This window comes from Carcharhinus amblyrhynchos, chromosome 8, assembly GCF_965287045.1.
Source record: "Carcharhinus amblyrhynchos chromosome 8, sCarAmb.v2.hapA, whole genome shotgun sequence".
Lineage (NCBI taxonomy): Eukaryota > Metazoa > Chordata > Chondrichthyes > Carcharhiniformes > Carcharhinidae > Carcharhinus > Carcharhinus amblyrhynchos.
In genome coordinates, this window is record NC_137331.1 from 35535969 (window position 1) to 35680147 (window position 144179).

The following is a 144179-nucleotide window of genomic DNA, read 5'->3' on the forward strand; positions in this document are numbered from 1 at the left end:
CACTCATCTCAAGCAAAGGGTTTAGCCACAGATGATATTTAGCATCTCTGCCAGTTAACTGCAACCACGTAGCTCCAATCCAGCCATGTAGGCAGCACCCCAGTGCTTTATAGCTGGCTGAGTGGCTTTGGAGGAGGTCGGAGTTAAGCCACTCACTCCAGAATACATAGTCTCTGAAATGCTTTGGTTGGTCTGTGTAAGCGGCCTCCTCTCCCACCAACGTGACCACATTGACTTAAGCTTCGCTGGCCTGCGATTCTGCCAGCACAGGCTGGGGCACCCTGGGGCACCCCCTTGTCCCTTTGAATTAGCCCATGTGCTTTTCCTTGTGGCATTGCAGTGGCAGTCACACTGCAGCAACGCAGACAACCTCCCCCAAGTTAATGTCAAGCATCCACTCAGTGGTAGGAGTCCCGCCGCAAGAACTGGAAACAATGCAGAACCCATGGGAAGAGGTCAGTATCGGGGGAGTTTCGGAGAAATCCTGGCCTGCTGAAACTCTGCCCTAAAGAGGATTCTCCCAGTCAGTGAATCTCTAAGAAGGCACTGTCCAGCACAATGCTATTGAAAGAGGTAGTGCAGAATGCAAGACATTAATTGAAGCGATATTAAGGAGGAAAACCATTCTAAAATCACTCAAGATGCTTGGTTGCATGCACACATGAAAATAAGTTGAACCCAAGGAAAAGCAATAGAATCATAGAATGCCCACAGTGCAAAAGGAGGCCATTCAGCCTGCATCAACAACAATCCCACCCAGGCCCTATCCCCCATAATCCCATGTATTCACCCAGCTAATTCCCCTGACACTAAGGGGCAATTTAGCATGGCCAATCCACCTAACCCACAAAGGTTTGGAGTGTGGGAGCGTACTGGAGCCCCTGAAGGAAACCCACGCAGATATGGGGAGAATGTGCAAACTCCACACAGACAGTGACCCGAGACTGGAATCAAACCTGGGTTCCTGGCACTGTGGGGCAGCAGTGCTAACCACTGTGCCATCGTGCTGCCCACAGTAGGCTGTTGTTTGAAAGTTACTTCACTCAGTACTCATTTAGGATTACCATAGATTGTGATATCCAGGTTGGCCAGGTCCCAGAAATTATATTTTTTGTACAAATTCAGCAGGGAAATGACCTTCCCTTTTCAGCCATGAGGTTATACTCACATTGTCAGCCTCAAACTTTCACCCACAAGTGGATTTGTTTTACTTACTGGTTGGTATCATGCAGGTGACACGAGATGTGTTGGGAAGAGGCATAGGAATTTAAGGCACATCCATGCAGACACCACATGTTCAATGACAAAGGTGGGGAGGCAGTGGACTAGTGGTATTATCACTAAATTATTAATCTAGGAACTCAGCTAATGGTCTGGGGATCTGGCTTCAAATCCTGCCACGGCAGACAGCTGAATTTGAATTCAATTAAAAAAATCTGGAATTAAGAATCTACGACCATGATACCATTGTTGATTGTCGAAAACACCCATCTGGTTCACTAATGTTCATCTCTTACCTTGAACTTGCGAACCTCTTGCAGTCAATCCTTCTACCCTGGGAAAAAAACTTCTGACTATCTACTGTATCCATGCCTCTTGTAATTTTGTAGACTTCTATCAGGTCACCCCTCAGCCTCTGAGTTTAATCCTTTAGGGAAGGAATCCTGCCATCCTTACCTGGTCCGGCCTGCATGTGACTCCAGAGCCACAGCAATGTAGTTGATTCTCAACTACCCTTGGCAACTAGGGATGGGCAATAAATGCTGGCCCAGCCAGCGATGCTCAAGTCCCATGAATGAATAAAAGAAAACACCCATTGTTCATCTTTGAACCTGGAGTAAAATGGCTTCTGTTCTTGAATGAACTTTTTGAGGTTTTGATTTATATTCCTGAATCTAAGGTAATTTCAATTAGGTTACACATAATCCACTAAAATAAAGTATATGTTGATGGTCCAATAAGCATAGGTGATGTGGCCAGTGGATGGATCTTTGCTATTCTCATACCGTAATAGACTTGTTCTGTTTTGATGTGTATGAATTCACATGTTTGACAAATCCACAAGGATGTTTTGAGGATTCAACTAGTGCATCAGATAAGAAAAAACAACACAGAACAGGAATAGGCCGTTCGGCCCACTAAGCCTGCACTGATATACGGTTTCTATTCCTCTGTTCACCTCCTATTCATGTGTCTATCAAGATACACCTTGAATGTTGCTAATTTGTCTGCTTCCACCACCTCCACTGGCAGCTCGTTCCAGGTACTACCATCCTCTGGAAAAACTTTCCTCGCACATCTCCTTTAAACTTACCACCTCTCACCTTGAACCTGTGACCTCTTGCAGTCAATCCTTTTACCTTGGTAAAAAGCCTCTGACAATCCATTCTATCCATGTCTCTCGTAATTTTGGAGACTCCTGTCAGGTTGTCCCTCAGCCTCTCTTTTTCCAGTGCAAACAATCCACGTTTATCCAATCTCTCTTCATAACTAAACCTCTCCAGACCAGGCAACATTCTAATGAACCTTCTTTGCACTCTCACCAAAATATCCATCTCCTTCTGGTGGTGTGGTGACCAGAACGGCACACAATATTCTAAATTCCAAATATAAATAAGGGGGAAACTAGTGGATGGATTTTCAAAACACATCTAATAAAGTGCCACACACAAGTTTATTACAGAACATTACAACTCAGGTTAATTCATTCCCATGCACTGCAGATTGGTTAATGGATGGAAAACAGAGAGTAAGAATAAATGGGACATTTTCTGGTGTGCAGACTATAATGAGCAGAACACCACAAAGCATATTGCTGGAGCCTCAACTACTTACAATCTGTGTTAATGATGTGGAGATGTCTGCATTGGATTGAGATAGTCACAATAAGATATCTCACAACACTAGGTTAAAGTCCAAGAGGTTTATTTGGCTCATGAGCTTTCAGAGCACTGCTTCTTCATCATCTGTGTTAATGCCTTAGATGAAGGAACTGAGTGCAATGCCATTTTGCTAATGATAAAAGTTGGATGTGAGACTAAGCAGTGAGGAGGACACAAAAAAGCTGCAGAGGGATATGGACAGGCTGGATCAATGGATAAAAACACATCAATCGGAATATAATGTGGGGAAGTGTGAGTTTATTCACTTTGAGTCACAAAGGTAAAAAACTGCCATAATGAGGAACTAGGAAATGTTTGCATTGAGAGGATGTCCCTCTACATTTTTAAAAAATCTGCTCCATTCTTAATGTTATAGGCCGGAATTCTCCAGCTGTTCATGTCGGCAGGATTCTCTGGTCGTGGCGGCAGCACACCCTGGGATGATGTCAATGGGATTGTGTGGTGACAGCAATGGGGATTCCCATTGATAGTGGCGGGACCAGAGAATCCCACAACTGGCAAACAACATGCCACCTCCCACCGGTGGGAAACACATAACTGGGAGGCTATAGGATCATACCACAAAATCAATGTGCAGAGTGGACGGGTAAAGCCTTTAATCCATCTCCTTGCTTACACCAAAAGCCAATTCAAGTTCAAATTGAATCCAATTCTTGGTCCCCACAAATAATAAAAAATAATTCAGAAACTTTTTTTAAAAAGGATGTTCCTGTATGTGAATCACATTAAGTTAACATGAACACACAGTGAGTAATTAGGAAGGCAAATGATATGTTAGCTTTTGTTACATATGGATTAAAGTGTATGAGTAAAAATGTCGTGGTATTGGTGAGGCCACACCTGGAGTACCATGAACGGTTTTGGTCTCCTTACGTAAGAAAGGATGTATTTGCCCTAGAGGGAATGCAATGAAGTTTTGCTTGACTGGTTGTTAGGATGATGAGATTATCCTGTGAAGAGAGACTGAGTAAACTCAGCCTATATTCCCTGTGGTTTAGAAGAATGGGAAGTAGGCTAATTAGAATCATAGAATCATAGAATCTCACAGTGCAGAAGGAGGCCATTCAGCCCATCGAGCCTGCACCAACAAGAATCCCACCCAGGCACTATCTCCGTAATCCCACGTATTTACCCTGTTAATCCTCCTTGTAATAAGTGGCAATTTATCATAGTCAATCAACCTAACCTGCACATTTTTGGACTGTGAGAGAAAAGAGGAGCACCCAGAGGAAACCCACACAGACATGGGAAGAATCCCACACAGACCCAAGGCTGGAATCAAAGCCGGGTCCCTGGTGCTGTGAGACAGCAGTGATAACCAGTGTGCCATGGTGGTTAGTGCTGCTGGACACTCTGCCAATGTGAAATGTACAAACTGTTAAGGGTGTGAAAACATGTCCCCTGACTGGGGAATCTAGTGTTATGATAGTTTACGTTTCTATTAGTGTCACTAGTTGGCTTACATTAACACTATAATGAAGTTACTGTGAAAATCCTCTAGTCACAACACAGTGGCGCCTGTTTGGATACGCTGAGGGAGAATTTAGCATGGCCACAGCACCTAAGCAGCATGTCTTTGATTGTGGGAAGAAACCGGAACATGTCTGCATGCCATTTAATGTATAGATAGATGCTTGGCAGAGCAAGGGATAACATGATATTGGACAACAGTACTGCTCATGGTATGATGATATGGAGACGCTGGCGTTGGACTGAGGGAAAACACAAAGAAACCCCACAACACCAGTTTAAAGTCCAAACAGGTTTATTTGTAGCAAATGCTGCAAGCTTTCGGGACAGCCTGTCCCTTCATCAGGTGGCTAGGAGTTCTGGTCGTAAAAATGACACAAAGACACAAACTCAATTTACATGCATAATGATTGGAATGTGAGTCTTTACAGCTAATCAATTCTTAAAAGTACAGACAATGTGAGTGGAAAGGGCTTTAAGCACAGGTTAAAGAGATGTGTATCTCTTTAACAGTAAACTGGTATTGTGGGATTTCTTCAAGGTATGAGGCACAGAGTCACATGGTAATGGGCTTAGAGAACATTCTGGAAGCAGCACTCTGTAAGCAACCTGCCTGCATGGAACAGCTCTATGTATGATCCTACTTTGGAGCTATAAATAGTTAAAGATCAACAATAAAGGACTAATGTTTAAATATACAATCACAAGATCTCATCTATGACACATCACCACCCACCATATTAAATGGTGCCGCCATGACAATCTAGAACACACAGGCAAAGCCTCAGAATAAGAAAGTTTAGGATTGAAATGAGGAGAAATGTTTTCAAAGGGTTGTGACCCTTGAGAGTGATAGATGTTCAGTTATTGAATATGTTCAAAAAACAGATAGATTTTTGATTATTAAGATATTTAAAGGATAGTGGAGGAAGATGGGGCTGAGAAAGAAGGTCAGCAATGATCTTGTTGAATGGCAGAGCACTCTTTTCCAGTTCTTTAAATTTCATTTTATCCACTTCAGGCATTTTGGGCAGCACTGAATCATTACTGCCCAGTTGTTAGGACGGCACGGCGGCACAGTAGTTAGCACTGCTACCTCACAATGCCAGGGACCCGGGTTCAATTCCCAGCTTGGGTGTCTGACTGTGTCGAATCACGAGCTTTCATTGCATTGAGTGATCACTCACCTGATGAAGGAACAGGGTTCCAAAAGCTTGTGATTCCAAATAAACCTGCTGGACTTTAAATGGTGTTGTGCGGCTTCTTACTGTGCCCACCCTAGTCCAACGCAGGCATCTCCACATCATGTGCAGAGTCTGCACATTCTCCCTCTGTCGATGTGGGTTTCCTCCAGGTGTTCTGGTTTCCTCCTACAGTCCGATAAATGTGCTGATTAGATGCATTGGCCATGCTAAATTTTCCATCAGTGTACCTGAACAGGCACCAGAATGTGGCAACTAGGGGATTTCCAAGTAACAATCATTGCAGTTTTAATGATAGCCTACTTGTGATACTAATAAGTAAAGTTTAAACTCATTAGGAAAAATGGCGATCCAAAGGACAACTAGATTATGGGCACACAATATAAAGATATAAAGATTAGAATCATAGAGGGCAGCACAGTTGCACAGTGGTTAGCACTGCTGCCTCACAGCACCAGGGATCTGGGTTCAATTCCAGGTTTGGATCACTGTCTGTATGGCATTTGTACATTCTCTCCATGTCTGCATGGGTTTCCTTCCACAATTTGAAAGATGTGCTGGTTAGATGCATTGACCTGAACAGGCGCCGGAGTGTAGCGAGTAGGGTAATTTCATTGCAGTGTTAATGTAAGACTTGTGCCTAATAAATAAACTTAATACAATAACATTGATTGAATCTTAGCTATGACACCTGTAGTGAATCCACGAAAGAAATCAAAACACTCTACTTTTTTAAACAACATTCTCTCTGTGTGGGTTCTACACACTTTAAACGGCGAAATAAAACATAAAATGTTGGAATTAGACCTCAGGTTAGTCCGTAACTGAAAGAGGGAGGTTAAAGTTTTTGATTTAACACTTCACAAGTATTTGTGGGTCTCTTTCTTAAATTTTACAGCAGGTTAGGCTGGAAGACTTCCAGTAAAAAGACACACATTTTGGTCCAATAGCATTTTATGAAAGAGATTAAACTATTCATTGTAGTAATTTCAACACTCCCGTCTTGGAAATATTTGAATTCCAGTTTTGCCATTCTGATAGGTTTTACCTGCAGCAAAAGGTAACATTTGAATTACAATCTGACTGCATTGTTTTGGATAAAATTAGACCTTACTGGCCAGGTTGGAGGGAAAATTTGCCGCCAAACCAAATCTTTGTTCACCGCTGTGGGATGGGAAAATCCTGCCAGCATGAATGGTGGTAACTTTCCGTAAGAAGTCTCACAACATTGGGTTAAAGTCCAACAAAACTGGCGTTATGAGACTTCTGATTGTTTACCCCATTCCAACGCTGGCAACGCTGGTAACTTTCCAGCCAGGGACTTTAAGGGCAGAATTTAATGTTGAGTCTCACTTGTAGGCTGCAGAACTGGTGGGCACTGCCTCCATTAGTGAAGGCCCATGCAAAATTAAATACCAAACAGGCACATAGGTGGCCAGTGAGAGGTCTTCCCCTGGATTTAGGACCTCAGGGATTAAATCCTGCCCTCTGGCACCTACTGACCAATCAGAGACCGGCAGGTCTCCATTGCCAAACATGGTCACCAGGAAGAACACCAGCTGCCATTAATCATTGAATCCCTATAGTGCAGAAAGACACCATTCGGCCCATCGAGCCTGAACTGGCATATCCAGCCGAGGCTTAGGATTGTTGTGGGACCCAGACCGAAGGTGAGTGACAGTGGGATTAGGGTCACTGGCTGACAGTGGGGTGGTGGGGGGAGGGGAAGTAGGGTAGTCAGAAGAAAGCGCAAGGAGGTAGCTAAAAATGGCGTGCCCTCCATTGATCAGGCACCGAGTGTATGACAATGAGGCCTTCGCCCAGAGAGCTCACAACAGGGTTTGTTTTTCAGGGTGACCCACACAGTGACTCCCCTCTCTGCTGCTGGCTAAAAACCAGTAGAGATAGCGACAGCAGGGTGAAGCCCTTACATAAGCATTAATCGCTCACTTAAGGGGCCTTGAATCTCATTGGGGTGGTAATGCTGCCTTCTTAATCAGGTGGGGTGGGAGGGGAGGTGAGAGGTTCAGGATCTACACCTCACCCTCCTGCCTGATTAAATACAGCCCCACCCCCATCCATCTCCTAACTTGCCTCTGGGTGGGCATGGGGGAGGGACGGGGCAGGTCAGGGAATTAAATTCTGCCCTAAGAGTGGGAGCTTTGCAAAAGTTGGACATGGCAGGACTGGATGGGGGCACTGCTGCCTCACAGTGCCAGGGACCTGAGTTCAATTCCCAGCTTGGGTCACTGTCTGTGCGGAGTCTGCATGTTCCCCCCCGTTTCTGTGTGGGTTTCCTCTGGGTGCTCCGGTTTCCTCCCACAGTCTGAAAGACGTGCTGGTTAGGTGCACTGGCTATGTTAAATTCTCCCTCAGTGTACCTGAACAGGCGCCACAGTGTGGCAACTAAGAGATTTTCACTTATTGCAATGTTAATCTAAGCCTACTTGTGACACTAATAAATAAAAAAATGGATGCCACACCCTTAATTTAGTCAATTAGGAGAAACAATTAACACCAAGAAATAAATGAAAAGGGGGCAGTGGCAGCCATTTAATGTGATACCTTGCCTCTTTTGGTGGTGCCCAGTTATTGATGTTACAGAGATTCAATTTACAGGTGGCCCCTGAAAAAGCAAAATAACGGCCGAGGCGGAGACCGTGACTGGTGGCGAAGCATGCTTAAGGTTCACTTCAAGTCACGTTCAAGTCAGATGAGCCGCCTCTGACCATTGTGCCTAAAACTGCCCTTTAAGTGCCAATTCTGAGCGAGTGAAAGATATAAACTATGACACGGTCTTATTATGCACTGTGAAAACCACACTGCTTGGAGACATGCCCTGTTCTTTTTCCCTCTTTTGCTGTCGTGCTGCAATTTTCTTTGTTGCGGACAAAAATAAGTCAGGAGCTCCGGGGTCCCTGGGTGTGAGCTGACAAGGAAGCAGGGAATCAGGGTGAATCACTTCGACGCGTTGTGACGGCTGCGTGTCACTGTCACCGGACCACTTGCTTTGTGCTCCGTGACATTATTTGTAACTTCCAGCATATTCACCAGATACTTAACTTCAACCTGATTATTTAACTGAGACATGCTAGCCACTGGCCCACACACACACACATACATATACACACACACATATATACACATACATACACACAGACATATACACACACATATATACACATACATACACACACACATACACATACATATACACACACACACATTTATACACATACACACACATGCACACATATATACACATACATATACACACACATACACACACACATATACACACACAGTCACACACACAAATATACACACACATACACACATATATACAAATACATACACACACACATACACACACACACATATACACACACAGTCACACACACAAATATACACACACACATATACACACACAGTCACACACACAAATATACACACACACATATACACACACATATACATACACACACATACATACACACACATATACACACGTACACACTCATATACACACATACACACACATATATACACACACACATAGAAACATACGCACACATATATGTACACACACACACATATATACACACACATACACACACACATATACACACACATACACACACACATATATACACACACATGCACACACGTTCGCGGACTTCAGTGGAGCTCCTTTGCCAGTCGGTGATGCAAGGTGACAGGGGACATGGAATAAACAGCTGTCACGTAGGAGGTCTGCAAGGTAGCATCCTGAGCGGGGGGCTGAATGGAAATGCCCTGAATTATGGCATTTGCATGGAGCCACAGCAAGCAGGCTGCCTTGAAGGAGTCTGCCCCCGATGAATGTCAATAGGTGGCGCTTTGGTACAAAGGCATGTCGAGCCTTGGAATGTGCACGGATCTCATCAGTGTGTCATGTTCGCTTCAATTCTACACACACGGCTGATTATGGGGAGCGTTTGATTGTAACTCTTTTTGGCTGTGAGTGCATTTTCTTAATTTCATTACACAAAGAAAGCATGGCAGAATTACTATATGCCCTCATTCCTCCCCGAACTCACATATCGCTAATTAAACGCTTTTGCTTTCTTTGAAAAATTTGGCACTGGAGTTGCCCGTGGATAAGCAAAATAAAAACTTACACTTACCAAATAATCTTTGGAATTCTCCCTCTGTGGCAGGATTCCAATCCCAGCGATTTAACTGTAGTTCAGACCCACAGCTCCTTCTGTTCTGGGAATGCTGGAAGCCTGGGCTAGGGCTCAAAATGATGCAAGTTGCAAAATGTTCTGGAGATGGACAGGGTCTGAGAATTAAACAGGGGCAGTGGTGCTAACGTGAAGGCCTCATTCATGCAGGTGCCCTGATGGGAAGGTCTTTGCAACATGTTGTGATATTCCGTTATGCCATATAGTGGAAGGGGCAAGCTATGAAGGAACGGGTGCCTTCCAAAGGAGTGTCCTTGGAGATAAACATCCTGTTTAAGAATAGGAACTCTGTTGAGGAATGGGTTTCTGTTAAGTAATAGAGCCCTTATTAAGTTTTTTTTCATTCCAATTCTCTTCCCGCACCTACTGATGCACTAAGGTTCGTCTGTTTCCATAGCTAGGAATTCCCGGAACATGTCGCTAGTGTGCGGCTTGAGGGTTGTCACTCCACACTCAGCATGGTGGCCCAGGAGTCTCTCCTGCTCTCATCACCAGCCATGGCGTGTTTGCAAGGACGTGCAGGTTGGTAGGCTCAACCTATTTGGCTGCGTTATGAACGCACCTTCCTTGGCCATCAAATCCTGTCGTGGGACACAAACCCAAGGTTTCTGGCTCAGAGGGGATGCCATTCACTGCACCACAAGACCTCCTTGTTAAGTGGGCCCTCTTGGGGCAGCACGGTGGCACAGTGGTTAGCACTGCTGCTTCAACGTGCCAGGGACCCGGGTTCAATTCTGAGGTCACTATCTGTGTGGAGTTTGCACATTCTCCTTGTGTCTGCATGGGTTTCCTCTGGATGCTCCAGTTTCCTCCCACAGTCCAAAGATGTGTGGGTGAGGTGGACTGGCCACAATAAATTGACTCTAGTGTCGGGGATTAACAGGGTAAATATGTGGGGTTATGAGGATAGGGCCTGGGTGGGATTGCAGTTGGTGCAGACTCGATGGACCAGATGCCTCCTACTGCACTGTAGGGATCCTATGATTCTTTAGTGCTATGAGCATCCTGTTAAATGGTGGCATCTTGTTAAGAAACAATTAAGTACCATTCATTCCTTACACGTTGTGGAGGGTGCAAACTTTTGTCTTGAAATTTTCCCAGCCCATTATGAGGCCTTCACTCCAATTACATCTATTGAATCTCAGAACAATATTTAACTGCCACGGATAAATGCCTGCAAATTTCCAGTTGAGCCTGATATTCCTCAAAAAGAAATCCTCGGAGGTAGATTAAGTGCCGGTCACTCCTGGAGAATAATTAAAGTATGACCCAGCAATCAGGTAAAAGCTGATGCGGTGAGAGACTTCTCTGGAACTTTACCAGAAAGGCGTTCATTTGAAGGGATGATGTAGTTCTTTCAGAACTATCATAGAATTAGAGACCCTCTGACAGAGTTTCTTACCTAGGCCGTATCCCTGTAACCCCCGCATTTGGCACGTCTAATCCATCTTACCTACAGAACTTGGAACTCTGGGGAGAATTTATCATGGCCAATCCACCTAACCAGCATGTCTTTCGGACTGTGAGAGGAAAGTGGAGCACCCGGAGGAAACCCACGCAGACATGGGGAGAACATCAAACTCTACACAGACAGTGACCCAAAGCCAGAATAGAGCTCGGGTCCCTGGTATTGTGAGACAGTGATGCTAACTACTGTGCCACCGTGCTAATTGTGTTATTTTAAATAAAAGCAAAACTAATGATGAAGAATTTCCTTTCATTTTAAGGTACTTTGAACTGATTTTTGTACTCACCTTTTCACTTTCTCATACAATCTCTTTTGACCAATTATCTCTGTGGTAGATTGTCTCTGTATACGTTACGACCAGATGAGAAAGGGGGTCAGGTGGCTGCCCTCAACTCAACCTTCTCCCTTGGTCACAACAGAAGTTTCACCTTTTTCAAATCAGAATCTATTTCACTGTTTAAAATGTGATCAATAAGGAGCCAATCAAACAAGGTTTGCTTAAGTCAAAGAAAAAGCAAATTTATTAATCAATGCCCCAAGGAAAATAATAAAAATGCAACATCAAGCATTAGGCAATCATGCAATCATTCAGGCTCACACATATGCACACAGGTGCACACATACACACACACACGCACATATGTGCACACACATCCACATACATGCACACACATACACATGCACACATACACACACACGTACACATACACACATGCACATATACACACACCAACACATGCACACAGATGCGCACACACACACATACACAAGCGCAAACATGCACATATATACACATGCACATACACACACACGCACACATAAACACGCACACACACATGCACACATGAACACATGCACACATACACACACACACACGCAAATGCCTCAGAAATAAGGGGAATTAGAATCCAGTGAAAGAAAGTAAAACCATTTATGATTGTATGTCCTTTGATTGTCCTTGAGGCATAGATTTTAAACACTGCGGTTGAATTATGTGCAGGTTAGATGGTTTCTTTGATGCGGTCAGACACAGAGGGTTTTGCAATTATTACAAGATCTCGGTTCTCTGGTACGTTCCTGGCACAGTGAGCTTCTCAAACCAGCTGACACACTTATTCCAAAAGAGAGAAAGGGAGAGAAAGCAGCCTTCAGCTTGTTTTGCCTGCTGAAGACTTTCTTGCCACCACCTGTGTCACTTGCAATCTCTCTCAAGTGGCTGGGTAACATTAGATTGAAATATTTCACCCATTGTGTAATTCCAAGAGGTTCTGAGTTGGCCTATCTGTGGCTGTCATTATTTCAACATACAATACTTTGCATTTTTCATGTATCTTCCTGAATTAGATGCGAGTCTCAATGAGTGCCTTGAATTATAGAAAATGTCTCTCTCTTCACACTCCACTGAGGGTTTTGTTTGTTTCTCACCCTCACTTTGGAATGTGGAGTCACATTTTTAAACAGTTTGCTCTGTCTTATTCAACATTTTGAGTCAGTTGAAAAATCATATTTTCACAAATAATAAGGCCAAGGCTCATAACAATAGAAGGACATGTTTACGATACGACACACTTAGGGCAAAGAGGAAGTGAATCCTCTGAGCATATAGAAGTCTTCCATAACCCTGCTGAAGACTTTCTTGACACCGGCTGTGTCACTTGCAACTTGTCTCAAACGGGGCATTGAAATATTTCACCCACTGTGCAGTCCCAAGAGATTTTGGGTTGGTCTGTCTGTTACTGTCCTTGTTTCAACATCTTTTAACACAATAAAAACCCACTAATGAACTGTACAAAGCTTCTACCACTTTAACACAATGATTATTATGTTGAGTATTTTAAAATGGCATTATTATTTATGAAGGCTTCCGGTGATTGTATTCTTTCACAGTACTTCAGCACAATTCATAAAATCATAGAATCCCTACAGTGCAGAAGGCGAATCCATCGAGCCTGTACAGACAACAACAATCCCACTAAGGCCCTATTTACTCTGCTAATCTCTCTGACACTAAGGGGCAATTTAGCATGGCCAATCAACCTAATCTGCTCATCTTTGGACTGTGGGAGGAAACCAGAGCAGCCAGAGGAAACCCATGCAGACATGAGGGGATCGTACAAACTGCACATAGACAGTGAACCAGGGTTGGCGCTGTGAGGGCTACCTGAATTGGCACGGCACGTTGGCATAGTGATCAGTGCTGCTGCCTCACAGCGCCAGCAACCCGGGTTCAATTCTGGCCTCAGGTCACTGTCTGTGTGGAGTTTACACATTCACTCCGTGTCTGCATGGGTGTCCTCAGGTGCTCCGGTTTCCTCCCACAGTCCAAAGATGTGTGCATTAGGTTGATTGATCATATTAAATTGACCATTAGTGTTAGGGGGATGAACAAGGTAAATATATGGGGTTATGGGGATAGGGCCTGGTGAGATTATGGTTGGTGCAGACTCGCTGCAAGGCCTCCTTCTGCATTGTAAGGATTCTATGAATTGGAAAATGCTGAAATGATTGAGTGCAATTTAGAGTTTTTTGCTACAGCTACTTTTTTTTTGACACTTCTTGATTTAGATTTTAGAGTTATAGAGGGAAAGAAGTTTCCAGCATGGAAATAGGCCCTTTAGCCCAATTTGTCCATGCCACCCTTTTTTTAAAACCCTAAGCTAGTCCTAACTGCCCACATTTGGCCCATATCCCTTTATACCTATACTACTCATGTAGCTGGTTAAATGCTTTTTAAAAGACAAAATTGTACCCAACTCTCCTACTACCTCTGGCAGCCAGACACTCACCTGTGAAAAAATTGCCCCTCTGGGCACTTTTGTATCTCTCCCCTCTCGCCTTAAACCTGCGCCCTCTAGTTTTAGGCTCCCAATTTTAGTTGATTAAGAAGTAAGGTGACAGGTTGAGGTAGAGGAAGAGACAAAAGGAGTACACAAAGTGACTGAGGAAGATTTTAGTTTAAATCCTCGTCCAGGGCTTGTGTGTTAAAGGTGCAAGAAATTCTTAACAGTTTGCTTTTTCTTAAATAAGGCCAATTCAATCCTATACAGTGCGAACACAGGAAAACAGTCAAGAGATGCCTTTAAAGAAGTTTGTCTAACCCCACCCCGCCCCCCCCCACCTCATTTGCAACTCCTTGGTGTGTAAATCAGGCAAGATTAGCAATCCTGAATTAATGGAGTTTGTGTTTATTAAAGCGCTGTCGGATTGTTTATGCCTGGCTGCATCTTATTTTTGTGGTAGATTAGCTTTCTCTCGTGAGTCCCCCTTTATAGGGTGGGACCATTTCTGCCCCTTGCTGTTATATCCTTGTTCATCAGCTAAGAGCAGGAGGGGGGTGGGTGGAAGGGAGGGGTTTCCCCCACACCTGCCTCTGAAGTCTCTCTCCCTCTCTCTCTGTGAGTTGTTGACAGGAGGTGAGCTTGCACGGGGCGTGTCTGCTCTTGCCAGCTTGTCCTTCCCCAGAGATGGAATGGAATGCAGCGCAACCTCTGCACAATTTCACACACACACTGCCACAGCAAAGTGGAGAAAGTCACACTTAGTGTCAAACACAATTTTTTTTTGCCTCTTGGTTTTCAAATAACTAATTCACTCCCCCACCCCCTCAACTCGCCCACCACTCCATCGCTGGTTACTTTTCCAACCTGTTCTGTTCACTTTTATAGTAATATGTATGCATAGGAGTGGGAAATCTTTGATGACTCGATGCTACACAACAGCAACAAAAGGTGGCCTTTTACAAGCCAGCCTCAGCATCTGCTCCCGAAAAGCAATCCAATACGAACACCTGCTGTGGTTCTGAAGTATCTGTGGCTCTCTCTCTCCCCCTATGCTCTGTCATTCCCCTCACCCCCCACCCACCCCCCCCCCACCACTGGAGCAGTGCTGAACGCCAGCGCCAAGCCAAGAAACACCATCTGATGCAAGTCTAACGTAATGGAAGTCCAGCATGGGGCTAAATGAGGAGCGACTTTCTACAATGCTGAGGGCATAATGACAAAATAGTCCCACTCGCTCGCTGCTGCTGTCAGCATTCGGACGGCATATGGCACTTGTCCATTTTCCTCCATTATTTGTAAAACCCTCCCTGCATCCATAATTACACTCTCTCCCTTTGCAAGCCTTTCGAAAGCGCAGCCTTTCGCGAACTGAGTAACTTGCCTTTCCCTACCCTCCCATCTGATTACATGTTATCTTATAGTTAACAAAGCCGAACGATTACAGTGTGCAAGCAGAGCAGATAAACTCTTGTTTCCTGCGTTCCCCCATGGAAGGTTAAATGTGCTTTTCGGCTGATACCGAGACATTGCAGTAACAGGTTTTATTGGACACATTGTTATTGCTGTGGTGCCTTGAATAGAGTGTTCGGGGTGGTTTGGTGCCTTCTGTGATGTTTTAGTTATCTTGCTTGGAATCTGAGTGCATTTTTATTAGAACGGCTGTTAGTTTTTTTTTCCCCAAGAAAAAGGGAAGGGAGTGGATGCTTAAAGCAAGAAAATAGTCAATTAAAGTGGCAAAGAAAACAGCAGAAAAAAAATGAATGAGTGGACAAGAATATCAAGGAGGAAGAGATTAAAGGCAGAGAATTTGGGTCAGAATTTTGGGACAATTAAGAACAAGAAAATGTAAAAGTGCAATGAAGTATAACAAGGCTTATTTTACAGAAGTCCTGTACTTTCATGCAAAGCACACAAAAGTATTCATTTGCTGCAGTGTTGGGAGTAAAATTGAATTTTTAATCAACATCTGGCTTATGAATGTCAACTTTATTTACAGAATATTTTTCACCACACAATTGGGAATGTGAGATCTCATCGCAGAACCCAAGTTGTGTGCAGTGTCTGTGTAAGTTGTTTCGACATCTATCTGCATGTTGAATGTGCTGCCAAGAACAGCACCAACCACTTATTTGTTTGGGTGGCACAGCGGCACAGTGATTGGCACTGCTGACTCACAGCTCCAGGTACCCAGGTTCACTTCCTGACTTGGGTGACTGTCTGTGTGGAGTTTGCACATTCTTCCCATGTCTGCGTGGGTTTCCTCTGGGTGCTCCGGTTTCCTCCTACAGCCCAAAGATGTGCAACTTAAGTGGTTTGGCCATGATAAATTACCCCATGGTGTCATGGGATGAGCAGGGTAAATATGTGGGGTTAGGGGAATAGGTGGGATTATGGTCAGGACAGACTCGATGGGCTGAATGACCTGCATTGTAGGGATTTGATGATTCTATGATTCTTTTATGCTATGAACATCCTGTTAAATGGTGGCATCTTGTTAAAGAATTACTACGTGATAGGCCCTCTTTTTGAGGAAAGATTCACTCCTTAGGCCTCACAGTGAACTAGCATGGCAACATGAGGGCCAATCTCACACACTCAAGTTAGGTAATGGAGGGGAACTCAAATCTGTAGCAGAAAGCTTTACTAGCTTCACAAGAGAAGCACAGGCTAAGTAAATACTTCTCCCTATTGAATGGATAGAAACTATTTCAAAGATGTTTTCCATTTTAATTTTCACAAGAAACCATTAATTACAGTTTTTTTTCTACAATGCCACCATGCAAGGTGGCACAGTGGTCAGCATTGCTGTCTCACAACACCAGGGACCCGGGTTCGGTTCAAGGCTTGGGTCTCTGTATGAAGTTTGCATGTTCTCCCCATGTCTGCATGGGTTTCCTTGGGGTGCTCTGGTTTCTTCCCACAGTCTAAAGATGTGTGGGTTAGGTTGATTGGCTGTGCCAAATTTCTCCTTATTTTGAGGAGACTAGCACGGTAAATATGTGTACAGAGTTAGGGACTGAGTGGGATTGGGATTGAGTCAGACTCAATGGGCCGAATGGCCTCCTTCTACAATGTAGGGATTCTGTGATTCATAAGGAGACCATTTGGCCCATCTAGTCTGCACTGACCACAAGTCCACCAGGCCCTATTCCCATAACCCCATGCATCTACCCCAGCTAGTCCCCCTGACACTAAGGGGCAATTTAACATTGCCAATCTACCTAACCCACACATCTTTTGGACTGTGGGAGGAAACCAGAACAGCCGGAGGAAACCCGTGCAGACTTGGGGAGAACATGCAAACTCCATACAGACAATGACCCAAGCCGGAATCAAACCTGGGTCCCTGGTGCTGTGAAGCAGCAGTGCTAACCACCGTGCCACCATGCTGCCTCTTGGAAAAGCACTGAAGGAATTCTCTGTTCTCATTTTGCTGTTGCTACTTTAAGAAAGCTTTGTTCGGTTTTGCACAAATAATGAAGCCCTAATGTATGAGTACCTAACACTGGATAGCAACATATTAACTTTGTCTTCAGAAGACTCTGCATTAATCATTTCCTACTTGCCCAGAGAAGGTGATTGTTACCTCCCAGCTTCCAAATTGGGTCCTGCAGCATTTGTCTAGTCAAGCAACTGGCCCTGATGGGCAAGCTAATATCGGCTAATTGTGGTTGACATGACCAGTTAAAGCAGGCATTAATTCCACAGATCCTGCTTCAGGTGAGCCTAGAAGACAACTGGGAGTTAATCAAAATCAAGATTCAGTTCCCTCCTCTCCGGATCTCAGGGATTTCAGTCTTTGTTAATGTCAACGGAACCTCATGCATTCCGACAAAGGTTGGATTCCAAAGTGGGTTCAGCAAGACTTTTGCCTGTTTGTAGAAGGCACACCGATCATTAAACCACCAAGAACCTGATACAATATTCACTGCACTGCCATGAAAGAATTCCAGTGAATATAGGCCGGACGAGGCTTAGGTTGATCACCATGAGACTATCGTGACTTGATACCTACTCACTGCAAGGTGGCGTGGTGGCACAGTGGTTAGTGCTGCTGCCTCACAGCTCCAGCGAGCCCAGGTTCAATTCCTGGCTTGGGTCACTGTCTGTGTGGAGCCTGCATGTTCTCCCCATGTCTGTATGGGTTTCCTCTGGATGCTCTGGTTCCCTCCTACAGTCTGAAGGATGTGCTATTTAGGTGAATTGGCCATGCTAAATTCTCCTTCAGTGTATCCGAGCAGGCACCAGAGTGTGGTGACTAGGGGATTTTCAAAGTAACTTCATTGCAGTTTTAATGCAAGCCTACTTGTGACTAATAAATAAACTTTAAACAGTCAGAGACTCCAGTCTGATAATTCATTAACATTTACAGTTCTGACACTCACCTGACAGGGCAATGATGTATTCTCAAGGCACCGAGACTTCGCTACTGATGACCAACTCACTCTGCATGAACTTGGGAGACTTGTAGGTTGAAGTTGGCTTTTGGCCAACAAGATGTAAGCGGGTGGCAGAACATAGAACATAGAACATAGAACACTACAGCACAAACAGGCCCTTCGGCCCACAAGTTGCGCCGACCACATCACCTACCAACCTACAGACCTATCTATAACCCTCAATCTCATTAAACCCCATATACTCATCCAGAAGTCTTTTAAAAGACCCCAGCGAGTTCGCCTCCACCACCACTGACGGCAGCCGATTCCATTCACTCACCACCCTCTGAGTGAAAAACTTACCCCTAACATCACTTCTGAACCTCCCTCCCCGCACCTTAAATCTGTGTCCTCTCGTAGCGACCATTTCAAACCGGGGAAATAGCCTCTGAGAGTCCACCCTATCTATCCCTCTCAACATTTTGTAAACTTCTATCAGGTCGCCTCTCAACCTTCGTCTCTCCAGGGAAAAGAGTCCCAGCTCCCTCAACCTAACTTCATAAGGCATGCCTCCCAGTCCAGGCAACATCCTTGTAAATCTCCTCTGCACCCTTTCAATAGCTTCTACATCTTTCCTATAGTGAGGCGACCAGAACTGCGCACAATACTCCAAATGAGGCCTGACAAGGGTCTTATAAAGTTCCAGCATTACCTCCCGACTCCTAAACTCAATCCCTCGATTAATGAAGGCCAGTACACCATACGCCTTCTTGACCACCTCCTCCACCTGCGAGGCCGATTTAAGAGTCCTGTGGACCCGGACCCCAAGATCCTTCTGCTCCTCAACACTACTCAGACTTCTGCCCTTAATAGTGTACTCGTTCATCCCGTTGGTTCTGCCAAAATGGACGACAACACATTTATCCGCGTTGAAGTCCATCTGCCACTTCTCCGCCCAGTCCTGCATCCTATCTATGTCCTGCTGCAACTTTTGCCATCCTTCCAGATCATCCACAACACCACCGACCTTCGTGTCATCAGCGAACTTACTTACCCATCCCTCCACTTCCTCATCCAGGTCATTTATGAAAATGACAAACAACAAGGGTCCCAGAACAGATCCTTGAGGCACTCCGCTGGTGACTGACCTCCATTCAGAAAAAGCCCCATCCACAACCACTCTCTGCCTTCTGCAGGCAAGCCAGTTCTGGATCCACAAGGCCAAAGGCCCTTGGATCCCATGCCCTCTCACCTTCTCAAGAAGCTACAGGGACAAGGGGCAAGGTTTAACAGAGATGTATGAGGCACATTTTTTTACACAGAGGGTGGTGGGTGCCTGGAACTCGCTGTCGAGGGCGGTAGTGGAAGCAGATACAACGGTGACTTTTAAGGGGCATCTGGACAAATACATGAATAGGATGGGAATAGAGGGATTTGGCCCCCAGAAGGATAGAGGGTTTTAGTTCAGATGGACCGCCTAGTCAGTGCAGGCTTGAGGGCCAAAGGGCCTGTTCCTGTGCTGTAATTATCTTTGTTCTTTGACCCAGGCTCACCTGAAACAGGGCCCGCGGTATCATTAGAGGTAAGCTGCTGAGACTCTGGCATACGTGATGTTGGTGATCCAACTAAGCTCTGCGGCCATGGGCCTCAAGTAAGAGCACCGCCATCACCCCACCCATCCCCACCACCCACCCCCACCATTCCTTTGGCATCTGCTGGCTAGCCCTTCAAGGGTTAGCTCAGAACTAGAAAATGGTGTTTATTTCATTGAGCTTTTCACCAGTATTACAGGCAGGACAGGGACTTATAGAATGCCTGCAGTGCAAAAGGAGCCATTCACCTCACTGAGCCTGCACAGACCACATTCCCACCCAGGCCCTATCCCCATATACTTACCTAGCTAGTTCCCCAGTACTAGGGTCATTTTATCATGACCAATCAACCTAACCCGCACATTTTTGGACTATGGAAGGAAATCTACATAGTCACGGGGAAAATGTGCAACCCACACTGACAGTGACCTAAGCGAGGAATCGAATCCGGGTCCCTGGTGCTGTGAGGCTGGAGTACTAATCACTGTGCCATCATGCCGCCCAGACAGACGCTGCGGCATCGCTGCAATGGGACTTGGCAGCTCCCCGTCACGGAATTAAATCCCAGTCTCCTACCTGACAGGCAGGAATACTAACCACTACACAAACAAGGAAATTGCTATACAGAATTGCAGAGGGCTTAAAGTTTATTTATTACTGTCACCAGCAGGCTTTACATTAACACTACAGTGAAGTTACTGTAAAAATCCACCAGTTGCCATACTCCTGTTTGGTACACTGAGGGAGAATTTAGCATGGCCAATGTACCTAACCAGCACATCTTTCAGACTGTAGAAGGAAATCGGAGCTCCCAGAGGAAACCCACGCAGACACGGGGAGAACGTGCAAACTCCACAATGATCCAAGCTGGGAATTGAACCCAGGTCCCTGGCACTGTGAGACAGCAGTGCTAACCTACTGTGCCACGCTGCCATCCCAGAAAGAGGACAATCAACCCAACTGAACTAGGGGGCTGGTGTCAGGCTGCACATGAGCTTGCTGCTCAAGAGTAAAGGGCTAACTCTCATGCCAGCTGCTGAACATGTGTGTAAAGTGCCATCCTGCTGTGAGGGCAAGACAGCATTAAGGCAGGAAGAGCGCCCCACTGGAATGGTGCAAGTGTGTCAATTACGCCATTTGAAAGTGGTTTGCCTTTCCGGGAAACTGGTGTTTACAAGACAAATGGAGTTTCCATTCAAGAGATTCAAGAACTTGACAACTTGCAGCTTCCTGGGAGAAATCAAGGAAAAGAGAAAACAGCTTTGGCTGTGTTGATATCTATGTGAATGGATATCTGACTGAATTCAATTTCAACACAGGAGTCAGTGTCTCTGTGTTAGCTTACAAGTTCAGTGGCTGAATAAAGTGACACTGCAACCACTCTTGTCTCAACTGCAAGGTCAAGATAAATATTGAAGGCTGGCTGGATATGACACTAAAATATAAAGATAGAAACATATCTCAAAAACTGTCTAATTCCAAGAATCAACAATGCTCTTTGTTGATCAGAAAAGACTGCATAGCACAGGATTTGTTTGGTGAGGGTCAGTACAAAAAACACAGAATAATGAGTTCAGGCGGGAGTTCTTCACACTCTTCACAGACTTGGGCAAGCTGAGAACAGTGTATCACATCACACTCAAGACAGATGTTAAGCCCCTTTGTCTATTCACTCCAAGGAAGGCCCCACAACCACTTCTGGAAAGAGTCAGGAATGAGATTGAGAGGCGATGCTGCAAAAAAGGAGGCATTTAATCAGTCACTATCTGCGTTGACCTGACACAACTCAACAAGATTGAAAGAGAAATACATCTAACAGTAGATGAGGACTTGGCCAAACTTGATGCCAACAGTGGGTTTTGGCAGCTGCCATCAGACCAGGAGTCAAAATACTTAATTACCATCATTATGTCCTTTGGACGGTACTCAATTAACCATCTGCCATTTGACGTCACATCAGTACTAAAACATTTTGAAGACCAATGTGTAACATACTGGATGGTAGTGACGGCTTTATATGAAACCTAGATGATATATTGATCCAAGGGTCAGGGAAAGTGGAACACAACAAATGAGTCAGAACCCAATGCTAGAATACTAGGATCCCTACAGTGAAGAAGGAGCCATTCAGCCCATCAAGCCGACACCAACAACAATCCCACCCAGGACCTATCCCCATGTATCTACCCTAACACAAGAGGGCAGTTTAGCATGGCCAATCAACCAAACCACACATCTTTGTACTGTGGGAGGAAACCAGAACACCCGAAAGAAACCCTTGCAGACACGGGAAGAATGTGCAAATTCCATGCAGACTGTTGCCCAAGGCCCGAATCGAATCCAGGTCCCTGGCATTGTGAGGCAGTGGTGCTAACCATTGTGCCACCGTGTCGCTCATTTTTTGCACCACTGTTGAGGAATAGATCTGCCCTAATTACAATGGACAGAAAACCATTAACAGTATGAACAGAATTATATGAATTTCAACTCCACACTGACCGAAGCATAAATGTGGGAGATCAGGAGTGACAATCCTATGTGAACTAACCTTGAAGAAATAGGATTCCTTGCAAAGGAGACAGTTAAATAAGTAAAGTGCCCATGGTGTTAAGGGTAAGACCCTGGCATGAATAGAAGATTGGCTGACTGGCAGAAGGCAGAGAGTGGGGATAAAGGGGTCTTTCTCAGGATGGCAGTCGGTGACTAGTGGTGTGCTTCATGGGTCGGTGCTGGGATCACAACTTTTCACAATATACATGAACGATTTGGAGGAAGGAACTGAAGGCATTGGTGCTAAGTTTGTAGATAATGCAAAGATATGTAGGACAGGTAGCATTGGAGGAAGCAGAGGGGCTACAGAAGGACTTGGACAGGTTAGGAGAGTGGGCAAAGAAGAGGCAGATGGAATACAATGTGGAAAAGTGTGAGTTTATGCACTTTGGAAGGAGTAATGGAGGCATAGACTATTTTCTATATGGGAAAATGCTTAGCAAATCAGAAACTCAAAGAGACTTGGGAGTCATTGTTCAAGATTCTCTTAAAATTAACATGCAGATTCAGTCGGCAGTTAGGAAGGCAAATGCAATGTTAGCATTCATGTCGAGAGGACTAGAATACAAGAGCAGGGATGTACTTCTGAGGCTGTATAAGGCTCTGGTCAGACCCCATTTGGAATATTGTGAGTAGTTTTGGGCCCCATATCTAAGGAAGGATGTGCTGGCCTTGGAAAGGGTCCAGAGGAGGTTCACAAGAATGATCACTGGAATGAAGATCTTGCAACATGAGGAACGGTTGAGGACTCTGGGTCTGTATTCATTGGAGTTTAGAAGGATGAGGGGGGATCTTATTGAAACCTACAGGACCCTACGAGGCCTGGATAGAATGGACGTGGAGAGGATGTTTCCACTAATAGGAAAAACTAGAACGAGAGGGCACAAAGAACTAAGAACAACACAGCACAGGAAACAGGCTGTTTGGCCCTACAAGCCCACGCCATCCATTTTAACTCTCAGTGAGTGCCTCATTCCAATCCTTCTTCTACCTACAACTTTTGTCTACATCTCGTGGACTCCGCAATGAAGGGGTGCAAACTTAGGGAATTATATGTGCGCCAGATTGAGGGAGATCCAATTTAGGTACAACCTCAGGCTGAAGGGACAATCCTTTAAAACTGAGTTAAGGAAGAATTTCTTCAGCCAGAGAGTGGTGAATCTGTGGAACTCTTTGCCACAGAAGGCTGTGGAGGCCAGGTCATTGAGTATCTTTAAGACAGAGATAGATAGGTTCTTGGTTAATAAGGGGATCAGGGGTTATGGGGAAAAGGCAGGAGAATGGGGATGAGAAAAATATCAGCCATGATTGAATGGCAGTGCAAACTCGATGGGCTGAGTGGCCTAATTCTGCACCTGTGTCTTATGGTCTATCTCAAAAGGAGCTTCGCACTCATTCAGGAAGGACACTTTCCCTTTAAGAGTAGAGACTTTGGGGGGAAGTATTTTTGCTGTTGCAATCTCAGCTAATGTTAATTCTGGAAAAGTCAGATTTCAAAATGAAATCTGGCTTGAAAGATCCTAACTTTTATTTCGAAACCGTGGAGGAAAGTTACTGAACAAGTGCACAGGAGTTTGGTGATAAACTTTTAACACAAAGAATGAAACTTACATTGAACAATGGAAACGAACTATGGGCCGAATCCTCTGACTTTGCCCGCTAGGATTATCCGATCCTGCTGCAGTGATCAGAGATTTAGCTGAGCATAGGGTGTGAACAACCGGAAAATTCTGGCTTGGATTACACCACACAAAAAGACTGGAAATATCACAGTACAAACACAGGCATATGGTTCAAATATTCACCATTCCTTCATGCTATTCATCTCTTTACAGACGTATACAAATTCAGAAATATGTCATCATTTCTATCTCATGCTCAAATATTCAGGGCAAGTGTAACATACATGAACCAATAAGCAACCATGATCAGATACACCACATTGCAAAGTAAATGACACATGTGACCAAAGCAGATTCCATGGACTTCTCAACAACCCACCAAGACACATGTGAGACTGTGAGTCAACTGGTTTCAGGAGGGTTTCCAATCTCCAACTTCAAAGAACTCACCTTGGAATTCTCTCAAGACATTGCTTCTACTTAAACAGCTTTAACAAGGATCTGCCTCCAGTGTTTCAATCTCGCCTTCTGAGAATTTGTTTCCCTGGATCATTGACTGCACTCATGGTTCAGCTTCCAAGAATGCTTTCAGATCCTTGGCCATGTCATCCAGAACCTCACTGCTCCAAAAGGGTACATTTGCCCTTACATTCCATAACATGGAGTCAGTAACATTCAGCTGCCCTCTCAGATCTTCTATACTTCTCGTGATCCTTTTTTGCTTTAAGTCTGCTCCTCACAGCTCTTTCGTTAACTTGGAGCCTTATGCTCTGCTCCTGAGATCAGGGGGATCTATCTCTGATCCCTCTCTCCGTCCCTGCCAGAATCATAGAATCATAGAATCCCTACAGTGCAGAAGGAGGCTGTTCAGCCCATCAAGTCTACACTAACCACAATCCTACCCAAGGCCCTATCCCCACAACCCCACATATTTACCCTAGCTAGTCCACCTGACATTAAGGGGCAATTTAACATGAATTACAATCTTTGGACTGTGGGAGGAAACCGGAACACCTGGAGGAAACCCATGCAGACAAGGGGAGAATGTACAAATTTCATTCAGACAGTGACCCAAGCTGGAAATTGAACTCAGATCCCTGGCGCTGTGAGGCAGGGGCCATCTTCTTAATTTGGGACCTTCTTCCCATCCCCCTCCCCGTGTCCTGCCCCCTTTGGTTCAGGTCACCTGACCTGCGGTCCCAAGCCGTTGCACTTTTCTTTTTCCCCTGAGTATGTGCACAGGGCCGGTTTCATGCTAAAAACATGAAATTGATGAGCTGTGTACATGTGGCTATGTCTTGGACAGCACGAGCTCAGAAGTCCCAAAACCCACTATAGTTCCCAAATTACGACAGCCAATTTAAGTAAGTAATCTTGGGTTTCATTGTATGGGGTAATAACTTGAGGTGGAGGAACCTAGGGTAAAAGGGATAACTCTGATAGCTACTGAGCATTGCGTGAGGAGCATTGTTGCATTGATGTCATTCATTGAGAGGACTGGAGTGTGAAGCATCTTCGAAAGGAGTTCCGAAGATGTCTTGGTCTTATTTAAGTTTTGCAAATAGTTAGCATGCGAATAAACACTTTTGAACAAAAGTCTCTTCTAGGGTAAAAGGCCAATAAATCCTGAGGCAAACCCACAATAAGTGGTCCCCTTTGCACACACCAAGCTCTCACAAGCAATGAGATAAATGACAGGATCATTTATTTTTCGTGGTAATGGTAGGAAAATAAATATTAGTCAGGGCACTGGGGAAGAAGTCGTCTCCTCAGCTCCTCAGAATGCAGCAGCATTCAGAGGAGCAATGAAAATTTCCTGCACTTGTTGATGTCACTCCAAGTCTGACATCGCAGCCAAGGAATGTAGCTTTAAATCATTGAATATATTCAGCGAGTACCGAGTGGTGAGGTACTTAGCTTGCGTGTTGTGTTGGATTGAAGGGCAGTGTGACCTCTGCAGATTTCAGGATCCCCTGAAGAATTGGCCCAGAATAAAGACGCAAGACATATTTTCATGCAAGGATTTTATTCTAAGTGAACAGCAGTTAGTGTCTGAATCTGGAGAACTGACAAATTTCTTTTCCCCAAGGAGTGGTGACTATGTGGAACAGATTCCCAGCAAAAAAGCAGTCAACAGCTTCAGAATTAAAACCTTGAACTTAGAACTGGTTTAAATATTTGATTGAGAGTGAAGAAAGTTTATTGAGATGAGTAACCTTCAAGTGAAGCAGAGCGCAATGGATCCTGTACCGTTGGGACCAAGAGAGTGTGAGCAGTGGGAAGCTTTCGGGAAGTTGAGTGATGATTGAGGATGAAGAGGTTTTCAGCCTCAATAATCACTCAATCTTCAAAAGCTCCCTTGGGTAATGAGGTGGACACGGTGGTAAGATACAACTCTCGTGGTAGCTTAAAATGGAACATGGTGAATGGAAAATCAGCTTTACGCACAACCCATTCCCCCCATAGAGATCAATGAAATGGAAAGGGATGATTTTAAAATGGGATAGTGCTTTAAATGTAGTAACAAGTCTCAGATTACCATCACTCTGTAGACAATTAAGTCTCTCCTAAGTTGCTTATTGATATGATTTGATTTATTATTGTCACATGTATTAGTATACAGTGAAAAGTATTGGTTCTTGCATGCTATACAGACAAAGCATACCATTCAGAGAGAAGGAAAGGAGAGGGTGTAGAATATAGTATTACAGTCATAGCTGTGGTGCAGAGGAACCGTAGAAACCTTACAGTAGAGTATGAGGCCATGTGGCCCATCGAGCTTGCACTGACAACAATCTCACTCAGGCCCTATCCCTGTAACCTCAAGTATTTACCCTGCTAATCCCCCTGTTGGATCCCCCGATTTATCATGGCCAATCTACCTAACACACATCTTTAGGGGGAAACCAGAGCACCCGGAGGAAACCCACACAGACATGGGGAGAATGTGCAAACTCCAAGCAGTCACCCAAGGCCAGAATTGAACCAGGGTGCCCAGTGCTGTCAGGCACAGTGCCGCTGTGCCACCCTTCTCGGAGCTGTTGCAGGGGCTAGGACTGGTTTCTGGAGTTATTGGGGGGTGGGGGGGGGGGCGCGGGTGGTGGTGCCCTCTCCAGGCCATCTCAGTGAATAGTATTGTTTCTTGCTCACTATACAGACAAAGCATACCGTTCATAGAGGAGGAAAGAAGAGAGTGCAGAATGTAACGTTACAGTCATAACTGGGGTATAGAGAAATTATTGGAACCCTGCAATGCAGAAGGAGGTCATTCGGCCCATTGAGCCTGCACCTATGTATTTACCCTGCTAATCGCCCTGACATTAAGGGGCAATTTAGCATGGCCAATTCATCTAACCCACACATCTTTGGACTGTGGGAAGAAACCAGAGCACCTGGAGGAAACCCACTCAGACATGGGGAGAATGTGCAAACTCCACAGAGAGAGTCACCTGAGGCCAGAATTGAACCTGGGTCCCTGGTGCTATGGGGCAGCAGTTCTAACCACTGTGACATTGTGCCATTCAAAAAGATTAGCTTAAGATATGGTAAGTCCATTCAAAAGTCTGATGGCAGCAGGGACAAAGCTGTTCTTTAGTCAGTTGGTACATGAGCTCAGAATTTTGTATCCTTTTCCCAACAGAAGAAGGTGGAAGAGAGTCTATTTGGGATGCATGGGATCCTTCATTATGCTGGCTGCTTTTCTGAGGCAGTGGGAAATGTAGATAGAGTCAATGGATGGGAGGCTGGTTTGTCTGATGGATTGGGCTACATTCATGACCCTTTGTAGCTTCTTGCAGTTTTGGACAGAGCAGGAGCCATACCAAGATGTGATACAATGTGCAGTATCACGGGGTGATTGTAACACTGGAATTGTTTAATTTATCAACCAGGAATATTCTCAGAGATGTTTCCATTTCTCTAAGCTAACTTCAGCGGAGGTGTGTCAGAACCCCTGGGTTGTTTTGCTCACTGCACAAAATGCTTAACTCGATTTCATTGGACGTGGCTAAATAATTGTGATTTAAATGTCTCCATAATAGTTTGGGGTGCATTGCCTCGATTTCTTATTCAGTCATGGGATGTGGATTTCGCTGACTAGGCCAGTTTTTGTTGCCTATCTGTAATTGCCCTTGAGAAGGTGGTGGTGAGCTGTCTTCTCGAACCTCTGCAGTCCATGTGGTGTAGGTACATCCATACTGCTGTTAGGGAGTGAGTTCCTGAATTTTGACCAAGTGACAGTGAAGGAATGACAATATATTTTCAAGTCAGGATGATGAGTGATTGGAGGGGAACTACCAAGTGGTGGCATTCCCATGTTTCTGCCACCCTTGTCCTTCTAGGTGGTAGAGGTCATGGACTTGGTAAGTGCTCTCTGCAATGTGTTGGTGAGTTCCTGCAGTACAGCTTGTAGATGGTACGCACTGCTGCCACTTGCAGGGAGTGAATGGTTGTGGATGGGGTGCCAATCAAGTGGGCTGCTTTGTCCTGGATGGTGTCAAGTTTCTCGGTGTTGATGGAGCTGCATCCATCCAGACAAGCGGAGAGTATTTCATTTCACTCCTGACTTGCGTAGTTGGAAGTTATTCCTAGGGATGATAAAACTACTACAAGTCTTTCTTAGTAACCTGTCCACCATGCTTGCACCAGTCATCTAGCGCTGAGGAAGAACCACCTCTGGTCACGGGCCACAGTAAGATAAAACCTTTGCAGCAGTGAAGAAATTGCATCAATATTATGCTCAGTGGTACATTACGACCCAGTGAAACAGTGAGTGCTGACGTATGATACTTCTTCCTATGGTATAGGAGACGCTCTGACAAATGGAGGATGGGTCAGAAAAGCCTGTCAGCCACATTTGAGAACACTCTCCCAGGCTGAATGTGTGCTCCCAATAAACTTTACTGAGCAGCATTCAGCATCTGTGCCCAGTTACCTTTGTGGATTTTCTTCCATGCCTGTCTCACCTGATCTTCCAGCTCAGGTGGACAAAACATCCAGTGTCAAAGTCCAGCTCCATCGGACTGAAGGAGGACACCCCCACTTCTTAAAGGCACCACGTGCCCTGGACCAGGTAAGTTAAGGGACCCATTCAAATAGACAGGCCACGGAGAAGACAGGTGTCAAAAGTCACCTAAGCATTTGATTCTATGAACCTTTTTTTAAACCAGTGGCTATTTTAACTTACGTTGTCCAGCCTCTACCTGGCCACCGATGGTAACAAAGTCTGGCACAGTGGTTAGCACGGCTGCCTCACAGCACCAGGAACCCGGGTTCAATTCCAGTCTCGGATGACTGTCTGTTTGGAGTTTGCACGTTCTCCCTGTGTCTGTGCGGGTTTCCTCCTGATGCTCTGGTTTCCTCCCACAGTCTAAAAATGTGCAGTTAGGTGGATTGGCTATACTGTTGTCCCTTAGTGTCGGGGGGTTAGCAGGGTAAATATGTGGGTTATGGAGATAAGACCTGGGTGGAATTGCTGTCAGTGCAGCTTCGATGGGCCGAATGGCCTCCTTCCGCACTATTCTCTGATACTATGAAAGTCAGGTGCATATGGATTAGTAGCAGGCCTAGTTAAATTAAAATGAATCCCTGTCTTGTTGACTTTTATTTCAGTTGAGTGCAAGGCACTGTGCAGCCTCAAACACTCCGGCTTCAGTGCAGTCTTTTCTGAAGATAGGCCTGCCAGAAATCTTATGTTCCAAGACCTGCTTCCTGTGAATCCCTGCAGGCTCAGACCAAAACCCAGCTACTGAAATGGCCTCCAGTCAAAGCAAGCCATCCTAGATTGCCTCACCTACTTTGCTATTTGCAGATGGGCTTGACCCGAAACTTAAATATGCCTTTATTTGAGCAAATCACATAATTACCATACAAACACGATCTGGCAGGTGCCCTCTGGAAACAATTATATTTCTGTATATGGACTACCACAGGAATTAAAATGATTGGGAATAAAGAAAATATTCATCTAACCAATGCTCATTTCATGAAAAGTGAATTTATCCGTCAGTTTGTTTGAAGGACCAGACCTTTGATAATAACTTCTTGTTTTTTTCTCGTAGAAACATGACTAATGCAGCAAAAAAAACATAATATGCACTTCATGGGGACATATCTGCTCACATCAGAGGGCCTTTGTGTGGCATTCTTCCTCTTAGTCCTGTGCTTGCTGTGGAAGATAAAAACTGCACTGCGATTTCAATTTGAGGAGATAATGGCACTGATATGACTACCTCAAGGCAGTGGAAGTTTTTTATCCTTTATTTATTATTCATTCATGGGACATGGGCATCGCTGGCTGGCCAGCATTTATTGCCCAACCCTAATTGCCCTTAGAGGGCAGTTGAGAGTCAACCATATTCCTGTGGCTCTGGAGTCACATGTAGACCAGACCAGGTAAGGATGGCAGAGGGGCGGCAGCTTGGCACAGTGGTTAGCACTGCTGCCTCACTACATCAGGGATCTGGGTTCAATTCTGGCCTCGGGTGACTGTGTGGAGTTTGCACATTCTCCCTGTGCCTGCGTGGGTTTCCTCTGGTTTCCTCCCACAGTCCGAAAGATGTACGGATTAGTTTGATTGGCCATGCTAAATTGCCCCTTAGTGTCAGGGGGATCAGGAGGGTAAATATTTGGTGTTATGGCGATTATTGTTGTGCAGTTTTGATGGGCCAAATGGCCTCCTTCTGCGCTGTAGCTTCTACGATTTCCTTCCCTAAGGACATTAGTGAACCAGATGGGGTTTTCCAACAATGGTTTCAATGGTTTAATTCCAGATTTTTTTTATTGAATTCAAATCCCACCGTCTGCTGTGACAGAATTCGAACCTGGGTCCCCAGGATAGTAATTGATCTTTTGGATTGATAGTCTACTGATAATACCACTAGGCCATTGCTTCACTGTGTGAAGATTCTGCCTGCACATCATAAAGACTGGACCAGTTTAGTGTAGGAAAGTTGTGAATCCTAAGCCATTTTAGAGGGCAATTGAGAGTCATATGTAGGCCAGACCAGGTAAGAATGGCAGATTTCCTTCCCTAAGGGACATTAGTGAACCAGATCAGTTTTCCAACAATCAGTAATGATTTCATGATCATCAACAGATTCTTATTTTCAGGGGTTTTTTATTGAATTCAAATTCCACCATCTGCCGTGGCAGGATTCGAACCTGGGTTTCTAGCACATTAGCTGAGTTTCTGGATTAATAGTCTCGAGGTGATACCACTAGGCCATTGTCTCCCCAAGTGCGAGCGCAGTCAAGCTGCGTCATCAAGATGAAGTGTAACACTTTGAAGGCTGCATTAGCAAGATAGGTAGGAAGTACACTGCAATGAAATGAAACTTTCTGACCCCTCCCCGTGGAGTTTGCTTTTTGACATGTGCACAACTCCCCAAATCACAGATGTCGCCATGACTACTGTCAATGGCTGCTTCTCCATAGTTGAGTTAGAAGGATGATTTAGATGGGAGTGCTAAGTGGGGGTCCTTATTGTGGACCACTCACATGCGGCTTCCCATCCTGCCTTGCAGACTGACTAACATCAAGCAGGCAAGATCAAATCAAAATAAACTCTGCGTAGCAATAAGTCCAACTTAATTGCATTATGGTTTATGTATTTCATTCAGGAAGAAGACAAAGAGGATGAATGAGGAAATGTTTACAGTGCTGTGCGATGCTCTAATTTTACTTCACAACATACCGTACTCATCATTCCTTAATCCATCCATAATAAATCAGAAGGATTGTTTGACAAGTCAGGAGAAATTCCCAATGGACTTTGAGATGCCTAAAATGGAAGGCCCCTCTAGCAAAATGTGTTCTGTTTCCATGGCTACTTGCAGACTTCATTTTTTTCCCCCTGCATTGCATTAAAATGCTTATGGAAAGTTTACCAATGCTTCTTGAATCCCTAATCCATCCTTTCCTTTGAGCATGAGAACAAAATGTTCAGCCGGCCTTCTCATGACTCATTACCCCTCTCAAGTTCAAATTGTGAGGTGTTCAATAAAGGCAGCCTCAAAGCCTCAACTCTTACAATGAATGTTCTACCAGGGTGCATCTAGGGATAGGGTGGATAAGCGGGGCTGAGATATAAGATCTGGCGTGGCCTTGCTGAATGGTGGTGCAGGCTTAAGGGGCTCAGCTGGTTGACTCCTCCTAATCCTTACGTTTTTTTGTGCCATATTCTCTCAGTGATATAACTTACATAAGAACTCGGAGCAGGAGCCCGCTCCGCCATTCAATAAGATCATGGCTGATCTTTTCATGAACTCAGCTCCACTTACCCGCCCACTCACCATAACCCTTAATTCTTTTACTATTCAAAAATCTGCCAAAAACTTGTGCATGAGTGATACTAATCTGTAATTCCATCAGCTAATCAAACATATCTTGAATGATTAAAGAGGACTTCTCAAAGGCATGAAAAGATACTGACTTTAGATGGCTGTCACAATTCATCTAATGTCTGGTATTGCAAGGTGACTGATTCTGGACATCTCCAATGTGATTTACAGTTCAGACATGCAGCAACGTCTTTCTATGGAATTTCACACCTGCTGATGTCAAGATCCGCATCAGAAGGATTTACTGGAGACTGAACTGGACTTCACATAAGGTTACCTCTCAAGTAGAACAAATAGTCTGTCAGGGCTATAGCTACATGGGAAATAGTTCTTCCTCTCTCATCAAGATGGACAATAGATAGTCAGGAGCTAATGGCTAGGACATCACAGAATCTAAAGACCTCATCAATGAAACAGAAGTCCCGGTGGGTTCAGGCATCACCTAAGCAAATACCGTCTGAAATCATCCTGGGGACTGAGGCCATGTGACTGGAGTAACCATTCTTGAAATCGCCCAATCCAACCTGCAAGCTGCTAAAGCAGTAGTCTGGAAAAATCTGCCAATGGGGCAGTAATATTTTCCCTTTCCCTTTTCTATCTAGTCATGGCCCTGGCTCTTTACAGTTTAAAAATCCAACACAGAGATAGTGAATTTCCATTGAGCAGAACCTCAGGTGGTTGGTTCATCAACTTCTGGAAAAGACTATATTTAAAAAAAAGTCTCCAACAACTGCAGTTAGGTATGGGCTTCGAACTTTGAAATCTCGGGGCCACCAAGGAGAAACATCTGCTGCAAACAAGGACTGCTATGTGGCAAACGCTCTACTTTATTTATGCAATATATTTAAAGGGGTTGCAGGTTGCTTCAAGAGCTGATCAAATAACATAATGGTGATGTCATGAGGGTGTTGGCAGATGTTGCTGTTTTACTTTTAGTTTTATATTCTGCAGTGCAGAGAATATCTCTTTCAGTAAAACTTGTGGGGTGGGATTTTGCGGCCTCGCTCAAGCAAACAATTAGCAAAACATGCCTGAGTTATCCTTGAAATCCAAAGATGTACAGGTTAGGTGAATTGGCCGTGATAAATTGCCCTTTAGTATCGGGGGATTAGTTCAGGTAAATATATTGGGTTATGGGGATATGACCTGGGTGGGATTGTGGTCAGTGTAAACTTGATGGGCCAAGTGGCCTCCTTCTGCACTGTAGGATTCTATGGTTCTAAGCAACAACAACTTACTTTTATGTAGCACCTTTTGCACAATAAAGCTTCCCAAGGCACTTCACAGCAGCATTCCCAGACTACAATTGATGGACTGCACTGTGACTGTCCCTTATCCTTGGCTGTAGTGGAAAGACGTTAGAGCTGATTTTAATTTCTTATTCTTTCCCAGTAAAAATGGGTGTTGGTGGGAAATCTACTCTGCCAGAGAGGCTGATCTGTTCAGAATCTGATTCCCTCTTCATCCGAATAATTCCACATACTGAAACAGGGTTTAATGCAGGAAGGAATGGGTCAGAGTTCACCAGGATGCAGATATACGGAGAGTGACTGGGGAAGGGCTTGAGACAGCCGATGGTCAGAAACTTTGGGAAGAGATAAAGCAAGAGTATATCTTCTGTACTGAAGAGCAGGGAGTGACATGTGTGATTCCTAATATAGCTTGTGTTAAGGTACCACATTTGGCGCCATGTTGCTTGTTCCACCAACAAAACCACATGACACCACATACTTCACATCCTTTGATGCATATAAGTAGACTGGGATCTCCCAACTTACACCCTGTTCTCTCAGCCCTACGAGATAATTGAATCATTGATTTCCTACAGTGCAGAAAAGGCCATTCAGCCCTTCGAGTCTACACCTACTCTCTGACAGAGTATCTTACCCCAAGATCCTCTGGCCCACCTTAACCCTGTATCCCCACACATTTCTCATGGCTAATCCATCTGATTTACACACCTTGAGACATTAAAGGGCAATTTAGCATGGCCAATCCACCTAACTAGCACGTCTTTGGAGTGTGGGAAGAAACTGGAGCACCCAGAGGAAACCCATGCAGATATGGAGAGAATGTACAGATACCACATAGACAGTGACCCAAGGCTGGAATTGAACCCGGGTCACTGGAGCTGCGAGGCAGCAGTGCTAACCACTGTGTCACTGTGTCGTTAATGCTGCCAATGCTAAGGTTCAGGATGAGAATGCGATGGCTATCCCGTTTCCAAGTTGTAACATGTTCCCGTGACTTGCAGGTTAGGGGCTAGGCTCATCTTGCTGGGCACCTCTGAACCTGCCCAGACACAGAAACCTACTTTTGACCACCCCACTGGCTTGGTCAACTATCATCCGTGCCTTCTTGGGTATTTCTTTGTAGCACATCTCTGAAGTGCTAGTGGACATGTGAAGAGATGCCATGAACCAGGGATGGGGAGGTGGGCGGATTGTGGTAGGGGCAGTGAGAGTCACTGTCACTCAGACACTGTCTGTCCCTAGTCCTCTGCTGTTATAACTGAATGGAGATGTGGGGCTGATGATGGTAAAAGCATCATGGCAGCTCCCAGGAGTCCTGAGTTTTCTGAATTTGCACGCTGGAAGGTGTGTCTTTAGTCATGGATGGGGATTGGAAGCTCTTGAAGTTCATTTAAGTAATGGGGGGTGCATTTGTGGCACAACGAATTTCAAACAATAACCATGCCCTATAAAACCCCTCCCACCAGTTATCCCCCACCCGTTATCCCCCTCCCCTTACCTTGGAGAATCTGCCAATTCAAAATCATTTTGGTCATTCTTTCAATCACCTCTGTGAGAAATTATTCGCAGCCTGGCGCGGCAAGGTGGCACAGTGGTTAGCACTGCCGCTTCACAGCACAGGCATCTGGGTTTGATTCCGAGCTTGATCTTGGGTCACTGTCTGTGTGGAGTTTGCACGTTCTCCCCGTGTCTGCGTGGGTTTCCTCTGGGTGCTCCGGTTTCTTCCCACAGACTGAAAGACATGCTGGTCTGACCAGAACAGGCGCCAGAGTGTGGCAGCTAGGGGAATTTCACAGTAACTTCATTGCAGTGTTAATGTAAGCCTTACCTGTGACTAATAAATAAACTTTCTTTTTTGGAAAAAAATTCTGAAGGGCAGAATTAGTCTTCACTTGAAAGGACGAGGATTAATAAAGGATAGCCAGCATGGCTTTGGCAGGGGAAGATCACACCCAACAAATTTGATTGAATTTTTCAAGGCAGTGACTTGATGTAGTCCACACGGACTTCAGTGCAGTGTTTGACAACTTCCCGCATGAGAGACTGGACAAGAAGGTCAGAGCCCATGGAATCCAGGGCAATTTGGCAAATTGAATCCAAAATTGGCTTAGTGACAGGTGGCAGAGTGTGCCAGTCAAAGGTCGCTTTTGTGACTGGAAGCCTGTGTCCAGTGGTGTACGGCAGGGTTCGGTGCTGGGTCCCTTGCTGTTTGTAGTTGGCATTTGGACATTTAACTATTTGCCGTGATGTTGAGAAAACCTTCCCCTAGATTCTGAAAGACTGAGAAACGTCGCACATCAAAAGAATGACTGAGACGACTGTGCGTCAATGGCGGAGAGATTTGCAAAAGGGGTAGTAACCAAATGGACTGCTTTGTCTTGGGTGGTGCAGAGTGTCTTGAGTGTTGTTGGGGCTGCACTCATGCAGTTAGGTCTTCCTGTATGCAGGTTTCAAAAATTTTAATTTTTGTGACAGTTCTGCTCAAGCAGTCGCCATTTATTCCATTCAGTATTGGTCTTCATGACTGTTGTGGTTCGTGCAAATTTTTGGTGATTCTTGGGTCCATTCATTTATTTGAAGAAATGAGGAGATGGCGCTTGGTATGAGTTATAAAAATGTTTTTCTTTTATTGACCAGAACTTAAAAGATGAATGTGACAGTAACAAAAAGAAAAGCAAACTTGGAGAGTGGCTTCTCAGCCAGTCCCTATACTGAACTTTAGCACACTGAACAGAACTGAATCTTGAAACAACTGAATGCACACACTCTGAAAGCAAAATATATTTCAACCCTTATCTCGTTATTGGAAGTTTTTTCTGCAGGCTGTCTCCACCTTAGAAAAGCAAGCCTGCTTTTAAGCTGATGTTTGCCTGCATTATGTACCCTTCAGGAATGCAGCCAATTTCTAGCTAACCTTCGGACATCTGATTCTACATGTAGTCAAGATAGTAGTCAATTTTTCAGCTTGGCAGAGTTAGTTAACCCTTACAGTCTAGGATTTAAATGTACTGTAAGAAGGCCAGCTAGGCATTCTACACACATGAGGATGGCATCAACTGGGATCTTGGGCTCATGTCACACCACATGTAACCCCCACCATTTGGTCTGGCTCGCAAAATCCTACTAACTATCCTAGCTTGAGACAATTCACATTTCTTTAACCTGTGATTATCCCTCTCTCCACGTGCATTGTCTGTACCTGCAAAGGCTTGATTGCCTGTAACAACTCACATTCCAACCATTATCTTGCAATTGTGTCTCTGTCTGTATATGCTGTTTTTATGAAACTACCTCTCCACTCACCTGATGAAGGAGCAACACTCCGAAAGCTCGCGATTCCAAACAAACTTGTTGGATTTTAACCTGGTATTGTGAGACTTCTTGCTGTGCCCACGCCAGTCCAATGCCAGCTTCTCCATATCATGGCATTTAATTGCAGTTATGTTTAGGCAAAAATATCTTAAAATGAAGTATATGCATAGACTGAAGCAAACAGGTCTAAGCATGCAGAGGATTTCTCAGGTCTCCTTGAAGATTTTTTTCCAATTGCAATTTATTTTGCAGAAATTATCTTCTGCTTCTGTACTTAATTTTCAAAGCTGAAGAGTGGAATGCTGGAGTTAGTGGTTGTACTGAGGGTGGGGGAAGAGTTTTATGATCATATTCATCAATGGAACCGGTGATTTATTGAGTCAATGGTATGTTAGTATGTCGGCCAGTTAAGAATGCTAAGACTAGAAACATCCTCACTGCCTCCAGGTCATTTATTGGGAAGTGTGGTAGGCTGACAGAAAATTATGTTACAGGGAATAGGTGAAGAAATTTGAGGCATCTTCACCCCTCCCCCCAACCTCCCCCATTCATGATTTGAAAGCAACTCAACATTTTCGACGCCACGGATGTGACTACCAAATGAAAACAGGCAATTTCTGGTCACACGGGAAACTATCATTAGAAGCTAGTCTTCTCAAATACTGCAGGACAGTAGGCTATATGTGGGGTGGTGCGGTGGCACAGTGGTTAGCACTGCTGCTTGACAGCGCCAGGGACTCGGGTTCGATTCCCGGCTTGAGTCACTGTCTGTGCAGAGTCTGTACGTCCTCCCCCGTAAACTTTTCCTCGGCATGGGTTTCCTCCGGGTGCTCCAGTTTCCTTCCATGTTCCAAAAAACGTGCTGGTTAGGTGCATTGGCCATACTAAATTCCCCCTCAGTGTACCTGAACGGGCACTGCAGTGTGACGATGAGGGGATTTTCATAGTAACTTGATTGTCAAGTCGACTTGTGACACTAATAAATGAATTTAAAAAACTACAAGCTATGTTGCAACAAAATGAGAATCATTCCGGTATAATGAAGACTTAACTGGGAAATATTAAAAGTTGAACTTTGAGCTGAAAATAAAAGAATAACTGAAGGAATGCAAAATTGTTTGGGATATTTTAGGGGGTATGTTGGTGTGAAAAGGGGATCAGGTATTTTGACTTGTTGCACAAGTTGAAGGGTATTACAGTTCTAATTGCTGTGCTTTGTATAAAAGGCACGTTGCGATGACTTTTGTATAGAGCTCCCACCCTCCCCTCCCCCTCTGACACATTGACATAAACAGACAGAATATTAGTCACAAAATGTGCGCAGATCACATTACTGCAGGTGGTTATGAGGCAAGTGTTGCAGGAATGCTACTCGGAAACAGAGAACGAAACGGAATCATTAATCAGATCGGTAAAGTGGAGCTGTTTCGACTAACGCCCTTCCCTGTCCTCCAATCTTGTTGTTCAGCAGAGGTGCAAGTTTCAGTACACTATACCTTCACACGGGAAACTGAATAAAATAAGAGTCGTTACTGAAGCACTTCTTTTCATTTATTTATAGTCGTGTAGGTCAAATTCATTAATTCTTAGTCCTTTAGCAGCAAAAGTAAAGTTGCAAGTGCCCATTGAAACAAAAAAAAGTTTCTAAAATGTCTGCTTGAAAATGCCTTTTCCCCATTTTTTTATACGTTTCTCTGGTGGTAAGTTGCTGTTTACGGGTGGGGGAGATGGGGAGGGAGAGTGGACAGGGGAGGTAAGAGCTTGGGAGGGGAGGATGTAGAATTTATTGGAAGATTCAATGGTAAAAGATAGGTTTGAAAGAACTTGCACCACTCCCAAAAATGCTTGACAGCCCATTCAGTCCTTTAATTGGTGGGAAGCATGGCAGCAAATTTGTGCACAGCAAGCTCCCACAAATAGTAATGTGGTAACGAGCAAGTAATGTATTTTGTTTCATGATTTTGGCTGACGGATAGGATACCAGGGAGAACTCTTGATGATTACATGACATTGTGGAAAATGGCCACTATACAACTTCTGGCACCAGCGCACTGGACTGGCATATTGTTTTGCCAATACCAACCTTGAGTGGCATGGATTTGGTCTATCTTTTCCTCTCGCTACACCAGATGGATTATAAATGTGGATAAGATATTCTTGTAGTATCCCTACAAGGCAGAAGGAAGCCATTCAACCCATTGAATTTGCATCAACTCTCCGACAAAGCATCTTACTCAGGCCCTATCCCCGTGGAGTTTAATGCGGAGAAGTGTGAGGTAATTCACTTTGGCAGGAATAACGGATGTGTAGAGTATAGGGCTAACGGGAGGACTCTGAATAGTGTGGATGAACAGAGGGATCTAGGTGTATGTGTACATAGATCCCTGAAAGTTGGGAATCAAGTAGATAGGGTTGTTAGGAAGGCATACGGTGTCTTGGCGTTTATTGATAGGGGGATTGAATTTAAGAGTCGCAGCATTATGTTGCAACTGTACAAAACTCTGGTGCGGCCGCACTTGGAGTATTGTGTGCAGTTCTGGTCCCAACATTATAGGAAGGATGTGGAGGCTTTGGAGAGGGTGCAGAGGAGGTTTACCAGGATGTTGCCTGGTATGGAGGGGAGGTCCTGTGAGGAGAGACTGAGGGATTTGAGGTTGTTTTCGTTAGAAAGAAGGCGGCTAAGAGGGGACCTTACTGAAACATATAAGATGATTAGAGGTTTAGATAGGGTGGACAGTGATAGCCTTTTTCCTCGGATGGAGAAAGCTAGCACGAGGGGGCATGGCTTTAAATTAAGGGGGGGTAGTTATAGGATGGATGTCAGGGGTAGGTTCTTTACCCAGAGGGTGGTGAGGGATTGGAATGCCCTGCCTGCTGCAGTTGTAAATGCGCCTAGTTTGGGGGCGTTTAAGAGATCCGTGGATAGGTTTATGGATGGAAAGGGATTGGTTTAGGTTAGAGGGTCATTGTTTTTTAACTGGTCGGCGCAACATCGTGGGCCGAAGGGCCTGTTCTGCGCTGTAATGTTCTATGTTCTATGTACCCATAACCCCACACATTTACACCGCTAATCCCCCTAACCTACACATCTTGGGACACTAAAGGAGAATTTAGCATGACCAATCCACCTAACCCACACATCTTTGGACATTATGAGGCAATCCCCTAACGGCACGGTGGCACAGTGGTTAGCACTGCGGCCTCACAGCACCAGGGACATGAGTTCTATTCCTCGCTTGGGTCACTGTTTGTGTGGAGTTTGCATATTCTCCCCATGTCCATGTGAGTTTCCTCCGGGCGCTCCGGTTTACTCCCACCATCCAAAGATGTCTGGGTTAGGCGGATTGTTTCTGGAAGGATCCACACACCATCTGCCCAAAGGTAGTTTCAGGGAGCCTTTGGACTGAAAACACATAGGCCAAAATTCTCCAGCCATTCAGGCCCTGCCGCTGCTGTAAACCAAGGACGGAGAATTTGGCGCTCAGCCGATTCTCCGTTCACTGCAGTGGGAAAGGAGAATCCCACTGGTTAAATGGCAGGAGAATCCTGCCCATCAACTAGGCAACAGAAATCCCAAATTGCATGTTTACCTCTCATTAAATTCCCCCTCTTCCTGTCAGCTAACCGCTTCAAACTTTCCTCCCGCTTCAAACTTTCTGTAATTTCAGATCTTTGCCGTGCCGATCCTAACTCAATGTAAATCCCCGTCACTCCTTGGAGCGAGATTTACCATCCCACCCACCACAAGATTTGGAGCAGGCGAGGGGTGGACCATTGATCTCGAGTGGCATTTTCCGGTTTCGGGGCAAGCGCGACTGGAAAATCCCACCCATCATGTCTGTGCTCACTGAACCGCATTGGCAATAATATTCGCCACTATTCACCATTGGTTCGGAGTCAGTGGAATATTACACATTTTTACGTGTGGGAGGTAGTTTTGCCATTTAAATATTACAGCAAAATAGCGTGCCTCCGATTTAACCTGTTTGTACAAGTTGATCCCTCTGGGGTTTCTGTGTCTCAGTAATTAAAGCAGTCAAAGGAAGTCAAGGGCTGCCTTCTGGATGAACTTTTTTATAGCGTGGCTTGTGGGTTGGGAGAAACAAGAGTGTTATCTAGCTCATCAAGAGCACTGGACATTCCTTTCATCTGAAAGAACCTGATATCTGCCCATTCTGTGTGTTGTTTGCACATTCTCCCTGTGACTGCGTGGGGTTCCCCTGGGTGCTCTGGTTTCCACTCATCCTCCAAAGATATGCAGGCTAAGCGGATTGGCCATGCTAAATTGCCCCTTAGTGTTACAAAGATGTGTAGATTGGATGGATTAGCCATGGTAAATGTGTAGGGTTATGGAATAGGGGGAGAGGGTGTGGATAAGATATTCTGTCAGAGAGTTGATGCAGACCTGAGGGGTTGAATGGCTTCTTCTGCACTGTAAGGGCTTTGTGATTCAAAGGCAATTAGAATCATAGAATCGTACAACCCTATAGTGTAAGGAGAGGCCCTTCAGCCCATCAAGTCTGCACCAACACAATCCCACCCAGGCCCTACCTGCATATCCCTACATATTTTACCCACTAATCCCTCTAACCTATACATCTCAGGACACTAAGGGGCAATTTTACCATGGCCAATGAACCTAACTGCACATCTTTGGAGTGTGGGAGGAAACTGGACCACCCAGAAGAAACCCACGCAGACACAAAGAGAATGTGCAAACTCCACACAGACAGTGACCCGAGCCAGGAATCGAACCCAGGACCCTGGAGCTGTGAAGCAGCAGTGCTAACCACTGTGCTACCGTGCCACCCACGGCACAGATGGACAGCAATGGTTGGCCAAGCCAGGCAATTCCACATCTCATATAAAAAAAGTCTCAGGGTGGGAATTTCAGCCCTCCTATCCCACCAGTCTCTTGTTGCAGAACCCTTCCCTCAGATTTGAATGTCAGATGTTTGGCCACAACACACTTCAAATTCCTACAATTGCCATGCATGGGTTTTAAGTTCATTTATTAGTGTTGCAAGTAGGCTTACATTAACACTGCAACAAGCTTACTATGAAAATCCCCGAGTCGCTACAGTCCAGCGTCTGTTCGGGTACACTGAGGGAGAATTTAGCATGGCCAATATACCTACCAGCACGTCTTTTGGACATTGGGAGGAAGCCAGAGCACTCAGAGGAAACCCATGCAGACATGGGGAGAACATACAGACACACACAGTGACCCAAGCCGGGAATTGAGCCCAGGGCCCTGGCACTGTGAGATAGCAGTGCTAACCACTGTGCCACCGTGCCATGTGGTTTTTCAGTCCAAGGATTGCCATATCTGCTTTAAGAAGCTATGGAGGTCACACATGTTCAGATTTCAAATCTTTTAACAATTGGAATGTTCCATGGTGAGTAATAAATCACCTGCTCTATTTACAGTGAAGCTCTGCAAGAGAAAAAAATTCAGCTGCAATTATGCTGTTTAGGAGCAGTTGTTAAAAAGGTTGCGGTAGCTGTAGGAATGTCAAAAAGAGGAGGCCATTCAGCCCCTCATGACTGCTCTTCCATTCATTTAAGTCATGACCAACCTCCACATCAAATACATTTTCCAGACCTTACGCTTGACACCATTCAGCAAGTTAGCTGTGCCTCAGTTGATAGCAGCTTTGTCCTTGTGTCTCAAGTTGCTGAGTTTAATTTCCACTTTAAGGTTTTACCACGAAAATCAAGGCTGATGCTCTGATGTGATACTGGAGTAGTGCTGCACATTCAGAGGGGCTGCCACTTGGGAGGAGATGGCCTAGTGGTGTTATTGCTAGACTATTAATCTAGAAACTCAGCTAATGTTCTGGGGACTCGGGGTTTTTTTTAAATCATGATCTCTACAGCTCTCACTGCTCCAATGTTTTCTCAGCTCACAGTCTTAGCTGCTGTCATTGGCACTGAGTTGTTCATGAGGATTCCTTCTATTGCTCCTTAAGTGGCTTAAAGGGGGACGTCAGGTACTTTCTGGGATTAGTTTTATGAGCTTGAATCCTGCCATGGTAGGTGATGGAATTTGAATTCAATAAAATAATCTGGAATTAAGAATCTACTGGATGCCATTGTTGATTGTTGGAAAAACCCATCCAATTCACTAATGTCCTTTAGGGAAGGAAATCTGCCATCCTTATCTGGCCTGGCCTACATGTGACTCCGGAGTCACAGCAATGTGGTTGACTCTCGACTACTCTTCAAGGGGAACTATGGATGGGCAATAAATGCTGGCCAGCCAGTGATACCCTTGCTCCATGAATGAATAAAAAAAAATTAGGATAAGGTACTAAACTGAGGCCCTACCTATCTCTTGATGTGGACTATTTTGAATGCTCGCAGGAGAATTATGCCTTGGCCAATATCTATTCCTCAACCAGCATGACTAAAATCAATTGAGTGGTCAATATCACATTGCTAAAATGACCACAGCTGTTCTAGTAACGGCCTGTGCCTCAGGTTCTTGCTATGTTAGAAACCAATCGACACTAAAAGGGGCAAGCTATCAGTTCTGAAGATTGGAAGACTTCCAAATATATTTCCACAGATGGAGAACATGTGTGGCTATTACTTATACCTTACTGTAGTACTTGGGGTCAACAGCAGCAAGAGAATTGAGCATCATTGTATGTGGGCACAGTGGCACACTGGTTAGCACTGTTGCCTCATGTTTACCAAGAAGGGACTCTTCCAGTGTAGATAATAAAAATATAACAAAACTTACTCCAACTTATAAATCAAAGAAAAGATTTAATGAAGAAACTTGATTACTTCAAACTTGAGGCCACTCCAAGTTCCTCACAATTCCCAACAGGTTCTTATTTATACTGAGTCAGCTGGTCAGCTGATCATCACATCATTCTGTCATTGGTTACATGGTTTACTGGGTCAGCTGACCCTTAGTTTGTTTCCATTGGTCACATTTCAACAGATCCAATGTCATCACGGGTTACATTCTAACATATCACAGCATCAAGGACCCACTTTGATTCCAGGCTTGGGTCACTGTCTCTGTGGAGTCTGCATGTTCTCCTCATGCCTGTGTGGGTTTCATCCCAGTTGCTCCAGTTTTCTCTAGTTTATGGGCAGCACAGTAGCTCAGTGGTTAGCACTGCTGCTTCACAGCTCCAGGGTCCTGGGTTTGATTCCCGGCTTGGGTCACCGTCTGTGTGGAGTTTGCACATTCTCCTCATGTCTGCGTGGGTTTCCTCTGGGTGCTCTGGTTTCCTCCCACAGTCCAAAGATGTGCGGGTTAGGTTGATTGACCATGCTAAGAAATTACCCCTTAGTGTCCAGGGATGTGTAGGTTAGAGGGATTAGTGGGTATAATATGTAGGGATATGGGGGTAGGGCCTGGGTGGGATTGTGTTCGGTGCAGACTCGATGGGCTGAAGGGCCTCTTTCTGCTCTGTAGGGCTCTATGATCTCCCACAATCCAAAAGACGTGCTGATTAGGTGCAGTGGCCATGCTATATTCTCCCTCAGTGTACTTGAATAGGCACTGGACTGTGGCGACTAGGGGATTTTCACAGTAAGTTCATTGTAGCATGTGACATTGGTGTACTCTCAAGAAAGGTTTTTTTAATGATGATCTCCGCAGCTCTCACAGTTCCAGTGTTTTCTCAGCTCACAGCATTAGCTGCTGTCATTGGCACTGAATTCTTCATAAGAATTCCTTTTATTGCTCCTTAAGTGGTTTAAAGGAGGGGGGACATCAGGTACTTTCTGGGATTAATTTTATGACCCTGCATTGTTCAGAGGAAAACTGGTTGGCAGGTCAGGTGACAAGAGCTTTTTCATTTTCAATTCTGAGCTGCAGGTTTTTAGAAGGAACAGCAAGCTGAAAAGAAGTCTCTCTCTCTCTCTCTCTCTCTGTCTATCTCTTTCTCTCTCCCCGTTTTATTTGGAAATCTGCTGGTTATTTGAAAACCAGGTCTTGCCTTTCAAAAGGGGAGAATCTGCTGTTGGTGTTTGCCTGGAGTCTCTGGTGTTGTTGGAAGCTGTTCTGACTTCAAACTGTTCTGAGTCGATCAAAAGAACTGCAGAATTCATCCAAAGGACTCAATTCCAGTATCACGTGAACACTAGTCTTTGCTGCGTCCAACCTGTTTAAAAGGATGTTTATGGGATTGGTTTTGATTGGGACATCTTAGATATGTATTTGTTGACGATTATACATCATTGCTGTTGTTTTTGTTTGCAATTATTTAAAATTCTTGCTAATTTTCTTACTATACATGCTAAATAAATTCTTAATTAAACTTTGTTTGATTGTAGCTCCCTAGTGGGTCATTTGAATCATCCCTGCAGTGAAACATATCCTGCTCATCCTAGCCAAATTCAAGGTGCAAAACTTAGCAGTTAGCAATGAGAAGCCAAGAGAAGAAATATCCAGGAATGTGTCCAACCAGAGCTGGCAAGCCTAGCGGGCCGGATAAATCCTTGCCTTTATTCCAATTGCTGGGAATCCACCATGTTCTCATCTCATTAACAGCTTCCTTTCACTGGATATTTTATCCTGTAATGCACAGGTTCAAACTTAATGGTGAAAAATATATGATTTGCATATAAGCTTTGCACCTGTGGCAGAAATGGCAGGCACCTTAGTAAGTGCAGAGAAGCTCTGCTTTCAGACCCAGTCCCCTTGTATTGTACATATTCCAATGTAGTTCTGTGGAACTTCCAATCAGCCCGCTCGCAATCTCAGCAACGTAACTATCCCAGTCCAGTATTGTCATTAGAAGCATCAGCAACCACCTTCACCATCCCTCAGCTAGTAATTTTTTAGCAAGTTACTTTACTTGTTTGAGGACGCAAAACAAGAAAATTGACTCCTTTTTCCCCTTCTCAATGCTGTGTCCACTAACTCTCTGCCAGGATCAAATGGGATCCAACATCGAAAGGAGTAATTATACCTGTGTAAGTATACCCATCTTACAAGGGAAAGATGGGTATAGAGGAATATGGGCCAAACGCGGGAAATTGGGACTCGTTTAATGGTAAAAACTGGGCGGCATGGACAAGTTAGGCTGAAGGGCCTGTTTCCATGCTGTAAACTTTTATGAGTCTCTGAGTTTTGCAGAAAACCATGAAAATGTTGTTTAAATGTGTGGCAGCCTTTCAGCTCATAAGATTGTGTCCAATAGAATGTATATACTGTGAAATGAGGCCATTCAAATCTGTACTGACTCTCTGAAAGAATGTCTTACCCACACAACCACTCCCAGGAACTAAAGCACTTGGAGTAAAACCCATTCAGGAGAATTGGTGTCTTAGTTGTATTCTCACTAGACTAGTAATCCAGAGACCCAGGGTAATGCTCTGAGGACCTGGGTTCAAATCCCACCATGGCAGATGGTGAAATTTGTTTTAAAGTTTTAAGTTTATTTATTATTGTTATAAGTAGGTTACATTCACACTGCAATGAAGATACTGTGAAAATCCCCTAGTCGCCACACTCCGGCACCTGTTCGGATACACTGAGGGAGAATTTAACATGGCCAACGCACCCAACCAGCACGTCTTTCAGACTGTGGAGGAAACCAGAGCACCCCGTGAAACCCACGCAGACTCCACACAGAGTCCAAAGGCAGGAATTGAACCTGGGTCCCTGGTGCTGTGAGGCAGCAGTGCTAACCATTGTGCCGCCGAATCCAATTTTTAAAAATCTGAAATCTAAGTCGAATAATGATCATGAAACCATTACTGATTGTTGTAAAAATCCATTTGGTTCACTAATGTCCTTTAGGGAAAGAAATCTGCTGTCCTTAGCTGGTCTGACCTACATGTGACTCCAGAGCCACAGCAATGTGGTTGACTCTTAAATGCCCTCTGAAGTGACCCAGCTCAGATCAATGGCCGTTAGGGATGGGCAATGAATGCTGGTCCAGCCAGTGATGCCCACATCCCATGATCAAATTAAAAAAAAACTTAGGGAGAACATATAAACTCCACAGGGACAGATACCCAAGGCTGGAATCAAACCCAGATCCCTAGCACTATGAGGCAACATGCTAACCACTGTGCCACCATGATATGGTGGTCAGCTTTGTGTTAAGGATCACCTGGGGTGGCCCAGGGGCGTCAGACCAGCGTTTGGGGTAAAGAGAAGGAATGGATTGGGAATGCGCACACTTTGCTGGCCTTAGTTTTCTCCGGACCCGCTTCTCAACTAGCTGAGCTTTTTGTTTCTGCTCAATCTTTCCAAAACTCTTCCAAACAGTCAGCCTCCAGACCTCACTGCCATCAGAGACAGCCTCCCAGTTGTCAGTATCAATGTCCACCATCTTCACATCTCATCTGTAGATGTCCTTGGAGCAAAAGTATGGACGCCCAGAAGATCATGATCCAATGGTCAATTTACCATATGGAAGGCCTTTGAGTATTTGGTAGTCATTCATGCAATAAACATTGGTGAGCCAGCGCAGGTATGGCTGGCTTCGTAATCAACATACGCTGTTCAAAGGGTCTGATAACCAATAATTTGTAGTTTTGGACAATAGGTGAATACGACAGCTGCTTAATAAATCCAGGTTTCATTAATGACCAATTTTTTATTGGTGACTGTTAAGTGAAGAATATTGGCCGAGAAAGCCAGATAACTCGCCATTGCAAATCCAGCAGAGATATAGAATTGCTGATCCCAATTGGACATGGTCATGTGAAGTAAAAATTGCCCAAAATAGGTGGAATCTTCGACTGGTGTGTTGGGGAGTGGGCGGGACCATGAATAGGTCTTCTAAGGTTGATGCTGCAACACGTGTAACAACTAATCCCCTGTCACCCACATTACGCACACGTTGCAAGTTCTGCCCTGGATGTTGTTTGTCTCTCCATCGCTATAATTATCAATGTCAGAATTTGTTGAAACTCAAGACCAGACCAATTATTTCCACATGGCAGGAGGGAACAAAAACAGGTAGCCAGCTGGACCCCTAACGGCCTGTAATTACTGGCTCCATTAATATTTTGACATCCTGCTAATTCTGATCAATGGATGGGAATCTGTGGAATCCAGAGGGTGTTTCTGACATGGCTAAAGATTGCTGCAGATTGTCAAAAAGAGGCCAACTTCTTTAAAGCTTTCTTCCCTGAACCAGCTTAGTTGCTAATCAGTGACAGGCTCTGAAAGAAGACAATTCTGACACTCCGTTCACCAATACAAGCAGCCTCATTGGATAGTCACCCCTACGGACAGACCCTTATTCACTGCACCATATGTAACTTTTCAATTAAAGTCAGGGGAAACGGCTGGATCACTGCTGTCCAACCAGTTTGTTCATCTTTATTGTTTATCTATTTATTATTATCTTTATCTATTTCATCTCTATTATACCTTAGTCTTTGGACACTAGGGGCAATTTAGCACAGTCAATCCATCCAACCTGCACATCTTTGGACTGTGAGAGGAAACTGAGGTACTCATAGGGAACCAACACATAAGAACATAAGAACGTAAGAAATAGGAGCAGGAGTAGGCCATCCAGCCCTTTGAGCCTGCCCCGCCATTCAATAAGATCATGGCTGCTCTGAAGTGGATCAGTTCCACTTTCCCGCTCTCTCCCCATAACCCTTAATTTCCTTGTCTATCAAAAACCTATCTACCCGTGACTTAAATATATTTAGCAAGGTAGCCTCCACCACTTCAACGGGCAGAGAATTCCAGAGATTCACCACCCTTTGAGTGAAGAAGTTCCTCTTCAACTCTGATCTAAACTGCCCCTCCCTTACCTTGAGGCTGCGCCCTCGAGCCCTGCTATCCTTTCTAAGCGGGAAGAATCTCTCTACCTCTACCCTATCCATCCCCTTCATTATCTTATACGTCTCTATAAGATCCCCCCTCATCCTTCTAAACTCCAACGAGTACAGACCCAGTCTATTTAGTCTCTCTTCATAGTCCAAACCCTTCATCTCCGATATCAGCCTGGCGAACCTTCTCTGCACAGACACAAGAAGCTTGACACCATTCAGGACAAAGCAGCTTGCTTGATTGGCATCACATCTACAAACATTCACTCCCTCCAACCCTCAGTTGTATACTATCTACAAGATGCACGACTGCTCACCAAAGATCATTTGACAGCACCTTTCAAATACACAACTACTTCCATCTAAAGGGACATTGGCAGCAGATACATGGGAACGCCACCACCTGCAACTCACCGTCCTGACATGGAAATATATCACCGTTCCTTTACAGTCGCTGGGTCAAAATCCTAGAATTCTCTCCCTAATGGCACTGGGGGTCAACCAAAGCACCAGGACTGCAGCAATTCAAGAAGGCAGCTCACTATCACCTTCTCAAGTGATACTAAGTGCGACTAAGGATGCACAATAAGTGCTGGCCAGCCAGCGATGCCTGTGTCCCATGAATGAATAAAAAAAACAAAGAGAAGTGCAAACTCCAACAGATAGACATCAGAGGCCGGAATAGAACCAGGTCCTTGGCGCTGTGAGGCAGCAGTGCTAACCACTGTGCCACTGCGCCGCCCCAAGATGGCTGCTCTGACCGTGGCCTCAACTCCACAATCCTGCCCGCCCTCCCAAAACCCATGAACTCCCTTGTCAATCGAACAAAGAATCTGTCTGACTCTATCCCGAAGGTATTCAATGGATCAGCCTCCACTGTTCCCTGGAGAACAGACTTCCGAAGACAGACAACCCTTTTGAGAGAAAAGAAATCTCCCCTCACCTCCATCTTAAATGGGAAGTCCTTAGTGTTTAAACGGTGTCCCCGAGTTCGGGACGCACCCACAAGGGAAAACATCATCTCGGCATTCATGGATTTTGGAGGTTTCAGGATACAAGGAGACAAATCAACCTCATTGGAAAGCTATCGGAAGTCCGACTTCTTTGTCTCGGTGGGGAAGGGAAGCAAACATTTGTAAGGGAAGGAGGGGAGAGGCTGAGTGAGGAGTGGTTTGTTTCGATTGCGTGCGTATTTCATTCCCTCCCTGTGTTCTGGATTTTGTATCCAGTGTGACAGAGCCGATGTCACCAGCCCTCGCACAGTCTCTGCTGCTCATTTGCCATTAGTGCCATATGTGGGAGAGTAAGGCAGGCTCGGTCCCACAGGAAGTGAAAGAGACTCGCTTGGGAAGGTTGCAGAGCAGGGATGCTGTGATCAGTCACTGAGGAGGCCAGAAGCCTGCGTCAGACAGCCATAAACCTGCGGGAGGTTTCCAGAGTGCCGAACACGCTGGGATGGAAGTGATTAGGATGCAGACACCGGCAAGATAGTGGACATTCTGGAATAATAAGAATAGGAAGAGTAAATGGCCTATCAAACACACCCCCGTCTGACCTCCTTGTAGTTTATCTGAGCATGATGAAAGACTTGTGTGTATATTCCAACCACCCCCCCCCCTCCCCCCCACCCACCCCCAATGATTTCCTCAGTAATCAGGGAGCGGAAGTTGTTGAGTGCGACGTGATTAGTTGTGAGCGATTTGTCGATCATTTGACTCCCAAGCCCAGAACTGACAAATGCATGTGTAATTCTGAAAACAGCTGGCACCCAGCTCACTGGAACTGTTCCAGTGGGTGCTGCGTAACGCAAAATCAAGGAGTTAGACAGATGTTGGTTCCATTCTGCTTGTAACAGGTCCTGAAATGTGTCAGGCCTCTCAGACGGGGAGGCGATGAGCTGCTCCTCAAGTGTGAAGTGTCTTGCTTTCCTTCTAAGCAAACATGTGGCAGGAAGGGCATTTGCTACAAGTTTTTTGTCTCATTTTTGTTTCTCCTGCTGGCTCCAGAGGACAAGTGCCATTTATTTATTTTTATTCATTTGCGGGAGGTGACGGGGCCAGCACTTGCTGCCCACCCCTAATCACCCTTGAATAAAGGTTGTTCCCAATGGCACTTAAGAATCAACAACAATGCTGTGGATCTGGAGTCTATATATAGGCCAGAGAGGGTAAGGATGGCAGATTTCTCTCCCAAGAGGATTGTTGATTTGATTTGATTTTTTATTGTCACATGTATTAGTATACAGTGAAAAGTATTGTTTCTTGCATGGCGTTCCCATGTGTCTGCTGCCCATGTCCCTTTAGATGGAAGTAATTGTGCATTTGAAAGGTGCTGTCAAACGGTCTTTGGTGAATTGCTGCTAGACATCTTGTAAATCGTAGACTTCTGCTACTGAGCATCGGAGGGAATAGATGTTTTTAGATGTGATGCCAAGACAAAACATATCATTCATAGAGCAGGAAAGAAGGCAGAATGTAGTGGTACAGTCATAGTTAGGGTGTAGAGAAAGATCAACTGAATACGAGGTCGTTCCATTCGAAACTCTGATGGCAGCAGGAAAGAAGCTGTTCTTGAGTTGGTTGGTACGTGACTTCAGATTTTTGTATCTTTTTCCCAAAGGAAGAAGGTGGAAGAGAGAATGTCCAGGGTGCTTGGGAGCCTTAATTATGCTGGCTGTTTTTCCAAGGCAGTGGGAAGTGTTGACAGAGTCAATGGATGGGAGGCTGGTTTATGTGATGGACTTAGCTTTGTTCACGACCCTTTGTAGTTTCTTGCGGTCCGGGGCAGAGCAGGAGCTATAACAAGCTGGATACAACCAGAAAGAATGCTTCCTATGGTGCACCTGTAAAAGTTGGTGAGAGTCGTCACAGACATGCCAAATTTCCTGAGTCTTTTGAGAAAGTAGAGGCATTGGTCGGCTTTCTTAGGTATAGTGTTGGTATGGGGGGACCAGGACAGGTTGTTGGTGATCTGGACACATAAAAACTTGAAGTTTTTGACCATTTCTACTTCATCCCCATTGATGTAGACAGGGACATATTCTCCACGACACTTCCAGAAGTTGGTGATCATCTCCTTTGTTTTGTTGACACTGAGGGAGAGATTATCGTCACGCCAGTTCAACAGATTCTCTATCACACTCATCACATTAGAGAACCAATGACACATGAGGAGTTTAATCTTTTGAAGTGAGCTGACCTCATCTTAAAGGGGTTTGGATGTGTGGCAGTGTTGGCAATGCAGTGAGGGAGCACACTTCTGATGTGGATCAGTACAACTTGAGCTGTGAAGCTTCACTGATATCTGAACACATGGAAGCTGACAGAATCAACCACTGTATCACCATTTATCTGTCCAGGTGTGCTCCTTGCAAACCAGTGTTACGTTTCACTATTTCCAATATTCTTCTCATACTTCAGGGCAATCAGGTAAACGACCTCATGGTCGAGAAATTCGATGGTCCTTCACTCATTTTCTAGGCACCTATGGGTGGCACAGTGACAGAGTGGTTAGCACTGCAGTCTCACAGCTCCAGGTTCAATTCCGGCTTTGGGTCACTGTCTGTGTGGCGTTTCCTTGTTCTTCCCTCATCTGCGGTGGGTTTCCCCTGGCTGCTCCGGCTTCCTCCCAGTCCAAAGATGTGTAGGTTAGGTGAATTGGCCATGGTACATGTATGGGGTTACAGGGATGGAGCGCAGAAGAGAGCCTGGGTTAGATACTCTGTTAGAAAGTTGATGCAGACTTGATGGGCTGAACAGCCTATTCAGCACTGTAGGGATTCTATGAATTCTATGAAACCAAGCCTTCAAAAAATATGAGTAGTAATCATGTAGTCTTTACAGGCCACAAGTCTGCCAAACTGGTACAAAGAAACAAATAGACTTCCAGGTACCAGTTAGGCTTGAATTGAACATTAGGCCTATTTTGTATGCAAATAGGATTAAACTTGGTGCTTGTTTGTGATATTCTGGGAAAAATGGGACCGCTATGAATATAGCAGACACTGATTTTCAGGAGAATCAGACCTAGGCATGGCCTAGTCAGCAGTCCTGAGGCATAAGTTCAAGATAAAGGGGGAAGGGTAGTGTAGAGATATACAAGGCAAGTCTTTTACACAGAGGGTGGTGGGGGCCTGGAATGCATTGTCAAGTGAGGTGGTTGAGGCAGATACATTAGTGACATTTAAGACTTATCTGGATAGGCACATGAACAGGGAGGGTATAGAGGGATACAGGCGATTGGCCTAGGTAGGACAATGTGATCAGTGCAGGCTTGGTGGGCCGAAGGGCCTGTTCTTGTGCTATACTGCTCTTTATTCTTTGTTCTTTTTTACAATTTTCCTGCTGTCTTGCCTGGTCCCCCACATTCTCCCTCTATAACTTGAGGTTATCTAAAACTCCGCTGGTGGTGTCTTATCATATAGCAAGTCCTATTCTCTTATCGCCCCTGTGCTCACTAACATACCTTGGCCCTGATCAGGTAACAGCTTGATTTTAAAATTCTCAGTCTTGTTTTCAAATCCCTCCATGGCCTCACTCCTCCCTCTCTCTGTAATCTCCACCTGCTCCAGAGCACTCCAGAGTATCTTCCCTGTTGCTATCAGACTTTTGAATCGACCTACCTTACATTAAGTTGATCTTTCTCTACACCCTAGCTATGACTGTAACACTGCATTCTGCACCCACTCCATTCCTTCTCGATGAATGCTGTGCTTTGTCTGTATAGCTCACAAGAAACAATACTTTTCATTGCATGCTAATACATGTGACAATAATAAATCAAATCAAATCAAAATTGGTATTCCTCTAACTCTGCCCTCCTGAGTAACCCCATGTTCAGTAATTCATTGTAAGTGGCTGCACCTTCATTTCACCCAGGCTCTAGAATGTTATCCCTCCACCTCTCTGTCTTGCACAGGGTGACACAGTGGTTAGCACTGCTGCCTTACAGCACCAGGGATTGGGTTCAATTCCTGGCTTGGGTCACTATCTGTGCAGAGTCTGCACATTCTCCCCGTGTTTGCGTGGGTTTCTCCCAGGTGCTCTGATTTCCTCCCACAGTCCGAAAGACGTGCTGGTTAGGTGCATTGGCCGTGCTAAATTCTTTCTCAGTGAACCCGAACAAGTGGTGGGGTGTGGCGACTGGGGGATTTTCACAGTAATCTCTTTGCAGTGATAGTGTTAGCCTACTTGTGACACTAATAAATAAACTTTAAATATTTTCCTTTGAGATGCTTATTGAAACCTACTTCCGAAACCAAACATTTTGTCATCTGCCTTAGCTCTGTGTCACATTTTGTGCTCAGGTGAGTCAGTTTGGAACATCCCATTATGGTAAAGGTACTATATAAAGTTAAGCTGCTGTTTCTGCCCCTCTAGTGCATTGCAGGAACTCACCAAGGTTCCTTAGGCAGTGCCTTGCAAACCCATGACCACTACCATCTAGAAGGACAAGGGTGGCAGATACCCGGGAACACCACCGCCTGAAGATTCCCCTCAATCCATTCACCATTTTGACCATTCCTTCATTGTCACTGGGTCAAAGTCCTGGAACTTCCTCCCTAACAGATCTATGGGTGTACCTACCCCACATGGACTGCAGTTCAAGAAGCCAGCTCACCACCATGTTCTCAAGGGCAATTAGGGATGGGAGATGAATGGTAGTTTGACAGCGACATCCACAACCTAGAATTAGTGAAACAAAAATGTTTAAAGATAAAGGTGAGATCAGTGCTGTCCATAATACATTGCATGAATCAGATTATCCTGCCATCTTCCCATCCTTTTTAATTTTTGATTTGATTTGATTTATTATTGTCACATGTATTAGTGTACAGTAAAAAGTATTGTTTCTTGCACGCTATCTAGCCAAAGCATACTATTCATAGAGAAGGAAAGGAGAGAGTGCAGAATGTAGTGTTATAGTCATAGCTAGGGTGCAGAGAAAGATCAACTTAATGCAAGGTAGGTCCATTCAAAAGTCTAATGGCAGCAGGGAAGAAGCTGTTCTTGAGTCCGTTGGTACGTGTCTCAGACTTTTGAATCTTTTTCCCAACAGAACAAGGTGGAAGAGAGAATGTCCAGGGGCTTTGATTATGCTGGCTGCTTTTCCAAGGCACTGGGAAGTATAGACAATGTTAATGGTTGCGAGGCTGGTTCGCATGATGGACTGGGCTTCGTTCATGGCCCTTTGTAGTTTCTTGCTGTCTTGGACAGAACAGGAGCCATACCAAGCTGTGATACAGCTGGGAAGAATGCTGTCTCTGGTGTATCTGTAAAAGTTTGTGAGAGACATGGCGGACATGCCAAATTTCCTTAGTCTTCTGAGAAAATAGAATTTTACCGTCATGACTGGATAAAAACCGTGGAACTCCCCAAGCACCATGACGGCACTGAGTGGAGCGACTGAAGAGAAAGAACACCTCACCCCCACCCATCCTCAACACTATCCCTCCATAATGGCACCTAGAGTTGGGTAATAAATGCCAAGACCTACATTCCAACCAATGAATCTTTTCTTTAAAAGTAAAGTCATAAATAACAGGAATGTAGTATGATATCCCTGCAACATTATTGGTAAAGGACTTACTTTGTCTTCTTAATCAGAAATACATTCCTGTCTGCTGCAGTTGGGGAGTGGAAGTTATCGGAGAGAATTTGTTATTTGGCACTTCTCTTGTCAAGATCAAACAGAGGGCATGTGGATATTTTGAATTTTGCTTGATTATCTTTTGGAATTGATGAATACTGATCTTTAGAATCATAGAATCCCGACAGTACAGAAAGAGGCCATTCAGCCCTATACTGGTAATGTTCCCACTTAGACCCTATCCCCGTAAGCCCACATTTTTACCCTGCTAATCCCCCAACACTAAGGGGCAAATTAACATGGCCAACCAACAACATCTAACCTACACTTTCTTCAGTGAGAGAAAACCGGAGAACCCGGAGGAAATCCACATAGACACAGAGAGAATGTGCAGACTCCGCACAGTGACCCGAGGTGGGAATTGAACCTGGAGTCCGTGGCACTGTGAGGCAGCAGTGCTAACTACTGTGCCACTGTGCTCCCATTGATGCTGATCTATCTCAGCTTCAATGCAAACATTTTTGGGGCTTGCATTTGGGACAATAGCGGAGCTGAAACCAGGGTGACCAATTCTTATAAAATAAGGGACAATTTGATAGGTTCGGGAAGGGGGTCAAGTGGCCATAAGTGGGGATGGGGTGATTAAAAGCAACCAGGAATTACAGATTATCCTGCACAGTTGCAGCATCACCATCTCTCACCAGCTCACAAACTTGCAGTCCTGCTCAAATCACTCAGTTGAGACTGCATGGCTCAGCCTCCCAAGGTTGTCCTAGAAATAAGGGACAAAAGGTGTCCCTTAAGTGATGCAGCGTGAACAGTCAAAATCAGGGACAATGCCTTAAAACACGGGACAGTTGGTCCAATAATACTGCAGTATAACCTTATGAAGAGACTAAGAGAGGGAAGGGTGTAGGGGATTTCTGAGAGAATGCTGGAAATTAAAAAACAAAATATGTCTCAGCAGATCAGGTAGCAGGGAGAGAAACGAGAGTTAATGTTTCCTGCCAACGGCCCTTCATCAGAACTGGGAGAATTTGGAGATTTAATGGTTCTCAGGTAAAGAAAGAGGCAGGGGAAAAGTGGGGAAGGGAGGGGTGAGGAGGGAGTAAAACGGATAGATGAAACTTGTTGATTTCATTGAAGTTAGAATCAGATGGGGTATTACACCAGCACTTTACGCAATACCATCTATCTCTCAACAGATGGAAAGGGTTAAAATTGCCTTGTGTTAACTCTTGCTCTCTGCTTGGCCTGTTAAGTGTTAACTTTTTCTGTTTTCATTCTGATTTCCAGCATCCACAGTATTCTGGTATTCTTACGCAATTTGTTGGAACTTCACACACTCAGTATTCAATCTGAAGCTAAAGTAACATTTGGGAACGCCCTCACATATCATTACAAACCATCTCATGGAAGCATTTTGGTTAGCACTATGAGAAGGAACTTGCAGCTCAAACAGGGCGACGCTACACGTTGCACAGCCCTCTTGTTCCACTTCAGCCAAACACATTTCAAATTCAGGTCATTCTTATACAATATTCTTAAAGCAATCTCTTTATTTTAGCAATATTTCATTTCCAGAAACCAAATATTACAAACAAATGAAGTGGTGAAACTGGCCAGTGTTTAATAATTAAGATGATTTTTATAACTAGAGATGGGCGAGATGGCACAGTGGTTAGCACCAGGGACCTCGGTTCAATTCTGGCCTCAGGTCACTGTCTGAGTGGAGCTTGCACATTCTTCCCGTGTCTGCATGTCTTTCCTTCGGGTGCACCTTTGGAGGAAAGGTGTAGAGGTTAGATGGATCGGCTGTGCCAAATTGTCCCTTAGTGTCCCAAGATGTGTCGGTTAGGTGGATTGGCCTTGCTATATTGCCCCTTAGTGTCATAAGATGCGCAGGTTAGAAGGATTAGTGGCATTGATCCATGGTGTTACAGGGATAGGATCTGGGTAACATGCCCTATAGGAGAAAGTTTATGCAGACTCAATGGGCTGAATGACCTGCTTTTTGCACTGTCAGGATTTTATAATTCTATGGATAATTTCAGAGAGAAGTGCAAGACTTCTGATGTGCGTCAACCACACAATATTTGGATAAGAAAGCCTGGGTCCCATTTAAATCACGAATTATACAATTGTTACATCCTGATGAAACGAGAAAGATTTCACTGCCCACACACTCCTCCTCCCTCCTGCCTCCCCCCTGTCCAATGTAATCACCAGCGAACAGACTCCTTGCAAACATATTGAAATCCTTAGAGATTAAGGCTACAACCATTACAATGCAACTGTCTGAACATGCTGCTTCTTGGGCAGTGAAAGGGTTAAGACGTCAAAGCTGTTTTATATCATTATAAGAGGGGGATTTTTTTTTTCTCTCTCTCCCCTCGCAGTTTTGAAGCACTTCGATTTAAAGAATGCTTTGAAAGTTGCCAGCACTTTTTTGGATCTTCCTTTTTTTTTTGGGCTGTTGCAGAGTTCCAGCATATTTCTCATCCCCCCCACCTCACCCCTCCCCTCCAACCACCCCCCCCCCCCCCCCCCCCCGATTCCTCCTGTCATTCTGCCTGTCTGTGTTTCAAAAAGACTTGATGGCTGCACTATTGCCAGTACACTTCTGAATTATTTAAATATCCACGTTCAACTTCACCTTTGATAGAAGATAAAAGATGAGTGCGAATAATAACTGGGAAAACGTGTTTTCTTTTAAAGTGTGAGTGGTGGTTGGGACAAGAAGTTTCATGGGGCAATTTTAATTAATTAATTGATGCGTTAGATTGGTGCTTCCCAAACAGATGCTGCTAAACTTTCTTGTGCCATTTCCCTTTTAGCTTTGCTGTGTAAATGAGAACATGGTGGATTCTGCCTATCTTGCATTAACTTGATCTTTCTCTACGCCCTAGCTATGACTATAATACTACATTCTCCTCTCTCTCCTTTCCTTCTCTATGTACGGTATGCTTTGTCTGTCTAGCGCGCAAGAAACAATACTTTTCACTGTATGTCAATATACGTGAGAATAAAAATCAAATCAAATCAGAATATAGACCCTGAGCCGAGCTTTTTTTCATCTTCCTCTCTCTCTCTCTCTTGCTTTCTTTCTCTCTCTCATCTCTTCTTCTTGCTCGCATTCAGCCTCCAGGACCTCAAGTATTTTTCCAATAACCTGAAAGTGTAAAGTTCTACCCGACAGTGAGTTGCCACCTGTGTGCGGAGAGGTTAATCCCTTTATGTGCAGGGATCCTAACAAGGTGCTTGCTGCTGCCTGAGGCGGCCTGTTGGGTTCAGCTCGGCAGCTGCGCGGTGCTGGGTCCAGGGATGGCCCTGGTTACAGGGCTGAGAGAGTGGATCAGGAAATAAACACAACTGTCTTTCATTTAATCCTCTCCTTAGAGAGGAAGGGGAATTCCATGTCTAATTACTTCAAGGGTCACCGTATCTAACTGTGTCAAAAAACCTGACACATTATCCTCATAAGCTTCAAAAAGGTGCGGAAGGGCGAGGGGGGAGGCGGGGGGTGGGGGCGAGGGCAAGGACTGACTTTCACGCCAGTGTTCAATTTAAATCCTCCGCTCTGTCTCCTATTTCCGAATGTTATTCTTTCTCACTGGTGTTAAATTCTGATTGCTCTCCCAAACTTTTATGGAGCATCTTTTAAATAACACATTGAGGGACTCGACATTTGCTGTGCGGACAATAGAACTGTGATCAATAGGGATTATCGAGTGATCATTTTTAATGTTGGTAGCACACTAGCTATCAGCACGTCATATCATACGGGTGGGATTTTCCGACTGTTTCTGCCAGTGGAATCTTCCAGTCCCGCTGATGGTGCTCCCCCCTCCCCCGCCACAGGTTATCCAGTGCCAGTGAGTGCGATCGGCAGTGTTCGCAGCAGCAGGGCTGGAAGATCCCATCGCAAGCCAATGATGGGCTGACCCCACACCGTGAGCGGGGGAGGGATCACAGGGAAAGTCCCGCCCCACATTCCAACAATCACTCTCCTTTCTACAGCTCCTGGGGCTAAAGAGATCAAGGGAAAGCGGGGGGAGGTGAGGATCAGGGTATTTAATTTGATGATCAGCCATGATCAAAATTAATTTTGGAACAGGCTTGATGGGCCGAATGGCCTACTTCTTGTTTCTGTGTTTCTATGTTCCTAGCCTTCATTGGCTACAAAATGCTTTGAGGCAACAGTTGGTCAGAAAAGGTGCTACGTAAACGCAAGCTTTTCTTTTTCTTCTCAGTAGCATAATTGGTAACACTCTCATCATCAGGATACAAGGAGCTGGGTTCAAGTCCCACATCAGCACAAAAATGTCTGGAGAACGCTCCAGTGCAGGACCAAGGGTGTAACATTAAGCCAAGGTCTGTCTTCGCTGGTCTATATAACAATGATGTGGAGATGTCAGCATTGGACTGGGGTGGGCACAGTAAGAAGTCTCACAACACCAGGTTACAGTCCAACAGGTTGATTCAGCAGCACGAGCTTTATGAGCGCTGCTTCTTCATCACTCAACTGATGAAGGAGCAGCGCTCCGAAAGCTTGTGCCACCATTAAATCTGTCGGACTCTAACCTGGCGTTGTGAGACTTGTTACTGGTTTATATGGATGATCTCCAGGGCACTATTTCGAAAAAGAATGTAGGAGTTTATTCCCAGTATTTTGCTATTTATCCCTCAAGCACAAAAACAGGTTACCTGGCCATTATTGCATCAGCTGGTTGTGGGATCTTGCTGTGCATGAATAGAAAGCCACATTTCACGTTTAACAGCAGCGACTACACTTCGAAAGTTTGAGTTTATTTATTAGTGTCACAAGCAGGCTTACATTAACACTGCGATGAAGTTACAGTGAAAATCCATTAGTCACCACACTCCGGCACCTGTTCAGGTACATTGACAGAGAATTTAGCGTGGCCAATGCACCTAACCACCACGGCTTTCAGACTGTGGGAGTAAACTGGAGCACCCAGAGAGAACCCACGCAGACATGGCGAGAATGTGCAAACTCCACACAGACAGTGACCCGAGGCTGGAATCGAACCCGAGTCCCTCGCGCTGTGAGCCAGCATTGCTAAACACTGTGCCTCTGTGCCGCATGGAAGTACTTCATCAGCTGTAAAGTGCTTCAGCACATCTAGCAGTCGTGAAAAGCCCTCTAGAAATGGAAATCTTTCTTTCTAAGTTTCAAATTAGATTCTACAAATCGGTCACAATCTGTGGAATTTGAAATTAAAGTGAAATCAATGCCAAATTTGTTTCACCGTAAAGACTATCAACAAAATGCAGGTGTACATTAACATTATTATGAGTGACAATAAAAAGGAGATAGTGCAGCTATTAAAAGTCTGTGACTGTGTCCTTGTGGTATCTTGCCCCCGATGCTAACTAGCAGCAGTCAGATGCAATCAGGTGGCGCGGTTTCAGCACGATCCCACACTATACTTCTTCCTTTTGAAGTTGACAGGGCAGAAGGCTGTGGCCTGTCTGTGGAGAACCTGTGCAGGAGAGATGGAATGTAGAGCCAGAACGCTGAGGAAAAGCAGCAGCGCACAAAACTTCACAGGCTCTTTTGTCTCTGCCACGCCTGGGGCAGATTATCCTCTTTGACATTGACACATGGAGCCCTTAATCCTGCTCTGTCAACAACTGATGGAAGCAGCAGCTTCGGAAACTGCCAGTCGCCCGCTGTAGCCTTCTTGTTTTTCAACCCCCCGAAAGATTAGGCAATGTTTTCGATCAAGGACTTGCTGCTTATTTCAGCAAGATTATCAGCATTGCTCCAACAAAAATTCCCATTCATGTAGCAGAGGTGCAATTGACCAGAACTACAAGGTGTCTAAAATTATTAGGGTCATCTTTCTCTCTGCTTTGTTTCTGTTGTCTCTTTGTCTGAAAACTTTGGTCATGAATCATGGAATCCCTATAGTGCAGAGAAGACAATTTGACCCATTGAGCCTGCACCAACAACAATCCCACCGAATCCCCCATAGCCCAACATATTACCCTACTGATCCCCCCGACACTAAGGGGAGATTTAGCATGGCCAATCCACCTAACCCGCATATCCTTGGGCTGTGAAAAGAAACCGGAGCAGTGGGAAGAAACCCATAGAGATATGGGGACAACATGCAGACTCCGCACAGTCAGTGACCCAAGCTGGGAATTGAACCCAAGTCCCTGGTGCTGTGAGGCAGCAGTGTTAATCACTGTACTACTACGGAGTTTTGTATATGTATGTGGATTTGTGCTTGTATGTACATATTTGAGTGCTTATATATCTTTACAATTGGCTGACCAAGTTATGACATTGTAGATTAAGAAGCGGACCATTCGGCTCATCATGCCTCTGCCAGCTCTTTGAAAGGGCTTTCCAATCATTTCTCCATTGTCACTGTGTAAAAACCCTGTAACTTTCTCTCTCATCACACTGGCTGCTACGCTTCAAGAAAGTGACTCAGGTCCACTTTCTGAAGAGAAATAAAGGGCGGGTATTAAATATCAGCTTTGTTAGAGACACCTACATCGCAGGAATGAGTAACAGGACACAAAATAGTCCCATCACCATGCTCTTCCTCTTTAAACATGCATGTGTGTGCATGTCTGTGTGTGTGTGTGTGTGTGTGTGTGTGTGTGTGTGTGTGTGTGTGTGTGTGTGTGTGTGTGTGTGTGTATGTTTGTGAGTGTCTGCACGTGTGTGCATTTGTGTATCTACATATGTGAGTGTTTGTGTCTGTGTGTGCGTCTGTGTGTGTGTGTGCGTGTGTGTGTGTGTGTGAGTGTGTGCGTGCGTGTATGTTTGTGAGTGTGTGTGTCTGTCTGTGTGACTGTGTGGGTGTGTGTGCATCTGTGTGTGTGTGTGCACATGTGTGTGCACGTGTGTGTGCACGTGTGTGTGTGTGCATGTCTGTGCATGTGTGTATCTGTATGTGAATTTGTGAGTATGTGTGCATCTGTGTGCGTGTGTATGTTTGTCAGTGCATGCGCATGTGTGTGTGTGTATGTGTGTGTGTGCATGTACATATGTGTGTGTGGGTATGTGTGGATGTGTGTGCGTGCGCGTGTGTGTATGTTCATGTGCGTGTATGTACATGTATGTGCATGTGTGCATGTGCATGTGTGTGTGCGCGTGTGCATGTACATGTGTGTGTATACATATGTGTGCATGTGTGCAGGTGTGCGTGTATGCGTGCATGTGTGTGTGCATATATGTGTGTGTGTGTGTGCACGTGCGTGTATGTGTGTGTGTGTGTGCACGTGCATGTGTGCACCGAAAGACAATAACATTTATGCCTCAAAACTGGAGACTGCAACATCCTAAGTTCCCGCAGCCTGTTCTTTTTCCACCAGTACAGAAAACCAACCTCTTGGTAAAAGGATTATAAGTAACTAACTTCATGACCTACTGAGAACCCATCTTTTCGAGGGAACCTTGCAACAATTCTGATATACAACTGAAGCTATTAAATCTACTTAGACTACCCTTCATGAGTAAATCACCTTCTTCACTAGGCTTTCAGTTTATGCTTTGCCTAGGATAAGCCAAGCTCATGAACATTTGGTTTATGGCTTATAAAAGTGCACTATTCTTTTTAACTGTATTTTCTGTATGTGTGTGTATATGTGTGTGTGTGTCTGCGCACATGTGTGTGTACATGTGCATATGTGTTTGTGTGTGTGCATGTGTGTATGTTTGTGTTGCATGTGTGCGTGTGTGTGTGTGTATGAGTGCACGTGTGTGTGTGTGTGTGTGTGTGCGTGTGTGAGATGTCGCTTTAGACTTCTGAAATGAAACTGAATGAATAATATCTTTACTTAAACCCACGAAAGCTTGCTGCTGGTTATTCAGCTTGACCACACGCCCATGGTGTTAAAAATATACATGTTGTCCTTTTTAGAAGCACACTGATTGTAGTCAGTAAGGGATGGGAATTGGGGTTCTAGTCCTCTGTCATCCCTACCACACCATCTGCTTCCTTCTATTCTGGGTGATCTGATCCTGCGAGGGAGAGGGTTAAGTGACAATGATTGTGTGGCGCCATGTTTATATGATGTGCTTGCAATAATTGAATAGATGTAAACATTCGGAGGTGGTGAGAGTGAGAGACTGACAACGCTGAGAGAGTTATGAGGTTGAGATGAGTATTTGGATGTTACACATGGGTCCCTTTCTCCAAGGCACTGGTTAAGTGACTGGTGTACAATATATTGAGCAATGTGGGAGGTTGGCATGGTGCACAGGCAAAGTTGCGTGAAGGTGCATTCACTGACCTTTTGCAGTCACTTGAAATCATTAAACTTCTTATATCAATGGTGCCAGGTCCTTGAGACCAGAGACCAGGAATTGACCCCCATGACTTTTTGTTCCTACCCTCTCCTGAAGGTGTCCCTGCCCCGTACTTCCCTCCTGCCTGCCTCTACCACTAATTGCCCAGCACCACGTCTACCACTAAGAATCTTTCCCTTGCTTTGATTTCCTACTTTCCATGCTTTCAATTGCTTTATTCTGATTCACTCTTAGAATGTGAGTGTCACTGGCAAGGACAGCATGTTACACCCATCATTAAAGATCCTGAATTGCTGCTGTCCCAGTTGGGTAGGTACACCCGGAGTGCTATTTTTCAGGTAGTCATATTATACAACTGAGTGGCTTGCTGGACCGTTACAGAGAGAAATTCAGGGTCAACTATATTGTGGTGAGGAACCCTGGATGACTCGGGATATTGGGGCCCTGGTCAAAAAGAAGAAGGAGGCACATGACATACATAGGCAGCTAGGATCAGGTGAATCCCTTGAAGAGTGTAGAGGGTGTAGGAATAAAGAGAAAAATCAGAAGGGCAAAAAGGGGACATAAGGTTGTTTGGGTAGATAAGGCAAAGGAGAATCCAAAAGCTGCTATAAATATATAAAGGGCAAAAGAGTAAATAGGGAGAAAATAGGGCCTCTTAAGAATCAACAAGGTTATCTATGTGCGGATCCACAAGAGATGGGTGAGATCCTAAATGAATATTTCTCATCAGTATTTACTGTTGAGTGAAGCATGGATGTTAGACAACTTGGGGGAATAAATCGTGATATCTTGAGGAGTGTACATATTACAAAGTAGGTGCTGGAAGTCTTAAAGCGCATCAAGATAGATAAATACCCGGGACCTGATGAAGACTATCCCAAGATACTGTGGGAGGCCAGGGAGGAAATTGCGGGTCCCCTAGCAGAGATATTTGGATCATCTATAGTCACAGGTGAAGTGCCTGAAGATTAGAGGGTGGCAAATGTTGTGCCCTTGTTTAAAAAGGGCTGCAGGGAAAAGCCTGGGAACTACAGGTCGGTGAGCCTCACATCTGTGGTGGGTAAGTTGTTGGAAGGTATTATGAGAGACAGGATCTACAGCTATTTAGAGACACAAGGACTGATTAGGGACAGTCAGCTTGGCTTTGTGAGTGGAAAATCATGTCTCACAAATTTGATTGAGTTTTTTTGAAAGGGTAACCAAGAAGATAGATGAGGGCACTGCAGTTGATGTTGTCTACACGGACTTTAGCAAGTCCTTTGTCAAGGTACCGTATGGTAGGTTGTTGCATAACATTAAATCTCATGGGATCCAGGGTGAGATAAATAAATGGATACAAAATTGGCTTGATGAAAGAAGCCAGAGGGTGGTTGTAGAGAATTGTTTTTCAAACTGGAGGTCTGTGACCAGCGGTGTGCCTCAGGGATCAGTGTTGGGCCCATTGTTATTTGTCATTTATTTTAATGATTTGGATGAGAATATAGGAGACATGGTTAGTAAGTTTGCAGATGACACCAAGGCTGGTGGCATTATAAACAGTGAAGAGGGTTATCTCGGATTGCAATGGGATCTTGATTAATTGGGCCAGGGTGCTGACAAACGACAGATGGAGTTTAATTTAGATAAATACGAGGTGATGCATTTTGGTAGATTGAGCCAGGGAGGACTTAATGGTAGGGCGTTGAGGAAAGTTACAGAACAAAGAGATCTAGGGGTACATGTTCATAGCTCCTTGAAAGTGGAGTCATGGTGGACAGAGTGGTGAAGAAGGTATTCAGCATGCTTGGTTTCATCAGTCAGAACATTGAATACAGGAGTTGGGACGTCTTGCTGAAGTTGTACAGGACATCGGTAAGGCTACACTTGGAATACTGAGCACAGTTCTAGTCACCCTATCGTAGAAAGGATATTTTTAAACTAGAAAGAGTGCAGAAAAGATTTACTAGGATGCTACCAGGACATGATGGTTTGAGTTATAAGGAGAGGCTGAATAGACTGGGATTTTTTTTTCTCTGGAGCGTAGGAGACTGAGGAGTGATCTTATAGAGGTCTATAAAATAATGAGGGACATAGATCAACTATCCCAAAGATAGGGGAGTCTAAAATTAGAAGGCATAGGTTTAAGGTGACAGGGGAGAGATATAAAAGGGTCCAGAGGGGCAACGTTTTCACACAGAGGGTGGTGAGTGTCTAAAACAAGCTACCAGAGGTAATAGTAGAGGCAGTACAATTTTGTCTTTTAAAAAGCATTTAAACAGTTACATTGATAAAATGGGTATGGAGGAAAATTGGCCAAATGCAGGCAATTGGGACCAGCTTAGGGGTTTAAAACAAAAGGGCGGTATGGACAAGTTGGGCCGAAGGGCCTGTTTCCATGCTGTAAACCTCTTTAACTCTATATATTTTATTGAATTCAAATTCCACCAACTGCATGGTCCTGGGTTCCCAGAACATTAGTTGAGTTCCTGGATTTTCTGGATTGATAGTCTAGGGATAATATCACTCAATCATCGCCTCCCCATGTGTCTGATGGGGTGCGTTGTCTCCAATTATTGGCTAAGCTGTTAATGGGAGTGCTTGACGTAATTGTTACTCCTGTTTCTTTCTCAATATCTGCGTAGAGTATTTGACCTAACGTAGAGTTTTGACTGGAATTGAGCAATAAAAGAAAGGGGGCGATCAGGAAGTTCCGGACAAAAGAGCAATTTAAACATTATGATTTATGTGAGAATTTTTAATTATTCTTTAATTTGACTTCCTGCGTCAGAAGGCAATTTCCACTCTGCTGGTTCCCACAGACAGCAGCGCTGTAACGATGTTTTTTGTGATGTTGACCGAGGGATGAATATTGAGCAGGACACAGTCGGGGGAGAGAGTGTACAAATAGTACTAGTGGATCTCTTCCATCCACCTGAAACGGCAGATGGAACATTGTAATATTTCCTCTGAAAGCTATGAACAATTCAGCAGACCCTCAGTACCACACTCGGAATGTCAACCTAGACTTGTCTGCACAAGGTTTGAGCCCATGATCTTCTGATTCCGAGGTAACCAACTAACCCACAACTGACACTTATGTGAAATGTGAAAGACATTGAGCTGGATTCTCTTCCCTGCTCCCTCACCTGAATGAGTTTCTCAATGTGGGACCTTCTGCTCCTGTCGCTATAATGGGATGAATCCATCCCCATGCCACTGGGAAACCCACAGCAGGGGTGTGTCATGGACAGGACCGGAAAATCTCGCCGGTGGGAAGGGTGGGGAAAATTCCATCCATTATTGCCATGTGAACTTTGACCTTGTCTTCTCCACCAACTATAAAAGTCAAAAAAGCAATTTACGGAAAACCTCCATTCGTGCTGAATCTTTGAGAGTGGAGAGATGTTATGATGATCACAGAAATATAAAATAGAGTTATAGTCATTGAGCCATACAGTGCAGAAAAGGCTCTTTGGTCCATCAAGTTTTTTTTATTCATTCGTGGGGCATGGATGTTGCTGACTATGCAACTTTTATTGCCCATCCCTAGTTGCCTTTGGAGGGCAGTTGAAAGTCAACCACGTTGCTATGGCTCTGGAGTCACATGACAGCCAGACTGGATAAGGATGGCAAATTTCCTTCCTTAAAGGAGATTAGTGAACCAGACAAGTTTTTTTTTACCATAATCGCCATTGGTTTTATGATCATCAATAGATTCTTAATTCCAGATGTTTTTTATTGAATTCAAATTCCACCACATGCTGTTAGCTGAGTTTCTGGATTGATAGTCTAACAATAATACCACTAGGCCATTGCCTCCCCTGCACCAACAATATCTACCACAAAACATGTGCTGATCCCAGTTTCCTGTAACATGAGGTTACTGGAAACAGAGGTTGAATGACTTCATAGGGAAAGTAAAATAAAATAAAGTTTATTTATTAGTCACAAGTAGGCTTATATTAACAGTGCAATGAAATCCCCTAGTGCCATACTGTTTGGGTTAATGCATCTAACTTGCATGTCTTCCAGAGTGTGGGAGAAAACCAGGGCATCCAGAGAAAACCCATGCAGACATGGGGAAAATGAGCAGACTCCATACAGACTGTGATCCAAGCCAGGAATTGAACCCAGTCCCCTGGTGCTGTGAGGCAGAAGCGCCAACCACTGTGTGTAAGTTGGACATCAAGGTGTCTTGAGCATATTTTTATTGTTGACTGTGAGGTATTGCGTGCAGCACATTCAAACCCAACTACTGGAAGACAGCTAATTAATGATAAATAATACAAAACCTAATTGAATGTTTGCTGATGATTGGGCTTGGAAAATGTTTTTAACCACAGGAGTTTATTAATTGGATCCACATCTCACAGAGAGCACATATTTCTAAATGTGGTTTCTGTTTTGTAGTCAATCCAGTTTTAGGATTGTTTACTCCTCAGAGTCTTTGCATTGTGGCAGCACAGGAACATGGGACTCAGGAGCAGGAGTAGGCCGTTCAGCCTGTTCTGAGATCCAGTAACATTACTTGGTTTGATTTATTATTGTCACATATATTAGGATACAGTGAGAAGTATTGTTTCTTGTATGCTATATAGACAAAGCATAATATACACAGAGAAGGAAAGGATCGAGTGCAGAATGTAGTGTTCTTGTCATAGCTTAGGTGTAGAGAAAGGTCAACTTAACATAAGAGAGGTCCATTGAAATGTCTGACAGCAGCAGGGAAGAAGCTGTTCTTGAGTCAGTTGTTATGTGATCTCAGACTTACGCATCTTTTTCCCACTGGAAGAAGGTGGAAGAAAGTATGTACGGGGTGTGTGAGGTCCTTGATTATGCTGGCTGCTTTTCCAAGGAAGCAGGAAACATAGCCAGAGTCAATGGTTGGGAGGCTGGTTCATTCACAACTCTTTGTAGTTTCTTGTGGCCTAGGGCAAAGCAGGAGCCATACCGAGTTGTGATACATCCAGGAAGGATGCTTTCTAAGGTGCGTCTGATTGTGGCTAACCTGGTTTTGGCCTCAACTCCACTTTCCTATCTGCTCCTCATTTCCCTTGACTCCCTTATCAATCAAAAATCTATCTAACTCGGATTTGAATATATTCAAGGTCCAGCCTCCACTGTTCTCTGGGGAGAACTCCACAGACTAATGGCTCTCTGAGAGAAAAGAATTTATCCTTAGACAGATTTTGCTGTCTCAACTGAAGAAATACCTCCTGTCCCTGTGGAAAATGGTCTCTGCTTTCACCTTGCATGACATTGGAAGGAAAGCCACTTCGCAATTTTCAAAGCTAGTCAGCTGCAGCCAGAACTCTCCAGTCTCATTCGCCCCACCACCACTGCTGACAAGAAGGAAGTATTTGGGGCTCAGCCAATACTCCATTCACTGCAGCGGGACTGGGGAATCTCAGTTGCAGGCAAGGTCGGAGAATTCCGGCCTATGTGTTCTATGGCAGGAGAGGGAGGTCACCTGACAAAATGAGCTGGCTTACTAAGAAATAGCGTGCAATGTGAGCTGTTCACAATGGCTGCTTTCTCCATGTTGCCGAAAATAAAATGAGGAAGGATTGAGGAGGCCTGAATCATAGAATTCCTACCGTGCAGAAGGAGATCATTCAGCCCACTGTGCCTGTGCTGACAACAATCCCATGCAGGCCCTATTCCAATAACTCCACTTATTTACCCTACTAGTCCCCCTGACACTCAGGGGCAATTTAGCATGGCCAATCCACCTAACCTACACACCTTTAGACACTAAGGGTCAATTTAGCATGGTCAATCCACCTAATCGACACATCTTTAGACACTAAGGGTCAATTTAGCATGGTCAATCCACCTAATTGACACATCTTTAGACAGTAAGAGGCAATTTAGCACAGCCAATCCATCTAATCTACACATCTTTGGACACTAAGGAGCAATTTGTCTTGGCTATTCCACCTAACCTACACATTTTTAGACACTAAGGGGCAATTTATCATGCCTGATCCACCTAACCTGCATTTCTTCGGACTGGGAAGGAAATTGGAGCACCCAGAGGAAACCCACTTGGACATGCAGAGAACATGCAGACTCTGCACAGTTACCTAAGACCAGAATTGAATCCTGGCATTGTGAGGCAGCAGTGTTAACCACTGTGCCATCATGCCGCCCTCTTTGAGTAGCAAGCATGAATTGTGGAGTCAGGTAAGTGGGGAGCTGTGAATCAGGATGATTCATTGCCACATGTGGAAAAATATAATTCATGTGTTGTCAATGTGTCTGAATGATCTGACAATTCTGTCTCAGAGTATTTATCTCAACTAAACACAGTTCATCCAGTTCACCGAATCACCTGACGACATGTATGTTCTTCCGAAGAGGAATGCATGGAATGAATCACAGAAATAGAACCCTCCTATTTGTGTGCGCTTACATACACACACACCCACACACACCCACATAAAATTACATAGAAAGGCGAAGAACGTCCTGTACAGAAACTGGCTATTAGTTCAACCAGTCCATGCTGGTATTAATACTCAACACTAGCCTCCTCCTAGCTCACACCATCTAACCTGATTCATATAATGGGCGGGATTTTACGGCCTTGCTTGTCCTGAAACTGTAAAATCCCACCTGAGGTCAATGGACCTTTCCATTGTCCGCTTCTCGCCCGCTCCGATTCCCTTGGTGGGCAAGGCGGTAGAATTCCAGGATCCTGTTGCTTTCCCCTTCACGTGTTTATCTGAAATATAACCATTGATAAATATATTAAAAATTACAGTGAAATACTTACCTCACTTTGGGAGTCCCAATTGAATATTTAAATTATTTAATTCTTACATAGGATGTGGGCTAGGCCAACGTTTGTTGCCCATCCCTAAGTGCCCTTGTGAGGGCGGTGGTGAGTTGCCTTCCTGAACTGCTGCTGTCCATGTGGTGCGGGAACACGCACTGTTCTGTTAAGGAAGGAGTTCCAGAATTTTGACCCATCGATAGTGAAAGAATGGCCGATAAATTTCCAAGTCAGGCTGGTACGCTTTGGAGGGATTGGTTATTTAAGGCAGTGGATGGGGTGCCAATCATGCTTTATTCTAATGGTATTGAGCTTCTTGAGTATGGTTGAAGTTGGTCTTATCCTAGGAAGGGGAGTGTGATAGATTGATGCCAACATGATGTGGCTTTAAACAACAAAAGGCTTTATTGCCAAAAGAAGAATAATATATATACAAGGTCAGCCGAGATTACAATGCAACTACAGGAATTGGTGTAGAAATTCAGCAAGTCTGACCGGAATGGGTGGCACGTGCTGCCTCACAGCTCCAGGGACCCGGGTTTGATTCCTGGCTTGGGTCAAAACGTGCAAACTTGGAGTTCTCCCCGTGTCTGCACATGTTTCCTCTGGGTGCTCCGGTTTCCTCTCACACTCCAAAGATGGGCGGGTTAGGTGGATTGGCCTTGCTAAATTTCTTCTTGTTGTCCCAAGGTGTGTAGGTTAGTGGGGTAAATACCTGGGATTTTGGGGAACAGGTCTGAATGGATTTCAGATCTGTTCCCCAAAATCCCAAGTAGGATTACGCGGGATTACAAAGATAAGGCCTGGATGGAATTGTTGTCGGTGCAGACCTGATGGGTTAATGGCCTCCTTCTGCACTGCAGGGATTCTATGACAGCATCTGTGAAATGACTATCATCCTGACTCAGAGCGTTGGCTTTATTCCCTCTCCACAGATGCTGTCAAACCTGCTGCGCTTTTCCAGCATTTCCTGTTTCTGTTTCAGATTTCAGCATCTGCAGTATTTTGCCTTGATCTTCGATTCCATTGTGGCTACTCTGTTCAACTCCCTGGCCCCAAATGTGAGTCCTTCCTCAACCACTGGTGGGTGCCCTCTCACTGATTGTCTTAGTTTCCCAGCGGGACGATCCTTGGGATCCTCGCTGATCACGTGGCTCGAGGGAAAGGCTCACCCTTCAAAGGCCACGCTCCTGCAGAGAGAGTATTCCATCACTCTCCTGACTTGTGCCTTGAAAGATGAAGGATAGGCTTCGGGAGTGTCAGGAGTGGGTTACTCACTGCAGAACTCCCAGTCTCTGACTGACCTGCCCTTGCAGCCACAGTATTTATATGGCTGGTTCAGTTCAGTTTCTTGTCAATAATGACTCCCAAGGTGGTTAGTGGGTGATTCAGAAATGGTGATGCCATTGAATGCTAAAGTGGGATGACTAGATTCCCTCCTGTTGGAGGGAGCTGATCACAGGTATTGTCCTAAACTGCGCAGATCCTGCAAGGCATTCCTACAGCTACAGAGGAATGAGTTACTTCCTGAATGGTTATGGAGAATTTACCAGTTGCAATATATTTTTCCAGAGCTAAACCTGAATGGTAATTATCAAAGATTGTGTCATGATCCCAGTTCACTATTTGATTGTATCCAGCACAACTCCAATCATTGTGGCATTCGCTATGGCTCACTGTGGGCAGCACCCTATCCATTGCCTTAAACACAGCCGCTGGCCGGCACGGGGCACAGCACTTCTGCCTCACAGCGCCAGGGACCTGGGTTCGATTCCCAGCTTGGGTTACTCTCTGTATGGAGTTTGCACATTCTCCCTATGTCTGCATGGGTTTCCTCCAGGTGCTCCAGTTTCTTCCCACCATCTGAAAGATGTGTTGGTTAGGTGCATTGACCCGAACAGTGGTGACTTGGGGAATTTCACAGTAACATCATTGCAGTGTCAATGTATGCCTTCCTTGTGATTAATAAATAAACTTTACTTTAGTTGTACCATGGACAGTTTGGTAATTCCTCCCACGTCCCAAAAACGTGCTTTTTAGGCTGATTGGCATCAATAAATTATCCCTTAATTGGATCTCCCTTAACCTGACATACATACAATTCTCTAAATTTCCACCCCCTTTATTGTGGAGTTCCACTAGAGGTAGACAAAAGCGTCGACGAGCAACGAAAGACTTGAATAAGGCACTCACTGAGTGTGTTAAAATGGGAGGCGCAGGCTTGTGGGGCGGAGGGGCCTGTTTCCTGTGCTGTGCTGTTCTTTGTTCTTTGTAATGTGACAACACTGTGCCTTTAAGAAATGTATTTGTGTCACATTTCTTGTGTAGGGTTAGTTTTAGCAACCAGTTCAATTATCAGTGCCGCTTTATCTATAACCAGCTTCTCACATGTTGTTACAGCAGCATAATTGGTCTTCATTCCTAAAATATTTGTTTTAATCTTGGTTAAGGCTGCTGTATGGGAGTCAGCTGACAGGTATCTATCCAGAGGGATTAAAAGGCTGGAGACGTAGCACCCATGTGAGCATATCTGTTGCATGCTGATTCTGAAGGTTTTTTTGTCTATGAGGATAATGCTTACACTGGAAATATAGAGATAGCTAGCTGTTAAGAATTACACCATGTCATGTTTATGTATTTTAATTGATAAAAGTTATGCTAATCATTTTTGTTACATTTTAATTGCATTATTAAATAAAGTTGGTTTTAATAAATCCTACCTGGATAAAACAACCTTATGCTCACATTAATGCCAAATTCAAAAAACATTGGGGTCTAGCTTATCTTCATAATATACTTTGGATCTAGTTACTAACAATAAGGTTTTGGATCTGTCTTAAAGCTGACCTCTGGTATAGGATACTAGCAATAGGCATCTTCTTAACGATGTCAGCACCCACTATTGAAACATGGTCAATTGGCTGGCATCCTTTCATCTGCAGGAAATAATGGGAATGCAGCCTCACACCTTTGGTCAGATAAGACCATAGGCTGCACCTACTTTGATGGGCTTAAGTCAATTCTGGAGCAGTAAAATCTGTCCCATGTTCCACACATGACTCCTTGCTGGTGGGGCGTGACGATCACTGTTGACACCTTGTTGGCAGGGCTGGCATCTCCTTTGAAGCTCCTGAAATTATCACCAAAGTGGCGAACTCCTATCCATGGCTTGTCTTGCCATTTATGTCGATTGTCAGCTAGATTTCCCATGTGTCGTGATTGATATTGAGAGCTTTCAGACAGCTTCCTCCGGCTGGGCTCGTCTCTGAAACTGGAAAATCTCACCGGAGATCAGCGGACCTTTCCATGGCCCACCCCTCGCCTCTACGATTCCCATGGTGGGCAGAATAGAAAAATTCACCCCTTCACGTCTTCTTAGATGGCATCCTTGTATCAGGACTTTGTACTTTGCTCTCTAGGCACAAGCTACCTCCCCATTTAATATATAGAGAAACATAGCAACTAGAAGCAGGAGTAGGCCATTCGACCCTTTGAGCCTGCTCTGCCATTCATTAAGATCATGACTGATCGTCAAATTCAACATCATAATCTCCCCCGCTTTACCCCATATCCCTTGATCCCTTTAGCCCCAAGAGTTATATGTAATTTCTTCTCGAAATCCCACAATGTTTTGGCCTCAGCTACATTCTGTGGTACTGAATTCCACACATTCACCACGCTTGGGAGAAGAAATTTCCCCTCACCTCAGTCTTAAAATGTTTGCCCCTTTGGGGACATGGACATTGTCCATCCTGTGTACATCCACAAGCCAGGAGAACATTCTGCTTCAAAATTAACATTCTGCGTTCAAAATTAAGATCGAGAAAAAGACTGAAGTAAACTAGTGATGTTAAAATTAATGGTAACTTTTTTTTGTGAGATTTTCTTTTGCCAATTACTTAAACAGAGGTGTTAATCCAATTATTTTATGCACATGTCACGCAGCATAACTTCACTCGATTCTTACAGTTGATTTGAAAGTTTTGCAGATGGCGATGCTTGCTCTTTTGGGGAAAGCGATTGCCATTATTTTTTTAGTTCGGGTGAGTTTCCCAGCTATTTCTGTTGTTGCTTCACCAATTCAGTGCAGAAAAGATGAATATTTATCCATCCGCTGATATTCTGTCAGACTGAAAAGTGTTTGGTATTAATTTGCAAACATCTTCCCCCATTGGAAACATTTCCTACGTGTTCCGAATTTCTCCACAATCGTTTCCTCTGGACTAGACAAGTTAATGAGCACCTTTGCCCTGAGGTCCACTTGTATGTAAAAATCTTAACAGGTTCTGAGTCCTGCATTTACCTTGTGATATCTCTGGAGGCAGTGGGGGGAAAGCAGCCTGAGGTGTCACCTGCAGCTCACTTGCCCAGGTTCAAATTCAGGTCCCACTCCAGAGACTTGAGTGGGAGGTAGACAGGGGGGATGGATGGCTGGGGGTGCAATTTTACCAGAATTTGGCAGAACGTTGGTTCCAGCCAGAAAACCAGCGTCAGAGAAACCATTTGATTTTTCTTGCCTTCCGCTCTGATGAAGGGTCATCCAAACGTTGGCTCTATTCTCTTGACACAGACACGATCAGACTTGCTGAGGTTTTCCGGCATTTTCTGTTTTTGTTTCCGATTCCAGCATCTGCAGTATTTTGTACTTAAAATACAAAGTTTTTCTCTAGGTCTTTCTGCATTCTGTCACAAACAAAATGGGCGTGTTTCACGCCGTTGTGTTTGGGGAGATAGTGGGGGTACAGGGGGAGCAGTGGAGGGCCCTCAACACGCTGGCAAAGCCCAGTGCACTGAAATCAGGACACCGTGTTTGAAGTGCGCTCTGACTGGACCATGAATAAATCTACCCCAAGCCCACCATGGGGATCTCAAGGGCTCCCCTCTACCCTACCTCCCCAGTTGGAGCCATTACCTCCCCTTAACCCCCTCCCCGCCTCCATTGGAGCTGGCACCTCAATCCCCATTCCCTCCTGCAACACGCAGTACTGGCAACCTCTCCAAGGCACTGCCTTCCCACGTCCCTCTCCCCCCAGGGGCTATACACACCTTTACGATCACGGGGAGAGAGATCCCCATGACACATTCACGTCCGGGTGAATCTGTCTTAAGCCATGCTGTGACGACATGTCAGCGCGGTGTGAATACACGGCCAAGAAGTCAAAATATGGCAAGAGGGTGCTTAATGATATGCTAATCTATTCAAACATATAAAATCACTTGATTATGTCATCAGTGAGGGGCGGTGAAAATTGGTCCTTGCCAGCAAAATCTCTGCCCTCAGGGTTTCGCCAGATCTTGAGCTCCCGTCAGCAACCTTGCATACAGTATGCGAGGGCTGTAGATCCCGCCTTTGATCATGTAATTCACTCCAGTGCTGAGGAGGTGCTACACTGCCAGGGAGCTATCTCTGAAATGCTTACCAAGAACAGAGAGACGTTTGACCCTTTAGCCTGGAAAGGAAGCCATTGAAATATATAGAACTCAAGACAATTTGTTCTGAGGACAATTAAGTTATGACTTCGGGATAGAGGTACAAAATGGTAAAAGATATGCCTAGGACATTGCAGGGTAATGATCAATACTTGGAGTGCCCATGTTGTGGTGGAGGCTACATAAGAACATAAGAACATAAGAAATAGGAGCAGGAGTAGGCCATCTAGCCCTTCGAGCCTGCCCCGCCATTCAATAAGATCATGGCTGATCTGTCGTGGCTCAGTTCCACTTTCCCGCCCTCTCCCCATAACCCTTAATCCCCTCTCTTATCAAGAACCCATCAACCCGCTTCTTAAAAATATTTAGCGAGGTAGCCTCCACCACTTCAACGGGCAGAGAATTCCAGAGATTCACCACCCTTTGAGTGAAGAAGTTCCTCCTCAACTCCGTTCTAAACCGCCTCCCCTTTATCTTGAGGCTGTGCCCCCTAGTCCTACTGTCTTTTTTGAGCGGGAAGAGTCTCTCCACCTCTATCCTATCCATCCCATTCATCATCTTATACATCTCAATGAGATCTCCCCTCATTCTTCTAAACTCTAGTATCTTCAAGGAACTCTTGGGTTAGGTGACAGGAGGGGTGCTGGATGATCCAAGGGTCTCTTGTATCTTGTGTCTTATATCTGTACATACTCTTGTGTGAGATGCTTGAGGTGCCAATGTGAAAAGACAAAACTTTATTTTTTGCATACCTGAATGTCTCCTGTCAAAATACTCATTGGTAATTTAGGGAGGGAAGCAAGGTTATAAAACCATAAGATGTAGGAGCAGAAGTTGGCCATTTGTCCCAACATGTCTGTTCACCATTCAATGAGACCATGACTGATCTGATATAGAGTCATAGAGCAATGCAGCATGGAAACAGGCCCTTCAGCCCATCTGGTCCATGCTGACCATGGTGCCCTCCCAACTAGTCTCAGTTGCTCTTGTTTGGCCCTTATCCTTTTAATCCTTTCCCGTTCATGCTTTTTAAATGTTGCTGTTGTACCTGCCTCAAACACTTTCTCCGGCAGCTCATTCCATACCCGCGCCACCCTCTGCATGAAGAAGTTACCCCTCAGGTCCCTTTTAAATATTTCTCCTCTCACCTTAAACCTAAATCCTCTAGTTTTCAATTCCCCTGCCCTGGGAAAAAAGATGATATGCATTCATCCTATCTATGCCTCTCATGATTTTATACACCTCAATAATGTCACTCCTCATTCTCCTATGTTCCAAGGGATAAAGTCCTACCCTCTCCCTATAACTCAGGTCCACTAGTCCTAATATGGAAATCCTCAACTCCACTTTCCTATCTTATCCCCATAATCCTTGATCCCCTGACTGATTAAAAATCTCTCTCAGCCTTGAACATACTTAGTGGGCTAGCCTCTACAGCCCTCTGTGGTGAAGAATTCCATAGATTCATTATCCTCTGAGCAAAGAAATTCCTCCTCATCTCTGTCTTAAATGGATGACCCCTTAACTCTGAGATTATGCTCTCTGGTCCTAGACTCTCCCACAAGAGGATCCAATCTCTCAGCAAAAGTCTATCAAAACTGTTGTGTTTAGCTGACTAAGAGAGAAATGGTAATGATAGCTCATAAATTTGAGTCTTAAAATTGTGCTGACTCTGTAATAAATTGTACTAGTTTGGACTGTGATAGATATCAGGTACAAGACTCTTTATGTCTGCGTACTTGTTGTAATTTCCATAGAGACCGATTAACCTTAAAAAGAAATTGGAATTCCCAGTGACTAATTTAAAGGATCATACAAGATTCCAAGCTTTACAAGTTCTACTGCAACAAGCTAAAAGCAACATTCACCAGGCAATATTTTTGTTGGCTACTCATACTTTAAACCATAGAACAGAACTTTCCCCTTTTAAAAATGATCAAAAATCTCCTGCTCCACAATTATAATTTACATTGCCCTTAAGGAGATATTAAATTCACCTGAGGCTTGTCCAAGGTGATGATTCACTCCTGAGTGTTTACTTCCATTCTTTTCCTTTCCCAGTTTGATCTTTCATGGTGAGAGTTTTTTTCTGACAATTCTCTCTCCAGTTAAAGCTAGGTGAATCTTCCAGCTTCTTTTGAAATCCTCATGACAATACCATTTTAATTCCAGCTCCGACCCACATTCTTGTGTGGGGAGCCTTAGAAATTTGCCACCTCTATCTGTTCCCTTTCACACATCCTGGCAGAAAAACCTGTCTGGGAAAGTCAGAGTTATCTTTTAGGAGAACCTTCTCACCCTCATCTTGCTGAGAGATCAGATATGTCAACAAGATAAAAGATTTTATCTTGTTGACATAGTCGGGAGTAAAGGAATTTTTTATACCTGATTGGGAGCTTTATGATGTTATAATAAGCTATTGCATCTGTTGTGTGTTTTGTCAATGTTTATTGACACAAAATAAAGAAGTGTCATTTCTCTTCTGATGCTTTAATGACCGAGCTGATTGACATATTTATAGGTTTGTAGCAACACCAGTTTCTTTCCCCCAGAAAATTATGAACTGGTACTTTTAAGCAATTAGCACATACCACCGTTACTATGGGATCCACTGGTTCTGTAAAAGTGGAGACTGAGTGAATGAGCATGGAAGTGTCAGAAGTTGGCATGGAGCATATAAGAGGCCTTGGGGGCGAGTGGTAAGAAATAGGCTGGCGTGTGGAATAGGTGGGGGTGTGAGATGTCAGGGCTGGAGGGGTTAAAATACAAGCAAACAGCTCACCTAATCACTTAGCTGCTGCAGTGGCTGCTGTCAATCAGCTTCTGGAGCTGGTTGATCCGACTCTGCCCAGCACTTTCTAACCTCTGAACCTCCCCCTCCCCCCCGTCCTCACATCCTTCCCCTGCCAGGAGAAGAACGTTGGGTCTGATGGAACACTTTTTATCGAACCGGGCAGGCAATTACGGTTTCAGCTACCCGTCACAAAGGTGGAAATTCACGCCCGATTTTCTATCCACTGTCAGCACGGATGCTTCCGTCATTGTCTACAAATGTGAATGCCTTGCAGGCACATCCCAGCGCCTGGGCCTGATGCCCCCAACTTTAACCTTTAACAACCGAGCTAGCTCAGCCTGTATTCAGGAGAGCTCAGAGTCAGTCACATGACCAGTCCTCCATTTTGCCCTGCATTAAAGACACTCCTAAAATAACAATCTTAAAAAAACCTCGCGTTTGTAACATAATTGACTTTTTAATCTACCTATAATTCTGCTTTGGACGGAGTGAATAATTCTTTTTTTATACCTCACTGTCATGGTAAAGGGCTGCCGCGATCTTCCTACAATAACGTTTCGGGTCTACTTTTAACTGTCATTAGCGCTGTTTTCATTTTATTGCAGCTAACGCGATATATAAAAGTAAGAGATGAATAGATGGCAAGGAGCTAGTGCAGTGCCACAATTCAATCTCAAGAGTTCAGATGACATCTATAAACCATAAAAAACAAAGTTCAAGTGATTTATGGATGTAATCTGAATTGCTGGACTAAATTACAGCTGCATTACTCATTCCCAGCCTTCCAGAATTCTATATGTCCCTATATCGTCCCTTTATGTTTGTAATGCATTAGGGTCAATCTACTTTGAATTCCATTCATTTCTTTGCCAATTGCCAATGTTATTACCTCGATTATGCCTCTCTTTGGGAACCGGAGCAGTGTCAAAATCAATCACAATTTGGACCCCAGTCGTAGCTTTGTCACAAACTAGATTAAAAAGCAGAAGAAAGGGAATCAGCAGAACACAAAGGTTTATGTCCCATTTGCTGGGGCGTAGTTTTTAGTCCACTTATTCTACGTGCACTGTGTGCAGTTCTGTCGTGCGCCAGCGTGAGGCATCAAGGAACATTTTGCACAGGTTAATGGCCGAGATTCTCCGACCTCGCCTTGTGGCTGGGATTTTCCAGACTCGCTGCAGTGAATGGAGATTTGGCCGAGCACCAAATTCTCCATTCATGCTGGCAGCGGCAGTGGGTCCATGCAAGGCCAGAGAATTCCAGGCAATGCTTTCTCTTTGAAACATTATTAGATGTAGGAAAATATACACCAGCTCATCGGAAAGAGACTTGCTCCAATACAAATCAGATCCAAGTTTGGAATTTTGCACTATGAGCCATTATTGTCGAATTATAGAAAGTTACACGATGAAAGGTGGTCATTCAGTCTACTGTAGCTGTGTCAGTTCTCCAAAAAAAGCCAACAATTTAGAGAGCTACGGAGGTAGAGGTAGAGATTGGGCCTAGCTAATTCAGGAGCAGATGCAGAACACAATGGGCCAAATGGCCTCCTTCTGTGCTGTAAAATTCCATAATTCTAATGCGCCCTAGATTCATATTTCTTTCCCAAAGCCCTGTAAAACTTTATTTTTCAGTGGAGATCCAAAGCCCTTTTTAAGTTAATATTGAATCTGCTTCCAACGCCTTTCCAGGCAGCCCATTCCATTCCAGATCATAGCAGTTTGCTCTGCTGAAATAAAAGTTCAGTCTCATATATTCCTGATCACTTTGTCTTCTTCTGCTAATTGCTTTAAACCTATGAAATCCACTAGTTGCTGACCTTACTGCCACCGTAAACAAAATCGTCCATGATTTTTAATATCTTGATTAAATCTCCCCCTTACTCCCTCAGCTTGGAAGAGAGTCAGGCTGTGGTGTTATCGTAGTGAGCTGACATTGCCTTTAAGAGATGAATTTGAATATTGCTAGATACAGATTAAAAGGGAGCTTTGTGACATTATCATGGAATCATACACTGGAATTCTACCATCTCACAGAATCGGAGCAGGCGAGGGGCAGACAATCAAAATGTCCACGGACCTTGGGCAGGATTTTCTGGTCTTGCTTGAGTGAGGCCATAAAATTCTACCCATGGAATCCCTACAGTGCAGAAGGAGGCCATTCGGCTCACCAAGACTGCACTGGCTCTCCAAAAGAGAATCCCATCCATGTCCTGTCACTATAGCCCCACACATTCGTCCCATTCCCCCCTCTGCTGCACATCTTGGGACACTGAAGGGAAATTTAGCATGACCAATCCACCTGGCCTTCACATCTTTGGATTATGGATGGAAACAGGAGCACCCAGAGGAAACCCACGCAGACACAGGGAGAATGTGCAAACTCCATACAGACAGTGACCCAAAGCTGGAATTGAACCCAGGTCCCTGGCGCTGTGAGCCAGCGGAACTAACCAGTGTGCCACCATCCTGTCCTGTAATGTCTGAATCGGCTGGCTACCAACACATTTTCCCATTCACTTGCTGCTCTTATTTGTTAAAAGCACACAGCACAATGATTAGCACTGCTGCTTCACAATGCTAGAGACCGAAGTTCAATTCCTGGCTTGGGTCACTGTCTATGTGGAGTTTGCATGTTCTCCCTGTGCCTGCGTGGGTTTCCTCCAGTTGTTCCAGTTTCCTCCCACTCTTCAAAGATGTGCAGGTTAGGTTGACTGGCCATGCTAAATTGCCCCTTAGTGTCAGGGGGATGAGCAGGATAAATACAAGGGGTTATGGGAATAGGGCCTGGGTGGGATTGTGGTTGGTGCAAACTCGATGGGCCAAATGGCCTCTTTCTGCACTTGTAGGTATTCTATTCTGTGATTCTCTGAGTTGAAATCCAGCCACAGCAATTGGTGGAATCATGATTCAACAAACAAATCTGGATTTGATTTGGTGTCCATGAAACAATCATTGCTTGATGTGAAAAAAAATTAGTTCACTCATGTTCTTTAGATCCTTACCTGGTCTGGCCTCCAGATCCAAAGCAAAGTAGCTGACCCTTAACTGTTCTCTGAAGTAACCTTGGAAGCCATTCAAGTCATGGGCAATTGGGGGTGGGCAACAAATTCTAACAAACGTCACATACCTTGGAAGAATTGGGAAAAAAAATCAGAGAATGCTGCTGAAAAAGACATCTCAAATATCCAACCTTATGATGAAATGTTCAAACTTGCTGAGAGTTCCTATCTGTGAATTATTCAGTGTATCACATCTTTATCAGTGATAGATACCCAGGGTTTGAGTTATAAGGACAGGCTGGATAGACTGGGACTCTTTTCCTTGGAGTGTGGGAGACTTAAGACTGATCTTATAGAGGTCCATAAAATAATGACGTGTAGGTAGTGTAGGTAGAGCTTTATCTGCTGAACCTCAATTTGTTCTGTATATATATATCACAAGTAATACATATTTATCTGTACATGTATTACATTTATCTAATAGATGTGTACAATAAATGTACATCTGTACATTTATTATAGAATACACACACGCACACACATATATTGTATATATATATATGCCACGTGATGCATTTTGGTCAATTGAAGCAGGGCAGGATTTACTCAGTAGGGAGTTGGGAAGAGTTACAGAACAAAGAGATGTCAGGGTATAGGTTCATAACTCCTTGAAAGTGGAGTCACAAGGAGACAGAATGGTGAAGAAGGCATTCAGCATCCTTAGTTTCATTAGTCAGAACATTGAATACAGGACTTGGGACATCTTGTTGAAGTTGTACAAGACATTGGTAAGGCCACATTTGGAATACTGTGTGCACTTCTGGGACACCTTATTATAAAAAGGATATTATTAAACTAGAAAGAGTGCAGAAAAGCTGTACTAGGATGCTACTGGAACTTCATGGTTTGAGTTATAAGGAGAGGCTGGATGGACTGGGACTTCTTTCCCCAGAGCATTTGAGGCTTAGGGATGATCTTATAGAGATCTATAAAATAATGAGGGCATAAATTAACTAGTCAACATCTGTTCCCAAAGGTAGGCGAGTCTAAAACTAGAGGGCATAAGTTTAAAGTGAGAGGGGAGAGAATTAAAAGGGTCCAGAGGGGCAATTTTTTCACACAGAGGGTGGTGAGTGTCTGGAACAAGCTGCCAGAGGTAGTAGTAGAGGCAGGTACTTTTAAAAAGCATTTAGACAGTTACATCGGTAAGATGGAATATAGAGGGATATGTGCCAAATGCGGGCAATTGGAATTAGCTTAGTGGTTAAATAACGAGACAGAGTTCAAGAATGAGATAGAGAATCTGGTGAACTGGTGCAGCAACAATAATCTTTCTCTCAATGTCAACAAAACAAAGGAGATTGTCATCGACTTCAGGAAACGTAAAGGAGAACATGCCCCTGAATACATCAACAGGGATGAAGTAGAAAGGGTCGAGAGCTACAAGTTTTTAGGTTTCCAGATCACCGACAATCTGTCCTGGTCCTCCCAGGCTGTCACTATAGTTAAGAAAGTCCACCAATGCCTCTACTTTCTCAGAAGACTAAGTAAATTGGACATGTCAGCTACGACTCTCACCAAATTTTACAGGTGCACCATAGAAAGCATTCTTTCTAGTTGTATCACAGCTTGGTATGGCTCCTGTTCTGCCCAAGACCACAAGGAACTACAAAAGATCGTGACTGTAAACCAATCCATCACGCAAACCAGCCTCCTATCCATTGACTCTGTCTACTCTTCCCACTGCCTTGGCAACGCAGCCAGCATTACAAAGGTCCCCACACAGCCCAGACATTCTCTCTTCCACCTTCTGCCTCCAGGAGAAAGATACAAAAGTCTGAGGTCACGTACCAACCGACTCAAGAACAGCTTCTTCCCTGCTGCCGTCAGACTTTTGAATGGACTTACCTTGCATTAAGTTGATCTTTCTCTACACCTTAGCTATAGCTGTAACACCACATTCTGCACTCTCTAATTTCCTTTTCTATGAACAGTATGTTTTATCTGTATAGTGCGCAAGAAACAATACTTTTCACTATACGTTAATACATGTGACAATAATAAATCAAATCAAAAACAAAAGGGCAGCATGGACAAGTTGGGCTGAAGGGTTTGTTTCCATGCTGTAAACCTCTATGACTCTATGTAATATATATACGCATTTTATTCATATATATATCTGGAGAGACAATGTGCAACTGCACAAAAATTGTATCTCATGGCCAGGAGAGGGCAGACAAGGCAGCCACTGATTTTTGGGAACTTAGTTGTGATTCCTATTCCTACTGTACATTTTTGCAATGCTGCCAAGTGTTGTTTGCCTGCAACAGTTTTGCCTATTGAATGACAAACTTGCTTTTCACTTTTAAGAATTAGTTTGGCATTTTAATTAGAAATATTTTTCTCGGTAGCTGGGTCTCACCACATGCTATATATAATGTATGTCTCAAAATAGCCTCCTTGGTAGAGCAATTTCTTTGAATTATTGGCTGGGAGATGCATGAGAAGGAATAGTCGTACAACACCTGGAGGTGAGCATGAGATGAAAACGGTTAGAATGGATCAAAGCAGCCTGTCCCTGACCTTGTTGTTTTCCCTCAGGAGATTTGGGGTGGGATTTTCCGGCTGCATTTGGCCCAAGACTGGAAAATCCTGCCTATGGTCAACAGACCTTTGCCTGGTCAATCCCCACTCCTCCCCATCCTCCCACCCCAACAGATTCCCATAGCGGCAGGACAATTTCCACCCTTGATATTGTTAATGGTCTATCATTAGGAGCTGTACGGGGCGACACGGTGGCACAGTTGTTAGCACTGCTGCCTTACAATGCCAAGGACCTGGGTTCAATTCCAGCCTCGGGTCACTGTCTGTATGGAGTTTGCCTGTTCCCCTCGTGTCTGCATGGGTTTCCTCCAGGTGCTCCAGTTTCCACCCACACTTTAAAGATGTGCAAGCTTAGGTAGATTGACCGTGCTAAATTTCCACTTAGTATGAAATGATATGTAGATTAGTAGGGTCAGTATGTGGGATTACGGGAATAGGACCTGGATTGGACGTTCTGTCAGCGAGCCCGAGCAGACTTGATGGGCTGAATGAATCATAGTATCCCTACAGTGCAGAAGGAGGCCATTCGGCCCATCAAGTCTGCACCGACAACAATCTCACCCAGGATCTATTCCCGTAACCCCACATATTTACCCTGTTAATTTAAGAGAATGGTCTCCTTCTGCACTGTAGGCATTCCTCAGTTTCACTCAGTTGGCTGGATGCAGTGTGAAGCCAACTACACATGTTCAATTCCTGCACTGGCTGAGATTATTCATGAAGGCCCACCTTCTCTTACCCCTCGTCCTGAGGTGTGGTGACCCTCAGGTTAAATCATCACCAGTCAGCTTCCCCCACCCTCAAACAGGAGAGTGGCTGATAGTCTCCTAGGACTATGACAACTTTAGAATAGAATCATAGAATTTTACACAGCAGAAGGAGGCCATTTGGCCCATTGAAACTACACCCACCACAATCCCACACAGGTCCTATCCCTATAACCCCATGTATTTACCCAAGTTAGTTCCACTGACACTAAGGGACAATTTAGCATGGCCAATCCACGTAACCCGCACATCTTTGGACTGTGGGAGGAAACCGGAGCACCCGGAGGAAACCCACACAGACACGGGGTGAATGTGCAAACTCCACACAGGCAGTGACCCAAGCTGCAATTCGAACCCAGGTCCCCAGTGCTAACCTCTGTACTACCGCCCCTCTCCATTTACTTTAGATTACATTCCTTTAACAATGGAGTTCCACTGGTCCGTATGCACTCATCAGGAACATGCATACATTAGCTGCCATATCCCTCAAAGAACTAATTGATTTAGAAAAAGAGTGGAGTTTTACATTCGCAATAATATGACAGTTTAGGATAAGGTAACGATACCTAACGTTAGTCTCTAATGGTGAATAATGAGCTGTTAAACTGACCCATTTAGAGGAACAATTAACAGATTAGCATTTGCAGAAATGAAATTGGGACCAATTAATCTGCTACACTGTGTGTACGGAGTGCAAATTATCCTTATTATTATACATGTGATGGAACATGCTCCCACAGCAATGATTGAGAGGGGAATTTATTCTTCTCAGAATCCGTACACATCAGATTGTCTGGTTCACAGATAAAATATGCACTTAGAAAGGGATTCATGCTGTCAACAGCATTAGAGAGAAAAAAGACTCATAATTAATGCTGGATAGCTTTTTAATCTCAATTCTGCTTTTCCCGTACATGGGTTTCAAAGAAGGCAAAAGAAAACAGAAAATTCCTGAAGTGTGCAGTAGTGTCTGTCAGATTATTTTAAATATAAAACACCACTCTTTTTCCAAATCAATTAATTCTTTGAGGGGTATCATAGAACCCTACAGTGTAGAAAGAAGCCCTTCGGCCCATTGAGTCTGCACCGAACACAATCCCACCCAGGCCCTACCCCCATATCCCTACATATTATACCCACTAATCTCTCTAACCTACACATCTCTAGATACTAAGGGGCAATTTCTTAGCATGGCCAATCAACCTAACCCGCACATCTTTGGACTGTGGGAGGAAACCAGAGTACCCAGAGGAAACCCACACAGACACGAGGAGAATGTGCAAACTCCATACAGACAGTGACCCAAGCTGGGAATCAAACCCAGGACTCTGGAGCTGTGAAGCAGCAGTGCTAACCACTGTGCTACCGTGCCGCCCACCAGGTATGGCAGCTACTGCATGTATGTGGGCGATATGGTGGTACAGTGGTTAACACTGCTGTCTCACAGCACTAGGGACCCCGATTCGATTCCCGGTTTGGGTCACTGTCTGTGTGGAGCTTGCAAGTTGTCTGTGTGGGTTTCCTCCAGGTGCTTCTGTTCCCTCCATAGTCTGAAAAATGTGCTGGTTTGATGCATTGACCCAAACAGGCACTGGAGTGTGGCGACCTGGCAAATTTCACAGCAACTTCATTGCAGCATTGATGTAAGCCTTACTTGTGACTAATAAATAAACTTTAACTTTACGTCTTTAGGTCAGATTGATCAGAGGAAGGGGAGAAAAGGTTAACACACGCAGGCCTAACATCTAAACTGTTGCATTCAGGGTGGAGATACCTGCCTTGTGAATGACCGCAACAAAGGGCAAGGGAAAGCATTCAAACCTGAGAAATACTTTGATTAGAAGGCTGAGGAAGGGATAGGATTACTAATTTGAGATGATGGCCTAGTGGTATTATTGCCAGACTATTAATCCAGAAACTCAACTAATGTTCTGGGGGCCTGGGTTCAAATGGATCGATGGGTTTGACCATGAAAGCATTATCACTTCTCGGGAAAACCCATCTGGCTCACTAATGTCCTTACGGAAAGGAAATCTGCCGTCCTTACGTGGTCTGGCCTACACGTGACTCCAGAGCCACAGCAATGTGGTTATCATAAAGTCATAGAATCCCCACAGTGCAGAAGGAGGCCATTCAGCCCATCAAGCCTGCACTGATGATGATCCCACCCAGGCCCTATCCCCAAATCGCCACATATTTACTCTGATAATCCCCCCGATACTAATGGATAATTTATCATAGCCAATCTACCTGACATGCGCATTTTTGGACTGTGTGAGGAAACTGGAGCACTCGGAGTAAACACATACAGACACAAGGAGAACATGCAGACTCCCCACAGACAGTGACACAAGCCAGGAATCGAACCCGAGCCCCTCATGCTGTGAGACAGCAGTGCTAACCACTATGCCACTGTGCACCTCAACTGCCCTCCAAGGGCAACTAGGAATGGGCCATTAATGCTGGCCAAACAGCGATGCCCCATGTCCCATGAATGAATAAAAAAATGACATTGAAGCACAGGAAGAGTTTGTGAAATACTGGCAAAAGATTTTCCAAGTCAGTTACCTAATGAAGTAGCAAGAATAACCCAGGTAATTATAGGCCGGTGAGCCTTACATCAGTGGTAGGGAAATTATTGGAGAGGATTCTTCGAGGCAGGATTTATCCCCACTTGGAAATAAGTGGACATATTAGCGAGAGGCAATATGGTTTTGTGAAGGGGAGGTCATGTCTCATGAACTTGATCAAGTTTTTTGAGGAAGTGACGAAGATGATTGATGAGGGTAAGGCAGTGGATGTTGTCTACATGGACTTCAGTATGGCCTTTGATAAGGTCTGTTATACTGTACTGTCTGGAGACAATACACATCTCTTTAAACTGTGATCAGTGCTCCTTCCACTCACATTATCAGCCACTTCAGGTCTTGAACAGCAGGTTAGGTGTAAAGATTCGCATTCTAATCGGTAATCTCTAAACTGTCTGTGCTTTATATGCTCTGTCTGAGGCCAGAACTCTCCATTCACCTGACGAAGAGGGTGTCCCTCGAAAGCTTGTGAGTATATTATCAAATAAATAGGTTGGACTAAAACCTGTGTTGTCAGACTTTTTACCATGGCAAACTGGTGCAGAAGGTGAAGTCACATGGGATCAGAAGTGAGCTGGCAACGTGCATACAGAACTGGCTCAGTCAAAGAATACAGAGGGTAGCAGTGGAAGGGTGCATTTCTGAATGGAAGGCTGTGACAAGTGGTGCTCCTCAGGGATCGGTGCTGGGACCTTTGCTATTTGTAATATATATAAATGATTTGGAAGAAAATGTAACTAGTTTGATTAGTAAGTTTGTGGATGACACAAAGGTTGGTGGATTTGCAGATGGCGATGAGGACCATCAGAGGGTACAGCAGGTTATAGATCAGTTGGAGACTTAGACGGAGGGATAGCAGATGGAGTTTAATCTGGATTAGTGTGAGGTAATGCATTTTGGAAGGTCAATTACAGATAGGAAATATACAGTAAATTGCACAACCCATAAGAGTATTAAAAGGCACAGGGATCTGGGTGTAAAGGTACACAGGTCACTGAAAGTGGCAACGCAGGTGGAGAAGATAGTCAAGAAGGCATATGGTATGCTTTCCTTCACTGGTCAGGGCATTGAGTTTAAAAATTGGCAATCATGTTGCAACTTTATAGAACCTTAGTTAGGCTGCACTTGGAATTGAGTGTTCAATTCTGGTTGCCACACTACCAGAAGGATGTGGAGACTTGGAAAGGCTTTGGAAAGATTTACAAGGATGTTGCCTGGCATGGAGGGCATTAGCTATGAGGAGAGGTTAATATCCAGAAATGTTCATGGTGTAGATTAAATTCTGTTGGATTATTCCTGTCATTACTGTCATCTGAGCCCCCCTTCATCTTTGCCTGGCTCACTACTTCTGTTGTTCTTACATTTCAAAGAACAAAGAAAATTACAGTGCAGGAACAGGCCCTTCGGCCCTCCAAGCCTGCACCAATCATGCTGTCTGTCTTAACTAAAACCCCTTATCTTTCCAGAGACCATACCCTTCCATTCATGTATTCGTAACTTAGTTTGTTCTCACTGGAGCGACGGAGATTAAGAGGTGATCTGATAGAAGTCTACAAGATTATGAGAGGAATGGAAAGAGAGGATAATCAGCAGCTTTTTCCCAGGGTGGAAGAGTCAATTACTAGGGGGCACATGCTTAAGGCGTGAGGGGCAAGGTTTAAAGAAGATGTACAAGGCAAGTTTCTTACACAGAGGATAGTGGGTGCCTGGAACTCGCTGCCAAGGGAGGTAGTAGAAGTGAATACATTAGTGAGTTTTAAGGGGCGTCTTGACAAATACATGAATTGGATGGGAATAGAGAGTCATGGTCTCCAGAAGGGTAAAGGCTTTTAGTTAAGATAGATAGCATAGTTGGTGCAGGCTTGGAGAGCCGAAGGGCTTGTTCTTGTGCTGTAATTTTCTTTGTTCTTTAAAGTGTAAGAAGAACAGAAGTAGTGAGCTGGGCAAAGATGGAGGGGGGAGGGGGTGCTCAGATGACAGTGAATGGAATAATCCAACAGGATTTAATTTACACCATGAACATTCCTGGATATTAACTGGAGGAATTGCTCAACTCCAGTGATGGGAACAATCATCTTTGTCCAAAGAGTGACGAGAAAAGGGAACATACTGCCACAAAGAGTTGTTGAGGCTAATCATATGGATGCATTTATAAACACACAAGGGACAAAGGAGCAGAAGGCCGATAGAATGAGGTGAAGTAAAGGGCGTAGACACTTGTGTTGAGCGTAAAGAACAGCATGGATTATTTTAAGTTTATTTATTAGTGTCATAAGTAGGTTTACATCAAAAGTGCACTGAAGTTAGTGTGAAAATCCCCGAGTCGCCACACTCTGGTACCTGTTCGGGTACACTGGGGAGAATTTAGCATGGACGATCCACCTAATCAGCACGTCTTTCAGACTGTGGGAAGAAACCGGAGCACCCAAAGGAAACCCACGCAAACACAGGGAGAACGCACAAACTTCGCACAGTGACCCAAGGCCAGAATTGAATCTGGGTCCCTGACGCTGTGAGGCAGCAGTGCTAACCACTGTGTCACCGTGAATGAGGCCATTCAGCCTGTATGGGCCGAACGCTCTCGTTCAGACGTCTATGTAATTCTCATGCGGTGAAGGATAGTTCAGTATTAATTTGCCCTTTCTCCTGACAGCTTTAGCAAACTGTTTTCATTTGATTATTGGTTAAAATTTTTGAGTGTGATCCACTCACTACAATAGACCTGAGAGAGAGGGATTACCTGGAACGCCAATTTATCTTTCTCGTTCGACTTTTGGCAGTTTCTGTTTTTGTTTAAAGATTTCCTGCATGCAAGTTGTCATTTCACCTTCATGAGGGAGTTTGTAAGAGGGGTGAAATTGTCATCTTTTAATGGGAAACAGAACAACATCTGGTTTCTCCACAATCATTAATAAAACACATTCTCCGCAATGACTTGATTCATAGCCACCTATTTCGTATTATTCATTAGCAGGTCATTAATTATGGAGGAAAAATGGACATACTTGCACGTTTTGTCGAGAGGAATTTCAGTCCCTAATGATCTCGAGTATGTTATCATCAGGAACAGCATTTTGTAGGCTTGGTGATCTAGAAACTCTTGTTAGGCTAGATGGCCTACTCCTCGTCCTATTTCTTATGTCCTTATGTTCTTATGTTATCACTTACTCATTCTGTCGCTACTATGAAGTTCATAGGACTGTTATGCTTTGGGTCTGTGTCTTTGATTTAACATGAAGTGAAAAGGGCCATGTAACCTGTTTTGTGGTCTGCCTGACAACGCGTCTGGGTGGTTTGACTGTTCGAGATTAAAGAGGGCCCAGATTATTTTACTAGGACAAATGTGCAAGGTGTTTACACTTAGAGGCAATGGCAGCAAACTGTGTGCTAATGGTGGATAGACTAAGAGTCTCCAAAGTCGCAGAAAAACATTGAGAGTGTTCAGGTTTTTTACTCTGCTAGTCGCCCTGACACTATGGGGCAATTTAGCATGGCCGATCCACCTAACCCGCACATCTTTGGACTGTGGGAGGAAATTGGAGCACCCGGAGAAAACCCACACAGACACGGAGAGAACATGCAAACTCCACACAGACAATAATCCGAGGCCAGAATCGAACCTGGGCACTGTGAGGTAGCAGTGCTGACTGTGCCACTGTGTCGCCCATCCACTGTGCCACCATGCCACCCCAGAGTGAGAGCTCAGAGACGGAAGGCCCTTCTGAGGACCTCTGGTGTATTCTAAAATTTATTTATTATTTTGGGGATATAAGGATCACTGCCTGGGACATAATTGCCCTTGACAAAGTGATGGTGAGCTGCTACCTTGAACCACGGCAGACCCTGTGGTGTAGGTACGTCCACAACACTGTTAGGGAGGGAGTTCCAGTTTAGGTGGATTGGCCATACTAAATTGCCCCTACTGTCCAAAGACGTGGAGGTTAGATGGATTGTCTGCTGTGAAGGTATAAGACGTGATGACTCAGGAAACCCTGCCCCAATCGGCCAATGATGAAATGATCATGGTAAAAGTGTGGCATTACTGGGATAGGGTGAGGAGAGGGCCTGGCTAAGATACTCTGTCAGAGAGTTGGTGCAGACTGTATGGGCTGATGGGCCTCCTTCTGCACTGTAGGGACTCTATGATTCAATGATTTTGACCCAGCGACAGTGAAGGAACAGCGATATATTTCCAAGACAGAATGGTGAGTGGCTTGGAGGGGGACTTGTGGTTGATGGCGCTCCCAGGTATCTGCTACTCTTGTTCATTCCAGGTGGTAGAATCTGGAGCTTTGGAAGGTGCTGTCGAAGGAGTGTTGGTGAGTTGCTGCAATGCATCTAGTGGGTGACACGCACTGCTGCTACTCTGCGTCCCAGTGACTGATGATCATTGGTGGATTGGGGCAGAATTTCCTGAGTCAAGAATTCTTAAGCCTTCACAGCAGCCTGATGGAATTCTTACAGCAAGCAGGATTCCCCCATCAACTCCAATGAAATGAAGGCAGGCTTGTAACCCCAGTAGAGAAGAAGGATTTTGCATTTCATAGAATCACAGAAAGAGGCCATTTGGCCCATCAATTTTGCAATGGCAACAATCCCACTCAGGTCCTATCCCCTTAACACCATGTATTTACCCTACTAATCCCCCTGACAATAATGGGCAATTTAGCTTGGCCATTCCGCCTAACCCACACAACTTTGGACTGTGGGAGGAAACCGGAGCACCCGAAGAAAACCCACGCAGACATGTGAAGAATTTGCAATCTCCACACTGACAGACACATAAGCAGGAATTGAGCCTGGGTCTCTGTGAGACAGCAGTGCTAACCACTGTGTCACCATGACACTGTTTTACAGCATCTTTCATGACCTCAGCATGTGCCAGAACTCCAGTGAAATGCTTCCAAATCGTCAGCAGCGTTGTAATGTAGGAAATGCTGGAGCTAATTTGTGCAGACCGATCTCCCGCAAATGTGATAATTGTCCAGATAAAAGCAAAAAAACCCAGAAAATGCTGGAAAATCTCAGCAGGTCTGACAGCACCTGTGAAGAGAGAATAGAACCAATGCTTCAAATCTGGATGATACTTCATCAGTGCTAAAGACATAGAAGAAAGAAGATTTATACTGTGGGGTGAGAGGGCATGCGGGAAGGGGTGGGGGGTTTGTGAAATTGACCAAAATGTCATAGACTAAAGGACAAAGGGAATGTAAATGTTGCTGATAAAGGCTGAGAATGGTGCTAATAGCGTCCATTAGGCGATTGTAATGTTTAAATAGCAGAACAAAGGTACCCAGTGTCAAAGTACAACCTGAGGGGAGGGAGGGGAAGTGAGGGGACAGAAACAAGAGCCGCGATTCTCTCAGGAGTAATTCATTCTGGTGGGATTCAGACTAGCTGGGGAACTAGCAGGAGATCCTACTAGAATGAAGGGGGGGTAATTGGTGCCCTCCCCAAGGGGTCGGGTGGTGGGGAGTGGTGCCCCCTGGGTATGGGCACCCTGACAGTGGCAGCCTGTGGCCCCAGCATTGCCCAAGGGGCAAAGTGCCCATGCCTAGGGGCAGCTTGGCACTGTCCAGCAGGCGTCAGGCAGTGCCAAGGGGGCAGAACTTATCGTGGGCATGGCCTAAGGAGTGGTCTATTGTGGGTGGGGTCCAGGGATGATAGGTGGGAGGGGCGGGGTCCCACTGCCACTCTGCATTGTGATCAGTCTGAGATGGAGGAAAGGCAAGGGGGGTCTGCCAGGGGAAGGGGGCTGCCTCCCATGGGAGAGTCTGACCCCAGGGGTGGTGGGGGTGTCAGCAGGGGTGGTGGGGGGATCGCCACTGCTGGGGTGTGGGCTGGACATTGGGGCGCTCCGGGATGGGGGGGATTGGTCGGGACTGGCCCAGGAATTGTCATGAGGGCTGTGATTGGGATGGGGGGGTGGGGTTGGAGGGGCAGCACTGCGGGGGTCCTGGGCTAGCCAGTGATCGAGCTGGCCTGCAACCAGGAAATCTGACAGATCGGGGCCACTGCGCATGCGCAGAGTTCCAGAACTGTTAGACTATGGCGCAAGTTGGCCCCGTACCTTGGGTTTTTAATGAGATTCACTACTGAGACCTCTGCAATGCACAGAGTGCAGAGATCCAGGTGAGATGCTGGACTGACAAAACAGCCGGGAATTAGGACAGTTTTCCCGCCAATTCAGCACTTTTGGGAGAATCGCAGTCAGGATGTGAAGTGAGACTTAGAAATGGACAAATGGACGAACGGAAGAAATTAAAATTTAAAAAATATATAAAATAGAATATAAAGCAATAATATAAAAAGAAATACAGTAAGATGAATAGAAATGGGGTGAAGGTGGAAGGGGAGAGTTCGTGCCCTGAAGTTGTTGGACTCAATGTTCAGTCTAGAAGGCTGTCAAGTGCCCAGTTGGAAGATGAGGTGCTGTTCCTTCAGTTTATGTTGCGGTTCACTGGAACATTGCAAAAGGCCAAGGGTGGACATGTGAGCATGAGAGCAGGGTGATGTGTTGAAATGGCAAGTGACAGGAAGGTCTGGATAACCTGCCATCAATTGAGAGATAAATATTGAGCGAAGGGAAGGAGAGGATGCAGAATAATGATAGGGTGAGGAGAAAAATTAGCATAATACAAGGTATTTCCATTCAGAAGTCCGATAGCAGCAGGGAAGAAGCATATGTCGGGGTGTGTGGGGTCCTTGATTATGTTGGCTGCTTTTCCGAGGCGGTGGAAAGTGTAGACAGAGTCAATGGATGGGTTTGCGTGATGGATTGGGCTACTTTCGCAGCCCTTTGTAGTTTTTTGCACTCTTAGTCGGAACATGAGACATGATACATCCTGCGATACATCCGGAAAGGATGCTTTCTATGGTGCACCTTATGTCATTATGTGTTTGGAGCCCTCATGCCTTCTTTGTCTGGGAGGTCACACTCTTACCTTTGAGTCAGAGAGTCATGGTTCACGCCTCACTCCAAGGCCCGATACTGAGGGACCGAGGCACGGTTGGAGGTGCCAGTTTTCAGATGAGATATTAAGCTGAGGTTCAATCTGATCACAAAATGGCTGTGGGAAAAAAAAATCCCACAGCGCCAATTTGAAGAACAATGGAATAGTTCTGTCTGGAGTCCTGCTCAATATTTACCCCTTGTCCAGCCCCACCCCCTACCACCACCATCCCCCAGTCAACAGCACGGAATAAAAAACAGATTGCACCTCACAATATTTGGCCTTTGTGAGATCTTACTGCGTAAAAATTGGTCGTTGTGGTTTCACCACAGTGACTACACTTCAAAAAATGCACCTGTAAAGCAATTGCTACATCCTGCAGTGATGAAAAGCGCTATATAAATGCAAATCTCCCCTCTCCACCGCCCTTGTTTGGAACATTAGTTTCTTGTGTTTTTGGGCACCAGAGGAACAAAGGGTGGGATTTTAAGGCAGCATTGGCTGCTGACAGGATCTTCCGTTCCTGGCATTTTGTGTGGCTTGCCAGTCCTGCTGCGGGCCTGAGGCGGGTCCGGAAGTTCCTGCTGACAGGAAGAGCTGGAAAATCCTACCCAGGAAGGAAGTGATGATACTTTGTGTGAGACCTTTTATAGAGATAGTGGGGAGTGGGGGGAGGTGGGGAATGGGAAGGAGCTCAAGGGGGAGGGGATAGCGGTCATATTTATTTTTAAGCTGGAATTTTGACCTCTGTTCTTCAAGCTGTCTGCCTGGGAAAAAAAAGGTTCAGATATTTCAAGCAAGGACTCCAAAATGGGGTTAAATAACACAGGAATTCAAGTGCAAACCTACTGCTGTTCTCGTTGGGTGTCATTACAATTTGTAAATGTAACCATTTTTCGGTTGTGCCAGTACAGAAACTGAGGATTTCTCAGTTAACCAACTTGCAGAATATCTCCAAGCTGGCAGTTAGATCAATTAAAAAGATATCAGGCAAAAAAAACTGAATCGCAGTATGACATTTGCTCTTCCAGTGACTGCGAAATTTGATATATTCAGCCAAGATTTACTGATGCAATCTGCAAAAGCTACTTCAACAGATCCCTCATCAGATAGTTATACTTTAACAGGATACTGAGAAATATTACTGTTTTATTGAGTGTAGCCAATCTGTGGTATGCCAGCAATGAAAATGAAATTTATTGACGACCTCGGTCTTTGCTTCACATTCACGATGCTCACATTCACGCACAGCCTGTTTGCTGGACTGCAAAATACCAATCAGCAAACGATCCTGCAAACTTGATCAGCATTGCGTTCTAAACATGCAACGCGGCAAATTGCTTAAACTTCTCCAAATGTTCTCAGGAACGATGTGGAGTTGTTGTTGCAATGCTATAGATTGTTGGTGAGACCACATCTGGAGTTCCGCATCCAGTTTTGGTTTCCTTATTTGAGGAAAGATGTGGTGGTGGCATTGGAGGCAGTTCACAGCAGGTTCACCACATTGATTCCGGGGATGGAAGGGTTGATGTATGAGGAGAGATTAAACAGTTTGGGTTTATACTCGCCGGAGTTTAGAAGGATGAGAGAGGACGTGATCGAGGTATATAAAGTACTAAAAGGGATCGATAAAGTAAATGTAGATCAAATGTTTTCTCTAATGAGGCAATCTGGAACAAGAGGTTACAGGTATAGGTTGAGGGGTGGCAGATTTAAAACTGAGATAGAGTCATAGAGGTTTACAGCATGGAAAGAGGCCCTTCGGCCCAACTTGTCCATGCTGCCCTCTTTTTTAAAACGCCTAAGCTAATCCCAATTGTCCACATTTGACCCATATCCCTCTATACCCATTGTACCACGCAATTATCTAAATGCTTTTTAATAGATAAAATTGTACCACCTCTGCTACTACTTCTGGCAGCTTGTTCCAGACACTCACCACTCTCTGTGAAAAAAAATTGCCTCTCTGGACCCTTTTGTATCTTTCCCCTCTCACCTTAAACCTATGCTCTTTAGTTTTAGACTCCCCTACTTTTGGGAAAAGATATTGACCATCTACCTTGTCTATGCCCCTCATTCTTTTAGAGACCTCTATAAGGCCACCCCTCAGCCTCCTATGCTCCAGAGAGAAAAATCCCAGTCTCCTCATAACTCAACCCATCAAGTCCCAATAGCATCCTAGTAAATCTTTTCTGCACTCTTTCTAGTTTAATAGTATCCTTTCTATAATAGGGTGACCAGAAATGTATACAGTATTCCAAGTGTGACCTTATCAATGTCTTGTACAACTTTAACAAGATAAGGAGGAGCTACCTCTCGCAGAGAGTGGTGAATTTGTAAAACTCGTTGCCCCATAGCGCAGTGGAGTCAGAATCGTTGAATGGTTTCAAGAAGGAGATAGATAAGAACATAAGAACATAAGAAATAGGAGCAGGAGTAGGCCATCTAGCCCTTCGAGCCTGCCCCCCCATTCAATAAGATCATGGCTGATCTGTCGTGGCTCAGTTCCACATTACCGCCCTCTCCCCATAACCCTTAATCCCCTCTCTCATCAAAAACCCATCAACCCGCGTCTTAAAAATATTTAGCGAGGCAGCCTCCACCACTTCAACGGGCAGAGAATTCCAGAGATTCACCACCCTTTGAGTGAAGAAGTTCCTCCTCAACTCCGTTCTAAACCGCCCCCCCTTTATCTTGAAGCTATGCCCCCTAGTCCTACTATCCTTTCTGAGCGGGAAGAGTCTCTCCACCTCTATCCTATCCATCCCATTCATCATCTTATACGTCTCAATGAGGTCTCCCCTCATTCTTCTAAACTCTAACGAGTACAACCCTAATCTATTCAGCCTCTCCTCATAGCTCAACCCCCTCAACTCCGGCATCAGCCTAGTAAACCACCTCTGCACTCCCTCCAAGGCTAAAATATCCTTGCGTAAGTACGGCGCCCAAAACTGCACACAGTACTCCAGCTGCGGCCTCACCAATGCCCTATACAGCCGCAGCAAGACCTCCCTACTTTTATACTCAATCCCCCTCGCGATGAAGGCCAGCATCCCATTCGCCTTCCTGACCACCTGCTGCACCTGCAAGCTGGGTTTTTGCGACTCATGCACAAGGACCCCGAGGTCCCTCTGCACCGTCGCCTGCTGCAGCTTTTCTCCACGTAAGTAATAATCCTTCCTACCATTATTCCTACCAAAGTGGACCACCTCGCACTTGCCAACATTAAATTCCATTTGCCATTTCCTGGCCCATTCGCCCAGCCTATCTAGATCCTTCAGTAGACTCTCCCCACCCTCCGCACATTTTGCCGTTCCCCCAATCTTGGTGTCATCAGCAAATTTCGACACCCTACACTCGGTTCCCTCCTCCAGATCATCTATATAAATGGTAAATAGCTGAGGCCCCAGCACCGACCCCTGGGGCACTCCACTAGTCACCATCCGCCAATCCGAATAGCACCCATTGACCCCCACTCTCTGGCTATATTACTAATTAAAAAAAAGAGGATATGGGGAACTGGTGTGGAGATGGATTTGAGACAAGGGAGAGATCAGCCGTGATCTGATTGAATGGCGAAGCAAGTTTGCAGGGCAGAATTTGCCAACTTCTGCTCCTAATTCCTCTGTTCCTACGTTCCTGTGAGGAAGTTTTACAGTAACATAGAGAGTTGAACTCATTGCAAAACCAGCACAAAGAAATGCTTGCGGTGGTGAATCTGTGGTGGTGTGGCCCCTTTAAGGACCAAGTGATCGGGCTAGACCTAATGGAGTGTCGAGACAGGAAGACAAGCCAATCGGATATATGGGGGTGTGTCCTGGGTCGGGGAGGATCCTCGGTTGAAGCCAGTGGGGAGTGGAGAATCGTTACGTATTTAGTTCGATCAGAGCCTTGTCTGTAATAAACCCTTTTCTGCCTTGAACCACATCAAGTTGCCCTCAAATTATTGTATCTATGGAGGGATGCATTGGCCTTGGACAGAGTCCAGAGGAGATTCACAAGAATGATCCCTGGAATGAAGAGCTTGTTATATGAAGAATGGTTGAGGACTCTGGGTCTGTACTCGTTGGATTTTAGAAGAGTGATGGCGGGATCTTTTTGAAACTTGCAGGATACTGCAAGGCCTGGATAGAGTGGATGTGGAGAGGATGCTCCCATTAGTAGGAAAAACTAAAACCAGAGGGAGCAACTTCAGGCTAGAGGGACGATCCTTTAAAACAGAGATGAGAAAAAATTTCTTCAGCCAGAGAGTGGTGAACCTGTGGAACTCTTTGCTACAGAAGGCTGTGGTCATTGAGTGCCTTTAAGACAGAGATAGATAGGTTCTTGATTAATAAGGGGATCAAGCGTTATGGGGAAAAGGCAGGAGATTGGGGATGATTAAAAAACAGCCATGATTGAATGGCGGAGCAGACTCAATGGGCCGAGTGGCCTAATTCTGCTCCTATGTCTTATGGTGTTATGGTGTTATTACAAAACCACTCAGATGCTTGTCGCTCTTTCTTTTCTTCAGGAAACAAAACCTTTCAGTAAATCGGGTGGCACAGTGGCACAATGGTTAGCACTGCTGTCTCACAGCGCCAGGGACCAGGGTTCAATTCCAGCCTTCGATCACTGTCTGTGTGGAGCTTGTACATTCTCTCTGGGTGCTCCAGTTTCCTCCCACAGTCCAAAGATGTGCTGGTTAAGTGGATTGGCCGTGCTAAATTGCCCCTTACTGTCAGAGAGACCAGCTGAGTAAATGCATGGGTGTTATGAGGATAGGGCCTGGGTGGGGTTGTCGTTGGTGCAGACTCAATGGGCCAAATGGCTTCCTTCTGCACTGTAGGATTCTATGATTCTGCCAACTGGGCAATAAATGTATCATTGTGTTAAAGCTACAATTCCTCGAAAGAGGTCACATTTACAATATTCTATATTCCAGGGGATGACAAAATTTCAAAATTCCATAAGGTTTGAGTTTAGGAAATTTTCGAGGGAGAAAATATCGCAGCACTAGTTCAGAATCAACCCAATCTCTGATTTTCAAAAGGGCGGTACTTTGAATTTCACTCTAACCTTCCCCCTAAAAAGAGAAAGATTAGCATTTATGTGGCACTATTCAAGGGGTAATAAATGGTGGTAAGCAAAGGACAGTAGGCTTATCACAATCTTACCTAAAAGGGTTTGAGAGTGGGTATCAATAGCTCACTTAAGGACCTCAAAATGTCGATGGGACGGACAGGCTTTTCCCACCATGGAATTCATTGGAGTGGAAGCAGGAAAGAGGTGGAGGCCCGCTATCACCCTCTCTTCAGATTAATTGTCCCCAAACTTGTCATGGCGAGATGGCAATTAAATTGTGAAGAGTAAGTTCAGCTTTAAGAGGTGTTGGTTATCATGTGTAGGTCTCAATGAAGTCTTTGTAGTTTAAGGTAAAGGGAAAATGTGGGAGAATGAGGTTGAGAGACTTATCAGCCATGATTGATTGAATGATGGAGCCGAATGGCTTAATTTTGCTCCTATATCTTGTGGTTTAGTTACCTGTATGGGCATTTATCAACTACCAGAGCTATGTACATATATACAATAAAGGGCCTAAGTTAAGAACTGTCTCCATGCTTGCTTGTGTACACAGCTCTGTCCAACAGACTCAAGAACAGCTTCTTCCCTGCTGTCATTAGACTTTTGAATGGTCCTGCCATATATTAAGCTGATCTTTCTCCTCACCCTACCTGTAGCTGTAACACCATATTCTGCACCATCTCCTTTTAGTTTTCCCCTATGTAAGTCATGAAGGGTACACTGTGTCTGGATAGCGCGCAAGAAACAATACTTTTCACTGTACCCCAATACATGTGACAATAATGGTCGGTGCAGACTCAATGGGCTGAATGGCCTCCTTTTGCACTGTAGGATCTATGATTCTATGACTCTCACAAACTTTTACAGATGCACCATAGAAAGCATTCTTTCTGGTTGTATCACAGCTTGGTATGGCTCCTGTTCTGCCCAAGACCGCAAGAAACTACAAAGGGTTGTGAACAAAGTCCAGTCCATCTCTCAAACCAGCCTCCCATCCATTGACTCTGTCTAAACTTCCTGATGCCTCAGAAAAGCCACACCCTGGACATTCTCTCTTGCACTTTCTTCTGTTGGGAAAAAAATACAAAATTCTGAGGTTGCATACCAACCGGCTCAGGAACAGCTTCTTCCCTGCTGCCATCAGACTTTTGAATGGACCTACCTTGCACTAAATTGATTTTTCTCTACACTCTAGCTGTGACTGTAACACTACATTCTCTCTTTTCCTTCTCTATGAACAGTATGCTTTGTCTGTGTAGCGCCCAAGAAACAATACTTTTCACTGTGACAATAATACGTGTGTACATAAATCAAATCAAATCAAGGTCTGCTGAGGGACACAGGTGTCGGGGCAGTTCTGTGCTACATGACACGTTGCAAGTCTTCAGAGCACAGCGCAACTTGACACTGCCCATCTGGGGACCTTGCACGCATATATTACGGCCACAGCAGCTTTTATTAAATATCGATTTGAATCACAGTCTTTAATCAAATCTGAGAGGACTGTTCTTTCCCCTTGCCATCTCCTGTGAGCCTAGACACGTGCTTTCAGGAGCTGACGAGAGAGAGACAGAGAAATGCAGCAACGAGCAGTTTAGCAGTTAAATCAGCATTCTTATCAACAGTAATGAGCCTTTTGTGATAATCGAGTGATGAAATGTAAATGGGTAATAATGAGGGCAATCACATCCACTGGGGAACCATCAAAGCAGCCTCTCTCTGCACAGATATATGGGCTTGCTCAATGGAGCTACTCCTGTTGTCATTGCTCACTGCTCCACTGTGAATGCGCTGGGAAAAAGCACGAGAGAATTAATTTCTTTTCTCAAAAAAGAACAGCAGAGCTTTCAACAGGACAAGGTTGCCGACAGCGGTCAGTGAAAGATAGCCTGTTTTACAATCCACCTCAGATTGTTATCCCAGCCTTACTAAAAGCCCCGGGATGATTTGATCCTCCGTGATATTTAGATATTGCCTCATCAGGCTAACAAGATTAAGTAAAGCTTCTTCTGTCTGTTAGTTCCACTGGAAAGCGGCTGGCTGACCCGTCTGAGCTTTCAGCTGGGGCTGGAGTCAAGAGGATGGGCTAGTTGCCAGGTAACAGGCATAACTCTGGCTGGGCCTCAGTCATAAAAGGAGTCACCACACCAAGTTAAAGTCCAGCAGGTTTATTTGGAATCACAAACTTTTAGAGTGCTGCTGCATCATCGGGTGAGTTATCACTCTCAGCTGATGAAGGAGCAGCGCTCCGAAAGCTCATGATTTCAAATAAACCTGTTGGACTTTAACCTGGTGTTGTCAGACTTCTCACTGTGCCCAACTCAGTCTATCACTGGCATCTCTACATCAGTAATAAAAGTTTATTTATTAGTCACGAGTAGGCTTACAGTAACACTGCAATGAAGTCACTGTGAAAGTTCCCTAGTTGCCACACTCCGGCACCTGTTTGGGTGCACTGAGGGAGAATTTAGCATGGCCAATGCACTTAGCCACCAAATCTTTCAGACTATGGGAGGAAACTGGAGCATCCGGAGGAAACCCACGCAGACATGGGGAGAATATGCAGACTCCACACAGACAGTGACCCAAGCCAGGAATCGAACCCATGTCCCTGGCACTGTGAGGCAGCAGTGCTAATCTCTGAGCCACTGTGCCGCCCCACTGTGGCACCTTGCCGCATGCAGGCACACATTGCAGGGTCCATCCGGGAAGCATTCAATTTGCTTTATTACCCAAGGCCCCAGTGGAATTCCCCCCATGCCCACTTTAGACCAAGAAAATAAAGTTTATTTCATGGCCAGAGTGACTGCAGGTGTTTGTGGGGCGTGTTGTGTTTTAATATGTGTCAGCTGGTGACTTAGTCCCATATTCACATTCAGGTTAAAAACTGGCGTGGATTAGAATCATAGAGATGTAGAGGTTTACAGCATGGAAACAGCCCTTTGGCCCAACTTGTCCATGCAACCTTTTTTTTTAATCCCTAATCTAGTCCCAACTGTCTGCATTTGGCCCACATAACCCCAAACTGAGTCAGCTTGAATAGGTCAGATTCCTGAGGCACGGTGGCACAGTGGTTAGTGTTGCTGCCACAAAGCATCAGGGACCGGGTTTTCTTCGGGTGCTCCAGTTTCCTCCCACACTCCAAAGATGTGCAGGTTACGTTGATTGGTCATGCTAAAATGCCCCTTAACGTCAGGGGGATTAGCAGGGTAAATACGTGGGTTTATGGGGATAGGGCCTGGGTGGGATTATTGTTCAGCCTTGTTGGGCTGAATGACCTCTTTCTGCACTATAGGAATTTAATGATTCCATGGGAATCATGTAACCGGTTTCAATCACAAATGGAGTTAGGGTGATAAGTCCCATTTTGTAGTGGAATGGACAGCTGGGTTTTCGAGCCAGTCTGGCCATAGTCCAAGCTTAGAGGACTTCACATTTTGATCCTTAGTCCACTTACCTTAACAAAGCACTGGCAGGAGCCTGTGCCTGTGCAAGATGAAATTGCCCGACAGGCATTGCTAATGTGTCCAGTCTTGATGGCCTCCAACATTGGCCATCTTAAACAAAGTATCCCTAGTGGATGCTACCATAACTCAGAGATCTATAACTAAACAGAAAGCTGAAGCTGCCATTCCTCTGACCTTGATTTTCACAGTCACTTCATTGCATTGTTAAGGGAAGCCTACTTGTGTCACTAATAAATATACTTAAGCCTCACAGTTAACATTAACAAAAACTTGCACTCAAATTATTGAATGCTATGTTTGAAATCAATGGCAGTTCTCTTTAAGTAAATTACCCGCTGTGGATAAAAGTGACATTTGTACAGTGTAAAACTGATATATTAATATTTGGCATTGTGCCCCAAAGTGGATATTTGTTACAGAATTCTATTTTGCAACAATTTACTCCCACATTTAATTTAATGATAATGTAAGCATTACATTAAATGAAAATCTAATGTTTTTTCTGGTCGATGTGTCATGTTTGAATAGTACAAACATGACTTCAGTATTAAAATACAGTTTAGTTCAACAGCCCGCTTGTGCTGCCGAGATTTAATCATGAAGGTGAAAAGGTTTGGGAATATTTAGCACACTGAGTTGGATGATTTTCCCTTTGCCTTGTTTTCACAATTGAGAATTGAATAGGAACGTGCCCCAATCCTGGGGGGGAGAGGGTTGGGGAGGGTGGGGGGTGGTGGGGATGTGGTGAGTAGAATGTTTCTAGAGTTTTTATTTTCCTTATTATAAAGTCATAGAGTCATAGAGGTTTACAGCGTGGAGACAGGCCCTTTGGCCCAACTTGTCCATGCTGCCCTTTTTTTAAACCCCTAAGCTAATCCCAATTGCCCACATTTGGCCCATATCCCTCTATACCCATCATACTCATGTAAGTATCTAAATGCTTTTTAAAAGGTAAAATTGTACCCGCCTCTACTACTATCTCTGGCAGCTTGTTCCAGACACTCACCACCTTCTGTGTGAAAAAATTGCCCCCCTGGACACTTTTGTATCTCTCCCCTCTCACCTTAAACCTATGCCCTCTACTTTTAGACTCCCCTACCTTTGGGAAAAGATATTGATTATCTACCTTGTCTACGCCCCTCATTATCTTATAGATCTCTATAAGACCACCCCTCAGCCTCCTACGCTCCAGAGAAGAGTCCCAGTCTATTCAGCCTTTCCTTATAACTCAATCCATCAAGTCTCGGCAGCATCCTAGTAAGTCTTTTCTGCACTCTTTCTAGTTTAATAATATCCATTCTATAATAGAGTGACCAGAATTGCACACAGTATTCCAAGTGTGGCCTTACCAATGTCTTGTATAACTTCAACAAAACGTCCCAACTCCTGTATTCAATATTCTGACCGATGAAACTAAGCATGCCGAATGCCTTCTTCACCACTCTGTCCACCTGTAACTCCACTTTCAAGGAGTTATGAACATGTACCCCTAGATCTCTTTGTTCTGTAACTCCCCAGTGCCCTATCATTAACTGAGTAGGTCCTGCCCTGGTTCAATCTATCAAAATGCATCATCTCGCATTTGTCTAAATTAAATTCCGTCTGCCATTCGTCAGCCCAGTGGCCCAATTGATCAAGATCCCGCTGCAATTGGAGATAACCTTCCTCAATGTCCACCATGCCACTAATCTTGGTGTCATCTGCAAACTTACTACCATGCCCCTTATATTCTCATGCAAATCATTAATATAAATGACAAATAACAGTGGGCCCAGCACCAATCCCTGAAGCACACCACTGGTCAGAGGCCTCCAGTTTGAAAAACAACTCTCTACAACAACCGCTTGTCTTCTGTCAAGAAGCCAATTTTGTATGCATTTAGGTACCTCACCCTGGATTCCGTGAGATTTAATCTTATGCAACAACCTACCATGCGGTACCTTGTCAAAGGCCTTGCTAAAGTCCGTGTAGACAACATCAACTGCACTGCCCTCATCTACCTTCTTCAATACCCCTTCAAAAAACTCAATTAAATTTGTGAGACATGATTTTCCACTCACAAAGCCATGCTGACTGTCCCTAATCAGTCCTTGCATCTCTAAATGCCTGTAGATCCTGTCTCCCAAAATACCTTCCAACAATTTACCCACCACAGACATGAGGTTCACTGGCCTGTAGTTCCCAGGCTATAGTCCAAGAGTTATTTTTAATTCATTTTGTGCCTCGTCCTTAAGACTGCATGGCTGTGATGGGGAGAAGGATGGAGTGGTGAAGCGAAGAAAGTCTTGATGCTACACCTGTTGTTAGCTTCTCTTCACGCACATAAAGTTTCTTTTTACCCATTGCAGAATATGGGGGAAGTGGTGGAAGGATTTCTGAGCTGATTATTATAGAATCATAGAATCCCATGGTGCAAAAAGGGGCTATTCGGCCCATCAAGCCTGCACTGACAACAATCCCACCCAGGTCCTATCCCCGAAACCCCACATATTTACTCCATTAATCCCTCTAACATACACATCCCAGGACAGTAAGGGGCAATTTAGCGTGGCCAATCAACCTAACCCACACACCTTTGGACTGTGGGAGGAAACCAAATCACCCGGAGGAAACCCACACAGACACGGAGAGAACATGCAAACTCCACACAGACAGTGACCCAGGCCAGGAATCAAACACAGGCCACTGGAGCTGTGAGGCAGCACTGCTAACCACTGTGCCATTGTACCGCCAAATTGTTATAATTAGATGATTAGTCTTTTGATTGTTAATCGGAGCATCATGGTGGCACAGTGGCTAGCACTGCTGCCTCACAGCGCCAGGGATCGGGTTTGATTCCCGGCTTAGGTCACCGTGTGGGTAGAGCTTGCACATTCTCCCTGTGTCTGCATGGGTTTCCTCCAGGTGCTCCGGTTTCCTCCCACAGTCCAAAGATGTACAGGTTAGGTGGATTGGCTATGCTAAATTGCCCCTTAATGTCAGGGGGATTAGCAGGGTAAATATGTGGGGTTATGGGAATAGGGCCTGGATGGGATTGTGGTCGATGGGCCAGATGGCTTCCTTCTGTGCTGTAGAGGGATTCTATGATTCTATGACATTCTAAACACTCTTTCCATTGCCAACAAGTCCCGGCATTCATCTCGAAAGCAGAACTTCTGGTCCCGTGGTAGGCGCATAATCACTATGTCAAAACTTCCTACACCGTGGCTGTATGGGACAAACTTCATGAAGCAACCGGCCTTTTAAAGCCAATCAGTTTTGGTGGCAATAGCCGAGTTGTATTATCGCTCGGCTATTAATCTAGAAACTCGACTAATGTTCTGGGGACTGGATTTCGATTCCTGCCACAGCAGATGGTGAAATTTTAATTCAATAAAAAGTATCTGAAATTAAAAGTCTACTGATGACCGTGAAACCATTGCCAGTTGTTGGAAAAATCCATCTGGTTCACTAACATCCTTTAGAAAAAGATATGCTTACCTGCAATATAAACAGAAAATGCTGGAAAATCTCAGCAGGTCTGACAGCATCTGTGAAGAGAGAATAGAGCTAATGTTTCGAGTCTGGATGTCCTGCTCCGACAAATCACCCTGACTCGAAATGTTGGCTCTATTCTCTCCCAACAGATGCAGTCAGACCTGTTGAGATTTTCCAGCATTTTCTGTTTTTATGCACCTGCAGTATTTTGCCGAAATCCTTACCTGGTCTGGCTTACATGCGACTCCAAGGCCACAGCAATGTGGTTGAATCTCAACTACCCTCTGAAATAGCCTAGCCAAGATCAACTAGGGAAGGGCAATGAATGCTGGTCAGCCAGTTGCAACCATGTCCCATGAATGAATAAAAAGAAAGTTTTGTACATTTGAGATGGTGCCGATAAAATGAGGTATGGTGTGAAATTGGATGTGCGTAGATTTTTGTTAAGTAAGGGGATATAAAAGGGACGGGCGGGGCTGTAAGTGGAGTTGAGGTACAAATGAGTCATCCTCCCCTTACACCGGAGACACGTATCTTCTGATGCAAAAATAAATCAAATTCCAATCAGGCAGGAAACTTCTGAGAAATTCCACTCTGATTCCCTGTGGCAATCAGAACAAGTGCAGGAGATCACGTCAATCCAGATTTACATTGCAGTGCACCTGTATGAGGAGATCTCCACCCCAGTTAGAAACAGGTCTGGTTTTCGCTTGGAGGCAAGACAATATATTTACAATTGCTATGTGAGCCAGCAGCCTGCTCCACAAGTCCATTCTTCTTTGGAGAAAGAGGAATCCTATGGCATCCGACCTGGTTCCACCTGTACGGAACTTGTAAATGTATCCCCTTACCTACTTTAACCTTCCAATATGTCCACGTAAGTGCAACCGAGCCCTTTATCACTTCATAAACCCCTGGGTGTGGGCATAAGTGATGCCAAGTTTTTAATTGAAGGCAATAAACATGGAATTTGCTGATTGCAAGAAATGGTGAGACAATGAATGATTTCAAACTTCAGAAAAATAACCTCACAGGGTGGCATGGCGGCATGGTCGCACAGTGGTTGGCACTGCTGCCTTACAGTGACGGGGACCCGGGTTCAATTCTGGCCTTAGGTCAGTCTCTGTGCGGAGTTTGCACATTCTCCCCGTGTCTGGGTGGGTTCCCTCCAGGCCCTCCCACCGTCCAAAGATGTGTGAGTTAGGGTTGATTTGCCATGCTAAATTGACCCGAGTGTCAGAGAGATCAGCAGGGTAAATATGTGGGGTTATGGGAATAGGGCCTAGGTGGGACTGTGGTCAGTGCAGACTTGATTGGTTGAATGGCCCCTCTACAGAATGGTCTGTAGAGATTCTGTGGTTCTATTCTACCAATGAGACTAATTGTGCTGCTCTACAGAGAGGCCACATGAACTTAAACATACAAAGAAATATGTGTACATTTTACCATTCTGGCATTGAATTGTATGTGAATCTGCTCTGGTCCCTTCATTCCCATCAATACTAAGAACCAAATTCTTAAAAGTATACACATTATTTACTCATTTCCTCCCCTATTTTCTTTGTTTTTTTTATGCTCTTCAAGATAAAGCATTTCGCTGGTTTCAAGGGAAATTTGTCCATTTCGAACATCCTGTGTCAAATTCAGTTTCTAAAAGTTTGTTTATTAGTCACCTTACATTAACACTGCCATGAATTAACTGTGAAAATCCTCTACGAGCCACACTCCAGCACCTGTTTGGGTACACTCAGGGAAAATTTAGCATGGCCAATGCATCTAACCAGCACCTCTTTCAGACTGTGGGAGGAAACCAGAGAACACAGAGAAAGCCCAGGCAGTCATGGGGAGAATATGCAAACTTCACACAGACAAGCACCCGAGCCAGGAATCGAACCAAGGTCCCTGATGCAATGAGACAGCAGTGCTAACCACTGTGCCACCGGCAAGCATATTCAAAACACAGGTATAATAATAGTTGGTTAGTTCAGTTGGCCGGATATCTGAATCGTGATGCAGTGTGATATCTAGAGGATGGGTTCCATTCCCATGCCAGCTGAGGTTATTCATGAAAGCCCCCCCTCCTTTTCAACCTTGCTCCCTCGTCAACAGTGTGGTGACCTTCAGGTTAAATCACCATCAGTCAGCCCTCCCCTTCTAAATGGGAAGCAGCCTATGATCATCTGTGATGATGGTGACTTAACCTTTTATAGTAATTGCATGGGTCAATTCGAAAATGTCTTTATCCAAATCACTCGGTGTGAATGATTGTCATTTTTTCCATTTCCCAGAGAAGCTAGCATTGTGGCCGTTCTGAGTGATGTTACCCATCACAACTAGAGCAAATTACAAGCAGTTTTATGCACATACCAGGATTCACTTGGATTCTAAAGGGCTGGAAGAAGATAAACTGCATCAATGAGGACAGGATTCATGCACAGGTGTTTTGTTAGCAAGTCATAGAAACTAGAAGCAGGAATAGGCCATTCGGCCTTTGAGCCTGCTCTGTCATTCCTTTTGATCATGGCTGATCATTAAATTCAATATTTCCATCCTGCTTCCTCCCCATATCTCTCGATCCCTTTAACTCCAAGACCTATTATCTAATTTCTTCTTGAAATCAGACAACATTTTGGCCTCAGCTTCATTCTGTGGTAGTGAATTCCACATATTCATCACCGTCTGGGTGAAGAAATGTCTCCTCACCTCAGTTCTAAAAGGTTTACCCCTTATCCTCAAATTATGACCCCTAATTCTAGACTCCCAAACCATCAGGAACATTCTTTCTGAATCTACACCATCTAACCCTGTTAGAATGTTATAAGTTTCTATGAAACCCTCTTCTAAACTCCAGTGATTATAATCCTAACCAACTTAGTCAACTCTGACTGGGTAAGGCATTGCCATGGAAAAAATAACAGGGAGCAATGGGTTTCCCAATATCCTGGGGTAAATGACAACCAATCAGCATTCCAATGGTATCAATTGCTTTGCTAATTTAAAATTTGTCATTCTGGCATTTTACCTTTCAGTGGTAATATGTGGGTGATGTCAGTTTTTCCCAGAATTAATATCGGGAATAAGGAATGCAAATTTCCATGTCCCATGTATGATAGAGTACCTGAAGTTCATTCTTTATTCATTTGTGGTACATGGGGCAGCGCTAGCTGGCCGGCATTTATTGCCAATCCCTAGTTGCCCAAGTGCAGTTGAGAGTCAACCACATAGCTGTTACTCTGGAGTCACATGTAGGCCAGACCAGGTAAGGATGGTAGATTTCCTTCCCTGAAAGACATTAGTGAACCAGATTTTTTTTTCCCAACAATCGATAATGGTTTCATGGTCATTGGTATAGAGTCATAGGATCCTTACAGTGCAGAAGGAGGCTATTTGGCCCATCGAGTCTGCACCATTAACAATCCCACCCAAGCCCTATCCCCACAACCCCGTATATTTGCCCTGCTAACCCCAGCGCATCCCGGGGCATTAAGGGAAAATTAGTATGGCCAATCAACCTAACCGGTTTATCTTTGGATGTAGATCTTTGGATGGGCGGCACGGTAGCACAATGGTTAGCACTGCTGCTTCCCAGCTCCAGGAACCTGAGTTTGATTCCCAGCTTGGGTCACAGTCTGTGCGGAGTCTGCACTCTCCCCTCTTGACTGTGTGGGTTTCCTCCGGTTGCTCAGGTTTCCTCCCACAGTCCAAAGATGTGCAGGTTAGGTTGATTGGCCATATTAAAATTGCCCCTTAGTGTCCTGAGATGCAGGGATTAGTGGGTAGATGTGGAGGGATATGAGGATAGGGCCTGGGTGGGATTGTGGCTGGTGCAGACTCAATGGGCCAAATGGCCTCTTTCTGCACTGTAGAGTTTCTATGATTCTTAATTACAGATTTGATTTGATTTATTATTGTCACTTGTATTAGTATACATTGAAAAGTGTTGTTTCTTGCACACTATATAGACAAAGCATACCATTTATAGAGAAGGAAAGGAGAGAGTGGAGAATATACTGTTACAGTCATAACTAGAGTGTAGATACAGGTCAATTTAGTGCGAGGTAGGTCCATTCAAAAATCTGACTGCAGCAGGGAAGAAGATGTTCTTGAGTCAGTTGTAACATGTTCTCAGACTTTTATATGTGTTTCCTGGTGTAAGAAGATGGAAGAGAGAATGTCTGGGGTATATGGAGTCCTTAGTTATGCTGGCTGCTTTTCTGAGGCCGTGGGAAGTGTAGACAGAGTCAATGGATGGGAGGCTGGAGAAATTTTTTATTGAATTCAAATTCCGTGGTGGGATTCGAATCCAGACATTTCTGTATTACACAGCAACATCCAATTTGGAGAACGCAGCTTGGGATTTTACTTGTAAATAAACTATTAAAATGTATTATTTTTTCAAGAAGGTGTGGATATCTTCAAATCCTAATCGTGTCCAGGACCTGGACACTGATACTTTGTAAACAGATACTTGGCAAACAGATACCCCCACTCAGAGCCCATCTAGCTCCTCTGCAGACACAATCTACCATAATTACACCTTGAACAAGCATTTATTTGAACCATTTTTGACATTGGTGAACACACTCGGTAACATAGGTCAGGTTTTAGAATGTAGAGCTGTAAATCTGCTGCTGACAAAAACCATGAAACATGCAGCAACAGTGTCGAGGCCTTTTCTAAAAAAAAAATTAAACAAACCCTTGGTATTACATTCACAAGAGTATTTGGCACTTACTGACTGTCTTCATGAATGTAATCAGAAAAAATAAAACAAATGGCACATTTCTGAGATGTTAGTTTTTGATACCCTAACAATTTGTCAATTATAAATAATTTGCAGGAAATGAGCATTGGCCACAGGGAATGAACACCAATACATTAGGAGAAGATGGTGGCATAGTAGCAAAGGAGTTGGAATGGTAACCCAGCTTAGATACTCTGGGACATGGGTTCAAATCCCATGAAGGAAGCTGGTGGAATTTAAATTCCATCAATAAACCTGGAATTGAAATGGTGCCCATCAAGCCATTTTTTATTATTGCAGAAGCCCATTTGGTTCAAAAATATCAGATGCACCATCGAAAGCATCCTTTCTGGTTGTATCACAACTTTCATGAGCTGTGGGCATCACGGGCAAGGCTCCTGCTCTGTCCAAGGCTACTAGAAACTACAAGAGATTGTGAACGCAGCCCAGTCCATCACACAAACCGGCCTCACGTCCATTGACTCTGTCTATACTTCCCACTGCCACAGAAGAGCAGCTAGCATCACCGAGGACCCCATGCACCCCGGACATACTCTCTTCCACCTTCTTCCTTTGGAAAAAGGGATACAGAAGTCTGAGGTCATGTGCCAACTAACTCAAGAACAACTTCTTCCCTGCTGCCACCAGACGTTTGAATGGACCTACCATATATTAAGCTGACCTTTCTCAGCACCCTAGCTATGAGTGTGACACTACATTCTGAGCCCTCTCCTTTCCTTCCTTTATGTACTCTATGAACAGTATGCTTTGTTTGTATAGCACAAGAAACAATAGTTTTCACTATACCTTGACACATGAGACAAAAATACATTAAAATCAAATCAAGTATCCTTTGCACTCGATGGGGCATCTGCCATTATTGTCTGGCCTGGCCAGCCTTTGACTCTAAACTGAAATGCCAAAGTGTGGACAGGGAGAAAAAAAGGCAGCACAGCAGAACAGTGGTTAGCACAGCGTCAGGGACCCGGGTTCAATTCCAGATCAGGTCACTGCCTGTGCGGACTTTGCACATTCTCCCCATGTCGGCGTAGGTTTCCTATGGACACTCCAGTTTCCTCCCATAGTTCAAAAATGTGCGGGTTAGGTTGATTGGCCATGATAAATTTCTCCTAGTTTTAGGGGATTTTGTGGTAAATATTTTGAGCTTTGGAGATTGGGCCAGGGTGGGATTGTGGTTGATGCAGACTCGATGGGCCGAATATCCTGCTTCTGCACTGTAGGGGTTCTACGATCCTAACCTCACAACAATGCGGTTGACTCCTAACTGTTCACAGGGGGCAATGAGTGATGGATAACAAATGTTGGCCTTGCCTGTGATGCCCACAGTTCATGAAAGAATTTTTAAAAAACTCAAACAACTGTTAGATCCAAGGCCCCAAATCGCAGTTGAAGGAAGCCTCATTGGGAACCATGGAAGAGGGTTGGGGATAAGAGAGAGGGGTGACAACATTTCTAGATTAGGCAGGAACAATCTCTTTTTGGCAGCTGGTTTTTCATTTATTTCCAATCAGAATCACGGCAAAGAGAATTGATTTTTACTTGGATCTTGTGATAGATCGAAGGCGACTCGCTGTGACTTTAACCATAAAAGGCTGCATTGCCAACAGAAGAAAGATATAAATATATACAAGGTTAGACTAGAATACAAATGCAACTGCTCTGTTTGGCTCCAACTGCAATTCTATCTTCAATTGCCCTCCTGTCGACTGGACCAGTTTCTCACTGGGATGATCCATAGGGTCTTTGCCGATTGCGTGGTCCTCGGGAAGCATCCCCCCCCCCCTTAAAGGGCCATGCCACGATAGATCAAAACATTTCATTCCAGTTGATATCCTGAGAACTTGTATTTGATATTGTAGGGTACAATTTTCTACCATTGGCTGGAAGAATAGAACATTACACCAGTTAATATCACATATATTATTAATTAAATTAAAGAACAGAGGCAATTGCCTCATAGACCTTAAGTTCCTTTTAAATTAAAAAGGCAGTATCAATAAGAATAAAGCTCAATAAAATTCATGGAATGTGCACCACTGATATCAGGCATCAAAATCAGTGGCACACTAAGGAATACCATGGCCATGTCTACACATCTACAACTTTTTATCATAGGCAGACCAATCTGTATGCAGAGGACAGACAGAGCTGAAAGATAGAAACACAGAAACATAGAAGATAGGAGCAAGAGGAGGCCATTCTGCCCTTCGAATCCACTCTGCCATTCATCTCGATCATGGCTGATCATCCAACTCAGGAACCTAATCCTGTTTTCTCCCATAACCTTCAATCCCATTTGCCCCAAGTGCTATATCTAGTCACTTCCTGAATACATTCAATGTTTTGGCTTCAACTACTTCCCATGGTAATGAATTCCACAGACTCATTACCCTTAGAATGAAGAAATGTCTTCTCACTTCTGTCCTAAATGGTCTACCCTGAATCCTCAGACTGTGACCCCTGGTTCTGGACTCCCCCACCATCAGGAACATCCTTCCTGCATCTACCCTGTCTAGTCCTGTTAGAATTTTATAAGTCTCTATGAGACCTCCCTCTCATTTGTCTGAACTCCAGTGAAAACAATGTTAACCTTGTCAATCTCTCCTCATACATCAGTCCTGGGACAGGAACAGGTAGCTAACTCCAATATTGCTTCAATATAACTTCAATAGGGCAGCACGGTGCCACAGAGCTTAGCACTGCTGCCTCAAAGTGCCAGGGACCTAGGTTCTATTCCTGGCTTGCTTGTTGTCTGTGCGGAGCTTGCATGTTCTCTCCATGTCTGTGTGGGTTTCCTGCCACAGTCCAAAAGATGTGCTGGTTAGCTGCAATGGCCATGCTACATTCTCCCTCAGTGTACCCGAACAAGCTCCGAATTGTGGCGACTAGAGGATTTTCACAGTAACTTCATTGCAGTGTTAATATAAGCCTACCTGTCACACTGATAAATGAACTTTAAATTGTATGATAATGAACCCCTGTGCCTCATGTTTGATCTCCATTTTAAGTTAATCTTGGCTGTTCCCCTGAGCAGGGGGAGTAATTGCTGGATCTAGATAGAAAGTATCCCTTTGCTCTTAGCGCCTTGATCCACCTCCACCCTCAGTCCTCCACCATGATTGGACCATCATCCAAATCCTCCCTATCTCCCCTCAGTCCTGATCTCCCCATTGTCATCTCGTCCTTACTCTATCACCTGCTGCTCTGTCCTCTGTGATTTTCTCCATCTCTGTAAATGGAATCTTTCTATCTTCCTCTTACTCCATTAACTCCAAACTTCAAGTTCTCTCCCCACTGCTGTACCCACCTCCCCTCCCAAAATCCTCCTCCCCCGCCCGCCCCTCCCCTCCCCACAGATACTGACCGTTTTCTTCTCCAGCTACGACCTGGTGCAGAAGGCCTTTCCCCCCAACCAATCAGTCTCTCAATCTGCCCCCCCCCCAACCCCCAGCAGCCAATCAGCGTCTTAATCAGACATCTGACAGCCAATCAGCCCATCAATCTGACACCTTGACAGCCAATCAGCCTTTCAATCTGGCTGGTTGTAACCAGGAAACAAAAGAAAAAAGTGGCAATTAAAATTCAGTCGGACATGCAGGAGACCCATTCATCCCGGTTTCCTTATCTCGCACCAACAGCTTCCAAACCCACCCCTCTCCCCCTGCAACCTCCCACACTACCACCCATTCACTGGCCTTTGAGTTAATATCCAGCCCTGAATGACTACCAGAATATTGTTAAACTATCCGCAAAGTGAAGTTTGGCTGACAGAAAAGTATTATGTTGTAGAACCACTTAATCAGATAATCCTACATAATACCCCCTTGAAGACAAAGGTGTAGAAATATATAGCTTAATCCAGCACTGAAGGAATAGAACAACATTTGAAAATCCCTTGCTATAATAAGAATACAAAAACGCAGTCTCCTCAGTTCATTCTCCTTCCTGTGATTCTCTTTCTTAAGGGCTGTTTACCAAGCCTCATTAGTTGTTGAAGGAGGGGTTGGGTGGTGTTGAGCTGGGGGGGGGCGCGGTGTTGGTGGTGGGTGATCCAGACAACATGCTATTGTTTAATGTCAGTTGTTTGCGCTCCATGATTAGTAACAGGAGGAGTGACAGCGCTTGCACAAATTGGACACTTTCTTTCTCGGCTGAAATGGAGTACCAATTAGCCCCCAGCTAAAGACTGCCAACCCTCACCCCACAGAGCACGAGAAGGTAGCATCCAATCTGGGCTAGCCTCTGAACCTTAACTTGGAAACTTCTGGTGGGAGACTGGAATTCAATTGCCTGCACTTGCAAGCTCCTGTAAGGATCGCGGAAGACGGTATCATTGGGTCCTGGAAGTCATTGAATTCAGGGCAATGTGGAGTTTTGATCTGATTTGATTTATTATTGTCACATCTATTAACATACAATAAAACGTATTGTTTCTTGCGCGCGAGACGTACAAAACATACAGTTCAATGAGAAGGAAACAAGAGAGTGCAGAATGTAGTGTTACAGTCAAAGCTAGGGTATAGAGAAAGGTCAACTTAATGCAAGATAAGTCCATTCAAAAGTCTGATGGCAACAGGGAAGAAGCTGTTCTTGAGTCGGTTGGTACGTGACCTCAGACTTTTGTATCTTTTTCCTGACGGAAGAAGGCGGAAGAGAGAATGTCCAGGATGCATGGGGTCCTTGATTATGCTGGCTGCTTTGCCAAGGCAGCGGAAAGTGTAGACAGAGTCGATGAACCATTGAATGGACTGCGCTCGATCCATTCGGTGAAGTGAGAACATAGAGCATAAACTACAGCACAAGCAGCACTTCGGCCCACAAGTTGCGCTGATCATATCCCTACCTACTAGGCTTACCTATAACTCTCAATCCTATTAAGTCCGATGTACTCATCCAGAAGTCTCTTAAAAGACCCTATCGAATTTGCCTCCACCACCACCGACTGCAGCCGACTCCACTCACCCACCACCCTCTGAGTGAAAACCTTACCCCTGACATCTCCTCTGTACCTACTCCCCAGCACCTTAAACCTGTGTCCTCTTGTAGCAACCATTTCAGCTCTGGGAAAAAGCCTCTGAGAATCCACCCGATCTATACCTCTCAACATGTTATGCACGTTGTATAAGTTCCTCTTTCTCATCCTTTCCTTCTGCCAAATTGACAGTAATGACTCACTTCCGCAGCTTGAGAGGGTGACTGTCAAATCCGCGAGGATGCTAGTTCAATTGGGCAGAGAATACATAGTCACAACATTCAGAACTTCATCAGGACAGGTGTAGTGGTAATTGTGTAGAGTTGTGCAGTAGTATATGTGAGAAGGGTTGAGATCACAAGTGGTTGTTGACTCAACAGGGACAAAAAAACTGAAATTTTCCTTGGTTTTGCCAAAAAGATTATTTCTAAATTCTTTATGGGACATGGGTGTCGCTGCCTGGTAAACATTTATTGCCCATCCCTAGTTGCCCTTGAGAAGGTGGTGGTGAGCTGCCTCCTTGAAATGTTGCAGTTGCTTGGAAATGTTGAAATGTTGCTGCAAGATTGTCTGTGGCAGGTTGGGGGGGATGGGTTGACAGGGTGAGCAATGAGAAATGTTGCATGGGTAGCAAGTGGCCTATAGTGCATTGCTATACATCAGTGCAGCGCTGATGAAAGTAGCGTCACACAAATGAACATCTTCCCCAAGGTGTTGGTCCAGGGTGGATGTACGGTTCTGCTCATTATTAATTTGTGCACTGTTATCTGGAAATAACTATTGATATTGAATGTAATGCCGAGATTCTTGGAAGGTTACAGAAGTGCAATGTAGCACACAGCCTCCAGTTATCTGTCACAGCCTGCTAACTTGCCATTCAGATGACATAGCTAGTGTGCACGATAGTGTTGAAGGCTTGCAACAGGGTAGCAAGCTCATTATAATTCCCCATCATTGGCAGTTGGAGTGAAAATAACAAACTCTTCCGTCAAATATATTGTGTCTGGTGTGTCCGTAGCCTTCAAACAAAACTGTGCTTTCTCCTCAGCCAAAGTATATCACCCAGGATATGTGCGCAGGTGGACTAGCACTGGGCAAAGATGGTATCAGTGAGATGGTCAGTTATGTACAAACATGGGTCATAGAGTCATAAAAGTTTACAGCATGGAAATATGCCCTTTGTCCACTCCGCCCTTTTTTGTTAAAACCCATAAACTAATCCCAATTGCCCATGTTTGGCCCATATACCTATATACCCATTGTACCCATATAACTATTTAAATGCTTTTGAAAAGATAAAATTGCACCTACCTCTACTACTACCTCTGGCAGTTTGTTCCAGATACTCACTATCCTCTGTGTGAAAAACATTGCTCCTCTGGACAGTATTGTATCTCTCCCCTTTCACCTTAAACCCATGCCCTCTAGTTTTAGATTCCCCTACTTTTGGGAAAAAAATTGACTATCTACCTTTTCTATTCCCCTCATTATTTTCTTGACCTCTGTAAGGTCACCCCTCAGCCCCCTAAGCTCCAGAGGAAAAAGTCCCAGTCTATCCAGCCTCTCCTTATAACTCAATCATTCAAGTCTGGGTAGCATCCTAGTAAATCTTTTCTGCACTTTTTCTAGTTTAATATCTCCTCTATAGTAGAGTGACCAGAATTGCACACAGTATCCCAACTGTGGCCTTACCAATGTCTTGTACAACTTCAACAAGATGTCCCAACTCCTGTAGCCAATGAGAAATAAGAGCCAGCTATTTGGCAATAGGAGTCTAACTCTGCCATTCAATAAGATCATTACCTGAACTCCAGCTTCCTGAACTAAGAATCTAGGGCAGCATGGTGGCACAGTGGTGAGTGCTGCTGCCTCATAGTGCCAGGGATCCATATTCACTTCCCAGCTTAGGTCACTGTCTATGTGAAGTCCACACCATCTCCCCGTGTCTACATGGGTTTCTTCCGGGTGCTCCAGTTTCCTCCCACAGTCCAAAAGACGTGCTGGTTAAGTGCATTGGCTGTGCTAAATTCACAGGTATCCGAACAGGTGCCGGAGTGTGGTGACTAGGGGATTTTCACAGTAATTCATTGCTGTGTTAATGTAAGCCTACTTGTTACTAATAAATAAATTTTACTTTACTAAGAATCATAAAATCCCTACAATGCAGTAGGAGACCATCTGGCCCATTAAGCCTGCACTGACAGCAACCCCACTCAGGTCCTTTCCCTGTAAGCTCATGTATTAGATTTGATCTGATTTATTATTGTCACATGCATTAGTATACAGTGAAAAGTATATTTTCTTGCACACTACACAGACAAAGCATACCATTCATAGAGAGTTTAAAAGAGTTAGAATGAAGTTTTAGAAGCATAGAACAAGAGTAAAAGATAAAATCGGAAGGTATGCTGGGCACAGCTCACAAGAAGTCGCCACACTCCGGTGCCATCTTGAGAAAAAAAATTTAGTGTGCCCAATCCATCTAATCTGCACATCCTTGGGCTATGAGAGGAAACTGGAGCACCTGGTAGAAACCCATGCAAACACGGAGGGAGTGTGCAAACTTCACACAGTCACCCAAGGCCTGAACTGAGCCCGGGTCTCTGGAGCTGTGAGGCAGCAGTGCTAACTATTATGCCATCGTAATGCCCAATGCTATGTCCATATCCCTTAATTCCTTGTGTATCCAAAAGTGTATTGATCTCTGTCCTAAAACACCTACTGACTGAGCATCCACAAGCCCTCTGTTTCAAGAATTACAAAGATTCACCACCCTCTGAGTGAAGACATTTCTTTGAACTCAGTCCTAAGAGTCCAGCTCATTATCCTAAGACTGTGACCCTGTGTTGTATATTCCCCAGCCAGGGGAAACATTTTCTCAGCATTTAACCTGTCAAACCCTACAAGAATTTTACATTTCAGTTAGATCATCGACATCCTTCTGAACACCAGGGAATATAGGTTTAGTCTACTTGATGTCACCTCCATTGGATAATTCTCTCATTCCAGGAACTAATTTCAGGAATCTTTGTTGTAGCCCTGCAAGAATAAGTATGTCTTTCCTTTCGGTAAGGAGACCAAAGCTGCACACAACACTGTGACCTCACCCTGTTTAATTGTAGTGAAACTTAGAATAGAATCCTGCAATCCTGCATGCAGAAGAAGGCCATTTCGCCCATCTAGTCAGCACCAACCACAATCCCACACGGCCCTATCCCCATAACCCCATATCCCTTGACACTAAGCAGCAATTTAGCATGGCCAATCCACCCAACCTGCACATCTTTGGAGTGTGGGAGGAAACCAGAGCACCTGGAGGAAACCCACACAGACACAGGGAGAATGTGTAAACTCACAGCGACCCAAGCTGGGAATCGAACCTGGGTCCTTGGCACTGTGAGGCAGCAGTGCTGACCACAGTGCCATAATGCCATTCTTTAAACTGAGCTTTTTTAACATCTGGTTCACTGATGTCTTTTAGGGAAGGAAATCTGCCATCCTTAGCTGGTCTGGTCTACATGTGACTCCAGAGCCACAGCAATGTGGTTGACTTTGAACTACCCTCCGAAATGGCCGAGAAGCCACTCAGTTCAAGGGCGACTAGGGGTGTGCTGATGTGCTGACATGGACATCAGCGTTGCCAATGTCACACGAATGAATTTAAAAAAGGAGGCACTGAGTATCAGGGTGGTTGGAACTCAGAGGGCTGCTAGGGAAGAGGTTTCTGTTAAGTCAGAGTCAGATGATGAGCGTGCGGAAGTGGTCATGGAGAAGACGTTGGAGTATCAAAGAGATACAGAGGCACATCAGGCAGAGATAAGAACATAAGAAATAGGAGCAGGAGTAGGCCATCTAGCCCTTCGAGCCTGCCCCGCCATTCATAAAGATCATGGCTGATCTGTCGTGGCTCAGTTCCACTTTCCCGCCCTCTCCCCATAACCCTTAATCCCCTCGCTTATCAAAATGTCCGAGGCCCTCCACACAGTGGCACAAGAGGCCATTCAGGCCTGTTGATGTTCACATACATGATATGCAAATTCCCAAATGAGAAAGAGCGGTACAGGCGAACCTCTGCCATTTGCAGAGCTGTAAAATTCAGCCTGGTGGACCCAGTCTTCCTGAGGTTTCCTAGCTTGCTACCAGGCTATGGAAGATGAATTTAACATGAGGAACAGTTGAGATCCACCTCACAGGTTACATACATCTGGGACCTGGATCAGGAGAATTGAATTAAAAAGCAGCCAAGCTCCCAAAATTCCGACACAGCTCCATCCAAAGGCAGCGTGCGGATAATATCTATCATTTCCCAAGTCACTAGCAACATCAAACTGCTGGAAATGGTCTCTCTGCACTTAGTGAGAGATCCAGAGGCCTTTCAGCAGGGTGGAATCAATAGACAAGATCGAAGTCATGGCTTTATCAATTGAGACACTGCTCCCTTCTCCTCGCCCGTCCCTTTCCCAATGCCCCTACCCAGCTGCAACTGCAGTCTGCTTTCTGTCACTGCAATCTGAACATATGCCCGCTCGAAATCTCCAGAGGGCCCCCACAACAAAAGCGGGGAGGCAATGTCTTCCCGAAAGCTGGATCCAGCACAGGGAATGGTTTAAGCACTCCATTGTATGAAATATGAATGAGTATTTATTGTTGAGCACAGTATGAGAGGATACATGATGTTGTCGATTAGCCACATGATTAAGCAGATGACACGGTATGTCTGCTAAGGTAAATAAAGCAAACCTTCTGTTCCTCTCTCCCTGGGGGCCTGAGAAACATTTTGCTTGGTAACTTTGCCTGTGGAAGCAAATTGACTGAAAAAAAAGTGGTGAACAGAACGAGAACTCGGGGGATTCTACGCTGGGTGCGTGTGAATGTTGTTCTTTTCTCACTTAAAGCTCCCGTACTCTGCCTGCCACGCCAGGGCTAACATTAGCCAGGGAATTCTGCTGCTATGTTGGCTGTTATGATGCATTTTTCTGACTCTTCTGAATTTTGATGAAGAATTAAGTTTATTGGTCATTTTTGATGAATAGCCTTGCGTACATAAAGTCTTGTTAGCAAATGTAACTGGCAAGCACCTTGCTTTGAAACTATGATGAAGTTGGATATGGGCGGGATTTTCCAGCTGCGCTCGCCCTAGGATCGGAAAATCTCGTCCGCAGTCAACAGGCGACATGATCCATGATCTGGTCACTATGATTCCCATGGCGGGCGGGACAGGAATATGTTTGTGACCTGTTGCTTGCCAATAATGTGTTAAGGTCTATTGAATGCTTCCAGGTGAAATATCCATGCAGCATTTATTCTTATACATCACTGATTTGAGAAACCATAAAAGCACAGCCCCAGAAAATTGTCTGTTAATGTGGAGTTAATCCACCCATATGTTTATAGTGAGTTTGATACAATGGGCCAGGCTTCTGGACTATCAGCAGACTTCCAAATCTTTTTGAGAAGATATTTCTGCTTTGATTAATTTCTTTCCCCACCACACCCCGCTCCAAAAATAATTTTCCACACGTTACCCCCACCTAAGTGACAAACTTAAATGCTGTGAGCATCAGAGAGTGAAAACATTGCAGGAGAGGGGGTGGGAAATGGCAACATGACCGAGGGGATGGTGGGTGTTATGACTTGGGCCCTATGCAAGATCCAGAGATTTTTCATCCCTGTGTGTGGAGGGGTGGGAAGGGGGAATACACCTTTCACTCAGAATCATAGAATCCCCACAGTGCAGAATGAGGCCATTCAACCCATCGAGTTTGAACTGATTCTCTGACACAGCATCTTACCTAGGCCCGAGCCCCATAACCTACACATTGTAGGACATTAAGGGGCAATTTAGTGTGGCCAATCCACCTAATCCATACAATATAGGACACTAAGGGCCAATTTACCATGGATAATACCCTAATCTACGCAATATAGGACACTAATGGGGAATTTACCATGGCTAATCCCCCTAACCTACACATCGCAGGACACGAAGGGGCAATTTACCATGGCTAATCCTCCTAACTTATGCATCTCAGGACACTAAAGGGCAATTTAGCATAGTCAATCCACCAAACCTGCATATATTTGCACATTTTGCATTAAAGTTTATTTATTAGTATCACAAGAAGGCTTATATTAACACTGCAATTAAGTTATTGTGAAAATCCCCTTGTTGCCATATTCCAGTGCCTGTCCAGGTACACTGAGGGAGAATTTAGCACGGCTAATTCACCTAAACTACATATCTTTGGGCTGTGGGAGAACACCGGAGCACCGGAAGGAAATGCGCACAGAGACAGGGAGAACGTGCAAACTCCACACTGGCAATCAACCAAGCCGGAATTGAACCCAGGACTCTGGTGCTGTGAGGCAACAGTACTAACCACTGTGCCACATGTTGTAAAAGTTAAAGAGTAACAAATCACAAAAGAAAAATGCTCCACTCCTAGGTACTGTGAATATTCCCAGTGGTAACTTAATGATTTGACGTTTACATAAAAAAGTAGTAGGAAAATGAATCAATGAACACAGCAGGAACACTGTAGCATTATGGTAGGTGTTTATTTGCACATTTTGTATTAAAGTTGTAGTTATTTGTTAGTATGACAAGTAGGCTTGCATTAACACTGCAATGAAGTTACTGTAAAAATCCCCCAGTCACCACATCCAGGCACCTGTTTGGGTTCACTAAGGGAGAATTTAGCATGGTCAATGCCCTTACCTGCATGTCTTTGGAGTGTGGAAGGAAACCAGACCACTCAGAGGAAACCCACTCAGTCACTGGGAGATTGCACAAACTCCATGTAGATAGTGACCCAATGTGGGAATTATACTGGGTGCAAGGAAAAAGATGCAACTCATTAAGCAAAGGATAGTAACAGATTTGCAAAAAAATGGAATCGGGTTTGTTCACTTAATTTAACATCTCTCTGGAAGCCATGCATCCACTCTTCCAATACATGGTTCTACTGAAACAGCCATGTGAACATAACCATTGCAGGATGTTACCACTTGACCCGAAACATCCATGTGTTGGATAAATTTCAGGTTGATGGGGGTTTGGCCCCCAACATCAGAAGGTTCATTGGTGGGTGACTCCAGCAGCCCTGATTCCACATTACATTCCAACAAGAATTGATTGTACTAGGGACCAGACCAGATATCCCAAGGTATATTGTGAAGTTCGACTCTACTCCAACTATTTTTTATTAGTGTGAGGATAGGGTGTTTCACTCCAGGTGATTCTATTGACACTCCAGGAAGTTTTGATCCAAACAAACTTTATTTGAACCAGTTTAAATATAACAAATTAATTAGTGTAACTTTTACAACTGAAATACTTAATCATGACAAGATACAATTCTTATCTGCTAAGCTATGTCTATTAGTTCCAATTTAAGTAATACTCCTCACAGACTTAAACTCCTCTTCAAAACCAGTTGGCAAACAACACTGGCTTATGTGTTTTTATTTGTTAACTGTGTTAGATCCTTTGAGCACCTCTGGAGAAAGAGAGAGAGACCTATTTCTCTCAGCAGGTCCCAAATAGCAGCCTCCAGAGTGAGAGGGAGAGAAAGAGAGGTGCCTCTTGCTGCTTTCAGGACCAAACAGAAACTGTCTGCACTTCTCTGTAAGCTTAGCTTCACCTATTCACATCACTCTGTCTTTTGTCAATCAACCTAATTAAACCCTACTCTGAAACTCCAGGGGAAAAATTAAAAATAAAGAAAAAAATGCATTAGTTCTGATTAAAACAAACATCCCAATGCCTAAAAACAGTTATGCTCCTGCATTTTCAGCTTAGAGCTGCCTAGTTGGTAGACAAATCAGCACCATGTAAATCAGAGCTGAATTTTAAACGTACCCCTTACAAGAACCATGATATAAATACATTTCTTTAATCCAGGTTTAAGGGGTGGGGTTCTCAGCATTAGTTTTATGCAGGCACTTGACATAACACGAATAAAGCAAACCTGAAAGATCCAAATTGGGACAACTTTGCATCTATTAACTTCACTGTTCGGGGAATAATTGAAGATGGTGGACATTCTTGGCTCCGTCTGAAAACCTGGAGAAACCATTGGCTCCCACAGAATCAGAGAGGAAGACGTTGAGACCTACTCTTCCAATTCGACAAGGGTTCGGTGAGGAACTTCTCCTAGGTAGGATCAGCCCTGATGCTTACAGCATACCCAAGGATTTTCACACAAGAGGGACATCGGCTCCTTTCTTGAGTTCTGGATGGGCTACATGCAGTGAGTGTTGATGGGGAAGCATCATTGGCAGTCTGAGGATGGAAACCCTGAGCTTTGTGGTAGTGGATACAACCCAGGCCTACACAGCACAGAGCCCCATTTCTGAATACCTTGCAATCATTGTACAAGAGAGACATTTCTCGTTCCTCACATTGCAAATATTAATTAAGAGCTAAGTGCCTTTTGTGGTGCAGGCAAGTTGAAAGCACCGAAAAGGAGTTGAAATAGTCATTAGAACACAAAGCTTTGATCATCACTTCTCTGAGCGCTGTAAAATATTCAACTGATCTACTCCATCCAGATTAACATTGGCCAGGGCAAACTTGTAAATTCCCCATTTACTGAGTACAGCTGCTCATGATCACACTGTTTTGTAATTTAGCAAGTCCCTCCATCTGCAAGGTCTCGGGACATTCAGGTAACCAATCTGCCTTTGAATCCGTCTCAGAGGAAACTGGCCTAATTAGTATTTGAATTTACTGCCTTCAGTTTTATTGACTTGTCCCACTTCTTCGATAATTAACTAATGAGTAAAGTAATGAGCTATGTCAGTCAGTCACGCTGTTCAATTAAAGTTGGGAATCAATTATTGAAAATAGTTGCAGATAGTTCCTATGTCAGGAGGTGTGCGTGCATATTTAATATGGAAGCAATTATGCCCCAGTGTTCCATAAAGGCAAATACTGGAGAGTGAAAGAGGACAAACCAGGAGCTGTGATGGGAATCAGCAGCAGTGCATTTAATTCCATGCATTTATGAGATGCAAAACATTGTTATTAATCCAAATAAGTAACATGTATTGCTAATTGAGAAAAGGAGATTGCCTATCCTCCCTTTTTATTTGGTGCCTTAAAGCTTTCATTTATCAGATTCTAAATTGACCTTGTTTTGTTCACATGGTTTGCACTGCTGCCTCACAACGCCAGGGACCCAGGTTCGATTCCCACAACTGTCTGTGTGGAGTTTGCATGTTCTCCCTGTGTCTGCGTGGATTTCCTCCCCAAGTCCAGAAGGCGTGCTGTTTAGGTGCACTGGCCATGCTGAAATTCTCTTTCGGTGTACCCGAACAGGCGACTAGGGAATTTTCACAGTAACTTCATTGTGTTGTTAATGTAAGCCTACTTGTGACTAATAAATAAACTGTATTTTACTTTCAACCTTTATGTTTGGGATTTAATAATTATAGTACTGCATTTCTGGCTTCTACTCAATTGAGTTCTGGAAAGATGATTCATTCTGAAGTGCTAACTCAAGTGCTTATGTACAATGATTACAAGCTTTCCCTGCGGCATTTTAAGTTCCCATGTGTTTCCGATGAAATGTTCTTGGTCCTTTCCCGTGCTGAAGTCTAAGATTGGGCTACAAAGTGCCTCTTGCATTGAGATGAAATTCCCCTCTCACAATCTGTCAGTTAGCCTGTTTCTCTTAAACAGGTTAATAACAGGTTAGGAGGTGGCACGGTGGCACAGCGGTTAGCAGCACTGCCTCACATCACCAGGGACCTGGGTTCAATTCCCGATTTGGGTCACTGTCTGTGTGGAGTCTGCACATTCTCCCTGTGTCTGAGTGGGTTTCCTCTGGGGTGCTCCAGTTTCCTCCTACAGTCCAAAAGATGTGCTGGTTAGGTGCATTGGCGATGCTAAATTCTCCCTCAGTGTACCCGAGCAGGCGCCGGAGTGTAGTGACTAGGGGATTTTCACAGTAACTTCATTGCAATGTGAATGTAAGCCTACTTGTGACACTAATAGATAAAGGCTGTTAACATAACTGAGAATAGAGTATCACATGGGCAGTGCTGAACATTTCTATGCTAATATCAGACAAACCTCAAGGATTTGCATCCATTGAACAGTGCTGTTCGGAATAGGTAACCAAGTCTTTCAGTTCCTCCCTACTTTAAAGGATAAAAAAAACTACTTGATGGGCCTAATCAGCTCAACAGCCGGATATCAAGTTCTCCATAGCTATCGCTGTTCCAGTACTGTGGCTGAGTATGTCTTCCTGCGGATAGTACATTCACATTAATTAGAAGTCTTTGTTATCTGTTACTTGTCTCCCTATGACTGATGGAAGATTAATGACAAATAGCAAATTCTAATCACCCCCCCATCTCCTCCCTCCCCAACTCTGCAAAGCCTAATGTTCTATCTGACTCAAATGCCCTTTAGAAAACAGATTACTGAACGCCATGCAACGTGTGGATGTGTCATCTCTGCTTCTTTATGTGGCACACGCTTTATTGGCCCGTAAGATAATGTAAAAGACCCGAACTCTAATGGCCATAAAACTGATAAATAATTACTGCATTAAACATGCCTATATTTAACTTAATTATTAATTAATTTAAAGAGAGGGAGAGGTTATAAAACTACTAATTAAACTATTCTGTAAAACTGAAGTGGATGATTGAGAATGTCTGAGGATTTACCAAATGATAAATCCCCAAATGGTTTTGTTGCTATCATCATTCTATTAATACACAGTATGCCAGTGGTCCCGGTTACAGTGCCACTCACAGTTAAGAGGATGTGACAAGCATGTAAAGTACCAAGAATGAAAAACATAAAATTCAAAATGACAGCAGCCTTGGCGATGATGTAAGTGTAGTCTGCCCATATGACAGATATCTACTTTAGCTCAATGTTATTTCCAGAAGCCCTTAATGCTTTTGGATATTATTGTCTTATTCATATTGTCAGCTATTGCGGCTTACCTCTGTATTTTTTTAATTATCACAGCCAATGAAGCAGGGAGCAGTGCCTAAAATTGCATCATCTACATGCATTAGTACAATTTCTTGTGCAAATAGGAGTTTCGCAGCTACTTAGCCCAGACTAGAGTAATCAAGATTAATCTCCATAGTTATGACACGCACTGTTCTCCAAAGAACACACAGAACAATTGCTCAGGGCAAGCTTCATTAGTAAATCTGATAAAATTTTGTAAAACTGATTATATTTCAAAACTTAGCAGCAGTATTAAATGTAATTTGGGAGCTTTCATTAAGGCAATTTGACTTGTAGCAAAAAATCAGCGCTGTAATCTCATGGAAGATGAATACCCTAAACAGAGAGACTTTGGCAGATCAATTACTGCGTGGGCTTCCCACAAAAAAAAGGCTGCAAAAATCTGAAATTTAGATTTGTACCTTTGGGCGTGGATGCTCAGCAGAGAAACACTCTAGTCTGCTTGAAGCACAGGTTAAGTGATCTGGAGAAATGCATAAACACATCACTAGAAAGAGTGGAAACCTTAGAATCCAGTTTGTATGGTCAACTTCCTCAAGGACCTTATCATCAGAGCTGCCACGGTGTTGTTAAGATACGTCTTTCTATTTGACTCAAGTGTTGGTATATGTTATAGTAAGTTCTTTTTATTTGTTCATGGCACATAGGTGTCGCAGGCTGGCCAGCATTTATTGCCCATCCCTAATTGCCCTTGAGAAAGTGGTAGTGAGCTGCCTTCTTCAATCGCTGCAGTCCACATGCCGTGGGTTGACCTACAATGCCGTTAGGGAGAGTATTTCAGGATTTTGACCCAGCGACTGAGAAGGAAGGGCGATAAGGGGAGGGGAACCTGCAGGTGGTAGTGAGATTGGAAGGATTGAAACTTGTCTCATTTTGGAAAAGGAACACCCGAGTACCTTTGAAAGATGCAAAAATAGGTATTAGCCAGGCAGCATTGGGAAGAAGAGGGAGAATATTCTTTCACTCAGCTTTTACGTGGCAGCACTCAGCTTTTTGAACTGAAATAGTAATTCTTGGCCTTTACGTGTGTAATGACGCACTTTCAGAGACTCCACAACTGAACACAAAAAGGATTTATTGACACAAATCGTACAGCAGCTGAATCACTGCAGCTCACTCCCCAAGATGTCTCTTAGCCTAAGAGGGGACTCTACTCCCTGGGGCGATTCCCCAACTCTGAGTCCCAATTGGTCCGCAATTGGGTCTGGGTGACCCTTACTCTGCTGTGTTGTCTTTAAAGGGACAGCCACCACAACTTGTGGCAATGCGAGGCAGGATGACACCAATCAGTGAAGCCAAAGTAAAAAGAAAGAGGTGGATGAGAGAATAGCTTCATGTTCAAATGTAAGATCGACAGCCTAACGGAGAATAAAGCACACTGCACAAATCTAGGAAGGAATTTGCTCAGTTCTGATCAATTCGCAATAATTAAAGTTCTGATTTCACATATGTATCTCTCAACCTTTAACGATCTTGCCCACGATTTATCATTTAAAAAAAATCAAAATACCTTGGATGCTGGAAATCTGAAATGAAAACAGAAAATACTGGATAAGGTCAGCAGCTTGGGCAGCATCATGGAGGGAGAAACAGCGTCAGTGTTGGATCTGTTCATTCCTTTGAACAGAAGAGGGGACAGCACTGGTATGGGGTTTTAAAATGTATCTCTTTTATTGAACAGAACTTAAAGAAAATTAAAGCAGAGAAAAAGTAAAGTGAAATTGGAGACTCTGGCTTTTCCTGCTAGCCCCTTTAACAGGATCTTAAAATTGAACTGAAACACACACTAAAATCCACAATGTATTTCAATTCTTATCTCATTATTGAAATTTTTTTTCAGGCTGTCTTTGTCTTAGAAAAACATTTCCTTTCAACTGTGGTTATAAAAATCTTGTTTGCCTGCATTGTGTACCCTTCAGGAATGCAGTCAATTTTTAGCTAACTTTTAGCTTTCTGATTTTACATTAGTCAAGTTAGGAGTCAACTTCTTTAAGTTTAGCAGAGTTAGTTGCATAAGCAGAAATATCTTAAAATGAGGTCTTTGCATAAACTGAAGCAAACAGGGCTAAACACACATAGGATCTCTCAGTCTCTGTGTGATCCTGTACAGTGTTGATAATGAGGTTGTTGACACTCATCCAAGTGAAGATCCAGCAACCAGCAAGCTACCATGTTATGATGGTTATGTCAAATGCCATCTGTAGACCTTGGGTCCAGTGAGGCACCTACGAGCGATGCTCTCTGGGCTCTCTCTGCATGCGGAGCTGGCCCTGCCATCCTTTCCCCGAGATGGTTCTATTCCTGCCTTTGGTGATCCAAGTGCTATCGTTGATGTCTTCTTTATTTTCTTCCCTGCCTTGGGGCAAGAAGAAGGACATCAAGATCGCCAGGCTCCATGTTTCTAATGTTCTCTTTACTGCAAAATCAAAGAGGCAGACAAGACGGTTAGCTTCTGTCAGCTGAAGACCACTCTTTGCCTATACATTGCCTGTAGCTACCTCTCAAAGCCCACTGGCTCATGTCCTGGACACAACATTGAAGCCCAATCTTCCATTCGCATGCTGGCTGGGCAAGACCTTACCACCACCCCAGCCCCATACCACATCACCAAGTAGCAACAGCTTTAGCCTCCTGAGTTCTCATCTCAGGCATTGTCCGAACCCTCACTTCAAGAACTTGCACTCAGCTTGGTCCATGGGGACCACTTGTCAAAAGTTTCTTCCAGATGCTCAGGTCTCCTTCTACAGTCCAAAGGTGTGAAGAATAGGAACCACTGATAAGCCCTGATTTCAATACAACAGGCAAGGGAGGGAGATAGAGGCATTTGCAAACTAATACATTTTCAGTTTAACAGGAAGAAGATGGAAAGGTCGGAGAAGCTTTTACCACTGTAGCATCAAGATACTAGAACAACAGGAAAGTTCCAAGTAGGAGCTAAAGTTGGGAAGGTGAGAGAGGGCTCACTGAAAAAATGATTGTTGTCACGTACGCTGAGCACAATTGGAAAATTCGTAGGAACATCAAAGAGATAGGGGAGCAATTTACAAGTATCAAATCTTTCTCCATTGTAGCCATAGTGAAAATGGGATACAAAAATATTTTCCAATTTTTCTATGAAGTGTAATACCTGACAATCTTTTTTTCAATGTTATTCCTCTCTCAGAGTTACAAAGCCAATGTGGAGAGTGGCAAGTCCTGAATCTGTATCCTTGCTTGCTCCAAAAACCAATTCAAATTCCAATTAAATCCAATCTATGGTCCCCACAAATAAAAACAGGCATTAGACCTGATCTCACTTTTGGACCTTCACATGATCTTCGCCAAAAGGCCAAGAAACAATAATCTCTGATTGGAGCTTAGGCTTCCCAGTGTCCATGATGTGTTTTATTTGAGTGTGAACTAATTGGTGAGTAGGTGAGTGGTCTTTGGGCACTCTCTGAATGATTGGGGATTTGAAAGCTTCTTGTACTTCCATCCAACCAGAATGCAGGAATTCAGCCTCTCTCTAATCAGGTGGAAGGATACCAAACTAAAACAATGTTCCATACTCTATCCCCTGGATCAACCTAATGAACCTTCTCTGGGCTGCCTCCAATACCAGTTTATCTGTCCTTAGATAAGGGGACACAAACTGTTCCCAGTATTCCATGTGTTTTCTAATTAATGCTATGTATAGTTTTAGCAAGACTCCCTTATTTTTATACTCCATTCTCTTGGAAATGAAGGCCAGCATTCCATTTGCTTTCCCAATGACCTACTGAGCTTGTGTGTTAGCTTTTTGTGACTGATGCACGGGGACCCCAAATCCTTCTGTGCTGCAGCTTTCTGCAGTTTTTCTCTATTTAAATAACATTCAGCTCCTTTATTCTTCCTACCAAAGTGTGCAAGCTCGCATTTTCCTGCATTATTTTGGTCTAAAAGCCTCCACGCTTTTGGATGTTTGTGTTTCTAATTTATAGATTGTAAAGGAGATTTAAAAAATGAGGAAGTCAATTCACAATGTGACTGTGAAATAAAATAATGTTTATTATATGTGTTGATCTTACTAATGGAAAATAAAGAGAAGAAATTAAGCATGTAATATATAAATGGCAAAGCGATTAGCACTGCTGCCTCACAGCACCCGGGACCCAGGTTTGATTCCCGGCTTGGGTCACTGTCTGTGCAGAGTCTGCATGTTCTCCCTGTGTCTGTGTGGGCTTCCTCCTGTTTCGTCCCACAGCCCGAAAGGCGTGCTGATTAGATGCTAAATTCTCCCTCAGTGTACCAGGACAGGTGCCGGAGTGTGGCAACTAGGAGATTTTCACAGTAACTTCATTACAGTGTGAATGTAAGCCCGCTTGTGACTAATAAATAAACTTAACTTATGTAAAAAATAAGTTTTTAAATTTTCCAATGAATTATTTTCTTACTAAAAAAGCACAATAAGTATAGATTCATTGGAAAGTTCAGTCCAGAAAAGACCTTGCAGTCCATTTCAGAAATTCTAAAATTAATACCCCCTCAATCACCCACTCACCCAATGTCCATTCAATTTTTCCTTAAATTTTCCTGGACTGCCCACCTCCACATTTCCCTGGGTAGTCTATTACGCACCTTCAGTGGAAAGTTTTTAGAGGATTTATGCATCCTCTCTCTTTTCAGCTTTGATCCTACATCATGACTCCTTTAAACTATGTATTCCTCTTGTTTAGTACCATTACAGTCGCCGTCAAAGGCAGTTAAAACCCCAAGCCCATCAGATGCACTTGGAATACAATTATTAGAGTAATTGAAGGATTGGCACAAATGCTGGAAAAGTTTAGACTCAATGGGCCGAATAGCCTCCTTCTGCACTGTAGCAACTCCATGATTGTGTGGCATGAATGTTGATGTTCATCTGTCTATCAAGCTGTGATGGTTAGATGTACTAAATTAAACTTAAAAGGTATCCGTGCTGAGTATTTAGTGTTCCATAAACATGTTAATGTTAGCACCTGATATGCTTTGCTGTATCAGATTCCTCAAAGCACGGAGTGTAACTGCATAGGAACATAAGAATACAATTTGGAGCACAAGTAAGCAACTCAGCCCTTTGAGCTTGCTCCGCCATTCTGTCAGACCTTGGCTGATCTCACTTTGGTCTCTAATCCATCTCCCTACCTGTTTCCCATTTTGCTTTAACCTGTTTTTAAAATCAGAAATATACCTATCTCCGTTATGAAACCATTTAATGATTCAGACTCCACCACGCAATGGGACAGCGAGTTCCACAAATTCACCACCCTCTGCGAGAAGTGGTTCCTTCTCATCTCAGTTTTAAATCTGCCACTTCTTGACCAATACCTGTGACCTCTTGTTTGAGTTTGTTCCAGAAGAGGAAACATTTGGCCTACATCTACTTTATCAATCCCATTTATCTATCTCAATCAGATCCCCCCATCCTTCTAAACTCCAGCGATATAAGCTCCAAACTGTTTAATCTCTTTTCATACGTCAACGCTTTCATCCCCAGAGTCAATGTGGTGAACCTCCTGTGAACTGCCTCCAATGCCACCACATTTTTCCTCAAATAAGGAGACCAAAACTGCTGACACACACTCACCAGACTATCAATCCAGCAATTCAGCTAATATTTTTGGGGATCCAGGTTTGAATCCTGCCATGGGCAGGTGGTGGAATTTGAATTCAATTAAAAATATCTGGATTTAGAATCTGCTGATGACCATGAAACAATTGTCGATTGTCGGAAAAACCCATCTGATTCACTAATGTCCTTTAGGAAGGAAATCTGCTGTCTTTACCTGGCCTACGTGTTAATCCAGAGTCACAGCAATGTGTTTGACTCTCAACTACCCTCCACAGGCAACTGGGGATGGGCAATAAATGCTGGCCAGCCAGCGATGCCCTGGTCCCATGAATGAATAAAAAAAATGTGGTCAGACCCTCTACAATTGCAACAACGCGTCTCTTGTGGGCAGCACGGTGGCACAGTGGTTAGCACTGCTGCTTCACAGCACCAGGGACCCAGAATCAATTCCGGCCTTGGGTTACTATCTGTGTGGAGTTGGCACATTTTCCCCGTGTCTGCGTGGGTTTGCTCTGGGTAGTCCGGTTTCCACCAACAGTCCAAAGATGTGCGGGTTAGGTTAGGTTGATGGGCCATGCTAAATTGATCTTAGTGTCAGGGGAATTAGCAGGATAAATACGTTGAGTTTTGGGGATAGGGCCTGGTGGGATTGTGTTCAGTGAAGACACAATGGGCCGAATGGTCTCCTTCTGCACTGTAGGGATTCTATGATTAAACTCCAGTCCTTTTGCAATAAATGCTAACATTCCATTTGTCTTTTTTTTTGATTACATGTTGGAATAATTAACTATAAAAGAGCTGGTGAACGGCCCATTTCTCCCTGAGCCCGTTGCCAGAATCGAAAGCTCTTCATTGGAGACCTGCTGGCAGAATGATTGGTGTGAACAGAACCCTGGCTTGATACTGGAAGACTTTCCTCACTCTTCCGAATCTTGCCCTACTAAATGCAGTGATGGTTGATGGGTTCCAGCTCGAGTCAGAGCTGCTGCCTCCGAATTGCTGGCTCCATCTGGAGATGACACTATGAGGAAGGACTGCCATCAACGCCCTCCTTATAATCCAACTGCAACGTTAGCAATTGCTTCACGTTTTCTTATCTCAGATCAGAGTGCACAGTGCCAATTAATGCCATGCTATTCCGAATTAACATGATTTTTCTTTTGGAAGCCAATGGCAAAATTGAATTCAGGCCTCCGTAAATTAAACGAGCATAAATGCTTCAGTGACAATAATCAGAATCTGCACAACAACGTGTGCCCTCATTTGACTCACAATCTCCGTCATTGTTTGCACCTCAAATAGAAATATAATTCTTTAATCGTCTGTGCAAAATGATCATGTATCAGGAGTATAATGTAAATCAAGGTCCGTGGAACCAATGGAGTTTTATCTTACATTCAGCTTAACATTTACTTATTAGAGTCACGGGTCGGCTGATATCAACACTGTAATAAAATTATTGTGAAAATCCACCAGTCGCCATACTCCAGCGCCTGTTTAGGTACACTGAGGGAGAACTTACCATGGCCAGTGCACCTAGCCAGCCTACCTTTCGGACCGGTTACCAAAGGAAACCCATACAGAGAGAATATGCAGACTCCGCACAGACAGTGACCCAAACTGGGAATCAAACTCGGATCCCTGGCGCTGTGAGACTGCAGTGCTAACCACTGTGCCACTGTGCTGCCCATAACTTATCCATCAGTGTTCCATATTTTAACTCATTTGATCTGCTCAGATAATTCAAAGGAGTCATAGGCTTGACCGAACATAAAAGCAAAAAAATGCGAATGCCAGAATCTGAAACAAAAACAGAAAATGCTGGAAAATCTCAGCGGGTCTGGCAGCATCTGTGAAGAGAGAACAGAGCCAACGTTTCAAGTCTGGATGACCCTTGGTCAGAGCGGACCTGTCGCATTTAAGGGAATGACAAATACCTCAAAATATTAACTGATTTTGTGATCAAACTATCAACATTCATTTCACGAGAGGAGTTTTTTTGTTTAATTAAATTTTTGCGGATTTGAATACAATGAATTATTTTTAAGCAGTTATTCAAGACTTTGTGCAGCTGCAGATTTTCACGATCCTGTTAAAGATAATTAATGTTTAAGGAGAAATCAGAACGCCCAGTGGGTAACTGGAAAAAAGCTTTTGTTACAAGGTTTCGCATTTTTAAACTAGAATAAACTTTAATGTATATAAATAGAAATTAAACAATGTAAGCGACGTTAACTTAATACAATACTATAACTTCATAGAGTCATGGAATCCTACAGTGCAGAAGGAGTCCATTCAGCCCATCAAGTCTGCACTGACCACAATCCCACAAGCCCCATTCCCGTAACCCCATGCATTTATTCTAGCTAGTCCCTCTGACACTAAGGGACAAACTTGCATGGCCAATCCACTTAACCCATACATCTTTGGACTGTGGGAGGAAACTGGGGCACCCGAAGGAACCTCATGTAGACACGGGGAGAATGTGCAAACTCCACACGGACAGTGACCCAAGCTGGGAATCGAACTCGGGTCCCTGGCACTGTGAGGCAGCAGTGCTAACCAGTGGACCACAATACGCCCACAACTTATGAAGATTTATGCTATAAACTCAGTTCTACCATATACTCCCCCCTCTCAAGATTTCTCTTATAAAGAGCAGCAAGGTGACACAATAGTTGGCACTGCTGCCTCACAGCACCAAGGACCCAGGTTCAATTCTGGCCTTGGGCCGCTGTCCGTGTGGAGTTCTCCCCGTGTCTGCATGGGTTTCCTCCAGGTTATCCGGTTTCTTCCCACGGTCCCAAAATGTGTAGGTTAGGTGAACTGGCCATGCTAATTGCCCCAAAATGCGTAAGTTCATAAAAATCATAGAACATCATCATAAAATCCCTACAGTGCACAAGGAGGTCATTTGGCCCACTAACTCATACTCAGGCTTACCCTATAACCCCTCACATTTACTCTGCAAATTCCACTAATCTATATACCTTGGGACACTGAAATTGAAGAGATTAGTGGGGAAAATGCATGGGGTTATGGGGATGGGATAAAGATGGGTAAATATGCTCTGTTGGAGGGTCAGTGTAAACCTGATGGGCCAAAGGGTCTCCTTTTGCATTATAGCAATTCAAAAATTACAAGAATCTTGAAGATTCATTTACTTCTCCCAGGACTAATCCACAAGCATGGCACAACCCTTCAGAATTCACTTTAATTTCTCCTTAGTGTTCCAGCTATTCTCAAAGGTACAAGATTGATGGGAATCCTTCCATAAGCTTTTGACTAAGCAGCTGCCCAATTTTTCTTGAAAGACATCATGACTTTGGACTCTTCAGCTCCATGTTCAGGCTTTGGATATGCATCGACTGTTTTATCCCAGTCTGCTCCCACATCTCCTGTATAGCTTTAATCAAGCAAACTTTTCAAGCTGTCTTTTCAGTGTAGATTTCTTCTTCAATCTTCAAGCCAGCCAACTCTTCCATCCTCTTTTGCCCTCACAAATTCCAAACTGAACTTGCTCCCCCATCTGTGTTACCATCAGATAGGAAGGAATGAACTGGCTCTCCTCTCAACTTTCTTGGTCCGACACAAAAAGGTTGCAGTTTCTTTTCCATGACGGTACGCCTTTTCCTAATCCAAATGTGTTTCACAGTTTAAATTGTGAGCAATAAGAAGCCAATCAAACAAGGTTTTATTTGGAATCAAAGGAGGAGCAACATATTAACCACCAAACCTAACAAAAATCATAGAATGCAATGTCTCACTTACAGGTATCAGAAATAAAGGAAATTAGAATCCAATCAAAAATACATTTGGCTAAGTGTCATTTGATTGGCCTTTGATTACCCCTAAGTTTAAAGACTCCACAAAAAAGCTCCTGGTAGCTGAAGCTTATATTTGTTTGTTGCTTTGCAAGTTTGCTAGAATCATGAAATCCCCACAGTGCAGAAGGAGGCCATTCAGCCCATCAAGCCTGCACCAACAACAATCCCACCCAGGTCATATACCCATAAGCCCATGCAATTACCCTGCTAATCTTCCTGACATTAAGGCGCAATTTACCATGGCTACAAAACCCAACCCGTGCATCTTACTGGAGGGTCTTAATGACATTACTGTTACTAGAGAGGTGGTGCTCGACAGACTGGAGGGGGCTGATTGTGGACAAGTCCCCAGGACCGGATGGAATGCATCCGAGGGTTCTGAAAGAAATGGCGGAGGTTTTAGTGGATGCCTTGGTGGTTATTTTCCAGACGTTGCTGGATTCCGGGGAAGTGCCGGAAGATTGGAAAACGGCTAATGTTACGCCGTTGTTTAAGAAGGGTGCCAGGCAAAAGGCGGGGAATTATAGGCCGGTTAGTTTAACGTCTGTGGTAGGTAAAATGTTAGATTCCGTCATTAAGGAGGAAATTGCGAGGCATCTTGAAGGGAATTGCTTGACAGGGCAGACGCAACACGGTTTCATTAAAGGGAAGTCGTGTCTGACAAATTTACTGGAGTTCTATGAGGATGTGTCTAGGGCAGTGGATAGAGGAGAGCCGGTGGATGTGGTCTTTCTGGATTTTCAGAAGGCATTTGACAAGGTACCTCACAAGAGGTTATTGCAGAAGGTCAGGGGACATGGAGTTGGGGGTAGGGTGTTAGCGTGGATAGAGGATTGGTTGTCAAATAGGAGACAGAGAGTGGGGGTCAACGGGTGCTATTCGGATTGGCGGTTGGTGACTAGTGGGGTGCCCCAGGGGTCGGTGCTGGGGCCTCAGCTATTTACCATTTATATAGATGATCTGGAGGAAATTTGCTGATGACACCAAGATTGGGGGAAAGGCAAATTGTGCGGAGGGTGTGGAGAGTCTGCAGAAGGATCTAGATAGGCTGGGCGAATGGGCCAGGAAATGGCAAATGGAATTTAATGTTGGCAAGTGTGAGGTGGTCCACTTTGGTAGGAAGAATGGTAGGAAGGACTATTACTTACGTGGCGAAAAACTGCAGCAGGCGACGGTGCAGAGGGACCTCGGGGTCCTTGTGCATGAGTCGCAAAAACCCAGCTTGCAGGTGCAGCAGGTGGTCAGGAAGGCGAATGGGATGCTGGCCTTTATAGCAAGGGGGATTGAATATAAAAGTAGGGAGGTCTTGCTGCAGCTGTATAGGGCATTGGTGAGGCCGCAGCTGGAGTACTGTGTGCAGTTTTGGGCGCCGCACCAGTGCAAGGATATTTTGGCCTTGGAGGGAGTGCAGAAGAGGTTTACTAGGCTGATACCGGAGTTGAGGGGGTTGAGCTATGAGGAGAGGCTGAATAAACTAGGCTTGTACTCGTTAGAGTTTAGAAGAATGAGAGGAGATCTCATTGAGACGTATAAGATGATGAATGGGATGGATAGGATAGAGGTGGAGAGACTCTTCCCGCTCAAAAAAGACAGTAGGACTAGGGGGCACAGCCTCAAGATAAAGGGGAGGCGGTTTAGAACGGAGTTGAGGAGGAACTTCTTCACTCAAAGGGTGGTGAATCTCTGGAATTCTCTGCCCGTTGAAGTGGTGGAGGCTGCCTCGCTAAATATTTTTAAGACGCAGGTTGATGGGTTTTTGATAAGAGAGGGGATTAAGGGTTATGGGGAGAAAGCGGGAAAGTGGAACTGAGCCACGACAGATCAGCCATGATCTTATTGAATGGCGGGGCAGGCTCAAAGGGCTAGATGGCCTACTCCTGCTCCTATTTCTTATGTTTCTTATGTTTATCTTGTTAGAGAGAGAAAGTGATTCAAAGCACAAGCTGAGAATGGCTGGCATATTTTTTTTGAGACCTTCCCTGTGACGCAGCCACCTTGAGCAGGACTAGACTCATGACGCTGGGAGATTTCAGTGCTTCATAGGTAGGCAGCGGTAATGCAGCTGAGGCATTTTAAGTGCTTTCCATTCAAGGGACCGTTTATAATTGCACAATGCATTCTAAGCTGGCCAATTGGCTCAGTGACACAATTAATTTGACAGCAAAATGGGTAATCCTGGTATCCAGGTACAAGGGAGCATTTTGCTTGAAAGGGATCCACCCACACCTGTCAAATTTTGTGACGTAAAAGAGGATTTGACTCCCACTACTCTCCTACGAACAAACTCTCTTCAACGTGTTGTGCACATTCTCTCATTTTGATTGGCTCGGATGAGGAGACTGACAGCCTGGCCCTGCTACTTAACTAACAATGGTTTGTCCCTATTTATTTTGCTGCATGGGATCCCGATTTGTTTCATTGTACAGAATATTGCCCACAACAAATTTCAAGAATTACTACCAGTGCCTTGTTCCATGCCTTGATTAGATTTCTACGTAAGGTGGAATATATAACCAACAATAAATCTAAGACAAAATCGTGCTCTCTTTTTATGAAAGAAACTGCTTGAAAGGTGAGACGTCCACTGACACCATCTACGCTGCCTCGGAAAAGCAACCAGCACAATCAAGCACCCTATGTACCCCCCGAACACACTCTCTTCCACCTTCTTCCATCTGGAAAAAGATACAAAAGTGTGAGGTTACGTACCAACCGACTGAAGAACAGCTTCTTCCCTGCTACCGTCAGACTTTTCAATGGGCCTACATTAAGTTGATCACATTCAGTTGATCTTTCTCTACACCCTAGCTGCACTCTCTCTCTTCCTTCTCTAGCACTGTTTCCTTAGCACCACTGCCTCACAGTACCAGGGACCCAGGTTTGATTCCCTGTTTGGATCATATTCTCCCCGTGTCTGCGTGGATTTCCTCTGGTTTCCTCCCACAGTCCGAAAGATGTGCAGGTTAGGTGGATTGGCCGTGCTAAATTGCCCCTTAGTGTCAGGAGGACCAGCTAGGGTAAATGCATGGGGTTATAGGGATAGGTCCTGGGTGGGATTGTGGTCAGTGCAGACTCGATGGGCCGAATGGCCTCCTTCTGCATTGTAGGATTCTATGGTATGCTTGGTTATAGCACCAAGAGATAATACTTTTCATTGTATACCAATACATGTGACAATAATAAATCAAATCAAATCAAATCAAAATCGATGGTCTCGCACTTGAACATTACCTCTTTTTCTCTCTCTGCATATGCTACCTAACCTGTTGAATGTATTCTATGTCAGACCAGGGTGGCATGGTGGCACGGAAGTTAGCGCTGTTGCCTCACAATGCCAGGGACCCAGGTTCAATTCTGGCCTTGGGTGACTGCCTGTGTGGAGTTTGCATGTTCTTCCTGAGTTTGCATGGGTTTCTTCCTGCGGTCCAAAGATGTGCCGGTTAAGTTGGTTGGCCGTGCTAAATTGCCTCTTAGTGTCCCAGGATGTGGAGGTTAGAGGGATTAGCAGGGTAAATATGTGGGATTGTGGGATAGGGCCTGGGTGGGATTGTTGCTGGTGCAGAGTCAATGGGCCAAATGACCTCCTTCTGCACTGTAGGATTTTATGATTTTCCATTCTTGTTTATAATCAATGTGCGAGTGGCATTCAGATGGAAAAATTTGTTCCTCATGATTGGGGTCTGTAATGTTGATTGATGACATTCAGATGCAACATGTATGTGCAAACAGGGGATCTGTCCTACCCCATCATTGCCAGGGCAACTTCCCTGAAGTATTTTTTTTACTGGCAAATAATGGGACAGGCAGTGGATTCTCGGCTAGAATCCTCGGTGTCTGTTAGCCACTGTTGTGACTTGAATGCAGCCATTGTTTAATTCAGGATGGTGTGTGTGGAAGTCCCTGTTAAAAATCTATTGGTGGCAAGATATTTTTTATTCATTCATGTGACATGGGCATCGCTGGCTGGCCAGCATTTATTGCCCATCCCCAGATGCCCGAGGGCAGTTGAGAGTTAATCACATTGCTGTAGCTCTGAAGTCACATGTAGGCCAGACCAGATAAGGACAGCAGATTTCATCCGCTAAAGGACATTAGTGAACCAGATGGATTTTTCCAACAATCGTCAATGGTTTCATGGTCATCAGTAGATTCTTAATTCCAGATATTTTTTACTGAATTCAAATTCCACCACCTGCCATGGTGGGTCCCCAGAACATTAGCTGAGATTGTGGATTAAGAATTTGGGCTGGATTTTATGCTCCCAAATTGGCTGCGCTGTCGAAAACCCCAATGTGACAATGCTGTGTCAGCAATGCATCATCACACCAGCCTCCTGGGTTATGGAAAGTGAGCGGGTGTGAAAATCAGCCATTTTGAAATTGTTAATGAACAACCATTCAACTTAATTCATTCAACTTAGCCATTCAATTGTTCGCAGTTTTTCAGGGCCTGCTGCATTTTCTGCGTATTGGGCAGGGAAAGTATTTGGTGGTTCTTTGCAACAATAACCAGATGGCACAAGGGTGGTGGGTAAGGCCCATCCCTGGGACTACGACCAGCAGATTCTGCTGGGGAAGGTAACAGCATCTGAATGTTGTTGCATGACATTTTCTTTGCCTTTTACGCACCATCAATAAAAAATCTGCCTAAATTTTCCAATTCTGCCCACCATGAAAATCACAGCAGGTGGAACAGAAAGTTTGACGGTCCAGCGCAAGGCCTGTTGTCTGCAGGCGACAATTTCTGGTCCTACTAGGGGCAGGACTGGAGATCTCTGCCCATAAAGACTGATTCTGAGTGCAAGAAGCCCACACAATTCTAGTCGTGTCCCATTTCCTGTTTGTGACAGTACCCCTCTGCTACGGGATGCCCTGTCTACAATGTCACTTGAGACCCCAATTACTCCCATCATTGACCTCTAATGGCCATTAATTGGCCACCCGATTGTTACTTGATTGGGTGCACTTGGGGGTGGGGGGGGGGGGGGGGGGGGGGGTGGGATCAAGCGGACCCTCTCAGTTTCCAATCCGTCTTCCTGACCCCACCCAAGGAAACCAGCCCATCAAAATAGTTCTGGCATGCTGTTAGTCTAAGGGAGAAAGATGACAGTAAAGCGCAGGAAATGGTTCAGTTTCTGCGTAGTTGACCAACCATTGATGACAATTCATAGAATCCATACAATATAGAAGGAGGTCATTTGGCCCATCGTGTCTGTACTGACCCATGCCTTATCCTTATACCCTGCTAATAGAATCATAGAAACCCTACAGTGCAGAAAGAGGCTATTTGGCCCATGGAGTCTGAACCAAGCACAATCTCACCCAGGACCTACCCACATATCCCTACACCTTTACCCACTAAGCCCTCTAACCTATGCATCTCAAGACACTAAGGGGCAATTTTAACATGACCAAACAACCTAACCTGCACATCTTTGGACTGTGGGAGGAAACTGGCGCAAACCCACGCAGACAAGAGGAGAATGCGCAAACTCCACGCAGGCAGTGACCCAAGCTGACAATCGAACCCAGGTCCCTGGAGCCGTGAAGCAGCAATGCTAACCACTGTGCCACCATGCTGCCCTGACACTTGGACACTAATCTCCCTGACACCAAGAGACAATTTAGCATAGTCAATCCACCTTTGGGCATTGAGGGACAATTTAGCATGGTCAATCCACCTAACCTGCACATCCTGGACTGTGGGAGGAAACCGAAGCACCCGGAGGAAACCCACGCAGACACGGAGAGAAAGTGCAAACTCCACATAGACAATCACCTGAGGCCAGAATTGAACCTGAGTTTGTGGCGCTGTGAGGTAGTAGTGCTGACCACTGCACTACTGTGCTGCCCTGGTGCTACACAACTGAAGTGATACACATTTGGGCTGCTACACAACTGAAGTAGTGCATTTATTGACTGCAGAACATGACTTTATCCTCTGTTCAGGGCGGTATCGCAGGACTGTGAGATCAGAGCTGCTAATTTGGGAAATAAGCCTCTAACCTGGCTGTCTTCCTTCGCTTTGTTCTGTTATTTATAAAACAATTCTTGTGACTGTTGTCCTCATCACTGATAATGTTATGGGACTTTGGTATCAAAAACATTGGCGTTGGTGGAAAAACTGATACTTCTTTAAGTGCGATGCATTCTGGGGAGTGTTTATAATAGTCCAATGCTATTTAAGCTGGCCAATTGGCTGTGGAACATAGTACAATTGACAGTATAATGGGTAATCCTAGTCTCCAAGTACAAGGGAATATTTTGTTTGAAAGGGATCCACCCACACCCGTCAGATTTTGTGACGTAAAGGAGGATTTGACTCCCACTACTCTTCAATGATGAAACTCTCTTCAATGTGTTGTGCACAATCTTTCATTTCTATTGACCCTGATGGGGATAGGAGCGCCTTTGCCAAGTCCAACAATGATCTTCTACTGTTTAATCTGTTGGTTTCTATTAAACCTGATGTTAGCTGCCGCCCAGTTGGTTGCGCTCTTGCATCAGGGTCAGAAAGTTGTAATGTATTGTACAACAACTCGGTTGTTGTTTCAAGTCCCAATCCACAAACGTAGGCCAGGATTTTTTGCTTTCAAAATTCCTGCCCAAAACCATTGGACCTGTGGCTGTTTCTTTGGCAATTTGCCATCCTACCCACAACGATTCACACCATGAGGGGGACTGGAAAATCCTGGCCTTAAGCCCAAAATTCTAGGCTGTCACTTCAGGGCAGTAGTGAGGGAATGCTGCACTGCCAGTTTTGCTGTTATTTTTAAGCAGACATAAAGTTGAAGCCCTATCTCAAGTGCATATAACGGATGGCATGGAGCTACTTTTGAGAAGAGAAAGGGGATTCCCCTGGAACATGGCTAATATTTATCCCGAGGTCACCATCACTGAATCATTAAAGGTAAATTTGTCATACGCCCATTTGCAGGGGCGAGTGGATCCTCCTCAGCTTCCATTCCATTTCCCTCACCCTATTCAAGAAATCCAGGCCCATTAAAATATTTCCAGCATGCTGTTATTCGAAGGGAGAAAGATGTCCCCTTTGAGGGTGGAGGGCTGACTGGTAGTGATTTAACCTGAGGATCAGCACACCTCAGGTGAGGGGCAAGGTTGAGAAGGTTGGCCCTTCATGAATAACCCCAGCTAGTGCAGGAATTGAACACACACTGTTCGCATTGCTCCGCATCACAAAACCAACCATCCAGCCAACTGAGCTAACCGGCTCATTAGCATGCTACTGTTTGTGTGCAATTGGCTACTACGTTGCCTACTAACAATGCTTGCTGCTCAGATGATAGCAACAAGGGAGCACCGTCAGATCTGATGTCCTTTCAATAGCGACAACAGTAATGTATTCGTCCTCACTCGAAATTTGGATGAAG